Here is a 144,179-nt window from a genome sequence, read left to right as displayed (position 1 = left end):
GTGCATCTCACCTCTCTATTGTCTCCTTATTTTATTGTACAAGCCTAGGTGTGTACCTCAGCTCTGCTACTACCCAGAGCTCACATGCAGTTGCAACAGCCTCAGTGATGTACACTGGGGTCACACCCATGCTGAACCCCTTCATCTACAGCCTCAGGAATAAAGACATAAATGTGGCCCTGAAAATACTTTTTCAAAAGGAAAATATTCAATGGCCCATTGACCTGGGTCTGAGGAAATGCCCATGATGACAGGGCACAAAGCCTGGGACAAATATTGCCTTTCTTTGACCATATTGGGGAAGCTGAACATGCAGTTTTATCTTTTTCCTGGAATTTCTATTTATAAGACTTATACTTCTCTGCACAATTTAGGTAACTGTCTTTGTTAAACTTTGTGATCATTCTGATTTCCAAGAGATATCCCCTTTGTCATTTTCCTACACATGCCTTTTGGATGTGAAATATTTGGCAATTCCTCATTATAACAATGAACTACATGGATCTCTTCAGAGTAATTTATTCTGAAGTGAAATGTCATATTAAGTATCTTTTTGACAAAAGGATAGTCATGAGTTGTACTACTTCAATGCAAAAAAATAACTCAACTCTTGTCAATGGGAGCTATTTATATAACTTTTTCTTAAATGAAAATCTGAGACCACCATTTTTCACTTTTGAGAATATCATTTCTACATATATCACTTCTTTAATTGCTGTTTTTGTAGTGTGGAACTTAAATGCTGGTTGTGATAGCCGATAGTTTATTTTAATAATTAGAATCCTGTTCTGTTACACAACTTGTGTCCACTGTGCCTATCATGATCACTGGCAAAATTCTGCAATAAAAATACATGTTGCCAGGTGAAATCTACAGAGAAAGACAAACATGAATAAATAAGTTGACATAATATAGCCTTAGAGTCAGAGTTGACCTTGAGACAGGGATCGTGTGTGTAGTCAGAGTAGGGTGAGGGCCACCAGGAAAAGCAGGGTGGAATATTTACAGTCAGAGCAATGTAACAATGGGCAAATAAATCCCTACTGAAACTCTGTGCTAAGCATTATGGAAAGTCAAGGTCACACTAATTCTCTAGGGTCAAGATATAGACATCTTCAGTGAGATCAGTTAAAGGTCAAAAGGCCAGGAGCAACTTGGCCTGGGATGTTTGAGTTTTCTACAAGGTTTTAGCACAACCCCATGACTGCTGTCAGCCCTAGCAATCAGACTATGACCCAGCCCACCTTGAGGACAAGCGCTGGTGGTACAAGTTCACACCCCTAAGTCTTTTTTTATTGTGCTCAAAAAGTTCTCAATTGCCTATAAAACCCCTAGACAACACACCATCACAGACTCTCTTTTCCCCTCCTGGCATGAGCTGGGAGCTCTGTCCTTTCACTTTATCTCTAAATAAAAGCCTGTACCTTGCTCTCCTACATTGAGTGTTTGTGAAGCTCATTCTTCAGCTTTGTGAACAAGAACCCCGGCATCATCTTTGGGGGCTCATCTGGGATAGATTTGGAAGTAAGTATCAGCATCCAAGACTGTCTTTTCTTTCACTGTCCTTATAGTTGGAAGCCATCTATGGCACACAGCATTGGGCACTCGTCAGCCACTTAAATGGGACTAGCCTGGCTGCTGATCTCAAAGTCTCAAGTGACAGGTTCCTCTGTGTCTTCCTCAGTGGATCCCCCATATCCCTTGGGAGCTGGAAAAGTCACCTGAGTGGAGGCCAGGATTCCCCTTTAGAGGCATCTCCTTGGATGCGAGGGACTGAGGAAGGCCGTAGGCACCTGCGAGAGTCTAGGCTGAGGCTGCGCTTCAGCAGCTTCTCAAAGGCCCATGTGTCTGACAGACCCCGACAGCCCAACTGGTTATCCATGAGGAGTGTCTCTCTGTCTCAGTCTCTGACTTCCAGCCTGCTTCTTCAGGCTTCCCTGGCCTCTCAGTGAGCCAGGGGGCATTCCTAACTCTCTCCTAACTTCATCAATTTCATGGAACCCAATGCTCACCACCACAAGGTAGGAGATTTATGCTTTGTTCTTATTCCTAACTAAATGCTGTACTTTTTATCTGATAAAAAGATGTCTGGGCATCCGTTAGCCACTTAAAAGACAATTAGTGTTGACTACCAGTTTTAAGTCTCAGGTGAAAGGTTTCCTGGTGTCTGCTGCTCCTTAATCCCCCACCTCCAGATGGACAGGAATGTCGTGGAATGGCTGAGCTGATTTCCTACTTTCCTCCTCTAATCTGCAGACTCCGAGGGCAGACTGGACTAGTAGACAGTGGTCCTTCGATCTCGGCTCTGGCTCATTGATCCAATGGCCCTGAGTGAACCTCCAGCTAGGCTGCTGCCTATGTGAGAGTCGCAGATGACCCTCCACAACCTCTTGTCTTACAGATCAGATTTGTTATAGTGGGTGACTGGCTAAATAATTCTCAGGCAGTGACAGAAACTGGTGTTTGAATATAGACACCGCCCTCCATAACCATACATGTAAATGGCCCCATTTAAATTCTAGCCATGGCTCTATTCTATTGATCTCTGTTCCTTGGAGGCAGTCTTCCTGGAGCTATGGAAATTCCTTACCTGCAGCCCAAGTATACTATGCTAAAGCCTGTGCTGAGAAACTAGGGTCTGGATCAGGACTCCCAGAGGCATAAAGTAAGAGCATACTGGTGAGGTCCCCACTAGATCCAGAGCTCTGAAGCAGCTCTTGCTTAGTGTGGGAAGGCAAGAGGGAAATCAAGGCAAGGTACAGGCCATGCTGGTAAGGAGTGGTTAATCCCAGTAGGCTGGAGAGGGGTTAACTAATCACTGTCACTCAGGCTCCAAGGCGAGGGGACTCCCTCACAGAGAGAGAGGCTGATCAGGTGCTTTACACTCATCTTTCTCTCTCCCTCTCTCTTCCAGATGGGAGCATCTTCTTCAAGTCTAAAGTCAGACACGCCTCTGGCATACATTCTGAAGAACTGGGAGCAATTCAATCCCCAGACCCTGAAGAAGAAGTGCCTTATCTTCTTCTGCACACAAGCCTGGCCTCAGTACAAACTCTCTGATGGAGAGGCCTGGCCTCTGATGGAAGCATACGGTATAATAAGGTCATGCAGCTAGATTTATTTTGCCACAAGAAAGGGAAATAGTCAGAAATCCCATATGTACAGGCCTTCTTTGCCCTTAGGGATAGTAAAGGACTATGCCAGAAAGGTGGAATAATTCCAGACCCTACTCTAAACCCTAATTCCTCCCCCATTGGCTCTGCTATGCCTACCTTATCCAGATGTAAGACCGCTTGCAGGGAACCCTAAAAGTCAGACCACAGGAGAACTGCCACCCCAAGCATCATTGGTCCAATCACCCCACCAGGCTTCCCAGGGGGTGAAGAAAAGACAGTTATACCCATCTTTATTGCCTTTACAGGAAGTAGCCAATGGAGAGTGGGGACCAGCTCTGGTCCATGTCCCTTTCTCCCTCCAAGACCTGAGGCTAATTAAACAGGACATGAGTAAATTTTTGGATGACCCAGACAAATACACAGAAGCCTTCCAAGAGCTTACTTTAACTTTTGAACTGGCCTGGAAGGATGTTATGCTTACACTGAATCAAACCCTTACTGAAGGGGAGAAAGAGAAAGTAATCAGAGGAGCCTTAGAGTTTGGAGATGAATGGAATACTATAAATGCAAATGTCAAATCTCCAGAGGAACTAACACGACTCCCCACTGGCTGTCAGGCAGGGCCATTCACCGACCCAGAGTGGGGCCAAGATACAGATGATACTGATAACTAGTACAGGAGCCACTTTATAACTTGTATTTTAGAAGGGCTGTAAAGAGCATGAGTAAAACCTATAAATTACTATAAATTATCAGCTGTAGTGCAGGAAGAAAAAGAAAGCCCCTCAGCCTTTCTGTAGCAGCTCAGGGAGGCACTGGTGAAGCACACTTATATGTCCCCAGAGTCCCCAGAGGGTCAAGTCATTCTCAAGGATAAATTCATCACCCAATCGGCCCCAGATATCAGGAGGAAGTTACAAAAATTGGTATTTGGCCCAGAATAAAATCTGGAAACCCTCCTGAAGGTCGCCACATCAGTTTTCTATAATAGAAATGAGGAGGAAAAGAGGGACTGGGACGGGAGAGACAACCGAAAGGCAGAGGCACTAGCAATATACCCTATTCAGGATTCCTGAGGGAGCAGCATGGTTCACTGTGCTAGACCTGAAGGATGCTTTCTTTTGTATCCTGCCTGCACCTGAATCCCAGTTTCTCTTTGCTTTTGAGGATCCTATAAATCCCTCAGCTCAATTAACCTGGACAGTTTTGCCCCAGGGATTCAGAGATTGCCCACATCTATTTGGGCAGGTTTTAGCCAAGGACCTGACCTCCTTTGATTCAAGGGAGGCAGAAACCATCCAATATGTGGATGATATACTTCTATGCACCACCACAGAGACAGAGTGTCAGGAAAGTACTCAGAGATTACTGAACTGCCTAGCTGATTGTGGCTATAAGGTCTCTCATCACAAAGCACAGATATGTCAGCAGCAAGTAAAATATCTGGGCCTTAACCTCTCTCAGGGAACTAGAGCCCTGGGGGAAGAGAGAATTCAGCCCATTCTCTGCCACCTAATGCCCTCTACTATCAGGCACCTGAGGGGATTCTTGGGCATCAGTGGGTATTGCAGAATTTGGGTCCCCAGATATGGAGAGTTAGCCAGACACCTCTACCAACTCCTTAAAGAAGCCCAAAGAGAAGTTACCATAAAACTCTAGTGGGAACCTTATGCTATTAAAGCTTATGAGGCTTTGAAAAAAGCCATGCTCCAGGCCACTGCCTTAAGCCTGCCCACTGGAAATAAGTTTAACCTCTTTGTTACTGAGAGATCGGGAGTGGTGCTGGAAGTACTAACTCAACCTTGAGGAGAAATGTAGCAGCCTGCAGCCTATCTCAGCAAGGAACCAGACCTAGTAGCTAAGGGCTGGCCACACTGTCTGAGGTCTGTGGCAGCTGTAGCCCTGCTAGTACCTGAAGCCACAAGACTGACCCTGGGAAGAGACCTGATAGTGCATGCACCCCATAATTTCACCAGCTTATTGAACACCAGGGGGTCCTGTGGCTGTCAGACAGCAGGCTACTAAAATATCAGTCGCTCCTCCTTGAGAGCCCTGTCACCCAGCTGCAGATATGCTCCACTCTAAACCCAGCCACCTCTCTACCTGAATCCATGAGCAAAGGACCTGAGCATGACTGCCAACAGGTCCTTGCCCTAAACTATTCTGCCAGAGAAGACCTAAAAGACACCCCCTTAGAGAACCCAGAGCTTGTCCTCTTCACAGACAGCAGCTCTTTTATTGAGCAGGGCCAGCAGAAAGCTGGCTATGCAGTTGTCACTCTGTGGGATACTATCGAGTTCCAACCACTTCCACCGGGCACGAGTGAAAGGAAAGGAGCGACACACAGCAGCAATTCAACGGAGAATTCCGCTTTATTAGGGAAAGGTGCTGGGTTATATCGGAAGGGGCATGAGCTGATTGAGGTGTCACTTCTATGGGGCTGGTGGCTATTGGCTAGGTGCTGGGATTGGGAGGGGGGCGAGAGGTGATTGGGCTTCAGGTGGCACTGGCGGGAACTGAGGACCCCGAAGAGAAGCTGGAAGTTCGCCATCTTACTGGTGGGGGCCCTTCATTACCCCCTTTCTCCTCTATGGGGTTGTGGACATTGCTTTCTCTCTGACTGCTGAACGGGGGCAGAGAATGGAGTGAGGGCTTGAGGATTGGGAGGAAAGGGTTGATAGGACTCCCCACAGTAAGGATGAGTAGATGTGGACTTTTTCAGGTTGGAAATCAATGAAGGTTCCCTGTAACCATAGGTCGAGGACTTGTTGATTCTAAGGGTGCCAAGAGGATACGGGTGCCAGGAGCCAGGCGTCTGCGGCCATTGTTTCTAGGAAGTTTCCAGCGGAGAGAGGGGTCCATCTCGGCGTGTGGTGAGGAGGTTACGTGAGGGTGAGGGGTCTTCTGTGGACAGAAGCTAATAGTTCCTGAGTAAAAGCTGGTTGAAAGTTTGATTAGAGATTTTTCCGACTTGGGATTTGATGAACTTTATTATACAGGGTAAGAAGAGACAGGTGAGAAGAATGATTATTATGGGGCCTGCAATGGGCCAGAGCCAGGTGAGGAGGGGGTTTGTTAGTATTGAAGAGAATGGGTTGGAATTAGAAGCAGAGTGGAGGCTGGAGGCAAGGTCGGTGAGTTTGGTAAGTCAGTTTCTACAATGCCAAATTCATTGATGTAATAGCAGCACTCCTCTTGAAGGAAGATGCAGGTGCTGCCCTTCTTGGCTGTAAGCAGATCTAAGGCCCGCCGGTTTTGAAGGGTGACTTTAGCTAGCGAAGTGACTTGTCTTTGGAGAGAGGCTAGGGAATTGGCAGTGGATGTCAGGGCTCCCTCAAGTTTGGTGTTGAGATCTTTAATTGCCCATAGAGAGTGACCCAAGGCTCCCCCAGAAAATCCTGCCTCAATGGCTGAGGTGGTCAAACAGATACTGACCATGATGGGAAGGAAAGCAGCCCTTTTTGTGCATGAGGGCAAGGGAGGTTGGAGTTCAAGGAATTCCGCCATGCTGTAAAGTGTAAGCTGTGGGATTAGGGCGATGAGAATGCAGGGTGTGCTGGAGTTGGGAGGCAGTAAAGTGTGCTGGAGGGGGGTGGAGTCGGGCCTACACAGTGGAGGATGGTGAGATTATCTGCGTATTCTGGTTCTCATAGGGGTATGTCTGCCAGGGGGCAGAGGGATTGTCTTTCTGCATGGAAGGAGTAGTTGGAAATATTAAGGGGCATGGCGGCCAGCAGTGGGCACTGTAGTGATGCGCACAAGAAACAATTGGCGATGTTGAGGGTGTGGTTGAGAAAGATGGTGGTGTCTTGAATGAGCTGTAACCAAGAGTAGGAAGAATAAGAAGATGAAGAGGCGCCGTCAAGAGTTTGGATAATGACTTTTTTGGAATGTCTGATATCTGATGCAACTTGAGAGATCTGGGAATGAGAGGGAACATACTCTCAAGAGATATGAAGGGTACCGTGGGGGGTTGAGGACCCCCCGTAGTAAACTGAGGCTGTGACTCTGTCAGCTCATCGAGAGTCCCAGGGATCTGGGATTGATAAGGAGAATGAACCATTGGGATATTTCATGAAACGGTTGGAGGAGTAATACTGTGGGTACTGGGAGTTACCCATGTAGTGAATGGTGCAAGACCAGTAGGGACATCTCCAGTAGGTGTCTGGCCATCATCTGCAATAGGCTTGTCTTTGGTCATAGAGGAAGCAGAGGTAGGGAGAATAAAGGTGGCTGCTAGTGAACACTTCGGTGGAGGGAGGAAAGTGGAGGTATAAAGGCCCATAGCAGCCTTCCGGAGGGCAGTCTGATGTGGCAATGAAGGCAGTAACTTTTGTTTTATGCTGTGTGTAAGTCTGTCTGACTTTGAATCGCCATACAAAGGAGGCTGGGATGGCGGGGAAGACAATAGGAATGAGGAAAAAAAGCGAGAGCGCAGTAAAGGAGGAAAAAGTCATGATTCGGGTATGGATGGCAAGGGGGTGAACAGGATTTTGGAGGAAAGAGGACAGTAAGGTCTGGAGTCTGGAGGGAGGGAGAGTCTGTAAACTTTTGTAGGTTAAGAGATCTTTTAGGTGATGTGGGGACAGAATGGTAAGGGGCGCCCTGAATGTTAGTTTATGAGCTTCCTTCTGCAAGAGCTGTCCAGCCGCTAATGCCCGTAGGCAGGGGGCCCATCCCCGAACTGTGGGGTCTAATTGCTTGGAGAGATAAGCTACTTGGGCAAAGGATGGGCCATAATATTGGCTTAGGACTCCTAGAGCTTGACTGGACCTCTCATGAATGTATAATAAGAAGGGCTTTGACAAATCTGGAAGATGGAGACCTGGGGCTTCCACAAGGGCTTGATGGAGCTTAATGAGGGAGTGTCAGGGTGAGGAGGATAATGGTTCTTCAGGGGGGCCCTTGCTGAGGTCATATAGGGGTCTTGCTAACAGGGAGAGGTTAGGGATCCATGCTCTAAAATACCCAGCCAGGGCTAGAAAGGAAAGGATTTTTGTCTTGGTTTTGGGAATGGGCAGGTCAGAGAGGAGCCGTTTTCTGTCTAAGGTAATGGACTTTCTTTGTTGAGGCAGAAGGAATCTGAGGTAAGTGACAGAAGGGGAAGAGATTTGAGCTTTGACGGGGGATACCTGGTAACTTCTGGAAGCTAGAAGGTTAAGTAGGGAGGCAGTGTCAAGTTGAGACTGTTCTCACGAGGGACTGCAGAGTAGAAGATCGTCCACGTATTGTAATAAGGTGGACTCAGAGTGATTATGATTAAACTGAGGTCCTGAGCTAGGACTTGTCCAAAAATATGGGAACTATCTCGGAAGCCTTGTGGCAAAACTGTCCAAGTAAGTTGTTCAGAATGTCTCGTGCATGGGTCTGTCCAGGTAAAGGCAAAAAAATCTTGGGAGTAGGGGTACAGAGGGATAGAAAAAAATGCATCCTTGAGATCTAGGACTGAGAAGTGGGATGCTGAGGCAGGGATCTGCAATAAAAGGGTGTATGGATTTGGAACTAAGGGATGGATAGGGACAATGGCCATGTTGATGAGGTGAAGGTCTTGGACGAGGCAGAAAGATCCGTTGGTTTTTTTAACAGCTAATATGGGGGTATTAAATGGGGAGTGAGTAGGTCTGAGGTAATTTTTGTTTAAGAGATCTTGAATGATGGGTTGGAGGCCTATGAGGACTGAAGTGGTTAGGGGATATTGGGCCTGACAGATATACTGAGAGGGGTCACATAATTTGATAGAGGCAGGAGGACATAGAGCCACAGAGGGGCTTGTAATGTCTCAAACTTTGGGATTTACAGGGTGTATGAGGGTGGCACCGGAGCTTTCACTGGGTAGAGGGGGGTCGTTGGCTATGAGGGCCATCAGAAAGGGAGTACTGGGGGCTGTGGGAGTGGACATAGTTATGGAAACGTGGAGGAGGGAAAGGATGTCCCATCTTACTAAAGGGATGGGACACTGGGGCATAACCAGGAAGGAGTGGGAGAAAGGTATGGGATTGTCTTGGATTGTGCATAAAAAGGGGTGGGGACGTTTAATGGGAAAATCTGTTTACTTCCTACCCTGACTACAGGAGTAATGGCAGGCGTGGTAGGGCCCTGGTATTCTCACAAGACCGAGAAGGTGGCTCCTGTATCTAGGAGGAAGGAGATGGGGCGACCGTCTACTATTAAAGTAACCCTGGGCTCCTGTTTGGTGATGGAAATGGTTGGGCGAGAAGCCCCCTGGGGCTCCGTCAATCTTCTTCTGCCAGCCTCACTATTGCGGGCTTAGGATGGGGGTTGTTCATCCAGCCTCCCCTTTGGGTGGCTGGGCAATCAGACCCCCAGTGGCCCTTTTTGTGGCATCTGGGGCATGGGGTGGTAGGAGATCTGGGGGAGGGACACGCCCTTGACCAATGTCCCTCTTTTCAGCACTTGAAACAAGCTCCTTGGGGGGGCTTGTTTGTAGAGGGGCGCCCAGGTTGTGATTTTATCAGCTGGGCCAACATTTGGAAATTGGCTTGATCAGCCTTTTGTTTACGGCGTTCTTTCTCCTCCTCCCAGTTATGGAAGACTTTAAAGGCCACTGTTAGGATCTCAGTCTGTGGGGTAGCGGGGCCCTGTTCTAACTTCTTGAGTTTAGCTTTAATGTCGGTGTAGCTTTGAGCTAGGAAGTATGGCATAAGGACATGTCTTCCGTCAGGCGTCTCTGGGTCCAGGCTGGTATACTGTAATAGGGCTTGAGTGAGTCTGTCTAAGAACTTGGAGGGAGTTTCCTTCCTCCTTTGAATATGTCTTGGAGCTTTTGAAAATTGACTACTTTACGAGCTGCATTTTTCAGACCTGCTATTAAGCAGGAGGTGAAAATATCTCGAGAGTGGAGACACACGGTGGTATTATAATCCCAGTGTGGGTCTTGTTTGGGGACAGCGGTGGGGCCGGGGGATAGGTGGGGTCAGTCCTGTGGGTTTCGGTAGCATGCATTTGGGCGAAATCCCAAGCTCGTCTATGCTCTTCAGGGAGGAGGGTATTGCCCAGGAGCATGAAAATGTCATGATGTGTGAGGCTGTAAGACTGGAGGGTCCATTGAAACTCCCTGATGTATGTCGTGGGATCAGTGGAAAAGGAACCTAGGCATTTCTCAAGTTGGGCTAAATCTCCTGTGGAGAAAGGGACGTGAACGCACACGATGCCTTTGGGTTCTGCCACCTCCCAGAGGTGGGTGATAATTTTGGGAGGCCCGTGAGACCGAGTCTGAGAGGGACTGAAGGTTTCTGGCTCAGTCTGTGGGGGAGTGACACACTCCAGACGCGCCTAGTCGAGCAGGTCTTGAAGTGCGGAAGGGGGGAGAAGAAAATAAAGAAAGATAGAAAGAACTGGGAGGGCTGATGCTCCCACACGTCGCCAGCCAGCAACCCAGCTGCTTGCCTCTGCCGCTCCAGTTGGGCTTGAACTCATGACTCTGAGGTTAAGAGTCCCATGCTCTACCAACTGAGCTACAGCAGGGCTCCAGTTAGATGCTTATGGAATGCGTAAACAGAATGTTGTTTGTTCTCTATTCTTGCCACATTGGCAAGTGGGGGAAGGGCATAGCTAGAAACAGGGGTGCTGTTTCTATACATCTTCAAGGTCTCCCTATTTTCAGAGTGAGGAGTCTTGGCTCGTCTTCGAGGACAGGATATGTTTTTGTGGACAGATAACTTCCAAGGACTGCACCAGTTGTTCTCAAGCTTGTGCTTTCCCATGCTGTGTTGCGGGGGCGGGGGGGGGGGAGGAGGAGGCGGAAAGCTTTGATATAGGGAATCTCCTTCCATTTTTTCAGGCACTGGCAGTAAAGAGACTGTAAGTGATGTTAGGATTAAGAGTTCCCCCTGCGGGCCATTGGTTGTTATTGTCTAGGGGGTATGTTGGACAATCTTGGGAGCAGTATTTATGGAGAAGTTTTGGTTTTATATCAGGCGTCAGGGAGAGGGTAGCCAGATGCTTAAGCAGGCATTCAAGAGGTGAACTTTCAGGGAGGGATGAGGAGGCTCCCATGGCTAAAGGACAGAGAAGGAGACAAACAGGGGAAGATGAACGGAGATCCTAGGACTGGAGGCAGACCACAAGGAGACAAAGGGCATCCCCAATGATCCTTGGTGGCCTGAGGAAACTCATATATGAGTCAGAATTTCTTAGGAAGTGTGGGTCGTCACCCAGACTTCTCTAAGAAGGCAGAGTGCTGGAGTCACGAGGTACCTAGTACTAGGAATTTTCGGCAGACAGAATGGATTTTCGGTAGACGGAACTGAAGGAGGAGGGGGGAAAAAAGGGAGCATTCTCATCTGCAAAGGAGTCACCTCGTTTATGGCTGTTGGAGGGGGCCTGAGGGTCTGCTGCAGCTGTGAAGGCCTGAGGCAGGGATTTATGGCTGTTGGAGGAGGGGCCTGAGGGTCCCCCGCAGCCGTGAAGGCCTGAGGCAGGGAGAGTTCCCTCCTCGTCCCTGAGCGTCAGGGACTCGCCGGATGATCACGGTCAATGGCACTGCGATAGCTTGGGGGAGATTGGCTCACCCTGGGGAAATTTTGCTTAAAAAGTTTTGGCACTGATGGAAGGGATGGTGAGTGCATTTATGACTGTCGGAGGAGGGGCCTGAGGGTCCGCCGCAGCCATGAAGGCCTGAGGCAGGGAGAGTTCCCTCCTCATCCCCAAGCGTCAGGGCCTTGCTGGATGATCATGATCAATGGCACTGCAATAGCTTGGGGAAGAGTGGCCCACTCTGGGGGGAAAACTTACCTAAAGGCCAGAGAGGAGTGCTGAGTGTGATGAACCAGCGCCGGAAAAAGAGGACGAGGGCAAGCTGCTGCTGGTGTAGGGGGGGAGGGGGGGAAGATGGAGCCCAGTTGGGGTGTCCTGTATCCCAGGTTTCGGCACCAATGGAAGGAAAGGAGCGGCACACAGCAGCAATTCACTGGAGAATTCTGCTTTATTAGGGAAAGGTGCTGGGTTATATGGGAAGGGGCATGGGGTGATTGTGGTGTTACTTCTACGGGGCTGGTGGCTATTGGCTAGGTGCTGGGATTGGGAGGGGGGTGAGAGGTGATTGGGCTTCAGGTGGCGCCGGCGGGAACCGAGGACCCGGAAGAGAAGCTGGAAGTTCGCCATCTTACTGGTGGGGGTCCTTCAAGTTGCCTTAATTTAATTAGACTTTTTTGACATCTTCATGGGAAAATGCTTTTTTGCAATTAGAACTGTGTTTCACACCAGGTATGTGCAACTCCAGATTGAGTCCTGAGACACGCACCAGTACAATATTTTAATTCTAACAAAATTGTTAGAGCAAGATACTCCTGCCATACAAGTGAGGACACAGCTCAGCCTTTCTCTGGGCAAAGACACTATCCAGGCTCCTGACCTTGCAGCTGAGCCCCCAATACTGGAGTCCTCACTGCTTTGTTGCCTGCCCTCTTTCCTGGCAGTGCCATCCATTTAGCCAGACCCTGCAGGTGGCCCCATGGTCACATGTGACTGTCAGCTTATTATTTGCATAGCACTTGCATAGATATTATCTCTGAACCCCCACACTTTCAGCATCATTTAGCTCCTTCCACTTTGAAATGCTTATCCTCTAGAGGGTTGAGGGAAGCCACTCCTCACTGGTAGCTTCTCCTGGTATTCTTCTCCACCCCACCTCTCTGTGGGGTGTCCTTCTTCTCCACCCCACCTCTCTGTGGGGTGTCCAGGGATCTGTCCTTTGGCATGATAATTGCCACATCTATAGCTCCAGCCCTGACTTCACTCCTCACCCCAGGTCATGTATTCATATGCAAGTATCTTAAAGTGAGGGTATCCAGACAGAACTGTTGATTCCATTGCTTGATTCCATTCTTCTGTGAATGGCACCACTGTCCACTCATCCTGAGACGAAAAGCCAAAACTGTCTCCCTTACAGGGCAGGCCTAGTCTGCCAGGAAATCTTGGCTCAACATCGAAAACTTTAATCCAACCATTCTGTCCTACTTCATGTTGACCAACCATTTTCAGCCCACCAGTGTCTCATTCCCAGAAAGGGCAACATTTTAATTAGGTTTCTCCTGTTCCATCCAAAATAAACCTGTTATTTACTCAGAAGACAGAGTGCCTTTATGAAGTGGAAATCGAATCACACTCTCTGCTGCTAAAGAATAGAATCGTCCAGGGTGAGCTCCCTGACACCCCTGCACCCCTCTCTTGATGCCACAGCATACTGTCATGCACACTGCCACCCAAACATCCCATGGGGTTGCACATTCAGTGACTCTGCCTAGAGTCCTTTCTCCAGGGCTGCACGTAGCCACCCCCTTCCTGTGGTTAAGGCTCCACATGAAATACCTTCCCTTCAGAGGCCTCCCAGACTCTCTTTTATCACCCTACTTAGACTTCTTCTTAGCACTTAGCACTTTCTGAAATTGGGTTATTTTTTATCTACTTATTTATCTTCTTGACAGTAACTTCACAAGAATGTAGTCTTTGGTGTATCACAAAAGCTCAGAGTAGATGCTCAAAAAATGTATGTTGAATAATTGAGCACATTTGTGAATGAACAGGGCAATACATATTGTTGGATGAACACTTAAAAATTGTGCTAAAACATATATAACATAAAATTTACCATTAGCCATGTTTAAATGCGCAGCTCAATGGCATTCAGTACATGCACATTGTTGTAAAAGTGTCACCACAATCATGTCGAGAACTGTTTCATTATCACTAACTGAACATTCGTACACATTTGATATCATCTCCCTATCTGCCCTCCCTCTGGCACTGGCAGTCACCATTTACTTTCTGTTTTTGTGAATTCAATCATTCTAGGAATCTCATGTAAGTGGAATCATATGATATTTTTCCTTTTGTACTGACTTATTTCACTTAGCACAATGTTCTAATTTCATCCATCCTATATCTATATGTCAGAATTTCCTTCCCTTTTAAGGCTGAAAAATATCCCATTGTATGTGTATGCATCATCTTTTGATGGACACTTGAATGGCTTCCATCTTTTGGTTATTGTACACAATGCTACTATCGGTATGGGTGTGTGTACCAATATTCATTGAGTCCCTGTTTTCAAATCTTTTGAGTTATAGCCAAATGACGAATGCATGTATTATGTGGTAATTTTATATTTAATTTCTGAGGAACTTCCATAACATTTTCCATAGTGGTTGTACCATTCTACAATCCCACCAGCAAGGTATAAGGGTTTCATTTGATTCACATCCTTGCCATCACCTGTTATTTTCTGTTTTGTTTTACAATATTCATCCAAATGGGTGACAAGCTGTATCTTATTGTGGGTTTAATTTGCATTTCTATAATAATTACTAATGTTGAGCATCTTTTTTTGTGCTCATTAACCACTTGTGTATCTTATTTTGATGAAACTTTCTTCAATATCTTTGCCCATTTTTAAAATTATGTTGTTTCTTTTTCTTGTTGATTTAGAGGAATCCTTTACTTGTTCTGGCTATCAGTCACTTATCAGATATATGACTTGCAGATACTTTATCCCATTCTTTAGGTTGTCTTTTTATACTGTTGATAATGTCCTTTGAAATGTAACAAATTTAATTTGAGTGACACCAACTTACATATTTTTCTATCATTGTCTATGCTTTTTGTGTCATATCTGAGAAATCATTGCCAAATACAATGTCATAAAGCTCTTCTCCCATAGTTTCAGAATTTTATAGTTTTTGGTGTTATCTTTTAATAAATTTTAAGTCAATTTTTGTACTTGTATGAGGTAAGTACTCAATTTCATTATTTTGCATGTGGATACTCATTTTCTCATCTCCATTTGTTGAAAAGACTGTATTTCCCCATTTAATGGTCTTGGCAACTTTTTCCAAAATCATTTTACCTTAGTCACAAAAATTTACTTTTGACTCTTTATTCCATCAGTGAATGTCTGTGTTTATGCCAATGCCATGCTTTTGAAATAATTTTAGCTTGGTAGTAAATTTTGAAATCAGGAATTGTAAGGTCTCCAATTTCCCAATTCTGTTCTTTTCAAGATCATTTTGCCTATGTAGGCTTTCATGAGAATACCATATGAATTTTAGGATGGAGTTTTCTATTTTTGTAAAAAATATCATTGGGATTTTTGAAGGGCTTGCATTGAATCTGTAGATCACATTGTGTAATAGTAGTATATTACCAATATTAAGTCTTTCAATCCATGAACTCAAGTGTATTTTTGTAACTAGTTGTCTTTAATTTTTTTCAGCCAAGTTTTATAATTTCCAGTGTACAGGTCTTTTATGTCCTTGGGTAAATTTATTCCTAATTCTTTTTATGGTATTTTAAATTGAATAGATTTCTTAATTTCCCATTTTAAATTGTTCATTGTTAGTGTATAAAAATGCAACTGATTTTGGTGTGCTGATATTTTATCATACAATGCTAGTGAATATACTAGTCTAACAGTTTTGTGTGTGTGCTTGTATATGCAATATTTAAGGGTTTTGAACATACAAGATTACGTTATCAGCAAATAAAACTTTTCTTTTCCCTTTTCAATTTAGATGTCTTTTATTTCCTGCCTAATTGCTTTATATAGGACTTCCAGTATTGTATTTACTTGAATTGGTAAAAGGAAGCATCCATAATCTTTCAATCTGTCTCCACTGAATTTGAGTTTTCTGTTGGTTTTACATATATTTTATGTTGAGGTAGTTTCCTTCTATACCTAAATTACTTACTGTTTTTTTTTTTTTTTTTTTTTTTTGAGAGGGCATCTCTCATATTTATTGATCAAATGGTTGTTAACAACAATAAAATTCAGTATAGGGGGGTCAATGCTCAATGTACAATCATTAATCCATCTCAAGCCTAATTCTCGTCAGTCTCCAATCTTCTGAAGCATAACGAACAAGTTCTTACATGGTGAACGAATTCTTACAGAGTGAATAAATTCTTACATGGTGAACAGTACAAGGGCAGTCATCACAGAAACTTTCGGTTTTGATCATGCAATATGACCTATAAACCATCAGGTCAAATATGAATATTCATTTGATTTTTGTACTTGATTTATATGTTGATCCCACATTTCTCCTATTATTATTATTATTTTTATTTTTAATAAAATGCTGAAGTGGTAGGTAGATGCAAGATAAAGGTAGAAAACATAGTTTAGTGCTGTAAGAAGGCAAATGTAGATGATCAGATGATCAGGTGTGTGCCTATGGACTAAGTATTAATCCAGGCTAGACAAGGGCAGCAAGACATCCACGGATGCAGAAGATTTCTCTCAAAGCAGGGGGGGTGAGGTTCTGAGCCTCACCTCTGTTGATCCCCAAATTCTCACCTGATGGCCCCCCTGCGACTGTGCCTGTCTTAGGTTGTTCCTCCCTTGAGGAATCTTACCCGTCTCTGGCTAACCAGTCATCTTCCGGGGCCATACAGGGAAATGTAAAGTTGGTAAGTGAGAGAGAAGCCATATTGTTTGCAAAGGTTAGCTTTTTACTTCTTTGCAGATTTATGCCCTGTGGCTTCTATGCCCAGCACTTGTCTCGAGGTATCTTTACCACCTGGAGGAAGTATGATACTCGGTAAATTCGATATGAGGCACGGATTCTATTTAAAGTTTGTAATTAGGAAGGAAGAAGAAAAGCTATAGATGTAGCATATGAAGGAAACTTGGGAGGATTGATTATTTCTTTGACATATCTTCTTGTATAGTACCTTAAGTATGTATAGGTTTTAAACTACTAACTAATTTGCACACACATATTAACATAATAGGAATACGGTGACATAAACAAAGCAAATCTATAATTACCAGCCATCTCCAGTGAAGCCAAGAAAACCATTTAGGCACCCTAGGCATTTGTGAAAATTTATCTATGATATGATGGATATTGTCCAACTGTACTTGAACCATCAGACAAATTAAAGCAGCCCATTTCTGGGATCTGTTCACATCCCATATGTTCTTTTAACCATAGATAGTCTATAGTCATGAGATTTTGGGGTGCTACAACTTGCACCCCTCCCAACTCCTGGTTGAGTTCCAACAGTACAGATCCAGTCAAATTCGTTGTCTCACTGTATGCACATGCCAGCCTAGACATCTCCCTCCTCCTTCTCATGGCAAGTCCAGGAGATGGTGGGCTGGATGCAGCCACAACCGCAGCATCGTCCGGATCCCTGTGGAGGCTTTTTGATGATCATCCCCCGGCACGAGTCCTCCAGAGAGTGCTGATGCCGGAAGCTCCTCCTCATATCGTATCTTAGTTCATTTTCTGGGTATCCAAGCTAGGCCTTGATCTTCTGCGTAGAAACAAACAGACCCTTTGCCCACACTTTGACATGCCCTCTATACCACTGTGCAGAACTCATTGGAGGTCAGCACACAGTAACTGCTTTTTTTTTTTTAATTAAGAGAAAGGAATATTATCAGAAAAGAGTACCTCCATAGCTGATCATCTGACACCCTTTAAGTGATCAACATTAAGGATATTTAAAGCATGCGTTGATCTTTGATTTACCAATAGTTTTATCCTGTTAAGGAGTAATCCCCCTTTTCTTTCTTTCTTTCTTTTTTTTTCTTTTTTTTTTTTTAAATTTTTAATCTACACTTACCTGAAGAATACTATGTTTACTATGCTCTCCCCTATATCAGGTCCCCCCTAACAACCACATTACGGTTACTGTCCATCAGCTTAGCAAAATGTTGTAGAGTCACTACTTGTCCTCTCTGTGTTGTGCAGCCCACCCTCCCCTTTCTCCCTCCCCCCCATGCATGCTAATCTTAATATCCCCCTTCTTCTCCCCCCCCCTTATCCCTCCCTGCCCACCCATCCTCCCCAGTTCCTTTCCCTTTGGTACCTGTTAGTCCATTTTTGGGTTCTGTAATTCTGCTGCTGTTTTGTTCCTTCAGTTTTTCCTTTGTTCCTATACTCCTCAGATGAGTGAAATCATTTGGTATTTCTCTTTCTCCGCTTGGCTTATTTCACTGAGCATAATACTCTCCAGCTCCATCCATGTTGCTACAAATGGTTGGATTTTTCCACTTCTTATGGCTGAGTAGTATTCCATTGTGTATATGTACCACATCTTCTTTATCCATTCATCTACAGATGGACATTTAGGTTGCTTCCAATTCTTGGCTATTGTAAATAGTGCTGCGATAAACATAGGAGTGCATCTGTCTTTCTCAAACTTGATTGCTGCGTTCTTAGGGTAAATTCCTAGGAGTGGAATTCCTGGGTCAAATGGTAGGTCTGTTTTGAGCATTTTGATGCACCTCCATACTGCTTTCCACAATGGTTGAACTAATTTACATTCCCACCAGCAGTGTAGGAGGGTTCCCCTTTCTCCACAGCCTCGCCAACATTTGTTGTTGTTTGTCTTTTGGATGGCAGCTATCCTTACTGGTGTGAGGTGATACCTCATTGTAGTTTTAATTTGCATTTCTCTGATAATTAGCGATGTGGAGCATCTTTTCATGTGTCTCTTGGCCATCTGTATTTCTTTTTTGGAGAACTGTCTGTTCAGTTCCTCTGCCCATTTTTTAATTGGGTTATTTGTTTTTTGTTTGTTGAGGCGTGTGAGCTCTTTATATATTCTGGACGTCAAGCCTTTATCAGATCTGTCATTTTCAAATATATTCTCCCATACTGTAGGGTTCCTTTTTGTTCTATTGATGGTGTCTTTCGCTGTACAGAAGCTTTTCAGCTTAATGTAGTCCCACTTGCTCATTTTTGCTGTTGTTTTCCTTGCCCGGGGAGATATGTTCAAGAAGAGATCACTCATGTTTATGTCTAAGAGGTTTTTGCCTATGTTTTTTTCCAAGAGTTTAATGGTTTCGTGACTTACATTCAGGTCTTTGATCCATTTTGAGTTTACCTTTGTATATGGGGTTAGACAATGGTCCAGTTTCATTCTCCTACATGTAGCTGTCCAGTTTTGCCAGCACCATCTGTTGAAGAGACTGTCATTTTGCCATTGTATGTCCATGGCTCCTTTATCAAATATTAATTGACCATATATGTTTGGGTTAATTTCTGGGGTCTCTAATCTGTTCCACTGGTCTGTGGCTCTGTTCTTGTGCCAGTACCAAATTGTCTTGATTACTATGGCTTTGTAGTAGAGCTTGAAGTTGGGGAGTGAGATCCCCCCTACTTTATTCTTCTTTTTCAGGATTGCTTTGGCTATTCGGGGTCTTTGGTGTTTCCATATGAATTTTTGAATTATTTGTTCCAATTCATTGAAGAATGTTGCTGGTAATTTGAGAGGGATTGCATCAAATTTGTATATTGCTTTCGGCAGGATGGCCATTTTGACGATATTAATTCTTCCTAGCCATGAGCATGGGATGAGTTTCCATTTATTAGTGTCCCCTTTAATTTCTCTTAAGAGTGACTTGTAGTTTTCAGAGTATAAGTCTTTCACTTCCTTGGTTAGGTTTATTCCTAGGTATTTTATTCTTTTTGATGCAATGGTGAATGGAATTGTTTTCCTGATTTCTCTTTCTATTGATTCGTTGTTAGTGTATAGGAAAGCTACAGATTTCTGTGTGTTGATTTTGTATCCTGCAACTTTGCTGTATTCCGATATCAGTTCTAGTAGTTTTGGAGTGGAGTCTTTAGGGTTTTTTATGTACAGTATCATATCATCTGCAAATAGTGACAGTTTAACTTCTTCTTTACCAATCTGGATTCCTTGTATTTCTTTGTTTTGTCTGATTGCCGTGGCTAGGACCTCCAGTACTATGTTAAATAACAGTGGGGAGAGTGGGCATCCCTGTCTGGTTCCCGATCTCAGTGGAAATGCTTTCAGCTTCTCGCTGTTCAGTATAATGCTGGCTGTGGGTTTATCATATATGGCCTTTATTATGTTGAGGTACTTGCCCTCTATTCCCATTTTGCTGAGAGTTTTTATCATGAATGGATGTTGAATTTTGTCAAATGCTTTTTCAGCATCTATGGAGATGATCATGTGGTTTTTGTCTTTCTTTTTGTTGATGTGGTGGATGATGTTGATGGATTTTCGAATGTTGTACCATCCTTGCATCCCTGGGATGAACCCCACTTGGTCATGGTGTATGATCCTTTTGATATACTGTTGAATTCTGTTTGCTAATATTTTATTGAGTATTTTTGCATCTACGTTCATCAGGGATATTGGTCTGTAATTTTCTTTTTTGGTGGGGTCTTTGCCTGGTTTTGGTATTAGGGTGATGTTGGCTTCATAGAATGAGTTTGGGAGTATTCCCTCTTCTTCTATTTTGTGGAACACTTTAAGGAGAATGGGTATTATGTCTTCTCTGTGTGTCTGATAAAATTCCGAGGTAAATCCGTCCGGCCCCGGGGTTTTGTTCTTGGGTAGTTTTTTGATTACTGTTTCAATTTCTTTGCTTGTAATTGGTTTGTTTAACTTTTGTGTTTCTTCCTTGGTCAGTCTTGGGAGGTTGTATTTTTCTAGGAAGTTGTCCATTTCTTCTAGGTTTTCCAGCTTGTTGGCATATAGGTTTTCATAGTAGTCTTTAATAATTCTTTGTATTTCTGTGGAGTCTGTCGTGATTTTTCCATTCTCATTTCTGATTATGTTGATTTGTGTTGACTCTCTTTTTCTCTTAATAAGTTGGGCTAGAGGCTTATCTATTTTGTTTATTTTCTCAAAGAACCAGCTCTTGGTTTCGTTGATTTTTGCTATTGTTTTATTCTTCTCAATTTTGTTTATTTCTTCTCTGATCTTTATTATGTCCCTCCTTCTGCTGACTTTAGGCCTCATTTGTTCTTCTTTTTCCAGTTTTAATAATTGTGATGTTAGACTATTCATTTGGGATTGTTCTTCCTTCTTCAAGTGTGCCTGGATTGCTATATACTTTCCTCTTAAGACTGCTTTCGCTGCATCCCACAGAAGTTGGGGCTTAGTGTTGTTGTTGTCATTTGTTTCTATATATTCCTTGATCTCTATTTTGATTTGTTCATTGATCCATTGATTATTTAGTAGCATGTTGTTAAGCCTCCATGTGTTTGTGAGCCTTTTTGTTTTCTTTGTAGAATTTATTTCTACTTTCATACCTTTGTGGTCTGAAAAATTGGTTGGTAGAATTTCAATATTTTGGAATTTACTGAGGCTCTTTTTGTGAGCTAGTATGTGGTCTATTCTGGAGAATGTTCCATGTGCACTTGAGAAGAATGTATATCCTGTTGCTTTTGGATGTAAAGTTCTATAGATGTCTATTAGGTCCATCTGTTCTAGTGTGTTGTTCAGTGCCTGTGTGTCTTTACTTATTTTCTGCCCGGTGGATCTATCCTTTGGGGTGAGTGGTGTGTTGAAGTCTCCTACAATGAATGCATTGCAGTCTATTTCCCTCTTTAGTTCTGTTAGTATTTGCTTCACATATGCTGGTGCTCCTGTATTGGGTGCATATATATTTAGAATGGTTATATCCTCTTGTTGGACTAAGCCCTTTATCATTATGTAGTGGCCTTCTTTATCTCTTGTTACTTTCTTTGTTTTGAAGTCTATTTTGTCTGATATTAGTACTGCAACCCCTGCTTTCTTCTCACTGTTGTTTGCCTGAAATATGTTTTTCCATCCCTTGACTTTTAGTCTATGCTTATCTTTGGGTTTAAGGTGAGTTTCTTGTAAGCAGCATATAGATGGGTCTTGCTTTTTTATCCATTCTATTACTCTATGTCTTTTGATTGGTGCATTAAGTCCATTTACATTTAGGGTGACTATTGAAAGATATGTACTTATTGCCATTGCAGGCTTTAGATTCGTGGTTACCAAAGGTTCAAGGTTAGCTTCTTTAGTATCTTACTGCCTAACTTAGCTCGCTTATTGAGCTGTTATATACACTGTCTGGAGAGTCTTTTCTTCTCTCCCTTCTTATTCCTCCTCCTCCATTCTTCATATGTTGTGTGTTTTGTTCTGTGCTCTTTTTAGGGGTGCTCCCATCTAGAGCAGTCCCTGTAGGATGCCCTGTAGAGGTGGTTTGTGGGAAGCAAATTCCCTCAGCTTTTGCTTGTCTGGGAATTGTTTGATCCCACCATCATATTTAAATGATAGTCGTGCTGGATACAGTATCCTTGGTTCAAGGCCCTTCTGTTTCATTGCATTAAGTATATCATGCCATTCTCTTCTGGCCTGTAGGGTTTCTGTTGAGAAGTCTGATGTTAGCCTGATTGGTTTTCCTTTATAGGTGACCTTTTTCTCTCTAGCTGCCTTTAAAACTCTTTCCTTGTCCTTGATCCTTGCCATTTTAATTATTATGTGTCTTGGTGTTGTCCTCCTTGGATCCTTTCTGTTGGGGGTTCTGTATAATTCCATGGTCTGTTCGATTATTTCCTCCCCCAGTTTGGGGAAGTTTTCAGCAATTATTTCTTCAAAGACACTTTCTATCCCTTTTCCTCTTTCTTCCTCTTCTGGTATCCCTATAATACGAATGTTTTTCCTTTTGTATTGGTCACATATTTCTCTTAGTGTTGTTTCATTCCTGGAGATCCTTTTATCTCTCTCTATGTCAGCTTCTATACGTTCCTGTTCTCTGGCTTCTATTCCTTCAATGGCCTCTTGCATCTTATCCATTCTGCTTATAAATCCTTCCAGGGATTGTTTCACTTCTGTGATCTCTTTCCTGACATCTGTGATCTCCTTCCGGACTTCATCCCACTGCTCTTGCATTTTTCTCTGCATCTCATCCCACTGCTCTTGCATTTTTCTCTGCATCTCATCCCATTGCTCTTGCATTTTTTTCTGCATCTCTGTCAGCATGTTCATGATTTTTATTTTGAATTCTTTTTCAGGAGGACTAGTTAGGTCTGTCTCCTTCTCAGGTGTTGTCTCTGTGATCTTTGTCTGCCTGTAGTTTTGCCTTTTCATGGTGATAGAGATAGTCTGCAGAGCTGGTACAAGTGACCGCTGGAAGAGCTTCCCTTCTTGTTGGTTTGTAGCCTTTTCCTGGGAGAATAGCGACCTCTAGTGGCTTGTGCTGGGCAGCTGTGCGCAGACAGGGCTTCTGCTTCCTGCCCAGTTGCTTTGGGGTTTATCTCCACTGTTGCTGTGGGCTTGGCCTGGCTGGGGCTGTTCCTCCAAAATGGTGGAGCCCCGTTGGAGGGGGAGCAGCCAGGAGACTATTTATCTCCGTAAGGGGCCTCTGTGCTCCCTGCTGCCCAGGGGGTTAGAGTGCCCAGAGATCCCCAGATTCCCTGCTTCTGGTCTAAGTGACCTGTCCTGCCCCTTTAAGATTTCCAAAAAGCACTCTCCAAACCAAAACAACAACAGCAACAATGAGAGAGGGAACAGAAAGGAAAAAAAAAGAAAAAACACGCGATTTTTTTTTTTTTTTTTTCCTCAGGTGCCGGTCCCAGGCACCCGCGCACTGGTCCTGCTGCCCTGTCTCCCTAGCACCAGGGTCCCTGTCCTTTCAAGGCTTCCAAAAAGCACCCACCCACCGGTCCCGCAGGGAAGGAACGCTCAATATTCTTTGTCCTCAGGCACTGGTCCCACGCACCCGCTCACCAGTCCCGCCGCCCTGCCTCCCTAGCACCGGGGTCCCTGTCCCTTCAAGGCTTCCAAAAAGCACTTGGCAAAAAGAGAGAAAAAAAAGGGGAAAAACGCGCGATTTCTTCCGTCCTCAGGTGCTGGTCTCAGGCACCCACCCACCGGTCCCACAGGGAAAAATGCGGGATATTCTTTGTCCTCAGGTGCCGGTCCCAGGCACCCGCTCACCAGTCCCGCCGCCCTGCCTCCCTAGCACCGGGGTCCCTGTCCCTTTTAGGCTTCCAAAAAGCACTCGCAGAAAAGAGAAAAAAAAAGGGGAAAAACGCGCGATTTCCTCTGTCCTCAAGTGCCGGTCTCAGGCACCCGCCCACCGGTCCCGCAGGGAAAAATGGGGGATATTCTTTGTCCTCAGGTGCCGGTCCCAGCCACCCACTCACCAGTCCCGCCACCGTGCCTCCCTAGCACTGGGGTCCCCGTCCCTTCAAGGCTTCCAAAAAGCGCTTGCCAAAAAGAGAAAAAAAAAAAAGGGGAAAAACGCGCGACCTCTTCCGTCCTCAGGCACCGGTCTCAGGCACCCGCCCCCAGGTCTCGCAGGGAGAAACGCGGGATATTCTTTGTCCTCCGGCGCCGTTCCCAGGCACCTCCTCACCGGTCCCGCCACCCTGCCTCCCCAGCAACGGGGGCCCGTCCCTCTAAGGCTTCCAAAAAGCGCTCGCCAAAAAAAAAAACTGCTCCGGTTTCTCTCCACCCGCCGGGAGCCGGGGGGAGGGGCGCTCGGGTCCCGCCGGGCTGGGGCTTGTATCTTACCCCCTTCACAAGGCGCTGGGTTCTTGCAGGTGTGGATGTGGTCTGGATGTTGTCCTGTGTCCTGTGGTCTCTATTTTAGGAAGATTTTTCTTTGTTATATTTTCATAGCTCTATGTGTTTTTGGGAGGAGATTTCCACTGCTCTACTCACGCCGCCATCTTGGCTCCGCCCCCATGCTTTTAATTACTTACTGTTTTATAATGAAAAGTATTGAATTATATCAAATGATTTTTCTGCATTAATTTAAATGATTGTTTCCACCCCTTCAATCTGCTAATACATTACATTGATTTACTTTTATGTGTTGAACAACCCTTTCATTCAAGAATAAATCCCACCTGATTATTCTGCATAATTCTCTTAATAGGATGCTGAATTTTGTTTGCTTATATCTTTTTGAGGATTTTTGCATCAATATTTATTATACATAATGATCCAGTTTTCTTTTCTGGTAATGTCTTTGTCTTACTTTAGTTTATGGTATATATATCTTGCTCTGGATAATGCTGGCTTCATTTGAAGTATTGTCTCCACTTTAATTTCTTGAAGGAGTTTAAATAAGATTCCTGTTAATACCTCTTTAAATGTTTCCTAGAATTCACCAGTGGAATCATCTGGTTCCATGCTTTTCTTTGTTTGGTAGGACTTTTATTACTGATTTCTCCTTATTAGTTATAGATATGTTCAGATTTTATTTTCATGATTAAGTCTAGGTAGGTTGTGTATTTCTGGAATGTGTCCATTTCATCCCCCTTATTCAATATGTTGGCATATAACTGTTAATAGGAAATGCTTATAATTATTTTTGTTTCTGTAAAATTGGTAGTCATATCCTCACTACCATTTCTTATTTTCATTTTGAATCCTTTCTTTTTCACTCTCTATCTTTGTATTCATTCTAGTTAAAAATTAGACAGTATGTTGATCATTTTGAAATATTAACTTTGGTGTCATTGATGTTTTCCTATTGCTTTTCTATTATCTATTTTATTTTCCCTGGTGGTTTATTCTTTGACCTACTGGTTATTTAAGAGTGTGTTAATTTCCACATTTTTGTGAATTTTCCATTTTAATTTCTACCACTGATTGCTATTTCCATTCCATTGAGAGAAGAAAGGCATTTTGTATAATTTCAGTTTCTAAAAAATACATTAGTATTGTTTTGTGATCTAATATATGGTTTATCTTGAAGAATGTTCTATGTGAACTTTAGATGATGTATGTTCTACTATTTTTGGGTGAAGTGTTCTGCATGTGTCTCTCAGGCCCAATCAGTATGTAGTGTTATTCAAATTCTTTGTTTGTGTACTCATTTTCCAACCATTTGTTCTTTCAATTATGGAAAATTATGGAAAGTGAGGTATTAAAGTCTCACACTATTATTTTCCTTTAATTTAAAAAATATTTTCTTATCATTAATCTACAATTACTTGCAGAACATTATGCTTACTAGGCTTCCCCCTTCACCAACACCCCTCCACAATCCCCATTAGAGTCACTGTCCATCAGTGTAGTAAGATGCTTTAGAATCACTACTTGGGTTCACTGTGTTGCATAGCCCTCCCCATGCCCCCCCCTACATTATACATGCTAATCGTAAGGCTCCCTTTCTTTTTCCCTGTCCTTATCCCTCACTTCCCACCCATCCTCCCCAGTCCCTTTCCATTTGGTAACTGTTAGTCCATTCTTGGGTTCTGTGATTCTGCTGCTGTTTTGTTCCTTCAGTTTTTCTTTGTTCTTATACACCACAGATGAGTGAAATCATTTGGTACTTGTCTTTCTCCACCTGGCTTTATTTCAATGAGCATAATACCCTCTAGCTCCATCCATGCTGTTGCAAATGCAGGATTTGTTTTCTTCTTATGGCTGAGTAATATTCCATTGTGTATATGCACCACATCTTCTGTATCCATTCATCTACTGATGGACACTTAGGTTGCTTCCATATCTTGGCTATTTAAATAGTGCTGTGATAAACATAGGGATGCATATGTCTTTTTCAAACTGGGCTGCTGCATTCTTAGGATAAATTCCTAGAAGTAGAATTCCTGGGTCAAATGGTATTTCTATTTTGAGCTTTATGAGGAATCTCCATACTGCTTTCCATAATTGTTGAACTAATTTAAATTCCCACCAGCAGTGGTGGAGGGTTCCCCTTTCTCTGCAGCCTCACCAGCATTTGTTGTTGTTTGGCTGTTGGATGGTGGCGATCCTTACTGGTGTGAGATATCTCATTGTGGTTTTAATTTCCATTTCCCCGATGACTAGGGATGTGGGGCATCTTTTCAGGTGTCTGTCTGCCATCTGAAATTCTTCTTTGGAGAACTGTCTGTTCAGCTCCTCTGCCCATTTTTTAATTGGATTATTTGTTTTTTGTTTGTTGAGGTGCATGGGTCTTTCACTTCTTTGGTTAGGTTTATTTCTAGTTATTTTATGCTTATTGATACAATTGTGAATGAAATTGTTTTCCTGATTTCTCTTTCTATTAGTTCATTGTTAGCATATAGGAAAGTCACAGATTTCTGTGTGTTAATTTTCTGTCCTGCAACTTTGCTGAATTCCAATATTAGTTTTATTAGTTTTGGAGTGGAGTCTTTAGTTTTTAATGTACAATATCATGTCATCTGCAAATAGTGCCAGATTAACTTCTTCTTTACCAATCTGGATTCCTTGTATTTCTTTGTTTTGTCTAATAGCCATTGCTAGGACCTCCAGTACTATGTTGAATAACAGTGGGCAGAGTGGGCATCCCTGCTTTGTACCCAATCTCAGAAAAAAAGCTTTCAGTTTCTTGCTGTTCAGTATGATGTTGGCTCTCTGGGCTTATCATATATGGCCTTTGTAGTGTTCAGGTAGTTGCCCTCTATGCCCATTTGGTTGAGAGTTTTTATCATGAATGGATGTTGAATTTTGTTGAATGCTTTTTCAGCATCTATGGAGATGATCATGCGGTTTTTGTCCTTTTTGTTTATGTGGTGGATGATATTGATGGATTTTCAAATGTTATACCATCCTTGCTTCCCTGGGATGAATCCCACTTGGTCGTGGTGTATGATCCTTTTGATGTACTTTTGAATTCGGTTTGCTAATATTTTGTTGAGTATTTTTGCATCTACATTCATCAGGGATATAGGTCTGTAATTTTCTTTTTTTGGTGGGGTCTTTGCCTGTTTTTGGCATTAGGGTGATGTTGGCTTCATTGAATGTGTTTGGGAGTATTCCCTCCTTTTCCATTTCATGGAAAACTTTAAGGAGAATAGGTATTATGTCTTCTCTATATGTCTGATAAAATTCCGAGGTAAATCCATGTGGCCCAGGGATTTTGTTCTTGGATAGTTTTTTGATTACCGATTCAATTTCTTTGCTGGTAATTGGTTTGTTTAGATTTTGTGTTTCTTCCTTGGTCAGTCTTGGAAGGTTGTATTTTTCTAGGAAGTTGTCCTTCTATTCTAGGTTTTCCAGCTTGTTAGCATGTAGGTTTTCATAGTATTCTCTAATAATTCTTTGTATTTCTGTGGGGTCCTTCATGATTTTTCCTTTGTCGTTTCTGATTCTGTTGATGTGTGTTGATTCTCTTTTTCTCTTAATAAGTCTTAATAAGAGGCTTATCTATTTTGTTTATTTTCTCAAAGACCAGATCTTTGCTTCATTGATTTTTTTCTATTGTTTTATTCTTCTCAATTTTTTTTATTTTTCCTCTGATCTTTATTATGTCCCTCCTTCTGCTGACTTCAGGCCTTATTTGTTCTTCTTTTTCCAATTTTGATAATTGTGACATTGGACTATTCATTTGGGATTGTTCTTCTTTAAATATGCCTCAATTGCTATATACTTTCCTCTTAAGACTGCCTTCACTGTGTCCCACAGAATTTGGGGCTTTGTGTTGTTGTTGTCATTTGTTTCCATATATTTCTTTATCTCTATTTTGATTTGGTCATTGATCCATTGATTATTTAGGGGCATGTTGTTAAGCCTCCATGTGTTTGTGGGCCTTTTTGATTTCTTTGTACAATTTATTTCTAGTTTTATACCTTTGTGGTCTGAAAAGTTGGTTGGTAGAATTTCAATGTTTTTGAATTTACTGAGGGTCTTTTTGTGTCCCAGTCTGTGGTCTCTTCTGGAGAATGTTCCATGTGCACTTGAGAAGAATGTGTATCCTGTTGCTTTTGGATGTAGAGTTCTATAGATATTTGTCAGGTCCATCTGTTCTAGTGTGTTGGTCAGTGCCTTTGTGTCCTTACTTATTTTCTGTCTGGTGGATCTATCCTTTGGAGTGACCGGTGTGTTGAATTCTCCTTAAAATGAGTGCACTGCATTCTATTTCCTCCTTTAATTCTGTTAGTATTTGTTTCACATATGCTGGCGCTCCTGTGTTGGGTGCATATATATTTATAATGGTTATATCCTCTTGTTGGACTGACCCCTTTATCATTATTTAATGTCCTTCTTTGTCTCTTGTTATTTTCTTTGTTTTGAAGTCTATTTTGTCTGATACTAGTTCTGCAACACCTGATTTTTTCTCCTTTTTGTTTGCATGAAATATCTTTTTCCATCTCTTGACTTTTAGTCTGTGCATATCTTTGGGTTTGAGGTGAGTCTCTTGTAAGCAGCATATAGATGGGTCCTGCTTTTTTATCCATTCTATTACTGTGTGTCTTTTGATTGGTGCATTCAGTCTATTTACATTTAGGGTGATTATTGAAAGATATGTACTTATTGCCATTGCAGGCTTTAGATTTGTGGTAACCAAAGGTTCAAGGTTAGCTTCTTTAGTATTTTACTTTCTAACTTAACTCGCTTATTGAGCTATTATAAACACCGTCTGATAATTTTTTATTTCTCTCCCTTCTTATTCCTCCTTCTCCATTCTTTATATGTTTGGTGTTTTATTCTGGGCTCTTTTGTGTTTCCTTTGACTGCTTTTGTGGGTAGTTGATTTTATTTTTTGTCTTTAGTTAGTATTTGTTTGGTCTGCTTTCTTTGCTGGGATTTTATTTTCTCTGTTGACATCTACTTAGCCTTAGGAATGATCCCATTTAGACAGTCCCTCTAAAATACCATGTAGAGGTGGTTTGTGTGAGATAAGTTCCCTCAACTTTTGCTTGTCTGGGAATTGTCTAATTCCTCCTTCATGTTTAAATGATAATCATGCTGGATATAGTATTCTTTGTTCAAGGTGCTTCTGTTTCATTGCATTAAACATATAATGCCATTCTCTTCTGGCCTGTAAGGTTCCTGTTGAGAAGTCTGATGATAGCCTGATGAGTTTTCCTTTGTAGGTGACCTTTTTCCTCTCTTTAGCTGCCTTTAAAATTCGTTCCTTGTCCTTGATATTTGCCATTTTAATTATTATGTGTCTTGGTGTTGTCATTTTTGGGTCTCTTCTGTTGGGAGTTCTGTGTACTTCTGTGGTCTGAGTGATTATTTCTTCCCCCAGTTTGGGGAAGTTTTCAGCAATTATTTCTTCAAATACACTTTCTATCCCTTTTTTTCTCTTCTTATTCTTCTTCTGGTACTCCTATAATGCAAATATCGTTCCATTTGTATTGGTCACACAGTTCTCTTAATATTATTTTATTCCTGGATATCCTTTTATCTCTCTCTGCCTCAGGTCCTCTGTATTCTTGTTCTCTGATTTCTCTCCCATTAATGGCCTCTTGCACCTCATCCAGGCTGCTCTTAAGTCCTTCCAGTGGTTATTTTATTTCTGTATTCTCCCTCCTTAGCTTGGGCATATTTCTCTGCAAGTCCATCAGCATGGTTATTACCTTAATTTTAAATTGTTTTTCAGGAAGATTGGTTTGGTCTATCTCCCCGTATGCCTTTTCAGGGGAGACTGTCTGGGTTAATCTGTTCTGTATTAAATTATTCTGACTTTTCATGGCGGTAGAGATAGTTGTGGGTAGCTGGCATGTGTCAGCTGGGAGAACGTCCCTTCTTGCTAGTTTGTGGCCTTCCTTTCCTGGGAGAATGGTGACGTCTAGTGGCTTGTGCTGGGCAGCTGCACACGTATGGGGTTTCTGATTCTTACCCGGCTACTGTGAAGGAAGTTCTGCACGTGGTTGCTGTGGGCATGGCCGCTCTCAGGCTGCTGCTCCCCTATGGTGGGTCTGTGCCTGAGCGGAACAAGCGCGAGGCTGTTTATCATCATGAGGGTCCTTGGAGCTGCACTGCTTCCCAGTGGGTGAGGGTGCCTGGATTTCCCTGGATTCCCAGCTGCTGAACTGATTGGGCTGGGATGCCTCCATCCAGCTGTGGGGTCCCCATCTCTTTAAGACTTTCAATAAGAACTCTCATTTTTTTCTCCCAGGGGCACTGGCTGCATGGACCCACTTGCAGATTTTACTGTCCCATTTCCCTGGTATCTAGCACACCATGCCCTGTGTGTCTGCACTTGTGTGCAGATGGCTTGGGCTGGGTATTTAGCAGTCCTGGGCTCCCTCTCCCTCCCCGCTCTGACTCCTCTCCTCCCGCTGGGAGCTGGGGTGAGGGGCACTCGGGTCCCGCCGGGCCGGGGCTTGCATCTTATACCCTTCGCGAGGTGCTGGGTTCTCACTGGTGTGGATGTGGTCAGGCTGTTGTCTTGTGTCTTCTTGTCTCTTTTTGGAATAGTTGTATTTGTTGTATTTTCAAAAATATATATGTTTTTGGGAGGAGATTTCTGCTGCTCTACTCACACCACCATCTTGGCTCCTCCCTCACACTATTTTTAGACCAGCCTATTTCTTTGCTGTCAATGTTTGCTTCAGATATTTTGGAGTACTATTTGGTACATATATGTTTATGATTTTATATCTCCTTCATAAATTGATTGTTTTATTATCATAAAATGTCATTTCTCTTCTTTAAATTTTTTTTTTACTTGAAGACTTCAGGTTTTCTCTGATATTAATGTATCTACCTCTGTTACCTTCTGGTTACTCTTTGTGTGTACTGTATTTTTCCTTCCTTTCATTTTCAACCTATGAGTGTACTTGGATCTAAAATTATTCTCTTGCAGACAGATTTAGTTGAGACCTATTATTTTCCATTTGTACCAATCCATGTCTTTTTTTTGGAGTGATTAGTCAAAGTTCAGCAGAGAAACAAAGGCATTAAGATATATGTGTGTGCGTGTGTGTGTGTGTGTGTGTGTGTATGAGTTTTACACACACACAGAGGCAGGAAGAGAGAGGTATAGAGATAGATATTACAGATAGATATTGATGAGAGAGATAGTGACAGATAACTGTAGATGCTTGACTGGATTCTAAAGCTCTTTGAAGTTACTGTGGACAGTTATTTTATTAATGTTTTCAGAGGGAATAAGGGAAACTGGAGTTTACTAGCATCACATATTGCTGACATTACTCTTGCCATGTTAATTTTCAAAATGAAAAATTAATACCACAATAACAAAATTTCATGTCTGGACCCACAATTGTGCAATAAAAAAACAATACAGGTATTATAACAGAACTGTACAAAGTACAATTCTCAGTTGTTCATTGTTCAGAGAACCTGGACCCCTCATGTTATGAAAACACATTTTTTTGCAAATTCTAGGTAATCAGAAGTTTAACATGTCAAGAACTAAAATGCTAGAGAAAATTGCAAACTCTCCAGTTTGTGCTACATGATAAGGATGTAGGTATGAGCTCTGTAGTGTATGAATTGGATGAACAAGTCTCATACACTTTTTTAAATTGATAATTTCCATTTTTAAATTGAAGTATACTTGATATACAATATTATATTTGTTTCATATATACAACACAGTAGCTCAGTGGTTACCATATACTTAAATCCCCACTCTTACGAGTGTGGTTACTGTTTGTCAGCATGAAAAGATGTTACTGATCCATTCACTATATTCTCCATGCTGCAGTCCCATCCCTGTGACCAACACATATTATGTTTGTGTCCATTATGACCCTCACCCACCCAATGGACCCATCTCAACCCTACCTCATGATAACCCCCAGTTACTTCTTACTGTCTATGAGTCTATTTCTGGCTTGTTCATTGTGTTTCATTTTTTTTGCTTTTATATTACAAAAATAAGTGAAATTATATGGTATTTGTCTCTCCTCCTGGCTTATTTCACTTAGCATAATACTCTTTCAGTGCATCCATGTTGTCATAATGGCAGAGTTTATTTTTTATGACTGAATAATATTCCATTGTGTATATGTACCACATATTCTGTATCTATTCATCTACTGATAGACGCTTTGGTTGCTTCCATATCTTGCCTATTGTAAATAATTCAGCAGTAAACAAAAAGTGACATGTATCTTTTCAAACCAGAGATTTTGTTTTCTTCATATAAATTCTGAGAAGTAGATTTATTGAATCATTAAAATCATATTTTAAGTTCTTTGAGGAATCTCCACCCTGCATTTCACAATGGTTCGAACAATTTACATTCCCACCAACAGAGTAAGAAGGATCCCATTTTTCCAAATTCTTGTCAACACTTGTTATTTGCTGTCTTTTGGATAGTGGCCATTCTGACTGGCATGAGGTGATATCTCTCTGTGCTTTGGATTTGAATTTTACTGATGATAAGCAATGTGGAGCACCTTCTCATGTACCAATTGGCTGTCTGTATTTCATCTTTGGAAAAATGTCTGTTCACATCCTCTGCCTAATTTTTAATTTGGTTATTTGTTTTTGTTTCTTTATGCATATGAGATCTTTATATATTTTGCATGTTAACTCCTTATCAGATAAATAATTTATGAATATATTATCCTATAATGTAGGTTGCATTTTTGTACAATGATTAGTATATTATTGTTATACATAAATATTATTATTGATTTGTTGTTATATTTACCATTAATGTTAAAATATTAATACTATTTATATCAATATATTTTAGTAAAATGTGTTCATATATGTTTTGTGTAATATGTTGAATAAATACATATATTTAAATATCTAATATATATAATATATATTCACTAAATAGAGAGAAAGAATACTGAAATGGACATGATGGGAAAAAAGGGTCTAAAAAAGCTGAGGTGGGCCTGAGGCTGGGAGGAAGAAAATGCCTCCATTATTTTTCATCAGTTCAGTTCCCTTGATTTCTCTTGATGCCCAGCAGAAAATAAAGAGTGAAATTAAAATAATCCAAAGGATAAAAATGGAATTTTTTTCTGATGTCAAACCCCTCACAGTATGAACACTAACAGAAAAATGAACAAAAAAATACACGAACAATTAAAAAAATGTAACTCTAAAAATACAAGTTAGGCTTTTCTTTTTAAGAAAAAGAAGACTGAGATTTTTCCTGTGTTTATTCTATATTTATTTGACCAATTGCTTTCACATGGTAAAGTCTGAATTAATTCCCTGTCACATTTTTCTTTTGTGGCATCTTTTCTTTATTAAGTTTAGGCTTTGCATTTTGATGTAGTGCAAAGACCATGTCCTATAAAATCCTGCACTGGCCAGGAGAACCCATCCTTTACTTACACCATACTTATATTACATATACTTACATCATAATAAAAGTATCAAAAGACCATGGAATTCACTTGCTTTTCTCACTTTTGTATTTTCACATAGGTCTGACTAGGTATGGAATTTATTCAGAAAAAAATTTAGAAAGTGAGAACTTATGAGTAACAGAAATGGACAGAACAGGAAACCAAATTAAATAAAGTGTTTTCAGAAAACTGTAGTAAACAAAATTGAACAGAGCAATGAAACTATCTGAAACAAGATTTAAGAAAGCCATGATTTGATGATATTGAAACAGATTAATAACTAAAATGGCAAAGACCTATGCATAAGATAATAAAGCATAATGTTCTAGAATGTTCTGCCATGTAGCTGATGGTGTGATCTGTTGAATGAATCAGTAATTAGGTGTGGGGTAAATGAAGTTTTCAACCAGAATTTCCACATATCTTTGATAGTGATATGTATTTAAAGACTTATTTGCACATTAGCATGATAGTTATGGCAGCAGACCTGCCAGTTATCACAGGATGGCTGGTTTGGTGTAAGGGGTGGAGAGTAGCAGCCATTCTCTCCTCCCCTCTGTTCCTAGTATGTAATTGGTCAGACACCCAAGAGTGTACAGGGAATCTGCCCAAGGAATCCCTCCTAGAAGGGGCAGGGGAAGCAGACCATAGCTGGAGAGACAGAGCTGGGGAGCAGAGTCAAGTGATAGGGAGGACGCTGGGAGTGAGAGGACAGGGTAGATGGGGTTCAGGGTAGAGTGGACCAGGGGAGAGAGAAATAAACGTTTAACCCAAAACCTTCCTTTCTTTTTTCTTTCTTGAGTCTTACAAGATTCATGGGAAACTTTTCAAGGGCTGTTATCCCCTTATCCTGGAGCCACATTTTACCATAGTGAGTAGGATCTGGTGAACCCAAAAAACTCTCCTCCTGGATGTGGTGTTCCAGTGGGTTGCCACTGGAGATGGTGGGGTGACACCTGGGGATCTTTAAGTAGGGATTTGGCCTAGAGAGATTTGCCTCTTAGAGGAGTCGTCCCCTCTGTGGAAATGGGGAAGGTTGAGGACACCTGAGCCAATGAGTTCGCCCTCCATGAGATAGGATACATCCTGGGGTATAGAGTGCCTATGCAGTGGTGGGAACTACGGGTTGAATGTTTCTCACAGCATTGAATGAGTTACCAAGAAGAGAGATTGTGCTTCAACAGGAAGTGGCAGAACGGGAATGCAAATTGTGGGATGGTATAAGGAAGGAAAGCAGACTGTTAAAAACTGAGATTGTGATGCTGAGAGACATACTAGTGGTGCTAGAATGGACAACAGGGGAAGGCAGGCTGTGAGATGCCATGTGGGAGGTGAAGGAAAGGGTGGTGCCTTTGGCTCTGGAATTGGTAGATGAAACATCAGAGGATGAGGAACTGGGGAAGGATGGGGGTGGAATTGGAGTCACTGTGGGAAGCCTAGACTCTTCCCTGTTGAATGCCCACCCAGATGTTGCTAACAGAATAAAGACACAGCAACTGTGGGTTCCTCAGGGAGAGGAGAAGACACCTCCCCAGGCTGTGGAGCACTCCATGCTCTGCCCCTATACCCAGGCTGAGCTGGTGGATTTGAGTTTTCAGTTTAGGAAAAGGCCCTCAGAGTCCCTGCCCACATGGCTTCTCAGTCTTTGGGATTCAGGTATAGATGACATTGCTCTGTTTGGGTCAGTAATGGGGAAACTGGCTTCCCTAGTGATTCATGCCTCCCTCTGGCAGAGGTTACAAAATGCTCGTCAGATCCCAAGGAACATATGCTGTTGGATTGGCTAATGGTGGTACTCCACACTGTATCACCTAACCAGGGTGATTTCCCTAGTACCTGGCAGACGTATGCAGAGCTCCAGTAGGTTCTATGGGAGTTTGGGCATGAAAAATATATGGACCACCAGGACCCAAATGAATTGTTCACTGTGGAGAGAAGAAATCTGATGCTCCACACAGCTCCCCCATCCCTCTTTTGCTCTCTTGTGACTGTTCTTGCCCCTCACTTTGGACAGCCCATGAATAATATGCTTTGTAGTATGGCAGATCTGGGAGAGATTGAGTCAATGTAAGAAATGAAGGAGATAATGTCTGCTACTGAAAGAAAAGCTTTAAAGGGCCCCATGAAAGTCTCAAGGAACTGTATGTGGGTTGATTTGATAAACATGGAGGCAGTAAAAGAGAAGTTAAATGGGAAGCCTGATAAGATCTTGCTGGAGTTGTGACAACACTTAAAGCTAGAGCAGCAGTTCCATTTGCTGAGGTCTAAGAAATGGAATTCATAGGCAAGACCCATGTCTGGGCTGTGTGTCTGAAGTACTTCCTGGGGGAGAGTATTCAGGCCTCACCTGGGCCTGCACCCCCACAGGAAGACAACTGGGCATTGATGTTTGACTGAGGGTGTGGATCAAGGCCCCCACCTTGGGGACATGGTGGGGACTGGAGGCCACATGTAGAATTAGCAATTGATTGGTCCCCAGTGAATATATGACATACCCTGGCTCTGATGGACACAGAAGCTGAATGCTCCCTGATTTATGGCAACCCTAAGCATTTTTTGGAACCCCTATTGTGATAGATGGCTACAGGGTATACAGCAATCAGAGAGGGACAAGAACAAATACGCTTGGGAACAGGGAATCTAATATTGTATATTATGTTATGCTTACCCCTGATTTTCTGATGGATAAATGTGGGATTATTGCAAGAGGTTTTGGGTCTTGGAGGCTACTGGAGAGTGTTTATCCTGCACTTGGCACAAATTGTGAGGCCCTTGTGCCCCTTGGTATACAAGGCAATCAAGTGGGGTTCTGGGATAAAATGTGTGTTTTACCAATGCCATTACAAAATGGACTACTAGGGCCATGGAAGTCTTGAGTGAGATGGACTCATCAAGGTCCTGTGATCTGGAAATCCTTGTGAATAGAGAGTTGTGACTGGGGCCTATGGCAGTGGCTTAAAGGCTATTTGCCTTGACATCCTCAGAGAATGATGAAACAGACCACTTGACACAGGGTAGAAGACAATATGGGCATTAGCCCATTGGTGAGTCCTGCTTCTGACTTTTGAAGAAGTCAGTTGAGCCCAGTAGGAGTGCATTGTGCACCTGAGTCCCATAGCAACCTGGAGACTAGATGGCCTTTGGAATTTTTCCACATGGACTAGTGATGGCAGGCCCTTCTGAAACCTTGGAAACAATACCTGGAAGCTGGCCTACTATGTGTTTCTGGAGTGACAGCAGAGTGGACCCCAAGGATCATGGTAGTGTACCAAAAACAGCCAGAAGGTAGGAGCACCTTATGGGTGCATTTTGTTTTATCATTATGGCCAGTGCATGTACTCCTCATAGCCCAGTATATTGACCCATCCAGAACTCCCACAGGCAGTACAGTGAAGGTCTAATATACTAGACAAGAATGGTACCCAATTCCTCCCACTGTCCTATCACAGGATGACTCTCTTGAATGCATTCTACATGATGTACAAGATTTGCTTATGTTGGTGTCATTAAACTTTTCACCTTTAAGGTTATACTCTTCTGAAGTCTTTGTGGATTGCTTATGACCCCTAGCCACAGCTGTTGCTTGCCGAGCATTCCTACAGCCCCCTACTGGTTGAGCTGCTGGTCTCCTGTCAAACATGTGAGCTATGGACTCAATCTTAGAATGCAGCTGGATCCTCATGCTTGAGGATTGTCATGTATTTATTGTTATCTGCATCACAGTTTCTGTTATTTGTATGTTGTTCATCTGGTTAGTGTTCTAGCTTTCTCATGTGGGGACATTGTGGAATATTGGGGGCATGTAGATTGTGAGCTGATAATTATGGAGGGGTGGATTATAGGGTAAATAAAAGTTTTCAACCAGAATTCCCACCTAGCCTTGATAATGATATGCATACATGGGCCTGTTTGCACATCAACATGATATTTACTGCATCAGAGCCAGCAGTCGCACAGATTGCTGGTCCAGGGTAAGAGCTGGAGTGTACCAGCCATCCGCTCCTCCCCTCCATTACTGGTATATAACTGGTTAGGCACCCAACAGTCACCAGTGACCCACCACAGAGTTCCTCCCAGAAGGATCTGGGGGAGGTGGGTCACAGTGACAGGAGAGACAGAGCTAGGTAGCAGAGACAAGGAAGATGAGGTAGAGTACTAGGAGGGAGACAGCAGAGCGCCACGGTGGAGAGACACTGAGCTATGAGAAATAAACATTAGTCCCCAAGCTACCATTTCTCTTGCCTGTCTTTGGTCTCAGAGGAAACTTACCCCAGGAGAGGAACTCCCTTCCTCCTGGAGCTAAAAACATCAATTTGACAAGACTGTAAAATTAATTTGCTTGGCAAAGTTTGGGTTATTGAATAAAACTGGCATAAATGGCTATACAGAAGAAAACAAAGTTGGTTTTTTCCTACATAATTCTTTTAAAAATCACAGGGGTTAAAGATCTCTATGTAAAAGCAAACAAAATAATTCAGGAAAACATGTATAAAACTAAATTTAAAATAAAAAAGTGGGCCATGTAATATTATAGAAGGTATGAATCTCAGAAATAAGAAGATTGGCATATCTAAATAAATGAAATAAGAATTGGGAAAATGGGACAGCTATGTGATAGAGAATGAAACTGGATTACTAACTCCATACGTGAAAGTAAACTCAAAATGGATTAAAGTCCTAAATATGAGATGTGAAACCGTAAAACTCTTAGGAGAAAACATAGGCAAAAATCTCTTGAACATAAGCATGGGCAGTTTTTTCTGGACATGTCTTTCCAGGCAATGGAAACAGAAGCAAAAATGAACAAATGGGAATATATCAAATTGAAAAGCTTCTTTAAAGCAAAGGACACCATCAGCAGAACAAAAAGGCAACCTACAGTATGAGAGAATATATACATCAATGGTTTATCAGAAAAGGAGTTAAAAGCCAAAATATGTAAAGAACTCATATGCTTCAACACCAGAAAATCCCAATTCAATAATGGAAGGAGGGAGGAGGAAAAAGATGGCAGTGTGATTAGTGTGGGAAAAATCTCCTTCCAAAACCAAATATATTTAGAAAATACAGCAAATACAACTATATCTAAAAGAGTGACCAGAAGTAACAGTACACCAGCCAGTCTACATCTAGGATAAATCAACATCTCATGGAAAAGGGTAAAGTAAAAAGCCTGGACCACACAGGACCCGAATACTCCCCCAACCCCAGCTCACCAGTGGGAGGTAAAGAATTAGAGCAAGTCAGGAGTGGAAGCACAGGACTGCTAAATACCCATCCCCATAAATCTTCCCTGGGAGCAAAGACCACATTGCATGGTGCCCTGGAGACTGGAGGGGCTGAAAGCAAAATATGAGGCAAAGACTGTGAATAGGTTCCTACAACCAGCTGCCCTGGGATAAAAGAAAAGTAGGTGTTTTAAAAGTCCTAAAGTGGGAAGGGATTAGGAGAAGGAACTGGAGGACAAAATCGACCTGATGCACTCAGCCCAGGAGGCTGGAAGTTTTCAGGAGCTTCAGGAGCCAACATAGCCCTGAGGACCCTCACCATGACAAGCAGCCTGCTGCTGGTTCCTCAGAATGAGAAAGGAAAAAATCAATATGGATACAACAGAAATACAAAGAATTATTAGAGAATACTATGAAAAATTATACAGTACCAAACTGTGTAAGCTAGAAGAAAGAGACAACTTACTAGAAAAATATAACCGTCAAAGACTGACCCAGGAAGAAAAAGAAAATCTAAACAGACTGATTACAGGCAATAAAACTAAATCATTTATCAAAAACTACCCAAGAACAAAATCCCTGACCAGATGGGTTCACTGCTGAATTTTATCAGACATTTAGAGAAGAAATAACATCCATTCTCCTTAAAGTTTTCCAAAAATTGAAGAGGTGAGAATACTTCCAAACTCATTCTATGTAGCCAGCATTATTCTAATAACAAAACCAGGCAAAGACACCATAAAAAAAACTACAGACCAATAACCCTGACGAACATAGATGCAGAAATACTCATCAAAATATTAGCAAACCGAATGAAAAAATACATTAAAAGAATCATACATCATGATCAAGTGGGATTCATCCCAGGAATAAAAGGATGGTACAACATTTACAAATCCATCAACAACATCCAGTATATCAATAAAAAGGACAAAAACCACATGATCATCTTAATAGATGCTGAAAAAATCATTTGACAAAATTCAATATATGATAAAAACTATAAACAAAATGGGCATAGAAGGCAAGTACCTCAACATAACAGAGGCCATATATAACAAACCCACAGCCAACATCATACTTAACAGTGAAAAGATGTAAACTTTTCCAATCAGCTTGGGAACAAGACAAGGATGTCCACTCTCCTCACTTTAATCTGCCATAGTACTGGAGGTCCTAGCCATGGCAATCAAACAACAAAAAGAAATAAAAGGCATCCAGATTGGTAAGGAGGAAGTCAAACTGTCACTGTTGCAGATGATATGATATTGTATATAGAAATCCCTAAAGATTCCACTCCAAAACAACTAGAACTAGTGTCTGAATTCAGCAAAGTTGCAGGATACAAAATTAATACACAGAAATCTGTTGCATTCCTATATACTAAGAGTAAACTAGCAGAAAGAGAAATCTGGAAATCAATTCCATTCACAATCACATCAAAAAGAATAACTTACCTATAAATAAACCTAACCAAGGAGGAGAAAGACCCATACCCTGAAAACTATAAGACAATCTTGAGAGAAATTGAAGAGGACACTAATAAATGGAAATTCATCCCATGCCCTTGGAAAGGAAGAATTAATATTGTCAAAATGGCCATCCTGCCTAAAGCAATCTACAGATTCAATGCAATCCCTATCAAAATACTGACTGCGTTTTCAATGAACTGGAACAAGTAGTTCTAATGGAACCAAAAAAGACCCAGAATAGTCAAAACAATCCTGGGAAAGAAGAATAAAACAAGGGGGATATTGCTTACCAACTTTAAGCTGTTCTACAAAGCCACAGTAATCAAGACAATATGGTACTGGCACAAGAACAGACCCATAGACCAATGGAACAGAATAGAGAGTCCAGATATTAACCCAAGTATATATAGTCAATTAATATATGATAAGTGGAGCCATAGATGTAGAATGGTGAAATGACAGCCTCTTCAAGAACTGGTGTTGGCAAAACAGGACACCTACATGTAAGAAAATGAAACAGGATTACTATCTAACTCCATACACAAAAGTAAACTAAAATGGATCAAAGACCTGAATGTAGGAGATGAAACTATAAAACTCTTAGAAGAAAACATAGGCAAAACTCTCTTGAATATAAACATGAGAAAGTTTTTCATGAATATATCTCCCCAGGCAAGGGAAACAAAAGCAAAAATGAATAAGTGGGATTACATCAAACTAAAAACCTTCAGTACAGGAAAGAACACAATCTGTAGAACAAAAATGCATGCTACAGCATAGGAGAATATATTCATAATCGACATATCTGATAAGGGGTTGACATCCAAAAATATAAAGAGCTCATGCAACTCAAAAACCAAAAAGCAAATAATCTGATTAGAAAAAGGGCAGAGGATATGAACAGAGAATTCTCCAAAGAAGAAATTCAGATGACCAACAGGCACTTGAAAAGATGCCCCACATCACTAATCATTAGAGAAATGCAAATTAAAATCACAATGAGATATCACCTCATACCAGTTAGGATGGCCAATATTCAAAAGACAAGAAAAATGCTGGCAAGGATATGCAGAAAGGGAACCCTCCAACACTGCTGGTGGGAATGTAAATTATTTCAACCATTGTGGAAAGCAGTATGGAGGTTCCTCAAAAATCTAAAAATAGAAATACCATTCAACCCAGGAATTCTTTGGAATTTACTCTAAGAATACAGGATTTCAGGTTTTAAAAAAATGTAAGCACTCCTCTGTTTATTGCAGCACTGTTTTCAATAGCCAAGAAATGGAATCAACCTATGTCCATCAGTAGATGAATGGGTAAAGAAGAGGTGGTACATATACACAATGGAATATTATTCAGTCATAGGTAGAAAACAAATCCTACTATTTGCAACAACATGAATGGAGCTAGAGGGCATTACGCTCAGTGAAATAAGCCAGGCGGAAAAAGACAAGTACCAAATAATTTCGCTCATCTGTGGAGCATAAGAATAAAGCAAAAACTGAAGGAACAAAACAGCAACAGACTCACAGAACCCAAGAACGGACTAACAGTTACCAAAGGGAAAGGGACTGGGATGATGGGTGGGAAGGGAGGGATAAGGGGAGAAGGGGTATGATGATTAGCACATAATGTAGAGGGGGACTTGGGGAAGTCAGTATAGCACAGAGAAGACAAGTAGTGATTCTATAGCATCTTTCTATGCCTGATGGACAGTGACTGTAATGAGGTATCTGGTGGGGACTTGATTACGGGGGAATCTAGTAACCATAATGTCGCTCATTAATTGTATATTAACAATACCAAAACAAAAATAAATTAACATGGGGGGATAAGAGGTCAAATGACTCAGCTGGTCATTGAAAGATGGTGATGATGAAAGAGTTTCCTTGGTGTGACAGTATACCAACCTGAATTATATACCCCTGGTGGCCAGAATAATGAATGAACAGCAAAACTCAGTTTATCCCAAAGATAAATGAGTTATGTCTGACAATATCAAGACACCTTACTGATCAATCATATCTCTGGAATAAAGAGCAAAGGAAATAAGCTCACACTGTACGACAGCAGGTATACAATGCACAGTAGTAGGGGATTTGTGATGGTAGAATGGTGAAATATGTTTTGAATGACAAAGTGCAGTACTTTGAAATCAGAAAAATCAACTTTAAAATCTCTGATCTAACATATAGTGGCTGTTTGATCTTGGAGAGTCACCAGAGACATTTGAAATGTTGATATCCTCACCTGAGCAGTGGGGTAACTGTACCTATCCTCCTAAATATGGCACACATTCTGTCAGTATGTATTCAAAGAAATGCCTGTTTCCTGCCTGTTGCTGTAGGGACAGTTACCACTGGTTGTGAGATTTGGTTATTTTCCTACAAACTCTGAAATATCTCCATTGCTTATCTTAGGGGACATTCTCCAATCTCATGTGTTTTTTGTTTGTTCATTTGTTTGTTTGTTTTTTGTCCCTGTCCTCACTCATCTGGATTTCCAAAAACTGAACCTTACTTACAGATTCATCTGAAGTAGTAGGTTCAATGCTGAGACTCATTCACCCACTTCTGTCTGCCTGGAGCCTCACCCATGGTCTATTTGCAAATTTTTTACCCAATTTTCATCTCCAAACTCTGTTATCCTCTTTCAGATTGTCTTGATCCATATCTTCATGAAACTGTTTTCCCAAGATATTGCCAAGGGAAAGTACTCTTCCTCACACACAATTTAGCTGTAGAGGATATCACTGTGTATTTTTTATTTACTCTGTGCCCTTCTTCCTGCCAGGCTGTGAGTTCCTTCAAGGCATGTAGCAATGTTATACACAGTCAGCATTCCTGTCCCCCAGACGTAGCTTAGTTAGGAACAGTAGCATATATTGCTTGAATGTTGACACATTTTCTCATGGCAATTGCTGACGATGAGGGAAAGAACAGAAGCAGGGAAATATAAACATTGGTATGGAGGTCATGTTAGAGGAATGCTTCCCATATTCTGAGATCATGACCGATTTGGTTGTCAGACTATGGTTTGAAAATATTAACTAGTATAGGAGAAATAAGGCACAAAATCATCAAAGTGAATCATACAGAAGAATGGTACATACCAAATATCCTCATAGATCTCACTGTTATGTGTGTGTGTGTGCACATGTGTTGGTTGGGTGTGCATATGAGCATACCTAAAAGAATTGGATACATGTCAGGAAACATACCACTTATCAAGTTTGAATCATGAAGAAAAAGAAAATCTAAACAGAGCAATTTAGGTAAGAAGAGTCACTAATGAATCAACATCTTCCCAACATAAAGAGCCCAAGAAGCATTTGACTTCATAAGTGAGTGGCACTCCGTATCAAAAGAAGTAATTTCAGTTTTCTCCCAAATCTCCGAAAATATTACAGAGGGTGAAATACTCCAAATAACATATTATGAGAAAAGAATGTGAACATATAAATACCCACAGTGTCTATTTATTCCATAGGAGAACTACAACTCATGGTTTTCTGTTTTTGTTTGTTTGGCATCATATTATTTTTTTATTTTGGTATCATTACTCTACAATTACATGAGGAACATTATGTTTACTAGACTCACCCTATCACCAAGTTCCTCCTACACTCCCCAGTGCAGTCATTGTCCATCAGCATAGTAAGATGTTTTAGAATCACTACTTGTCTTCTCTGTATTGTAAAGCCCTTCCAGTCCACCCCCTGACATTATACATGCTAATCATAATTCCCTCTTACTTTCCCTGCCTCTTTTTCCCTACCTTCCCACCTGTCTTCCCCGTCCTTTTCCCCTTGGTAACTGTTAGTCCATTCTTGGGTTCTGTGAGTCTTCTGGTGTTTTGCTCCTTCAGTTTTTACATTATTCTTATCCTCCACAGATGAGTGAAATCATTTGGTACTTGTTTTTCTCCACCTGGCTTATTTCATGCTTGTTTTTCTCCACCTGGCTTATTTCACTGAGCATAATACCCTCTAGCTCCATCCATGCTGTTGCAAATGGTAGGATTTGTTTTCATCTTATGGCTGATAATATTCCATTGTGTATATGTACCACATCTTCTTTATCCATCATCTACTGATGGACACATAGGTTATTTCCACTTCTTGGCTATTGGAAATAATGCTGTGATAAACATAGGGGTGCATCTATCTTTTTCAAATAGGTCCAACGCATTCTTAGGGTAAATTCCTAAAAGGGGAACTCCTGGGTCAAATGGTATTTCTATTTTGAGCTTTTTGAGGAACATCCATACTGCTTTCCACAATGGTTGAACTAGTTAAAATTACCACTAGCAGTGTATGAGGGTTCCCCTTTCTCCACATCCTCACCAACATTTGTTTTTGTTTGTCTTTTGGATGGTGGTGATTCTTACTGGTGTGAGATGATATCTCATTGTGTTTTTAATTTGCATTTCTCTGATGACTAGTCATATGGAGCATCTTTTCATGTGTCTGTTGGCCGTCTGTATTTCATCTTTGGAGAACTGTCTGTTCAGTGACTCTAACCATTTCCTAATTGGATTATTATTTTTTTTTTTTGTTGGGGTGCGTGAGTTCTTTATATATTTTACATGTCAACCCTTTATCGGTTCTGTCATTTATGAATATATTCTCCCATTCTGTAGGATGCCTTTTTGTTCTACTGGTGGTGTCCTTTGCTGTACAGAATCTTTTCAGTTTGATATAGTCCCACTTGTTCATTTTTTATTTTGTTTCCCTTGTCCGGGGAAATATGTTCATGAAGAAGTCACTCATGTTTATGTGGAAGAGATTTTGCCTATGTTTTTTCTGAGAGTTTTGTGGTTTTATGACTTACATTCAGGTCTTTGATCCACTTCAAATTTACATTTGTGTCTGGGGTTAGAAAATGAACCAGTTTCATTCTCTTCCATGTAGCTGAACAGTTTTGTCAACAGCAGCTGTTGAAGAGGCTGTCAGTTCCCCATTGTATGTCCATGGCTCCTTTATCATATATTAATTGACTATATATGTTTGTGTTAATACCTGGACTTTCTATTCTGTTCCACTGGTCTGTGGCTCTGTTCTTGTGCCAGTACCAAATTGTCTTGATTACTGTGGCTTTGTAGTAGAGTTGAAAGTTGGAAAGTGAGATCCCCCTTGTTTTTTTCTTCCTTCTCAGGATTGCTTTGGCTATTCTGGGACTTTTGTGTTTCCATACGAATTTTAAAACTATTTGTTCCAGTTCACTGAAGAATGTTACTAGTATTTTGGTTTGCATTGCATTGAAACTGTAGATTGTTTTAGGAAGGATGGTCATTTTGACAGTATTAATTCTTCCTAGCCAAGAGCATGGGATGAGTTTCTATTTGTTAGTGACTTCTTTAATTTCTATTAAGAGTGTCCTGTAGTTTTCAGGGTATAGATCTTTCACTTCCTTGTTTAGATTTGTTCCTAGGTATTTTATTCTTTTTGATGCCATTGTGAATGGAATTGTTTTCCCGATTTCTCTTTTTATTAGTTCATTTTTAGTGTATAGGAAAGTCACAGATTTCTGTCTATTAATTTTGTATCATTCAGCTTTGCTGAATTCCGATATTAGTTCTAGTAGTTTTGGAGTGGAGTCTTTAGGGTTTTTTTTTATGTACAATATCATGTCATATGTAAATAGTGACAGTTTAACTTCTTCTTTACCAATTTGGATTCCTTGTATTTCTTTGTTTTGTTTAATTGCTATAGCTACGACCTCCAGTACTATGTTGAATAACAGTGGGGAGAGTGGGCATTCCTGTCTTGTTCCCAATATCAGAGGAAAAGCTTTCAGCTTCTCGCTGTTCAGTATGATGTTGGCTGTGGGTTTATCATATATGGCCTTTATTATGTTGAGGTACGTGCCCTCTATACCTGTTTTGCTGAGAGTTTTTATCATGAATGGATGTTGAATGTTGTCGAGTGCATTTTCAGCATCTATGGAGATGATCATGTGGTTTTTGTCCTTCTTTTTGCTTATGTGGTGGATGATGATAGATTTTTGAATGTTGTACCATCCTTGCATCCCTGGGATGAGTCCCACTTGGTCATGGTGTATGATCCTTTTGATGTATTTTTGAATTTGGTTTGCTAATATTTTGTTGAGTATTTTTGCATCTACTTTCATCAGGGATGCTGGTCTGTAATTTTCTTTTTTGGTAAGGTCTTTGCCTGGTTTTGGAATTAGGGTGATGTTGGATTCATAGAATGAGTTTGGAAGTATTCCCTCCTCTTCTATTTTTTTGAAAACTTTAATGAGAATGGGCATTATGTCTTCTCTATATGCCTGATAAAATTCAGTGGTGAATCCTTCTGGTCCAGGGGATTTGTTCTTGGGTAGTGTTTTTTTATAAACAATACTTAATATTTGTATTACAAAAGCCATAAATCTACAAACCAGTCTTATAAAAATCTTGAATAACTTTTATACATCACCTTTTAAGCAGTATTATATGTATGCTATTTTTTTTGTTTCATTAGTCTACAATTACATGAAAAACATTATGTTTACTAGGCTCTCCCCTACCCCATGTTCCCCCAACAAACCCCATTACAGTCACTGTTCATCAGCATAGTAAGATGTTGTAGAATCACTACTTGTCTTCTCTGTGTTGCACAGCCATCCCCTTTCCCCCATACCCCACATTATACATGCTAATCGTAATGCCCCTATCCTTCTTCCCCACCCTTATCCATCCCTACCCTCCCATTCTCCCTAGTCTCTTTCCCTTTGGTAACTGTTAGTCTATTCTTGGGTTCTGTGATTCTGATGCTGTTTTGTTTCTTCAGTTTTTCCTTTGTTCTTATACTCCACATATGAGTGAAATCATTTGGTATTTGTATTTATGCTCTTGGCTTATTTCACTGAGCATAATACCCTCTAGCTCCATCCATGTTATTGCAAGTTGTAGGATTTGTTTTCTTCTTATGGCTGAATGATATTCGATTGTGTATATGTACCACATCTTCTTTATCCATTCATCTACTGATGGACGCTTAGGTTGCTTCCATTTCTTGGCTATTATAAATAGTGCTGCAATAAACAGGGGTGCATCTGTCTTTTTCAAACTGGGCTGCTGTATTCTTAGGGTAAATTCCTAGAAGTGGAATTCCTGGGTCAAATGGCATTTCTATTTTGAGCTTTTTGAGGAACCTCCATACTGCTTTCCACAATGGTTGAACTAATTTACATTCCCACCAGGAGTGTAGGAGGGTTCCCCTTTCTCCACAAGTTCACCAACATTTGTTGTTGTTTGTCTTTTGGATGGTAGCCATCCTTATTGGTGTGAGGTGATATCTCATTGTGGTTTTAATTTGCATTTCTCTGATAACTAGCAATGTGGAGCATCTTTTCATGTGTCTGTTCATCTTATGCATTTTTTCTTTGGAGAACTGTCTGTTCAGCCACTCTACCCATTTTTTAATTGGATTATTTGCTTTTTGTTTGTTGAGGTGCATGAGCTCTTTATGTATTTTGGATGTCAAGCCTTTATCGGATCTGTCATTTACGAATATATTCTCCCATACTGTAGGGTACCTTTTTGTTCTATTGATGGTGCCCTTTGCTGCACAGAAACTTTTCAGCTTGATATTGTCCCACTTGTTCATTTTTGCTTTCCTTTCCTTTGCCTGGGGAGATATGTTCATGAAGAAGTCACTAATGTTTATGTCCAAGAGATTTTTGCCTATGTTTTTTTCTAAGAGTTTTATGATTTCATGACTTACATTCAGGTCTTTGATCCATTTTGAATTTACTTTTGTGTATGGGGTTACACAGTGATCCAGTTTCATTCTCTTACATGTAGCTGTCCAGTTTTTCCAGCACCATCTGTTGAAGAGACTGTCATTTCCCCATTGTATGTCCATGGCTCCTTTATCGAATATTAATTGCTCATATATGTTTGGTTAATGTCTGGAGTCTCTAATCTTTTCCACTGGTCTGTGGCCCCGTTCTTATGCCAGTACCAAATTGTCTTGATTACTATGGCTTTGTAGTAGAGCTTGGAGTTGGGGAGAGAAATCCCCCCCCCTTCTTCTTTCTCAGGATTGCTGTGGCTATTTGGGTTCTTTGGTGTTTCCATATGAATTTTTGAATTATTTCTTCCAGTTCATTGAAGAATGTTGTTGGTAATTTGATAGGGATTGCATCAAATCTGTATATTGCTTTGGGCAGGATGGCCATTTTGACGATATTAATTCTTCCTAACCAGGAGCATGGAATGAGTTTCCATTTGTTAGTGTCCTCTTTAATTTCTCTTAATGTCTTATAGTTTTCAGGATCTAGGTCTTTCACTTCTTTGGTTAGATTTATTCCTAGGTATTTTATTCTTTTTGATGCAATGGTGAATGGAATTGTTTTTCTGATTTCTCTTTCTATTGGTTTGTTGTTAGTGTATAGGAAAGCCACAGATTTCTGTGTGCTAATTTTGTATCCTCTAACTTTGCTGTATTCTGATATCAGTTCTGGTAGTTTTGCAGTGGAGTCTTTAGGGTTTTTTATGTACAATATCATGTCATCTGCAAATAGTGACAGTTTAAGTTCTGCTTTACCAATCTAGATTGCTTGTATTTCTTTGTTTTGTCTAATTTCCATGGCTAGGACCTCCAGTACTATGTTAAATAACAGTAAGGAGAGTGAGCATCCCTGTCTTGTTCCCGATATCAGAGGAAAAGTTTTCAGCTTCTCGCTGTTCAGTATGATGTTGGCTGTGGGTTTATCATATATGGCCTTTATTATGTTGAGGTACTTGCCCTCTATACCCATTTTGCTGAGAGTTTTTATCATGAATGGATGTTGAATTTTGTCGAATGCTTTTTCAGCATCTATGAAGATGATCATGTGGTTTTTGTCCTTTTTGTTGATGTGGTGGATGATGTTGGTGGATTTTGGAATGTTGTACCATCCTTGCATCCCTGGGATGAGTCCCACTTGGTCATGGTGTATGATCCTTTTGATTTATTTTTGAATTCGGTTTGTTAATATTTTGTGGAGTATTTTTGCATCTACTTTCATCAGGGATATTGGTCTGTAACTTTTCTATTTGGCGTGGTCTTTGCTTGGGCTTGGTATTATGGTGATGTTGGCTTCATAGAATGAGTTTGGGAGTATTCCCTCCTCTTCTATTATTTTGAAAACTTTAAGGAGAATGGGCATTATGTCTTCTCTATATGTCTGATAAAATTCAGCGGTGAATTCATGTGGCCCAGGTGTTTTGTTCTTGGGTAGTTTTTTGATTACTGATTCAATTTCGTTGCTGATAATTGTTCTGTTTAGATATTCTGTTTCTTCCTTTGTTAGTCTTGGAAGGTTGTATTTTTCTAGGAAGTTGTCCATTTCTTCTAGGTTTTCTGGCATGTTAGCGTGTTAGATTTTCATAGTATTCTCTAATAATTCTTTGTGTTTCTGTGGGTTCTGTCGTGATTTTTCCTTTCTCATATCTGATTCTGTTCATGTATGTAGGTTCTCTTTTTCTCTTATTAAGTCTGGCTAGTGGCTTATTACTTTGTTGATTTTCGCAAAGAACCAGCTCTTGGATTCATTGATTTTTTTCTATTGTTTTATTCTTCTCAGTTTTATGTATTTCTTCTCTGATCTTCATTATGTCCCTCCTTCTGCTGACTGTGGGCCTCATTTGTTCTTCTTTTTCCAGTTTCTATAATTGTGACTTTAGACTATTTATTTGGGATTTTTATTCCTTCTTTAAATAGGCCTGGATTGCTATACACTTTCCAGTTAGAACTGTGTTCACTGTGTCCTACGGAAGTTGGGGCTTGATGCTGTTGTTGTTGTTTGTCTCCATATATTGTTTGATCTCTGTTTTAATTAGGTAATTGATGCATTGAATATTTAGGAGCATGTTGTTAAACCTTGATGTGTCTGTGAGCCTTTTTGTTTTCTTTTTACAATTTATTTTTAGTTTTATGCCTTTGTGGTCTGAAAAGTTGGTTGGTAGAATTTCAATCTTTTGAAATTTACTGAGGCTCTTTTTGTGGCCTAGTACGTGGTCTATTCTGGAAAATGTTCCATGTGCACTTGAGAAGAATGTGTATCCTTCTGCTTTTGGGTATACAGTTCTGTAGATGTCTGTTAAGTCCATCTGTTTTAGTGTGTTACTCAGTGCCTCTGTGTCCTTGCTTATTTTCTGTCTGGTGGATCTGTCCTTTGGAGTGAGTGGTGTGTTGAAGTTTCCTAGAACGAATGTGTTGCATTCTATTTCCTTCTTTAATTCTGTTAGCATTTGTTTCACATATGTTGGTGTTCCTGTATTGGGTGCATATATATTTATAATGGTTATATCCTCTTGTAAGACTGACCCCTTTATCATTATGTAATGGCCTTCTTTATCTCTTGTTACTTTCTTTGTTTTGAAGTCTATTTTCTGGTACAATTACTGCAACTCCTGCTTTTTTCTCCCTGTTGTTTGCATTAAATAGGTTTTCCAACCCTTGACTTTTAGTCTGTGTATGTTTTGGGTTTGAGGTGACTCTCTTTTAAGCAGCATATAGATAGGTCTTGCTTCTTTATCCATTCTATTACTCTGTGTTTTTTGATTGTGCATTCAGTCCATTTACATTTAGGGTGATTATTGAAAGATATGTACTTACTGCCATTGCAGGCTTTACATTCATGGTTACCAGTGGTTCAAGGGTAGCCTCTTTACTATCTAACTGTCTAACTTAACTTTACTATTAAGCAATTATAAGCACAGTGTTATGATTTTTCATTTCTCTCCTTTCTTATTCATCCTCCTCCATTCTTTATATGTTAGGTGTTTTATTCTGTACACTTTTGTGTTTCTTTGACTGCTTTTTTGAGTAATTGATTTTATTTTTTGCCTTTATTTAGTCTTTCATTGGACTGCTTTCTTTGTTGTGATTTTATTTTCTCTGGTGACATTTATTTAGCCTTTGGGGTGCTTCCATCTAGAGCAGTCCCATTAAAATATCCTGTAGAGCTGATTTGTGTGAGGCAAATTCCCTCAAATTTTGCTTGTCTGGGAATTGTTTAATCCCTCCTTCATATTTAAATGATAATCGTGCTGGATGAAGTATTTTTGGTTGAAGGCCGTTCTATTTCATTGCATTAAGTATATCATGCCATTCTCTTCTGGCCTGTAAGGTTTCTGTTGAGAAGTCTAATGATAGCCTGATGGGCTTTCATTTGTAGGTAATCTTTTTCTCTCCCTGGCTGCCTTTAATACTCTGCCCTTGTCTTTGATATTTGCCATTTTAATTATTATATGTCTTGGTGTTGTCCTTCCTGGGTCCATTGTGTTGGGAGTTCTGTGGGCTTCCATGTCTGAGATACTATTTCCTCCCCCAGTTTGGGGAAGTTTCCAGCAATTATTTCTTCAAAGACACTTTATATCCTTTTTAATCTCTCTTTTTCTTCTGGTACTCCTATTATGCGAATATTGTTCCATTTGGATTGGTCACACAATTCTCTTAATATTCTTTCATTCCTCGAGATCCTTTTAGCTCTCTCTCAGCTTCTCTGTGTTCCTGTTCTCCGATTTCTATTCCATTAACAGTCTCTTGTACCTCATCCACTCTGCTCTTAAGTCCTTCCAGAGATTGTTTTATTTATGTACTCTCCCTCCCAACTTGATCCTTTAGCTCTTGCATATTTCTCGGTCGGTCCTTCAGCATAGTTATGACCTTTATTTTGAATTATTTTTAGGAAGATTGGTTCAAGCTATCTTCCCAGACCCTCTCTTGGGGGTTGTCTGGGTAATTCTGGACTGGACCAAATTCTTCTGCCTTTTCATGGTGATAGAGGTAGTTGTAGGCAGATAGCACGTGTGTCAGCTGGGAGAACAAAGTCCTTTCCTGCTTTCTGGTTGCCGTGCCCTTCTCTGCTGCTTGTGTCCATTACCCATACACCTGGTGCCGCCTCCAGATTAATCCTCTAAGCTCTCATGACTATTCTTTTAGTGAAAAAAAAGCTACTTGGTATCACATACTAATTTGAGTATAAATTGTCCTTAAGAAATCCATCTAGTCCCATGATAATGGTAATTCCCCAAATGTTCAGATCCCTCATGGATAATAAAGCTGAATGAGTAGGAAATCAAAGGAAAACTTTTCAATATGAAATACATCAGGAAACTTAATAAAGTGAGTTGTATAAACTATGGAGAAGTTCATGTTAAAGAAATGAAAAGTCCTGGAAATAAATAAAAGGATGAAATTTTACTACTACATTCTTATCAAGAATCTAACCCAATATATACAATCTCTGACTATGAGGTTTTGAACCCTGCAATTATGTGAGCTGCTTTATTTCTGAACAACTGCCCTTTTATAGCTGTGTTTTATAAGGAAATCTTTCAGAGCCTGCTTAATGTCTTTGTTCCTCACTGTAAATGAAGGGGTTCAGCGTGGGTATGACCTCAGTGTACATCACTGAGGCTGCTACACTTGAATGTGAGCTAGGGGTAGCAGCAGTGCTGAGGAATACTCCTAGCATCATACAATAAAATGAGATAACAGTGATGTGAAATGCACAGGTGGAAAATGATTTTTACTTGCCCTGAGTTGACAAGATTCCACACATGGAGGACACATCTTACAGTAGGAGTAAAGGATCCCTACCAGGGGACCACTACCCAGCAGCCCAACTGTGACAACTATCACTATTTCAAAGGTAATGGTGTCAAAACAGGTATGTCAGACCATGGGGTGAGTTGAGAGAAAAAGTAGGGGATTTCCACATCTGTGCAAGACAGATACAAAATAAGCAGTGCAACAAAGAATGCAGGGCACTAAAGATCCAGGACACCAGGATCAGCAGTCCACAGAGCCAGGGGTTCATGATGACCATGTAGTGCAGGGGAAGGCAGATGGCCACATGCCAATCATAGGCTATCACAGTCAGGAGGAAGTCATCCAATCCTGTGAAGAGTGGGAAAAAGTACAGCTGGCCGAATCATCCTGCATAGGTAATGACACTGCTCTGGGTCTGGATGTTCAGCAGCACCTTGGGGATGGTGGTGGAGGTGAACCAATGTCCACAAAGGAAAGGTTTGACAGGAAGATGTACATGAGTGTGTGCAAGTGGGAGCTTAGTTGATAGCCAGAGTGAGGAGAACGTCCCCAAGCACAGTGATCAGGTACATGGATTGGAAAAGCCCAAATAGGAGGGGCTGCATTTCTGCATCCCCTGAAAGTCCCAGAGGAGAAATTCTGAAGCTGTTGTAAGGTTCCTGGGTCCGTGTGTTGGAGGTGCCTACCAGGATATAGAAAAATAAATGGGTAGTTTTCATACTACCAATCATTAGTAACCAAGCATAAATACTACCATTTCTTTTTTTTTAGATAATTATTTTTTATTGAAGGGTAATTGACACACAGTATTACATTAGTTTCAGGTGTACAACACAGTGACTGAACATTTATATACATGATAATTCTAGGTACCAGCTATCACCATACCAAGTTGTTACAATATTTTGACTATATTCCTTATGCTATACATTACATCCCGGTTACTTATTTATTTTACAATGGGAAGTGTGTACTTTTGCTACTACCGTTTCTATTTTAGAGACAACAAAATAATCCCAATATATGTGTATGGCCCAGTCCCATTGAGGACATCCCTGGTGCCAGTTATCACTGGAATTTTCTTTCCCATTGTCAGTCTGTTGCTCAAGCGTAATGTATACTAATGTTTTATAGAGTGTTTTCCTTTCTTTGAAATGTATATAATGTGTGTAGTTCATGTTCCAGGACATGCTTTGACAACAAGTGTGGAGAGCTGAAAACAAAAGTCTTCATAATCCAATAATGGAGAAAAAATACAAACAAATAAAAACAGTCAAATAGTATATCCTATAGTTAGAGTAGCCGTGAAGAAAATGAAAGCAACTATAAAGAAGAGAGGATGGGGTGTTATGTTTTACTAGGTGTTCAGGGAAGACCTGCAAGGAAGGTGACATTTGAACAGAGACCTCAAGGAAGGTATCAGAGGACACTGGAGTTATCTGTTGTAGTGGATGCCCTAGAAGGGGATCTGCCCTTGCAGAGGCCCCAAGGGTGTTGTTTGCTTCAGAAAATTGAGGTTCACAGGAAGCCAGTGTATCAAGGGAAATGAGAAAAAAAGAGAGTGACAAGAGGGGGTGGCAGAGGATGCTGAGGAGCAAAGTGGCCAGCCTGAGGGATGCAAATCCCAAGCACCAGGAGATACCCCCTCACACAAGCCAGAACAGCCACTATCCAAAAGACAAGAAATGAAAAGTGTTGGCAAGGATGTGGAGGAAGGGAATCCTCAGGCACTGTAGGTGGGAATGTAAATTGGAGCAGCAACTATGAAGGTTCAGCAAAAATAAAAATAGAAATACCGTGTTACCCAGTAATTCCACTTCTGAGAATTTACCCAAAGAAATGAAATCACCAATGAAAAAGGAAACATGCACACATATGTTTATTTCATCATTATTTGCAATAACCATGATATGGAAGCAACATAAATGTGCATCAATAGATGAGTGGGGGTAGAAGATGGCTTAATATATAAAGTTATTATTACATGGCCATATAATGTGATCTACTATGTTAATCATTCTGATCTCTCTGATAATCAGTTTTTTCTTTTGCTATCACATGAGTATTAAAAATAATCACAATAAATATCTTAAATCCCTCAGGGTTCCTCTGTCTCTGTGCAACTGACATTCTGGCCCAGGTCCTTCTCTGTGGAGGGGTCAGTCCTGTGCATCGTGGGATGTTCAGAGCATCCTTGACTTTCATCTACACCTCCAAAAGCCAGTATCAAGTCTAAAGAAGTTGGCCAATATCTCCTGGGGAACAAAATTGCCTCTGGTTGGGAAGTACAGTTTAACTGAATAAATAGGAAGATATTCCAATAAAAAAACATGAACATGCCAACCAATCTTTCACCTCAACAAAAAACACCTTGCACATGGACACTAAAATCTGTACTTGATTGAGCAGATGCACAGCATGATAATGACATATTTTTCTTAGTACAATTGGAAATTTTCTTCATACTTAAACTTCCTTGCTCAAAGTCCATATTAAGTCACTTTATTCAAGTTCATGTTTATGTGTCGACTTCACTTGGAGACATGTAATTGCTCGTCATTTTGCCAATTACTCTTGCAGGCACTGTGAGAAGTATAAGAACATGATCCTAAGGAGAATAACAAAGAGCACCTATAAAACAAACCATCAGTTGAAGACCACGTTATCAGGAAGAGCAGTTATTGCGGTGATACACAAGAGAGTGATGTACACAAAAGTGAAAACTGGGGTCTCAAGTTTTCCATTATGAAATTATATACATAACTTCCTTGTCAACAGTAGTTTTCTCCATACAAATAATCCAGTTTGTGACTATATTTTTAGTAACAAAAGGAAAAAATACTTGAGATAATGTGTTCCATTTGATTAGAAACTCATGCTACTCCAGGAAATAAGTGGCATTTCCTAATAATTTGGATCAAGATTGGGCAAAACTATAAGAAAGTAGGAAATGGACAAAGGGACTACTTCTGTCTGTCAGAAAGAGAAGAAAACATTATAAAGTGGGTCACTTAAATTTGATGGAGAATTTGAAGGCAAAGAAATGAAAATTCAGGAATTAAACAGAAGGACCAAGTTCTACTTCCAAGATCTGAACAAAGAATAGCAAACTCTGTCTCTGAGACTTTGAGCCCTAACATCATTGACACTTCCTCATCCCCAGGACAACTGGTCCTTTTACAGCTGCCTTCCCAATGAATTTTTTCAGAGCCCCTTTTATGTCCTTATTCTTGAGACTGTAGATGAAGGGGTTCAGCATCGGAGTGACCACAGTGTACATCACCGAGGCTACTGCACTTGAGTGTGAGCTGTGAGTAGCAGCAGAGCTAAGATACACACCTAGACTTGTACAGTAAAATAAGGAGAGAATGGAGAGGTGAGATGCACAGGTGGAAAATGCTTTATACTTTCCCTGAAGTGATGACATTCCATGTATGGAGGAAACTATCTTAGAGTAGGAGTAAAGGATCCCAGTGAGGGGACAACCTGCCAGCAGCACTAATGCAAGATACATCACCATGGTGTTAAGGAAGGTGTCAGAACAGGCAAGTTGGAGCATCTGATTGAATTCACAGAAAAACTGGGGGATTTTCAAGTCTGTACAGAACGACAGTTGAAGCACCATTAAGCTTTGTAACAAGGAATATAGGGCACTGATAACCCAGCACAGCAGGACAAGCAGTGCACAGAGCTTGGGGTTCATGATGATTGTGTAGTGCAGGGGGTGGCAGATGGCCATGTACCGGTCATAGGCCATCACAGTGAGGAGGAAGTCATCCAGTCCTGCAAAGAATAAGAAAAAGTACATCTGTATAATGCAGCCTGCATAGGTTATGGCTTTGCTCTCTGTCTGGATGTTCAGCAGCATTTTGGGGATGGTGGTGGAGGTGAAGCAGATGTCCACAAAGGACAAGTTGGAGAGGAAGAAGTACATGGGTGTGTGCAGGTTGGAGTCTGAGCTGACAGCCAGGATGATGAGCAGGTTCCCAAGCATAGTGATCAGGTACATGGAGAGGAAAAGCCCAAATAGGAGGGACTGCAGTTCTGGATCCTCTGAAAGTCCCAGAAGAAGAAACTCTGAAAAATGTGTATCATTTCCTGGGTTCATGTGGTAGATGTCACTACCAGGAAGCAGAAAAATAACATGATATATTTTCATACAAAAAATGGCATTACTAACAGAGTGAAATTATACAATATATGTTTTGCAGTTATGAAGTCAATATCCATAATTTTGTATGCAAACTGTTCCCATCAGTGGTTTCTACACCATCTCTGATATTAATTCCCAACCCATCATCAGCTTTTTCCCCATGAGGTCCGATATTCTATATTTTAATCAGAAGTTCTGTTTGGTATTTGGGTGCATACCATGATATCCCAGAAAATTGTTATTCCCCTTTTCAACAACTGGGAAAACTCTGTACTTTTAACCTGAAATCTTGGAGGCCACTATCCATGGCTTCATAACACTTTTGTGAAGACAATGAGGAATTTCCTTCTTATATAATCAGTCAAGTTGGGATTTAGTCTCCCGTTACAAAATGTTCACTATGTCACAGATACATTTAGAGGGTTTCACGCACTGCAACCTTACATTAGCACCTCATGTGCATTGACCTCCAATCATGAAACTTGACTTGCAGTGTCACCAGACATCACGGCTCCAAGGCCCAGAGCCTTCCCTCTCTGTGGAGCCCTCTTCATGGGTCTATCTGGAATTTTTCACCCCTCTCTATCTTCAAATATCCATCTCTTCTTTCTGGCTATTATGATTCATCTCCTTCATGAACTGTTTTTTAAACATTCCCACAGAAGATGACCCTTCCTCTTCCACTTAAAATTTAGATGTTTGGGCTATCATCGTGTAATTATTACTTAATCCCATGTCTTATTTTCCTGCAACACTCTGAGTGCCTTTAGGCTCACATCAATGCTATACATATTCCCTAGCATTTAGCCAAGGATAGAATTTAACTGGGAACAGTAGCTGAATAAACATATATTTCATGATGGAATGAATGTATTTTTAGAGAAATTTCCAGCATTGATATACTATGTGCTTCAAAAAAAAGCAGAGGAAATTAAACCAGGTTAAGTACAGCAGTCTCACTTCACTGTATTAGACAAAATTTAATACAAATCTAATACCAACTTCTAAAATAATATGTAGAATAACATAAATTTAATCACATTAACATGGTTCACAAGTTAAAGACTAAATTGGCAAAAACCTGGAAATGAAAATATAAAAACACACTTTTTTAAAGCAATAGAGAAAGCAGTATCTAAAGTTATAGCATCTATCTGTGAAAATACAAATGCATTCCAGTATGCTTATGAAAAAGAGGGAATCATAAGTTGAATATAAAAGAGGAAAATGTGATGAGTATTATTAAAAACAGTTCTAATAACAAAATGTAAAAGGGAGGAGCAATAAGGAAAATATATATTAAATAAGAGGGTAAGTCATGTAAAAGAATATTATTACTACCACATATAAAGAAGAACTTCCTACCTTTAATATGTAATGTGTGTGTGGGGACACAATATCACTGATAGAATGGACACAACTAAATTTGTATACTCTCCCACATTCTACAAATACAAATGTTTGTATAAGAGAACCAAATGCCAAACAGTGAAGTTGGTGGAAAAAATTCTAACTTTTGTTTGTCAGCATAGAATCAAGACAATAGGACAAACTCAGACACCTCTCTACAAACCTATGCAAGAAGCTTGAACAATTTCCCACAAAGCAAAAGGTTAAATGAAAAATATATACATCCTCACCAGTAATGAAATGATTGCAAAGCAGAACTCTTTATAATGTCTCTTTAGACTTATTAAATAAAATTGCTTTTCTCAGGTGAGTACCCATTGTGAGAGAAGGTTATCTGAAATTTAAGTCTCCTAATCTGCTGTTGCAAGGTACCTTCTACTGTACTGGTCTGGATATTTCTATCAAATACAAAACATGCTCAAATAAACTGAAGCTTTAAAAGAAACTCACTTGATTGCACATTCTTGCACACCTAATCTCTTTTAGTACTCCCCTGAGCAGCAAAGCCCCTCAGATATGTTTTAATTTTACTGGAACTGTATTATGCTCCCCATTCATCTATAGTGTCACCCAATTGTACTTCCATTTGCATAACTTATTTCAATAATGATCCATATATTGCTGAATTGAATGGAAACATCCATCCATCAAATGAATTAATTATAAGACACTATAATAGAGAAATTAATTATATATTGGTTAGATAATCAAGCAAAAAAAAAGTGACCTCTAACCTCTGGGCTAGACTGGTTAGGCTCCAGGCAAGCTCAGGTCAAAGTTCTCAGGAACCAAGATCTCTGAACCTTCCCTGGTGTATTTTCTGGCCTATCAGACTCACAGGGTTGGGATTTCTTAGAGGAAGTTCTCAACAGAGAAGTCTGAATATCCCCTGGATGGTGGATGATGGACACTACAGCTCTGTCCTCACACCGGACATCGTGAAGGAGCAAAGTGTCATTTCACAAACCTGATTTGGGATCAGAAGCAACAATCATGTCTCATACAGTCCCAGATTGGAAAAGACAAGGGACTGAAGAAGGGGAGATATTTAAACTCCCTGCATGTGCTCATTAACCACATTTCCCTCTTGTTACTCCAACCAGTAGGCACTTGGTTTCCCTTGGGACACTGGATTAAACAGGAAGGAAAGTTTTCCTAATGATTCCCTGATCCCAAGATATCTAGTTAAAGTCACATTGTTAAGGAAAACACTTAAAAAGCCTGAACTGGATCACTGAAGGAAAAACAAGTGGCACTTGGAGGTTTTGGAGCGTTGAGGCTTTATTTCACACCGGCGGGCTCAGAGGGGAGTAATCTCCCAAAATGTTTGAGCCCCAAACAAAGGCAAAGGGGGCAAAATATATCTGTGCTTCCTTATCTGTAACATTCCTACATGCACAGCAAGCAAGCTGGCAAGGGGGAGGGCGTTTAGGGAGTGAACCTTGGGAATCATTGCTCCCCAGAGCAGGAAACCAAGGGAGTGCTTTTTTTGGTTTGGGTTGTGTGGGGGCGAGGCAGAGGGGAGCCACTCAGGCTAGATTGCTGTCCTCATACATCTTTTCCTATCACTCCCCCATCTGATGCCCCTTTAAACACTATTTTGGGGGGCATCATCTCCCTGGCTTATGAAAAAGTCATAGTGGCTCCGCATATACATAAACTGTATGGAGAAAACACATTCCTTGATAAGCTCAACTAGAGCAGGGATCAGTAAAGGGTAAGCCTGTTCCACCTAGGAAATCTTACCAGGGGAAAGGAGGTAGCTTGCTTGAAGCCCACTATACACTTTATAACTTTTGTACAGTTAAACATTACAGAGAGGTACTTTGGAAATGCAGACTGAGACTTGAGTTCAGTTAGGAGAGACAGGTAAGCACAGCAAAACAATTTAATGATTACCCAATAGACAATAGAAAGGGCAAATTTTTTGAGGAATAGTCCAGTCCAGGGGTGCAACAGCACAGAGTTCAATGCCCAGAATAAAAGATATTACTCCGACGAGAGCCAAGATCCATGGCGAGCAGGTATCCATTAGTCAGAGGGCGATCATCGGGTGCGAAGATGGAGAGGATTCTGGGGGTCAGGCTGGGCCTCCCACTGATGTGCTTCTTGTCAGGATGACAGGCCCTTCTCACTCTGGAATGATTTACCCATGAAGTGATGCCTGCAACCTTGAGGGCAGTAGGAGCAGTTAGAACAACAATGTGGGGGCCAGTTCACTGAGGTTTGAGGGGGTCCTTTTTCCAATCTTTAACCCAGACTGAGTCCCCAGCCTGGAAGGAATGTACTGGGGTTCCTAGAGAGATCCGGACTCTATGGTGTATTGTTGTAGTTTATTTAGGGTGGCTTCCAAGGCTTGGAGCTGTTCTCTTGCTCCCTCATCTCCTATTTGGTTTAGGTTCCCTGGGATGCTTCTGAGACATGGGGGAGGGCGACCATACACTAATTCAAAAGGGGAAAGAAAACATTGAGTTCCAGGTGTGCAGCGAGCATGCAGGGGAGCCAGGGTCAGTGAATCTGGCCATGGGAGGCCAGTTTCTTGGCAAAAATTATCTAGAGTTTCTTTGAGGGTGCAATTCATTTGCTCTACTTTCCCTGAATTCTGTGGCCTGTACACAGTGTGAAATTTCCAGGAAATGTTGAGGGATTTAGTTAACATCTGCACTACATCTGTTACAAAGGCAGGCTCATTGTCACTGTGAATTGTAGATGGTAGGCCAAACCAGGGCACAGTTTCTCTCAGGAGGACTTTGGCTACCTCCCGGCTCTGTTCTGTTCTGGTTGGGAAGACTTTGAAAGAGCCAGAGTTATGTACACACTATTACTAGAAGGTATCTGAGTCCCCTGCTTGGCTGGACATCTGTGAAGTCTATCTCAAGGTCTTCAAAGGGGGCAACTCCTGTTCTTTGGACACCAGGTGGGAGTCATGGCACAGATCAAGCATTATTTCTGCAACAAGTTTCACACTGTCTACTCACTGCGCGGCAGAGTGCTGGTGACTGGCTGATGTAGTATTGCTTTTTGAGGAGGGCCTCCAGGGCAGTTTTCCCAGGTGGGTGAGCTGGTGCTATTTGCTGACTAGTTGCTTCAGGTGGGACAAAGATACGTCTGTCTGGCAACATCCACCATCCATTTTCAGTTAAAGTGGCTCCTTCAGTTATGGCCCAATCTTTCTCCTTTTCAGTGTACCTGGGTGGAGGGGCCTCTACCGGGGGTGTCAGGGCCATAGTGAGGGAAGGAGCTCTCCCTGCCTCCTTACTGGCTGCTGCTTTGGTAGCTTTATCTGCCTTTCGATTCCCCTGTGCTATAGGGTTGTTTTCATTTTGATGCTCTTTACAATGCAGAATGGCTACCTTTTTTATGTACGAAGAGATTGAAGGGCCTTTTTATATCTGGCAGGCCTAGGGCTGGTGCCTGTTCTGAAGCAGTTTTTATTTCCAGGAAGGTGGCTCTTGCCTCTTTTGTTCAGACAGGGCTTTCAGTCTGGCCCCTCCAGGACGTTGCAGAGGGACCTTGCCACTGCTGAGTATTCGGGAGTCCAGATTTTTGCAGAACCTGGTGGCTCCTAGGAATTCTCACATGCCCCTCCTCATCCTGGGCTGGGGCAAGGAGTTAATGACTTTTTTTCTTCTCTGGCCTTAGTGCCCTTTCTCCCTGGTGAGGAGTAAGCCTAAGTACCAGACTTGCTGTTGGAAGATTTGTGCCTTTTTTCATGAGGCTCAGTATCCTGAGTCTGACAGGAGTTGCAGGAGGGACTTTGTGCCTTTTTCACAACTTTTCTGGGTGTCACTGGTGAAGAGGAGGTCATCTACGTGCCGCAGGAGGGCGCAGCATGTGGCATCTCTTGGAAATCTGGCAAGGACTGCAGCCAATACCTCTTCATAGAGAGTGGGTGAGTTCTTGAACTCTTGTGGAAGCCACGTCCATGTTAACTGCATCTGCTGCCCAGTATCCAGTTCAGTCCATTCAAAGGCAAATAAGAGCTGGCTTTGCAGGGCCAGCCAGAGGCAGAGAAAGGCATCCTTAAGCCTGGGCAAATGAACTATTTGGCAGGCTCTGGGATCAGTCTGAGGAGGGTGTACAGGTTTGGAACCACTGGGTGTAAAGAAACAGTCACTCTATTAATGGCTCGCAGGTCTTGAACAGGCCGGCACTCTCCTCCTGACCTTTTGACTAGTAGAAGTGGGGTGTTCCAGGGTGACTGACACTTGATTAGAATGCCTGCCTCTCTGAGTCTGATCAGGTATTCCTGGATGCCTGCTCTTGCCTCTTGTGAGAGGGGATACTGCCACTCTCTTTGTGCCTCCAATAATAGTTGCAGTCTTTTTCACTGAAGGGGGCTACGGGGAGGGTGACCACAAAGTGTTCAGCCCCTGTGTCAACTGTAAAAGACAGGTTTTGGCCCCCCACTTTCATTTTGACAGTGGGCTCAGGGGGGCCAAGTGAGAGAGCCCGGTCCTTGTCAATCTGAGTCTGCTCTTGCCAGGCTAATGAGCCTTTCCTAATGGGGCTCCTCCTGGCAGCAACTGTGCCTTGGGGATTTTCCTGGGTTAGGACATTCATTCTTCCAATGCCCCTTTTTCTTTACAGTAAGTATTCTGGTCTTTGGATAAGGGGATCCTGGTCTTCCCCCTCTTGGTGGCTGGCTTCTCCCTGCCTTCTGCCCATCTCTCTAAGAGTAGCTGCCAGGAGATTGGCCTTTTTCTTTATTTTTCTTTCAGTCTCTCTGTTGGCCTGAACTTCTCTGTTTAGATATTCTTTGTTGGCAATTTCAATCAGCTGAGTGATATTCATCCCAGTGAAGCCCTCAAGTTTTTGGAGCTTTAATCTGATGTCTGGGGCAGCCTGGGATATGAATGAGGTGTTTACCATCTACTGGCTCCCTGGTGACTCAGGGTTGAAAGGGGTATAGATGCAATAAGTTTCTTTACTAATAGTCCCAAGGAAACTCTCCTGGTTATTGAGTGACTGAAGAAACTTTAGTCTTCAGTTTTGACCCACCTTTGATCCACTGAAGGAGGGTTTTCTGATATTGGTGGATCTGGTGATGTCCCTCAGGGGTGGTAATGTCCCTTTTGGGATGCTCCTTGGGGACAGCGATTTCAGCCTATGCACCGTGCCCAAGGACCCTGGCTGCCTCATCTCTTCCATTGTGAACAGGGTGCGGTGATGCTGTTGACAGTTTTTAGGTTGGCTGATGGATTTGGAAAAGGCTTTACATAAGGTAAACCAGGGCTTGTGGCTTTTCTGATGGGGTGTCAGTTGTGGAGAAGGGTTGATAGTAAAACATGGACTGGCTGGGCTGGGAGGTCCCATACTTATTATGTCTTTCAGGCCCCCACATCTCTTGCACTGGCATCTGAAGGGCACCTGCTCCCAGCTGAGGGTGCAGTCTGGCTGCTGGTCCATTGTGGGGTGGGTTCAATGGTTCTGGAGTTGGCAGGGAGGCTGATGGTGGCAGGGTATCAGGGACTGGGTGCTGGGTGCTGACGACCTTGGAGGCACATAAGGTGTGGGCAATATTAGCTCTTTCTCTGTGTCACTAGTAAAAATGTGCGGAGGCTCAGGCTTCTTTTGATTCTTTGCATGCATCTTTATTGAGGCAACTAAGTCCCTACCCTGTCCTTGCCTGTTGCAAGCGAATTGCACCCAAGGGGGAAGGGTCTGTGCAACCTCTAAACAGGAGTTAAAGTATGGGAACTGATTAGGATGACCTGGATCTCTAGGGATGACCTGCCAGGCTCAGCAGATTGTTGGGACACCTAGGGTTCTTTCTGGAGGCCACCCCACACTAAAGGTTGGCAATACAGATTCACACAGGGTTTTCAACCTGCCAGGAGTTAATTTTACTCTCTAGTTTTCTGAAAATCCCTTCCTGAAATTCTTGATCATACTGTCAAGGACTGTGGGTTTACTATGCCCTAACCCCATGATGTGTCCGTGGACAGTGCTGTGACAACAGACAAGGGAGGGGTGCCTCCTCTAGAGAGGAGACCAGTCAGATGCCCATCCATTCGTGCTCCTCACGGAGACTTTGGCCAAGCCTTGGCTAAGGTGCACCCGTATAAGTCCCAGGCCACATCAGCGGAAGCTGAATCACCAGTATGCTGTGATGGCTGACTGCGAAAGCAGATGAGGGCCCACTCAGATTCCATAGCACAGGCAATGGAATCACAGATTCAGTGCAGACTGAATGACTTCAGCTGCCCCGCACATACACACACGCACACCAGAGTTTAAACATTCCACCATCCAGGAATGTCTACCTGTGAGACTTCTAATAAGTCTCTGGGAGGTTATCAGCCTCCTCTTCCACCCCAATGAGTGGGACTGGCTGGGTCAGGTGCCCCGGGACCTTACCGGATTCCATGTAAGAACTAGGTCCTCACCTGCCAAGCCTTCTTGAGTCTGGCAGGAACAGTGGAGCAGGGCTGGCCCAGGGTGACTGGGTCGGAGACTGCCAAAAGGTCAGGCAGGGTGCACCTTCTCCGTTGCGATCTCCTGTTCCATCACTGCCCCGCCGTTGCCCCAAACCAGTGGCAACAAAGGGCCAGCGCGGTTGGGTTTCCCCGTCAGGGGACCAAATGTTACAGAAAATTTGGTAAAAGCTGGACTGGATCACTGACAGGAAAAACCAAGTGGCACTTGGAGGTCTTGGAGTTTTGAGGCTTTATTTCACAGTGGAAGGCTCAGAGGGGAGGAATCTCCTAAAAAGTCTGAGCCCCGAACAAAGGCAAAGGGAGCAACATACATCTTTCTGCTTCCTCATCTGTAACATTCCTACGTGCACAGCAAGCGAACAGGCAAGGGGGAGGCATTTAGGGAGCGAACCTTGGGAACCGGTGCTTGGCAGAGCGGGAAACCAAGGGAGTGTTTTTTTTCTTTTTTGTGTTGAGGAGGCATGAGACAGAGGGGAGCCACCCAGGCTAGATTGCTGTGCTCATAAATCTTCCTCTATCAAAGTGAATAAAGATTTTATTATCCCTAGCCTGACTGCCAGAGAGCAAACTTGCAGCACCTTATCCCAGTAATAACGTTATATTTTCTCCAAAGTCTAAGACTCAAGATCCCAACAGAACTAAATCTCTTAGTTTCTTCAGGCATTGACTTGTGGTGGGGCACATCCCATAATATCTCAGAAATTTTCTGTTCCTCTCTTCAGCAAATGGACGCACTAAGTACCTTCAATATAAATTCTTGGGCACCACAATCCTTGCCTTCACAACAATTTGGAAAAACAATGGAAATTTCCTACTTACAACCCAAGTTAAGAGATGGGATTTACTCTCTCATTCTATAATGTTAGTTGAGTATCAGATATGTATTTATATATTTTATGCACTGTATCTTAAGCTTACCACTTTATATACTTTTTACAGCTGCCTTCCCAATGAATTGCTTTGGAGCCCCCTTTATGATACCACTTAAGCTTCAGACTTTTTTGTGTGTGATTTTGTGTTTTAGAAAAGTTCATTGTTTCCTTCTATGAGGTAGTATTATGACCTCTGTTTCACACTGAAGAAGTATGGCTTGAAAGAGTTTAGTGATTTGCTGGAAGTTAAAATCCAAGTAAGATATGGGCCTTCATTGGAATTATGTCACAAGGATTCCAGTTCTCAAACACTTAGACAATGGTTCTCAACCACAGATGACTTTTGCCCCAGGGAATACTTGGCCATGTGTGGAGGGATGCTGCTAAACATCTACAGTGCACAGGACACACCCAACACAAATAACTATCACATTCCAAATGGCAACATGGCAGTGTAAGAAAACCAAGTCTAGATCATCTATTCTCACACTTCAAAGTTTATTCCCTGTGCTTATTATTGTAGTGGGATGTCCAATTGGTCAGATGTCTTGTTAATGTAAAGATTACCCCTTCTTCTTTTGGATGCATTGTTTTTTTGCTGTTTGTTTTATTCTAGGCATTGTAGGGATACAACTGGGCAGGCATGTTAACAGAGCCAAGGAAGCTTTATTCACCCCACAATTTCTAAGGTCTGCCTGGGCTTATTAGAACTTTTCTCCTCACATATATATTTTTTTGTCTCTCAGATTTTTTTCTTTTCTTTTACTTTTTTAATTAAGGTATCATTCATATGCAATCTTATGCTCAGGGTTCACATGAGCAACATTGTGGTGATTACATTCACCCATATTATCAAATCCCCCCACACACCCCATTGCAATCACTGTCCGTCAGCGTAGTAAGATGCTATAGAGTCAGTTCTTGTCTTCTCTGTGCTACACTGCCTTCTGCGCGCACCCTCGTATTACGTGTGCTAATCATAATGCTCCTTAATTCCCTTCTCCCTCCTGTCCCACCCACCCTTCCCAGTCCATTGCCCCTTGGTAACCACTAGTCAATTCTTGAGCTCTGTGAGTCTGCTGCTGTTTTGCTCCTTCAGTTTTTGCTTTGTAGTTATACTCCACAAATGAGTGAAATCATTTGGTACCTGTATTTCTCCACCTGGCTTATTTAACTGAGAATAATACCACCTAGCTCCATCTATGTTGTTGCAAATGATAGGATTTGTTTTCTTTTTAAGGCTGAATAATATTCCAGTGAGTATATGTACCACATCTTCTTTATCCATTCATCTACTGATGGATACTTAGGTTCCTTCCATTTCTCGGCTATTGTAAATAGTGCTGTGATAAACGTAGGGGTGCATCTGTCTTTTTCAAACTGGTCTGCCCCATTCTCAGGGCAAATTCCTAGAAGTGGAATTCATGGGTCAAATGGCATTTGTATTTTGAGCTTTTTGAGGAACCTCCATACTGCTTTCCACAATGGTTGAACTAATTTACATTCCCACCATCAGTGTGGGAGGGTTCCCCTTTCTCCACAACCTCGTCAATATTTGTTGTTGTTTGTCTTTTGGATGGTGGCGATCCTTACTGGTGTCAGGTGATATCTCATTGTAGTTTTAATTTGCATTTCTCTAATGACTAGCGATGTGGAACATCTTTTCATGTGTCTGTTGGCCATCTGAATTTCTTCTTTGGAGAACTGTCTGTTCAGCTCCTCTGCCCATTTTTTAATTGGAGTATTTGTTTTTTGTTTGTTGAGGTGCATGAGCTCTATATATATTTTGGATGTCAGCCCTTTACTGGATCTGTCATTTATGAATATATTCTCCCATACTGTAGGGTACCTTTTTATTCTATTGATGGTGTCCATTGCTGTACAGAAGATTTACAGCTTGATATAGTTCCACTTGTTCATTTTTGCCTTTGTTTCCTTTGCCCAGGGAAATATGTTCATGAAGAACTTACTCATGTTTATGTCCAAGACATTTTTGCCTATGTTTTTTTCTAAGAGTTTTATGGTTTCATGACTTACATTCAAATCTTTGATCCATTTCGAATTTACTTCTGTGTATGGGGTGATACAGTGAACCAGTTTCATTCTCTTACATGTAGCTGCCCAGTTTGGCCAGCATCATCTTTTGAAGAGACTGTCATTTCCCCATTGTATGTCCATGGCTAGCTTATCATATATTAATTGACTGTATATGTTTAGGTTAATGTCTGGAGTCTCTATTCTGTTCCACTGGTCTGTGGCTCTGTTCTTGTGCCAGTACCAAAGTGTCCTGATTACTGTGGCTTTGTAGTAGAGCTTGAAGTTGGGGAGCATGATCCCTCCCACTTTATTCTTCTCAGGATTGCTTTGGCTATTCGGGGTCTTTGGTGCTTCCATATGAATTTTAGAACTATTTGTTCCAGTTTGTTGAAGAATGCTGTTGGTAATTTGATAGGGATTGCATCAAATCTGTATATTGCTTTGGACAGGATGGCCATTTTGACTATATTAACTGCTCTTAGCCAAGAGCATGGGATGACTTTCCATTTGTTAGGGTCCTCTTTAATTTCTCTTAAGAGTATCTTATAGTTTCCAGGGTACAGGTCTTTCACTTCCTTGGTTAGATTTATTCCTAGGTATTTTATTCTTTTTGATGCAGTTGTGAATGGAATTGTTTTCCTGATTTCTCTTTCTATTAGTTCATTGTTAGTGTATAGGAAAGTCACAGATTTCTATGTGTTAATTTTCTATCCTGCAACTTTTCTGAATTACAATATTAGTTCTAGTAGTTTGGGAGTGGATTCTTCAGGGTTTTTTATTTACAATATCATGTCATCTGCAAATAGTGACAGTTTAACTTCCCTGGTTTCCCTGTATTTCTTTGTTTTCTCTAATTGCCTAGGCTAGGAACTCCAGCACTATGTTGAATAACAGTGGGGAGAGTGGGCATCCCTGTCTTGTTCCTGATCTTAGAGGAAAAGCTTTAAGCTTCTCACTGTTCAGTATTATTCTGGCTGGGGGTTTATCATATATGGCCGTTATTATTTTGAGGTACTTGCCCTCTGTACCCATTTTGCTGAGAGTTTTTATCATGAATGGATGTTGAATTTTGTCGAATGCTTTTTCAGCATCTATGGAGATGATCATGTGGTTTTTTTCTTCTTTTGTTGATGTGATGGATGATGTTGATGGATTTTTGAATGTTGTACCATCCTTGCATACCTGGGATGAATCCTCTTGGTCGTGGTGTATGATTCTCTTGATGTATTTTTGAATTCGGTTTGCTAATATTTTGTTGAGTATTTTTGCCTCTCTGTTCATCAGGGATATTGGTCTGTAATTCTCTTTTTGGGTGGAGTCTGTGCCTGGTTTTGGAATTAGGTTCATCTTGGCTTCATAGAATGAAAGTATTCCCTCCTCTTCTATTTTTTGGAAAACGTTAAGGAGAATGGGTATTATATCTTCCCTGTATGTATGATAAAATTCCAAGGTATATCTGTCTGTCCCACAGCTTTTGTTCTTAGGTGGTTTTTTGATTACCTCTTCAATTTCTTTGCTGGTAATTGGTTTGCTTAGATTTTGTGTTTCTTCCTTGGTCAGTCTTGGAAGGTTGTATTTTTCTAGGAAGTTGTCCATTTTTTCTATGTTTTCCAGCTTGTTGGCATATAGGTTTTCATAGTAGTCTTTAATAATTCTTTGTATTTCCGTGGAGTCTGTCGTGATTTTTCCATTCTCATTTCTGATTCTGGTGATGTGTGTTGATTCTCTTTTTCTCTTAATAAGTTTGGCTAGAGGCTTATCTATTTTGTTTATTTTCTCAAAGAACCAGCTCTTGGTTTCATTGATTTTTGCTATTGTTTTATTCTTCTCAATTTTGTTTGTTTCTTCTCTGATCTTTATTATGTCCCTTCTTCTGCTGACTTTAGGCCTAATTTGTTCTTATGCTTACATTTTTGATAATTATGTGGTTAGACTCTTCATTTGGGATTGTTCTTCCTTTTTAAATATGCCTAGATTGCTATATACTTTCTTCTTAAGACTGCTTTCGCTGTGTCCCACAGAAGTTGGGGCATTGTGTTGTTGTTATCATTGTCTCCATATATTGCTTGATCTCTGTTTTAATTTGGGCATTGATCCATTGATTATTTAGGAGCATGTTGTTAAGCCTCCATGTGTTTGTGGGCCTTTTTGCTGTCTTTGTACAATTTATTTCGAGTTTTATACCTTTGTGGTCTATAAAGTTGGTTGGTAGAACTTCAATCTTTTTGAATTTACTGAGGGTCTTTTTGTGGCCTAGTATGTGGTCTATTCTGGAGTATGTTCCATGTGCACTTGAGAAGAATGTGTATCCTGTTGCTTTTGGATGTAGAGTTCTATAGATGTTTGTTAGGTCCATCTGTTCTAGTGTGTTGTTCAGTGCCTCTGTGTCCTTACTTATTTTCTGTCTGGTGGATCTGTCCTTTGGAGTGAATGGTGCATTGAATTCTGCTAAATGAACATATTGTATTATATTTCCTCCTTTAGTTCTGTTAGTATTTGTTTCACATATGTTGGTGCTCCTGTGTTGGGTGCATATATATTTATAATGCTAATATCATCTTGTTGGACTGACCCCTTTATCATTATGTAATGCCCTTCTTTTTCTCTTGTTACTTTCTGTGTTTTGAAGTCTATTTTGTCTGATACTAGTACTGCAACACCTACTTTTTTCTCCCTGTTGTTTGCATGAAATATCTTTTTCCATTCCTTGACTTTTAATCTGTGCATTTCTTTGGGTTTGAGGTGAGTCTCTTCTAAGCAGCATATAGATGGGTCTTGTTTTTTATCCATTCAGTGACAGTATGTCTTTTGATTGGTGCATTCAGTCCATTTACATTTAGGGTGATTTTTGAAAGATACATACTTATTTCCATTGCAGGTTTTAGATTTGTGGTTACCAAAGGTTCAAAGATAATTTCCTTACTATCTAAGAGTCTTCCTTAACTCACTTAGTATGCTGTTACAAACACAATCTAAAGGTTCTTTTCTGTTTTTCCTCTTTTTTTTATCCTCCATTCTTTATATATTATCATATTCTGTACTTTTTGTCTATCCCTTGATGGACTTTGGGGATAGTCAATTTAATTTTGCATTTGCCTCACAATCAGCTGCTCCACCCTCCCTACCATGGTTTTGCTACCTCTGGTGACAGCTATCCAACCCTAGGAACAGTTCCATCTATAGCAGTCCTTCCAATATAGACTGCAGAGTTGTTTGTGGGAGGTAAACTCCCCTAGCTTTTGCTTATCTGGAAATTGTTTAATCCCTCCTTCAAATTTAAATGATAATCTTGCCAGATAAAGTAATCTTGGTTCCAGGCCCTTCTGCTTCATGGCATTAAATACATCATGCTACTCCCTTCTGGCCTGTAAGGTTTCTGCTGAGAAGTCTGATATTAGCCTAATGGGCTTTCCTTTGTTTGTGATCTTATTTCTGCCTCCGGCTGCTTTTAACAGTCTGTCCTTATCCTTGATCTTTCCCATTTTAATTACTATGTGTTTTGGTGTTGTCTTCCTTGGCTCCCTTGTGTTGGGAGATCTGTGGATCTCCATGGCCTGAGAGACCATCTCCTTCCCCAGATTGCAGAAGTTTTCTGCAGCTACCTCCTCAAATACACTTTCTATCCCTTTCTCTCTCTCTTCTTTTTCTGGTATCCCTCTAATGTGAATATTGTTCTGCTTGGATTGGTCACACAGTTCTCTCAATATTCTTTCATTTTTAAGGATCCTTTTTTTCTCTGTGTGCCTCAGCTTCTTTGTATTCCTCTTCTCTAGTTTCTATTTCATTTATTGTCTGCTCCATGTATCCAACCTGCTTTTAATACCCTCCATCGTGCTCTTCAATGATTGGATCTCCAACCTGAATTCATTCCTGAGTTCTTGTATGTCTTTCCATACCTCCATTAGAATGTTGATGATTTTTATTTTGAACTCCCTTTCAGGAAGAGTCACAAGGTCCATATCATTTAAATCTTTCTTGGGAGTTGTATTAATAATTTTACTCTGGACAAGGTTCTTTTGGTGTTTCATGTTTGTATATGGCACACTGTAGTGTCCAGAAGCTCTATTCTGGAGCTGCTCAGCCCCTGAAACAATGTCGGGGGTTGCAGTGGAGCAGTACTGGTACCTGAGGGGAGGCAAGAGCTGTTCCATGCCTCCTGGCTGCTGTGACTGTCTCCACCCGCTGAGCTAGTGGGTGAGTCACACAGGTATGTTTTAGTCCCAGAGCAGCTGGATATGGATCCCTGCTTTCTACAAGCAGCCAGAATCCCAGTCTCCCCAGGAACTCTTCCTGTATTAACTTTCCAACCTAGTGGTCATGCGAGTCTCATGAAAGCAACATGAAATGTAGGTTTGTGCTCCCAGAGCAGATCTCCAGAGCTAGGTATTCAGAAGTCCCAAGCCTTCCACTCCCTTCCTGCTCCTTTTCTCTTCCTCCCACCGGTAAGCTGGGGTGGGGGAGGGGCTCACATCCCACAGAGCCACAGCTCTGGTACGTTACCCCGTTTGGTGAGGTCTGCTCTTTTCTCCAGGTGTATGCAGTCTGACGCTGTACTCTTTCCTGTTGCTCTCTCAGGATTAGTTGTACCAATTAAATTTTATAATTGTATCCAGTTTTAGGAGGAAGCCTCTGTCTCTCCTCTCATGCCGCCATCTTTAATCCACATTCTCTGCCCATGTTTTAATGTGGTTATTTGCTTTTTGGGTGTTGAAGCACATGAGTTCTTTATATATTTTGGATGTTAACCTCTTGTCAGTTATATCATTTACATACATATTCTCCCATACTGTAGGATGCCTTTTTGTTCTGTTAATGGTGTCCTTTGCTGTACAGAAGCTTTTTAGTTTGATGTTGTCCCATGTGTTCATTTTTGCTTTTGTTTCCTTGCTTGAAGAGATACATTCAGAAAAATGTTGCTCATGTTTATATTCAGGAGATTTTTGCCTATATTATCTTCTAAGAATTTTATGGTTTCATGACTCACATCCAGATATTTCATCCATTTTGAGTTTACTTTTGTTTGTGAGGATAGACAATAATCCAGTTTCATTCTCTTGCATGTAGCTGTCTAGTTTTGCCAACAGCAATTGTTGAAGACACTGTCATTTCCCCACTGTATGTCCATGACTCCTTTATCATATATTCATTGACCATATATGCTTGGGTTTATATCTGGGCTCTCTAGTGTGTTCCATTGGTCTATGGGTCTGTTCTTATGCCAGTAACAAATTGTCTTGCTTACTGTGGCTTTGTAGTAGAGCTTGACGTTGGAGAGCATAATCCCCCCAGCTTTATTTTGCTTAGGCTATTCGGGGTCTTTTGTGATTCCATATGTAATTTAAAACTATTTGTTGTAGTTCATTGAATAATGTTGTTGGTATTTTGATAGGGATTGCATTGAATCTGTAGATTGCTTTAGGCAGGATGGTCATTTTGACAATATTAATATTTCCTGTCCATGAGTATGGATGTGTTAAATTTATTGTTATCTTCATTAGTTTCTCTCATGAGTGTCCTGTAGTTTTCAGTGTATAGGTACTTCACTTCCTTCATCAGGTTTATTCCTAGGTATTTTATTCTTATTGATGCGATTGTGAATGAAATTATTTTCTTAGTTTCTCTTTCTGTTAGTTCATCATTAGGATATAGGAGTGCAACCGACTTCTGTGTATTAATTTTGTATTCTGCAACATTGCTGAATTCAAATATTAGATCTAGGGTTTTGGAGTTGGTTTTCATGAACAATATCATGTCATCTGCAAACAGTGACAGTTTAGATTCTTCTTTACCAATCTGGATGCCTTTTATGTTTTTGTGTTGTCTGATTGCTGTGGCTAGGACCTCCAGTACTATGTTGAATAACAGTGGGGAGAGTGGGTATCCTTGTCTTCCTCTCAATCTTAGGTGAAAAGCTTTCACCTTCTCGCTGTTAAGTATGATGGGGCTCTGAGTTTGTCATCTATGGCCTTTATTATTTTGAGGTACTTGCCCTCTATACACATTTTTTTGAAAGCTTTTATCAGGAACGGATGTTGAATTTTGTCAAATGTTTTTTCAGCATGTATGGAGATCAGCATGTGTTTTTTGTCCTTATTTTTTTGATGTGGTGGATGATGTTGATAGATTTTCTAATATTCTGCTATCCCTGTATCCCTGGAGTAAATCCCACTTGATCATGATAGGTAATCTTTTTCATGTGTTTTTGTATTTGGCTTGCTAATATCTTGTTGAGTATTTTTGCATGTATGTTCATCAGGGATAGTGGTCTGTAATTTTCTTTTTTTCTGTAGTGTCTTCATCTGGTTTTGGTATTGATGGCTTCATACAATGACTTTGGTGGTATTCCCTTCTCTTCCACTTTTTGGAAAACTTTAATGTGGATGGATATTAGGTCTTCAATAAATGTTTGATAAAATTCAGTGGTGAAGCCATCTGGTCCAGGATTTTATTCTTAGTCGTTTTTTGATTACCAATTTAATTTCATTGCTGTTATTTGGTCTGTTCATATTTTCTGTTTCTTCTTGGACCAGCCTTGGAAGGTAACATTTTTCTGGAAATTTGTCCATTTCTTCTAGGTTATGCAGTTTGTTAGCATATACTTTTTCGTAGTATTCTCTAATTCTTTGTATTTCCATGGCATCCATAGTGATTTTTCCTTTCTTAGTTCTGATTCTTTTTATGTGTAAACTCTCTTTTTTTTCTTGATAAGTCTGTCTAGGGATTTATCTGTTTTGTTCATTTCCTCAAAGAAGCAGCTCCTGCTTTCATTGATTCTTTCTATTATTCTTCTCAATTTTGTTTATTTCTGCTCTAATCTTTCTAATGTCCCTCTTCCTAGTGACCTTGGGACCCCTTTGTTCTTCTTTTTCTAGTTCCATTAATTGTGAGTTTAGACAATTCATATGCCATTGTTCTTTCCTGAAGTAGGCCTGTATTGCTATATACTTCCCTCTTAGCATGGCATTCACTGCTTCCCACAGATTTTGCAGTTTTGAATGAATGTTGTCATTTGTCTCCATATATTGCTTGATCACTGTTTTTATTTGGTCATTGATCCATTGGTTATTATGGGGCATGTTTCTAAGTATCCATGTGTTTATGGGATATTTCTCTTTTTTTGCATTATTTATTTCTAGTTTCATACCTTTGTGGTCTGAGAAGCTGGTTGGCACAATTTCAATCTTTCTGAATTTAATGAGTCTCTTTTAGTGGTCTAGTTTATGATATTTTCTTGAAAATGTTCCATGTGCACTTCAGGAGAATGTATACCTTGCTGTTTTGGGGTGGAGTGTTCTTCAGATGTCTCTTAGGTCCATCTGTTCTAATGTGTTGTTCAGTGCCTCTGTTCCCTTAGTTATTTTCTGTGTGCTTGATCTGTCCTTTTGAGGCAGTGTTGTGTTGAATTATCTTAAAATAAATGCATTGCATTCTATTTCCCCCTTCAATTCTGTTCATATTTGTTTCACAAGTGTAGGTGCTCTTGTGTTGTGGCATAGATATTTATAATGGTTATATTCTGTTTGGACTGACACACTTTTCATTATGTAATGTCCTTCTTTGTCTCTTGTGACTTTTTTTTTTTGAGAGGGCATCTCTCATATTTATTGATCAAATGGTTGTTAACAACAATAAAATTCAGTATAGGGGGGTCAATGCTCAATGTACAATCATTAATCCATCTCAAGCCTAATTCTCGTCAGTCTCCAATCTTCTGAAGCATAACGAACAAGTTCTTAATGGTGAACGAATTCTTACATAGTGAATAAATTCTTACATGGTAAACAGTACAAGGGCATTCATCACAGAAACTTTTGGTTTTGGTCACGCATTATGAACTATAAACAATCAGGTCAAATATGAATATTCGTTTGATTTTTTATACTTGATTTATATGTTGATCCCACATTTCTCTCTTTATTATTATTATTATTTTTATTTTTAATAAAATGCTGAAGTGGTAGGTAGATGCAAGATAAAGGTAGAAAACATAGTTTAGTGCTGTAAGAGGGTAAATGTAGATGATCAGGTGTGTGCCTATGGACTAAGTATTAATCCAAGCTAGACAAGGGCAGCAAAACATCCACGGATGCAGAAGATTTCTCTCAAAGCAGGGGGGATGAGGTTCTGAGCCTCACCTCTGTTGATCCCCAATTTCTCACCTGATGACCCCCCTGCGACTGTGCCTGTCTTAGGTTGTTCCTCCCTTGAGGAATCTTAACCGTCTCTGGCTAACCAGTCATCTTCCGGGACCATACAGGGAAATGTAAAGTTGGTAAGTGAGAGAGAAGCCATATTGTTTGAAAGGTTAGCTTTTTACTTCTTTGCAGATTTATGCCCTGTGGCTTCTATGCCCAGCACTTGTCTCGAGGTATCTTTACCACCTGGAGGAATTATGATACTCGGTAAATTCGATATGAGGCACGAATTCTATTTAAGGTTTGTAATTAGGATGGAAGAAGAAAAGCTATAGAGGTAGCAGATGGAAGAAAACATGGGAGGATTGATTATTTCTTTGACATATCTTCTTGTAGAGTACCTTAAGCATGTATAGGTTTTAAACTACTAACTAATTTGCACACACATATTAACATAATAGGAATATGGTGACATAAATATAGCAAATCTATAACTACCATCCATCTCCAGTGAAGCCAAGAAAACCATTTAGGCACCCTAGGCATTTGTGAAAATTTGTCTATGATATGATGGATATTGTCCAACTGTACTTGAACAGTCTGAGAAAAATCAGACAGATTAAAGCAGCCCATTTCTGGTATCTGTTCACATCCCATATGTTCTTTTAACTGTAGATAGTCTATAGTCATAAGATTTTGGAGTGCTACAACGTGCACCCGTCCCAACTCCTGGTTGAGTTCCAACAGTACAGATCTGGTCAAATTCGTTGTCTCACTGTATGCACATGCCAGCCTAGACATCTCCCTCCTCATTCCTATGGCAAGTCCAGGAGACAGTGGGCTGGATGCAGCCACAACCGCAGCATCACCCAGATCCCTGTGGAGGCTCTTTGATGATCATCCCCTGGCACAAGTCCCCCAGAGAGTGCTGATGCCAGAAGCTCCTCCTCATATCGTATCTTAGTTCATTTTCTGGGTATCCAAGCTCGGCCTTGATCTCCTGCATAGAAATAAACAGACCCTTTGCCCACACTTTGACATGCCCTCTATACCACTGTGCAGAACTCATTGGAGGTCAGCACACACTAACTGCTTTTTTTTTTTTAAATTAAGAGAAAGGAATATTATCAGAAAAAAGTACCTGCATAGCTGATCATCTGACACCCTTTAAGTGATCAACATTAAGGATATTTAAAGCATGCGTTGATCTTTGATTTACCAATAGTTTTATCTGGTTAAGGAGTAATCCCCCTTTTCTTTCTTTCTTTCTTTCTTTCTTTTTTTTTTTTTTAATTTTTAATCTACACTTACATGAAGAATACTATGTTTACTATGCTCTCCCCTATATCAGGTCCCCCCTAACAAACACATTACGGTTACTGTCCATCAGCTTAGCAAAATGTTGTAGAGTCGCTACTTGTCCCCTCTGTGTTGTGCAGCCCACCCTCCCCTTTCTCCCTCCCCCCCATGCATGCTAATCTTAATACCCTTCTTCTTCTTCCCCCCTCTTATCCCTCCCTGCCCACCCATCCTCCCCAGTTCCTTTCCCTTTGGTACCTGTTAGTCCATTTTTGGGTTCTGTAATTCCACTGCTGTTTTGTTCCTTCAGTTTTTCCTTTGTTCCTATACTCCTCAGATGAGTGAAATCATTTGGTATTTCTCTTTCTCCGCTTGGCTTATTTCACTGAGCATAATACTCACCAGCTCCATCCATGTTGCTGCAAATGGTTGGATTTTTCCACTTCTTATGGCTGAGTAGTATTCCATTGTGTATATGTACCACATATTCTTTATCCATTCATCTACCGATGGACATTTAGGTTGCTTCCAATTCTTGGCTATTGTAAATAGTGCTGCGATAAACATAGGAGTGCATCTGTCTTTCTCAAACTTGATTGCTGCGTTCTTAGGGTAAATTCCTAGGAGTGGAATTCCTGGGTCAAATGGTAGGTCTGTTTTGAGCATTTTGACGCACCTCCATACTGCTTTCCACAATGGTTGAACTAATTTACATTCCCACCAGCAGTGTAGGAGGGTTCCCCTTTCTCCACAGCCTCGCCAACATTTGTTGTTGTTTGTCTTTTGGATGGCAGCTATCCTTACTGGTGTGAGGTGATACCTCATTGTAGTTTTAATTTGCATTTCTCTGATAATTAGCGATGTGGAGCATCTTTTCATGTGTCTCTTGGCCATCTGTATTTCTTTTTTGGAGAACTGTCTGTTCAGTTCCTCTGCCCATTTTTTAATTGGGTTATTTGTTTTTGTTTGTTGAGGTGTGTGAGCTCTTTATATATTCTGGATGTCAAGCCTTTATCGGATCTGTCATTTTCAAATATATTCTCCCATACTGTAGGGTTCCTTTTTGTTCTATTGATGGTGTCTTTCGCTGTACAGAAGCTTTTCAGCTTAATGTAGTCCCACGTGCTAATTTTTGCTGTTGTTTTCCTTGCCCGGGGAGATATGTTCAAGAAGAGATCACTCATGTTTATGTCTAAGAGGTTTTTGCCTATGTTTTTTTCCAAGAGTTTAATGGTTTCATGACTTACATTCAGGTCTTTGATCCATTTTGAGTTTACCTTTGTATATGGGGTTAGACAATGGTCCAGTTTCATTTTCCTACATGTAGCTGTCCAGTTTTGCCAGCACCATCTGTTGAAGAGACTGTCATTTTGCCATTGTATGTCCATGGCTCCTTTATCAAATATTAATTGACCATATATGTTTGGGTTAATTTCTGGGGTCTCTAATCTGTTCCACTGGTCTGTGGCTCTGTTCTTGTGCCAGTACCAAATTGTCTTGATTACTATGGCTTTGTAGTAGAGCTTGAAGTTGGGGAGTGAGATCCCCCCTACTTTATTCTTCTTTCCCAGGATTGCTTTGGCTATTCGGGGTCTTTGGTGTTTCCATATGAATTTTTGAATTATTTGTTTCAATTCATTGAAGAATGTTGCTGGTAATTTGAGAGGGATTGCATCAAATCTGTATATTGCTTTGGGCAGGATGGCCATTTTGACGATATTAATTCTTCCTAGCCATGAGCATAGGATGAGTTTCCATTTATTAGTGTCCCCTTTAATTTCTCTTAAGAGTGACTTGTAGTTTTCAGAGTATAAGTCTTTCACTTCTTTGGTTAGGTTTATTCCTAGGTATTTTATTCTTTTTGATGCAATGGTGAATGGAATTGTTTTCCTGATTTCTCTTTCTATTGATTCGTTGTTAGTGTATAGGAAAGCTACAGATTTCTGTGTGTTAATTTTGTATCCTGCAACTTTGCTGTATTCTGATATCAGTTCTAGTAGTTTTGGAGTGGAGTCTTTAGGGTTTTTGATGTACAGTATCATATCATCTGCAAATAGTGACAGTTTAACTTCTTGTTTACCAATCTGGATTCCTTGTATTTCTTTGTTTTGTCTGATTGCCGTGGCTAGGACCTCCAGTACTATGTTAAATTACAGTGGGGAGAGTGGGCATCCCTGTCTGGTTCCCGATATCAGAGGAAATGCTTTCAGCTTCTCGCTGTTCAGTATAATGCTGGCTGTGGGTTTATCATATATGGCCTTTATTATGTTGAGGTACTTGCCCTCTATTCCCATTTTGCTGAGAGTTTTTATCATGAATGGATGTTGAATTTTGTCAAATGCTTTTTCAACATCTATGGAGATGATCATGTGGTTTTTGTCTTTCTTTTTTTTGATGTGGTGGATGATGTTGATGTATTTTCGAATGTTGTACCATCCTTGCATCCCTGGGATGAACCCCACTTGCTCATGGTGTATGATCCTTTTGATATACTGTTGAATTCTGTTTGCTAATATTTTATTGAGTATTTTTGCATCTACATTCATCAGGGATATTGGTCTGTAATTTTCTTTTTTGGTGGGGTCTTTGCCTGGTTTTGGTATTAGGGTGATGTTGGCCTCATAGAATGAGTTTGGGAGTATTCCCTCTTCTTCTATTTTGTGGAACACTTTAAGGAGAATGGGTATTATGTCTTCTCTGTGTGTCTGATAAAATTCCGAGGTAAATCCGTCCGGTCCCGGGGTTTTGTTCTTGGGTAGTTTTTTGATTACTGTTTCAATTTCTTTGCTTGTAATTCGTTTGTTTAACTTTTGTGTTTCTTCCTTGGTCAGTCTTGGGAGGTTGTATTTTTCTAGGAAGTTGTCCATTTCTTCTAGGTTTTTCAGCTTGTTGGCATATAGGTTTTCATAGTAGTCTTTAATAATTCTTTGTATTTCTGTGGAGTCTGTCGTGTTTTTTCCATTCTCATTTCTGATTATGTTGATTTGTGTTGACTCTCTTTTTCTCTTAATAAGTTGGGCTAGAGGCTTATCTATTTTGTTTATTTTCTCAAAGAACCAGCTCTTGGTTTCATTGATTTTTGCTATTGTTTTATTCTTCTCAATTTTGTTTATTTCTTCTCTGATCTTTATTATGTCCCTCCTTCTGCTGACTTTAGGCCTCATTTGTTTTTCTTTTTCCAGTTTTAATAATTGTGATGTTAGACTATTCATTTGGGATTGTTCTTCCTTCTTCAAGTGTGCCTGGATTGCTATACACTTTCCTCTTAAGACTGCTTTCGCTGCATCCCACAGAAGTTGGGGCTTAGTGTTGTTGTTGTCATTTGTTTCTATATATTCCTTGATCTATATTTTGATTTGTTCATTGATCCATTGATTATTTAGTAGCATGTTGTTAAGCCTCCATGTGTTTGTGAGCCTTTTTGTTTTCTTTGTAGAATTTATTTCTACTTTCATACCTTTGTGGTCTGAAAAATTGGTTGGTAGAATTTCAATATTTTGGAATTTACTGAGGCTCTTTTTGTGAGCTAGTATGTGGTCTATTCTGGAGAATGTTCCATGTGCACTTGAGAAGAATGTATATCCTGTTGCTTTTGGATGTAGAGTTCTATAGATGTCTATTAGGTCCATCTGTTCTAGTGTGTTGTTCAGTGCCTGTGTGTCTTTACTTATTGTCTGCCCGGTGGATCTATCCTTTGGGGTGAGTGGTGTGTTGAAGTCTCCTACAATGAATGCATTGCAGACTATTTCCGTCTTTAGTTCTGTTAGTATTTGCTTCACGTATGCTGGTGCTCCTGTATTGGGTGCATATATATTTAGAATGGTTATATCCTCTTGTTGGGCTGAGCCCTTTATCATTATGTAGTATCCTTCTTTATCTCTTATTACTTTCCTTGTTTTGAAGTCTATTTTGTCTGATATTAGTACTGCAACCCCTGCTTTCTTCTCACTGTTGTTTGCCTGAAATATGTTTTTCCATCCCTTGACTTTTAGTCTATGCTTATCTTTGGGTTTAAGGTGAGTTTCTTGTAAGCAGCATATAGATGGGTCTTGCTTTTTTATCCATTCTATTACTCTCTGTCTTTTGATTGGTGCATTAAGTCCATTTACATTTAGGGTGACTATTGAGAGATATGTACTTATTGCCATTGCAGGCTTTAGATTTGTGGTTACCAAAGGTTCAAGATTAGCTTCTTTATTATCTTACTGCCTAACTTAGCTCGCTTATTGAGCTGTTATATACACTGTCTGGAGATTCTTTTCTTCTCTCCCTTCTTATTCCTCCTCCTCCATTCTTCATATGTTGTGTGTTTTGTTCTGTGCTCTTTTTAGGGGTGCTCCCATCTAGAGCAGTCCCTGTAGGATGCCCTGTAGAGGTGGTTTGTGGGAAGCAAATTCCCTCAGCTTTTGCTTGTCTGGGAATTGTTTAATCCCGCCATCATATTTAAATGATAGTCGTGCTGGATATAGTATCCTTGGTTCAAGGCCCTTCTGTTTCATTGCATTAAGTATATCATGCCATTCTCTTCTGGCCTGTAGGGTTTCTGTCAAGAAGTCTGATGTTAGCCTGATGGGTTTTCCTTTATAGGTGACCTTTTTCTCTCTAGCTGCCTTTAAAACTCTTTCCTTGTCCTTGATCCTTGCCATTTTAATTACTATGTGTCTTGGTGTTGTCCTCCTTGGATCCTTTCTGTTGGGAGTTCTGTGTAATTCCATGGTCTGTTCGATTATTTCCTCCCCCAGTTTGGGGAAGTTTTCAGCAATTATTTCTTCAAAGAGACTTTCTATCCCTTTTCCTCTTTCTTCCTCTTCTGGTATCCCTATAATACGAATATTATTCCTTTTGTATTGGTCACATATTTCTCTTAGTGTTGTTTCATTCCTGGAGATCCTTTTATCTCTCTCTATGTCAGCTTCTATACGTTCCTGTTCTCTGGCTTCTATTCCTTCAATGGCCTCTTGCATCTTATCCATTCTGCTTATAAATCCTTCCAGGGATTGTTTCACTTCTGTGATCTCCTTCCTGACATCTGTGATCTCCTTCCGGACTTCATCCCACTGCTCTTGCATTTTTCTCTGCATCTCATCCCTCTGCTCTTGTATTTTTCTCTGCATGTCATCCCATTGCTCTTGCATTTTTCTCTGCATCTCCGTCAGCATGTTCATGACTTTTATTTTGAATTCTTTTTCAGGAGGACTGGTTAGGTCTGTCTCCCTCTCAGGTGTTGTCTCTATGATCTTTGTCTGCCTGTAGTTTTGCCTTTTCATGGTGATAGAGATAGTTTGCAGATCTGGTACAAGTGACCGCTGGAAGAGCTTCCCTTCTTGTTTGTTTGTGGTCTTCTCCTGGGAGAATAGCGACCTCTAGTGGCTTGTGCTGGGCAGCTGTGTGCAGACAGGGCTTCTGCTTCCTGCCCAGTTGCTTTGGGGTTTATCTCTGCTGTTGTTGTGGGCTTGGCCTGGCTGGGGCTGTTCCTCCAAAATGGTGGAGCCCCATTGGAGGGGGAGTGGCTGGGAGGCTATTTATCTCCATAAGGGGCCTCTGTGCTCCCTGCTGCCCAGGGGGTTAGAGTGCCCAGAGATCCCCAGATTCCCTGCCTCTGGTCTAAGTGACCTGTCCTGCCCCTTTAAGACTTCCAAAAAGCACTCTCCAAACCAAAACAACAACAGCAGCAATGAGAGAGGAAACAGAAAGGAAAAAAAAAGGAAAAAACACGCGATTTTTTTTTTTTTTTTTGTCCTCAGGTGACGGTCGCAGGCACCCACTCACTTGTCCTGCTGCCCTTTCTCCCTAGCGCCAGGGTCCCTGTCCTTTCAAGGCTTCCAAAAAGCACCCACCCACCAGTCCCGCAGGGAAGGAACGCTCGATATTCTTTGTCCTCAGGCGCTGGTCCCAGGCACCCACTCACCAGTCCCGCCGCCCTGCCTCCCTAGCACCGGGGTCCCTGTCCCTTTAAGGCTTCCAAAAAGCACTCGCCAAAAAGAGAGAAAAAAAGGGGAAAAATGCGCGATTTCATCTGTCCTCAGGTGCCGGTCTCAGGCACCTGCCCACCAGTCCCACAGGGAAAAACGCGCGATATTCTTTGTCCTCAGGCACCGGTCCCAGGCATCCGCTCACCAGTCCTGCCGCCCTGCCTCCCTAGCACCGGGGTCCCTGTCCCTTTTAGGCTTCCAAAAAGCACTTGCAAAAAAGAGAAAAAAAAAGGGGGAAAAATGCGCGTTTTCCTCTGTCCTCAAGTGCCGGTCTCAGGAACCCGCCCCCGGTCCTGCAGGGAAAAACGTGGGATATTCTTTGTCCTCAGGTGCCGGTCCCAGGCACCCGCTCACCAGTCCCGCCACCCTGCCTCCCTAGCACCGGGGTCCCTGTCCCTTTAAGGCTTCCAAAAAGTGCTCGCCAAAAAGAGAAAAAAAAAAGGGGAAAAACGCGCGATTTCCTCCATCCTCAAGCGCCGGTCTCAGGCACCCGCCCGCCGGTCCCGCAGGGAGAAATGCGGGATATTCTTTGTCCTCAGGCGCTGGTCCCAGGCACCTGCTCACCGGTCCCGCCACCCTGCCTCCCTAGCAACGGGGGCCCATCCCTTTAAGGCTTCCAAAAAGCACTTGCCAAAAAAAACCTGCTCCATTTTCTTTCCACCCGCCGGGAGCCGGTGGGAGGGGCGCTCGGGTCCCGCCGGGCCGGGGCTTGTATCTTACCCCCTTCGCAAGGCGCTGGGTTCTTGCAGGTGTGGATGTGGTCTGGATGTTGTCCTGTGTCCTGTGGTCTCTATTTTAGGAAGATTTTTCTTTGGTATATTTTCATAGCTCTATGTGTTTTTGGGAGGAGATTTTCACTGCTCTACTCACGCCGCCATCCTGGCTCTGCCCCTGACTTTCTTTTTTTGAAATCTATTTCGTCTCATACAAGTACTGCAACTCATGCTTTTTCTTCCTATTAGTTGCATGAAATATCTTTTTCCATCACTTCACTTTTTTTTTTCATTTTTTTTTTTGAGAGGGCATCTCTCATATTTATTGATCAAATAGTTGTTAACAACAATAAAATTCAGTATAGGGGGCTCAATGCTCAATGTACAATCATTAATCCATCTCAAGTCTAATTCTCATCAGTCTCCAATCTTCTGAAGCATAACGAACAAGTTCTTACATGGTGAACGAATTCTTACATAGTGAATAAATTCTTACATGGTGAACAGTACAAGGGCATTCATCACAGAAACTTTCGGTTTTGATCACGCATTATGACTTATAAACAATCAGGTCAAATGTGAATATTCGTTTGATTTTTATACTTGATTTATATGTCATCCCTTCACTTTTAATCTGTGTTTGTCTTTGGGTTTGAAGTGACTCTCTTGTAGGCAGCACATAGATGGGTCTTGTATTTTTATTCATTCAGTGACTGTATGTCTTTTGATTAGTACATTCAGTCCTTTACATTTAGGGTGATTATTGATAAGTATATACTTATTGCCATTGCAGGCTTTGGATTCATGGTTTCTGGAGCTTCAATGGTAACTTCCTTACTATCTAACAGTCCAACTTAACTTACTTAGTACGCTATTAAAAAAGCTATCTAAAGCCTCTTTTTTCCTTTTTCTCTTACTCCCCCATTCTTTATATTTTAGTCATCATATTCTATTGTATTTGTCTATCCCTTGAGTGACTTTGTGGGTAGTTGATTTGATTTTGCATGTGCTTAGTAATTAATAGCACTACTTTCTTTACTGTGGTTTTATTTTCTCTGGTGATAGTTATTTAGCCTTAGGAATACTTCCATTTTCAGAAGTCCCTCTAAAATACACTATAAAGATGGTTTGGGGGATGTAAATTCTCTTAGCATTTTCTTGTCTGGAAATTGTTTAAATCCTCTTTCAAATTTAAATGATAATCTTGCCAGTTAGAGTATTCTTGGTTCGAGTCCCTTCTTCATTGCATTAAATTTGTCATGCTACTCCCTTCTTGCCTGTAAGGTTTCTGATGATAGCCTGATGACTGTTCCTTTGTATGTGATCTTTTATCTCTCTCTCTGGCTGCTTTCAATAGTCTCTCCTTGTCATTCATCTTTGCCATTTTAATTATTATATGTCTTGGTGTTATCTTCCTTTGGTTCCTTGTTTGGGAGATCTGTGCACCTCCATGGCCCAAGATACTATCTCCTCTCCCATATTGAGTAATTTTTCAGCAATTACCTCTCCAAGGACACTTTGCCTCCCTTTTTCCTTCTATTCTTCTTCTGATACCCCTATAATAAGAACACTGTTCTGTTTGGATTGGTTGCACAATTCTCTCAATATTTTTTCATTCCTAGAGATCCTTTATTCTCTCTGTGCCTCAGCTTCCTTGTAGTCCTCTTCTCTAATATCTATTCCATTTACTGTCTCCTCCACTATAACTAATCTTCTTTTAAATCCCTCCATTGTATGTTTCATTTCATATATTGTATTCGATATTATTGAATCTCCTTCTGGAATTCTTCCCTGAGTTCTTGAATATTTTTCTGTACCTCCATGAGCATGTTTATGATTTTTATTTTGAAATATCTTTTGAGAAGATTGGTGAGTTCAGTTTCACTTGGCTCTTTTTCTGGTGTTTGTGTGATTTTGGTTTGAACCATGTTCCCTTAATGTTTCTTATTTGTATATGGGCTCTCAGGTGACCAGAAACTCTACTCTCTGAAGGTGCTCAGCCCCTGGGTTGATGTTGGGTGTCACTGGGGAGCACACTGGTTCCTAAGGTGAGGAAATAAATGCTTCCTACTTCCTGACTGCTATGCCTGACTCCACTGCCAGAACCAGTTGGACTAGGACACAGATGTAAGCCTCAATACTATGCATTTGTAGCTGCCATTGGAGTGGTTTCCCTCTGGCTGGCCTGATGCCAGGACAGGGGCTGCTGGTTTGTGAGCCAGGTGTGGGCTAGCTGGGAGAAAGGCAAAGCAGGCTGCATATCAAGGTAGGTTGTTTTGGAGCTGCATAGCCAGACAGGGTCATGGAGTGCCTAAGCTTCTGAGAGTTCCAAAACTACTGGTTAGAGTTCACTTGGAAAATTTAGTCAACCTGGCCTTTCTTCTGAGCAGTAAACTCTGTGCAATCCTCACCCCTTTAGCAGCCCTCTTGGTGTTAGTAAGCCTCTCAGACTGCCCACCTTTCTTTGTCACAGAGCAGCAAGATTTGAATCCCTGTTTTCCAAAAACAGCTGGAATCTCAGTCTCTCCAGGTATTCCACTAGTATTAACTTTCTAACTCCACTAATCTCCAGAGCACCATGTATTGTAGGTTCGTGCTCCCAGAGCAGAACTCCAGAGCTGGGTGTTCAGCAGTCCTAGGCCTCCACTCACTCCCCACTCCATTTTTCTTCCTACTGATGGTGAGCTGGGGTGGGAGAAGTTATTGGGTCCTGCTGGGTCATGGCTTTGGTATGTTACCCTGTTTTATGAGGTTTGTTCTTTTATCCAGGTGTATGCAGTCTGGTACAGCCTTCTTTCCTGTTGCTCTTTCAGGATTAGTTGTATTAATTATATTTTCCTGTTATATGTGGTTTTGGGAGTGGGTCTCTGTCTCACCTCTCATGCCACCATATTTAATCTCCTCTGTCTGAACACATTTATTTAGGACTTCATTGAAGTCAGTATTTACTATTAAAATATATGTAGCATTTATATCTGTAGCATTTATATCCTGAGAAAAGAGAAACTGATCAGTTAAATTTCTCTCCATCGTTCTCCTGTTTGGCAAACATCTGGAATTTTAGTTAGAAAGTGTTTTGATGTTAATACACTGATGATTTATTCTTTGTTTCATGGCTCCACTCATATTTTCTGGCTTCCTATTTCTTGTCTCTGATGTCCCCCTTCACTGCTTCTTTCACTAGAGCCTGGAGGGAGGCCAATTCTGTGTTTGTATTTCAGCAAGTAAGTCACTTGGTTTCTTTGGCAATTTGTTTGGCCAAATATTTAATTCATGCTCTTAGCAATATCTTCCTTCATTGTACAACTTTTTAACATTTCTATACCTCCAGAGTTATAACTCTGAAATTGGAATAAAGCTGTTTTGGGTTTTGAGTGTAACAGACAGTGCATGCAGAGCTTTTCAGTCATGTGGCTTAGTAAATAATAAGTTGACAATAGCTTAGCTCTTATCAAAATTGTGATCTTTGTAGAAGGCATTCCCTAAGAATCACTGCCTAAGGAGAGGGAGGTAAAGGTCACATCAAAAAATTATGAATGTAGAACACTGGTGTGACACTGGTTCTTGGCCCTTATGTATCTTCAGCTGTGGTTATCTGTAAAACACATAGAGATGATGCCACCTATGGCAGTGAACTCAGAGCAGGCCAACCCAGCTTGCTGCCTGCCTATTGTGATTTTGGCTTCTTGTTGGGAGCCTTTGTTCCAACTTTCCAGGTGGATTCCTGATAAAAAGCTCAAAAATGATTATCCAGATTCTTCTGAAGATTTTGTACACTGAGCTTCCCCAATAGTTCCATCCAAGCAAACACTTTAATTCTAGAGCCTCGGTATTACTCTGGGACCCAGGCTTCCCATGTAGATAGTCACCTCTCCTTCAAGTCCAGAGGTTGTTTGCAGAGCAGTTTGTGACACACTTAGTCCTTTTTGGCATATTTCTAATCATGGAGGATGCACAATCAGGGGAAGGATCCACAGGGGCTGATTGAAATGCAAGTTCCAGAGAGTCTGAACTTTACAGAATGAAGCAGTATAATGGGAATGGAGGATGCCAGGGCTTAATGGGAGGTAAGACAGGGATGAATTGAGATGGGTGCTGGCTGGCATAAAATCAGGCAAAGGTATGTTCCATGTTCCATGGCTTCCCAGGAAGGGAAACTTCTCAGGAAGGGAAACTTCTCAGGAGCTGGGAGGTGTATTTTAGGTAATGGTAATGTCTGTGCCTGTCTTACCAACTCCTGTGTCCCTGAGGGATGAAATGGTGTGCAGCCATTAGGAAGATATCCCCCTTGCCTTCAAGACTTAATGAGGGAAGGTAACTTTACCTGCTCCCCAATGAAGCATACAGGGCCAAAGTGAGAAGAGCCAGAGGCTGTTTCTGACCAGGCTTTTTTACCTGTTTCCTTGGACTCTGGCATGGTAAAGTGGGCTTTGGGTAGAGCTGGTCACTGAAGCTTTCTCTGCGTGAAGCATGTAATAGCACAGGCATCATGGCTGAAAATTGTAATCTCCCTTGTTCTTCCACAGGGAGACAGTGATTTGTGAGGACCGGGTGAGAGCATCAGAACAGAGTGACCAAGCATGGAAGATACTGAGGTGGCCCAAGCCAGAGATCTGAGACTTCTGACTCTCTCACGTCCTTTCTTCCACTTAGTTTTCTCTCTTAGTCTTTCTTTTATTTTCTCTTTTCCTTGTTTCACCTCTTTCTTTTATCCTGTCTCTACTTAAAAGTGTTTTCTCCACCATTTTCTCTGACATCTCCTCATGTCCTCTCTCCCAGTTCCACATGTTCTCTAGTATAATTAGGCTACAGCCAATATAAAAACTATGGCATACATTCCAAGGGAAGGGTCTGATATGTGTTGATTATAACATCTTGAAACATCACCATGGTCAAGATAAAGAATTCACATCACCCCTCAATCATGTCCTCATGCCCCTTTGAAATTCCTCCCTCTCTGCTGTTGGCAAACACATCCTTATTCCCTGGCAATCCCTGATCTTCTTTAGATCAGTATAGATGAGCTGGCATTTTCTAGAATTGTCTATTCATTCATTTTTATTTGGCTCTTGTCACTCAGCATCATTCTTTTGAGATGTATGCCTGTTGTTGCATGCATGAAAATGTCATTCCTTTTATTGCTGAAGAGTATTCCGCTGGGGTAGTAGACCATGGTTTGTTTATCCATTCCCCTGTGGATGGACTTCTGGGTTGTTTACAAATAGTTATTATGTACATTTTTGTGTAAGTCTTTGCATAGACATCTGTTTATATTTCTCTTGGATAAGCTCCTCAGAGTGAGATGGCTGTATAGTTGTATATAACTTTAAAGAGGCAGCAATGTTATTTTTCAAAGCATTTCCTTTACTCCACATCTTTGTTAACACTTGTTATAGTTGGTCTTTTAATTAAAGCCATTCACATGTGCAGTATTTCATTATGTTGTCCACTTACATTTGACTTTCATTTACTTTTCCTTAATAACTAATGATAAGAAAAGGCAAAGGCATGCCACACATGGACATGGGGTGGACTACTTGCATTAATACTCCCAGAAAAGGATACTTATTTGTAATATATAAGTTAATTATGCATCCCAATGACAAGAGGACAAACAACAGTTCCTTGGTTACCAGGAAACAGCAGAGGAAGCATGTGATGAGTACCAAGAGTCTCAACAAATAGAGAAAGTTAATGGTTCAAATGACAAGGTGTGGTGAGACAAATGCTTCCATACCCTAACTCCACAAGGTGCCTGATGACCCCCCACCACTGTGCCTCAACAGTCCTTGACAAGGCTCAAGGCTTGGCCAACTTTCATCATCATCCAAGACACTGTGTACATGGTTGTCTAATGATGGATGAAACTGTGATATTCATTCACCCCTTGTCCTGGGCTGGGATTCATTGAGATGTACCAGAGTTCTTAGGCAAGACATCATGTCTGTTGGGAGAACACTCTGTAATCCAATTAAATGGGGAATGCATGTATCTTACTCTTGTGAATAAAACTTTTGAAACACACAGGAGAACAGGACAATATGATCAACATAACTCATCTAGATTTAACACAGTATAATCCCTCCAACTGAAACAATACTGTATCCAATGTATAAATTATTAACACTTTCCCCCTTGTGTCATCCCATAATTGAACTGAATCATGTAGAAATCATGACAATAACCCCCTTTAGTTTTTATCTTTCAGAGACAAAGACATTCTTCCAAATGATCCAAGGCCATGGTCACACTAAAAGTATGTACTAAATCAAATTCTTATCTTTGACTTAGGAGGAATGGAATTGGGCTTGGCCATTTCAGAATGGCTGGGAAAGTGGGGGAAGGGATCACCACAATTGGCAAACCCAACCCATGGGATCTGTCTCTAAACTTGTAAATTTTCTCTCAAATGTTTTTTATATTCCCAGAAACACATTCACTCTCCTGTAACAAATTTTATAATGATTTTCCAGTATTAGCCTACAATATATTTTCCTTCAGGAAGCTTTTAGTGATCACTACTCCCAAGTTTACATGTTACATCCAATCATTTATAATTTTCAATTGCCTATTCATGTCATTACCAACTACAACATAAACCACATGGGAGTAGGACACATGGCACCCACTGGGCATGTGAGGAAGGGTTGCATGTGCCTGTACACAATCCCTCCAATCCAACTCTTTCTACATGTGCTGTCCAATAGTGTGCAGCCACAAGTGTCTCCTTAAATTAGTATTACTTTTAATTAAATAAAATAAAAAGTCTGGTATCTCAGTAACATTAAATATTAGTAACCACATAAACTGGTGATAATACCCAGACTTCAAGTACTCAGTAGCCACATGTAGCTACTATATACTGAACAGCACAGATACAGAATATTTCCATCATTGCTTGCTTTTAGATGTCTGTGAATCAGAAACAGGGCCCACCACCACAAGACAAGGCTCATCCCAAAATATCTTGGAGCTGGAGACCCTCACTGAAAATCTGATCAAGTGGATTTCAATGCAAAGATAAGAAAGAGAAGTCCAGATAGGGGATATGAATGGTCTGAGATCATAGTGCTATCAAAGAGAAAGAATGCAAGTGCCGCCTACATCCCACTCTGTGCCTTGTCTTCTCCCTGGCTTTCTACACCCCAATGAACAGGGGAAAAAACGAGAGGTGTAAAATGTTTTACACTTGCCTACAGCAGTTGAAATTTTCAAAATGGAGGATATGATTTTAAAATAAGAGAAAAGGATCCCAGAGGTTGGAATAACATCTGTAAGTTCAGTTGCAAAATATATGACTATGTTATTGAGGAAGGGTCAGAAAAAGCAAGTTGGATCACCTGATTAAGGTAACAGAAAATGGGAGGTATTTCCAAGTCTGTACAGGAGGACACCTGCAACACCACTAGGCTTTGTACAAAGGAGTGCAGGATAGTCATGATCCAGGATTTCAGAAGCCAGGTACCTCACAGCCAGGGGTTCATAATGACCCTGTAGTGCAGGGGGTGATAGATGGCCACAAACCAGCCATTAAGGTTGGAAAGTTGTGCAAATCTCCAAAAACAAAACAAAAAAAAGAATCTGAGTGAAGTATCCTGCATAGGTAATAATTATTATTTGTGTCTGGAATTCAGCAGCATCCTTGAGAAAATAGTGGAGGTGAAGCAGATGTCTGTTGAGGACAAGGTGGCAAGAAGTACATGGGTATGTTGAGGTGAGAGTCTGTGGTGATGGCCAGGATGATAGGCAGGTTCCCAGACATGGTGGTAAGGTACATTAACTCTTCCTATCCATATGCATTGCTGATGCTTTAGCTGTGTGGCTTGCTTTTGCATATCCTTTATAGAGTTTTATGAATGAACACAACTGCTTAGGATTAATATAGTTGATCGTGTCCATATTTTTCATAGTACGTTGTGCTCAAGAGGTCTTGTTTATGAAATCCCTACTTACTTGAATCTGAAGAATGTGTAGTTTTGGCTACAAAACTACCTATCTGCAATTTAGTTTTGTCTTTCATGTGAAGCAGGAATAAAGGTCACTTTTATGGCTCTTACCTTTTAGTAAACAGTCCATCCTGTCACCATAATCGAACTTCACTTCTGTGATAAATAAACTGTCCATTTCTATGCTGGTCATATTAGAAAACAAAATTCAGTTGAGGCAATTTGAAGACCTAATTGGTTTATTAAGCAATTCATTGGCAGCAGCCCATCTAGCAGGTAGAGAGATGGGAGGCTTTATAGGTACGAGTACAGGGCAAGGAAGATATAAGCCAAAAAAAAGATGGATTATTTCAGACCAGGACATCTCTTTTGGGGAAAGGAAGTGGTATGGTTTTATTGTGCAGATTACCTCACTAGTGCTGGTCAGGAAATCTCAGATCAACTGTTCAAAGGTCACTTTGGGATAGGTTGAAACTGTAATTAATTCTGGGTTTGCTTTCATGGGGGACAAATAAATCTATTTTGAGTCTGTTGTTTCTTATCTATAACCATCAGTATATAGCATAACTGAGCCACATCCTAGGGAGAATCATTTTGCCCAGACAAAGCTTGATTTCTATGTCTGAACATCCAGAGGTATACTGAATACCTTCCCCTGGTATTGGAACCCAGGTAGTCGGAAGTCTCCTTGGTCATGTTTTGCAGAGAGGGAGAGGTCTTTGTAAACTAGTCAAAGACTATAGGTGGCCCGGCCAATTTCTTCTTACTTTTGCATTCCTTTATTCTCCCTGATAACTTGATAGGGGATGTCTCTTTTCTTTACCTGTTCCATGGTGATGAGGAGGAGGGGGAACAAGGTGGAGAACTAAATTGACCTTATAGGCTACACCTGCACTCTACTCGTGTCCTTGTTTGCATATGAGATACTTGAAAATGCCGAGTTGTACAGAATAAGGGCACAGAGCACAGATTCCAGAATTTGCAAGTGTTAATATTTTGCTAATATCTTCCTAAATTAAATCACAGAAAGAAGATATATTCTTTTTATTCTATTCCATTTTCATCCTTTGCTTTTCACACCACCAGTCATGAATTTAGTTTCCAGATGTTATTTTTAACTGTTTTTGCACAAAAGTATGTGTGTGTATGTGTATATGTATGTATATAATATGCATATATTATATATATGTATACATATATTATATATGCATGTATTAAATATATTTACATGTATAATATATATGTGCCCATAAAAATGCCTATATAATTGAAAAGAGAAAATTATGTCTTGACAATAATATGTCACACAGTTAAATTTGATGACCCAGAGTGAAACGTACCAAGAGTGATAAATCACAAATGTATTAAACACCAGTTTCAAGTGACCTTTCCAGCATACAAAGAATTGAAACATAGAACCTGGATTATATCATTTTTTGATAGTATTGTAAGGGAGGAAAAAGTTTTTCTTTACCCTCTTAGGTTCCCTGGTTGGGTATGAAAATTAAAATGGCAATTATTACTAGGAAAGAAGCATACATTTATTTAATATATGTTTTATGTAACATGGGAGCCTTCATAGGAAATGAAGACTGGGATAAACACTTAGACATGTATATTTGGGTGCTAGGTTTGATGAAGGGTGAAAAGCCATGTGAAAATTTGAGTGGTCAGAGAGAATGGGGAGTACTTAGCAGGTCATCTTTCTCAGAACACTTCTCTGTGTTCTTTGCTTTGGATACAAGGATAGTCACTTCCTTTGCTGACCAGGAGAGCTCACATGATGGTTTTATGACTTGAATCCAGGAAAACAAGCTGGAGAATGTCTGAGTGAACTTCTTTCTTCTGATATTTTCAGAAACTACTTTGGCTTAAAATGTTTGATATGCAGAAGTGCCATATTTTGTGGTAATGTTTCCTGAACCCCATGAGTATCACATGAAATGGACTGAAAATGCAGGGGAGAAATAGTGCATATCAAGATCAATGTGGTGGTCCCTCTGGGATGGGAAAATTACCAAAAATGTGGAAAATAAAGTGTGAGGGTGGAGGGACTTCAAATATACATGAATTATTTTATTTCTTTATAAAAACTTAATGTAAGATAACAATATATTTTTGATGGTGTCCAGTGACTCTTAGTAGGAAACATTGTGTAAAACATTTTCACTTTATTTATTAATATTTCTACCCATACACATAACTATATTTTCACACTGCAATTGTGCTTCTTGAAATCCACCCTCCAAGCCAACCGTTAGGTTGGATCAGATCCCTTGTGGAGCCTTTTCTAAAATGTTGGCAAGAATTTCCTCTACCCCTTAAAGTTCTTCTAGCTGGTTTTAAAATCAAATAGACATGAGGCAGAATAACAGGATAAAAAAACAAAGTTTAATTTCATATGTAGGAGAAATACATAGAAAAGCAAACACAGTCAGGCTCCATGAGGTCTGTATGTCATCCTGAACTAAGGAGAAGTGGGTAGGGGTCTGAGACTTCAAAGGAATATGGAAGAAATTCACAGGAATATGAAAGACTAAATGTTTGTTAAGCAAATATTTGCTGGGTCACAGAGAAGTGATGGGAAACAGAGAGGAACTGTACACACTAGACATATCTCTTCCTGTCCACCACCCCTTGATCACATTATAATGTTGTTATCTATGGGGATGGCTGTCCTACTGAAGTAGGTGTTCCATTTAAATTGTTTTTATGAGCTAGTTGGGGTGAGCATTTAATAATGTACATATCTGTCCAATCACTATGCTGTACAATATAATATTGTGTATCAATTATACTACAATAAAAATATCAAACAATCTCTTTATTAAATTGAGGGGGGAGAACAAATTTCTTTCTGGATCTTTTGGGACATGAATGCTTTCAACATGGAGACAATAGTCACAGTGGCACATCTTGGGGCAGCCTGCTCTTGTCCCCTACAGAAACAAAGATGCCTTTGTAACTAAAGAAAGAAGACCGGAATTCATTAGAGAATAGTGTGTGTGTATAGATGCAAGGCTAGTGAAGTAAGGTAAACAGACACAGGTAGGAGGAAGTGGGTAGTTGGGACACAGCCATCCTGAATTCCTACTGTCTATAGACTTGGTCTTTAAGGATTTGCACTGCTCTGGGATCAGAATGACACTAAATGGGCTTAGATAATGAGTAACTTGGAATAGTGAGACCCCAGGGATATAGAGACTGCAGAAAGTCAGTCTGTGATCACCTCACTCCTGTGTTGCCAAGTCAGGAAGCAACACACCTGAGGATCCTCCCATGGTTGGTGTTTCATCATGAGCCAGTGTCTTGCTCAGGCTGTCTGCCCTTCCTGAAGACAGATCTTCTGTCTTCCACATCCAGGGGTGCACTGAGCATCATTCCTTAATGAAGCAAACCAGGTAATCCAAGTCCCTGAGTTAATGCACTAGAAATAAAAGGAGGTATTTTACAAAATTTATTTCCTGTGGAAACAGTGAGGCAAGTTCATGCCTAAAATGATCATAACCAAGTAGACCATGGAGCTCTGGCCTCACTGCATGTCAGCACACCGGACATCCCATTTACAGGATCTGCATATCCCATATTGCACCAATGTTCCCTGGCCTTCATTTTCCTGGTATCCTAACCCCATTTTTTGGGGGTACATTTCCTCCAGAGATAAAATCTGCCACTTCTCAGACAGGATGACTGTTATTTTTTCTGATATTTACTTCAGTTCTTGTGGCGGGGACATGGAAATACTGTGCTGATGTTTACCTTTGATTCCTTTTCCTGGTTCTTGATAACGTGATTGTGCTGTTGTCTTATCCCCATAGCTGGTCTGGGAGGACTCTGGGGAAGGAAGTGGGCAGCCTAAGAAACTGGAAAGGCTGCCTGCCTGGTCAACCTGTTTTTTATAAAACTAACAAATACTTTAAATAAGAGCAGCATAGAAATTATTGTTTATTTTATTTTACTTTTTATATTATTCCTCATGAATTATGATGGCAGCATCAAAAGAGATAGCGTGATTAAAAAAACATATGCCCACCCCACACTCACATTATTCCAGTGCACAAATGCTGATATTCTGTTGTATGGCCTTCAGGTTTTTATATAAAATAACACAATAATATGCCAACAGAAGGTGCCCCTATTGGATTCCCTCTCTTTCTCCTCTTCCTTTCTTAAAGGCATATTGTTTTGAACATATGGCTTCTGTAATTCATGCCTTTTGACTGTATCTGTATTAAGAAATATATATAAGAAAAAAGACAGTCTCTGTAATTCTTGTCAAATATGGAAACAAATTGTCATGCGTCTATATGGTAATTCAATTCCTCATTTTTTTAATTTTATAATTTTCTTTTGTTTAAAATTGAAATGCATTTGATTACTCTCTGGTTTTTAAATTAATGGAGCCGAACTAAATATCACCAATAGTCAAAAAATAAATTACACAAGGAGACAACTATACATGACATATCTAGTGTGGTCATGTTCACAAATAGCTTTTAAAATGCAAAAACAGTGCAATAATTTGTAGCATCATAATATTTATAGTTAAAAGTGCAGGGGAATCATGTATATCACATTAGTGTTGTTCCTCTGGAAGGAAAACATCTAAATTGTGAAAATACATTACATAGGCATATCAAATATGTCTGTATTAAATATTGCTATAAAAATTTTTTTTTTGGTGATGTGTGTGAATTTGAAAATGTTGACTGGTGGGTACCAAACTCTTCATTGGTATCTGTACTTTTGTGTCACTTCAATAATTCATAGTGAAAATAAGCACATGTATTCCACCTCAAACCAGTTAGTATGGCCAACATCCAAAAGACAAACAACAACAAATATTGGCGAAGATGTGGCGAAAGGGGAACGCTCCTACACTGCTGGTGGGAATGTAAATTAGTTTAACCATTGTGGAAAGCAGTACAGAGGTTCCTCAAAAAACTGAAAATAGAAATACCATTTGAACAAGGAATTCCACTCCTATGAATTTAGCCTAAGAATGCAGCAGCCCAGTTTGAAAAAGACAGATGCACCCCTATGTTTATTGCAGCACTATTTACAATAGCCAAGAAATGGAAGCAACCTAAGTGTCCATAAGTAGATGAATGGATAAAGAAGTTGTGGTACATGTACACAATGGAGTATTATTCAGATATAAAAAGTAAACAAATCTTCCCATTTGCAACAACATGAATGGAGCTAGAGGGTATTATGCTCAGTGAAATTAGCCAGGTGGAGAAAGACAAGTATCAAATGCTTTCTATCAACTGTGGAGTATAAGAACAAAGCAAAAACTGAAGGAACAAAACAGCAGCAGACTCATAGAACCCAAGAATGGACTAACAGTTATCTAAAGGAAAGGGATTGGGGAGGAAGGTTGGGACGGGAGTGGTAAGGGTGAAAAAGGGGCATTATGATTAGTGTGTATAATGTAGTGGGGGGGCACAGGGAAGGTAGTATAACACAGAGAAGACAAGTAGTGACTCTACAGCATTTTACTATGCTGATGGACAGTGACTGTAATGGGGTTTGTGGTGGGGACTTGATAAAAGGGGGAGCATAGTAACAATAATGGTGTTCTTGTAATTGTACATTAATGTTAGCAAAATAAAAAAAGCACATCTATGTAGAATTAGAAAACATTAAAAATATCTCATGGGTACACATTTGTCATACATGTTTTTCTCCAATAGGTTTTCATTATTTGTGTTTATTCCTATGTAATTATTTTTATTATTTGATTCATCTAAATTGCTATGTATTTCATCACATGTTCTTGCCAAATGAAAAATGGTATCACTGATGTCTCCTTCATTCCTTTTCTGCATGATAAAGTTGCCATCTGGACTTTCAGCTAATAATCTCTTCCCTAGAGTTCACAGTTGTCTCAGTAGGGATGTCCTTTCTGATTGTTTCTCTTCTTCTTAATGAGCCCATTGCTTTCTTCTGATGAGAGAAACATTCCAGGAGCTGCTGTTCATGGCAGAAATAGGGAACCATGGCAGGAAATGTGAGGATGGGGATGCCCTGCGCTGAGTGTCATGCTGGATGTATTTCTATTCATCACTCATCATTGCAACAACCCCGTAAAGTCTTATGAGTGTTCCCATTATACAAATGAGGGAACAGGCATATACAGAGACAATGTTCCCAGTTCACAAAGAAAGTACTGGCCTGGACTGAGCTCACTGTTTGAGTTTGAGTAATCCACCAAATGATAAGGGTTGTTGCGGCCACTGTAAGCTCCTCAGAAGAGGGAAGACCACTACTTTACAGAGACAATCTTTAGGTCACTTGGTTTGCTTGTAAATAGCATATGTTTCTGCATTATCTTGTCTCATTCTTCCAAGAACCAAACAGATTGTTCTTATTTTCATAGATGCCAATACAATTATTTCTTTCTCATATTTAATGGTTTTTTTCCTTAATAATATGATACTATTACCTTAGGGGGAATAAGTACCTTAGGGGAAGACAGAGAATCTCACCGACACAGCGCTCTGCTTCTTGTAGGATTAACCACAAAGGCAGATGAGGACCCTTCCAACAGGGGCATTTTATGAGCTTCAGGTTTATGGGCAACACTTTTTATCTTTGCCCTCAACAGAGCATATTCTTGGATGGATGCTATGACCTGCTACATGCTACTTTATGGGTAGAGGTAGAAATACCTTGCAGGAGCAGGAAAAGACTTCAGGCATTGTTCAGAATTAAAATGTTAAAAATGTTAAAGGAAATTATGAAATATGTGTGATTATAAATGCTTTTTCTGTGTCATTCAGGGGAATTAACAGACTGCTCAAGAGAGTTAACTCAGCAGACATGTGGTCTTAAATGAGAACAATTCTTTGCCATTCACTGACTGTACTTCCTGTCCATGACCTAGCGTCATCTTACTGAGGTGTCCTCATTGGTAAATTGGGTCAGAGTATAAACTAATGCATATGCTATATGACAGCCCTTCAGATGATTCTAAGAATGTCAAATATTGGGGGCCCTTGTTCTGGAATGCAGATTTCATAATGTTATTCTTGACTTTCTGTTTGTTTGAAGGCAAGGAATATTTCTGAAGGAAATACCATGTCTTATTCTTGGTGTCAGTCTTGGTACTTGGCACAATGTGTAAAGTGGAGTTGGTGATCTCTAAAATTTGGGCCAGTAATGGAAATACAGGGAAAAAATGGTGTGAAAGATGGTGATGGAGAGAGAAATTAGAAGGAGGACATACTTGAATATTCATCTGGGTTCACAATATACATAGAGGATGTTGTTTGTATTGTTTTAAGCACTAATTCTCAAAAATTAACATGTTTCAAATTCATCCAGAGGGCTTGTTAAAATATATATTTCTTACCATCACGCCTGAGTTTACAACAGGAAGTCTTTAGTAGTATCAAGAATTTTCTTTTCTAACAAGTTCCCAGTGGATATTGCTGCTGGTTGACCAGAAACTATTTTCCTTTTTTTTTTCACTACCTCTTTAGCATCAGATTAATCAACAACATGAATCACACAGATGTTCCAGAATTCCTCCTTCTGGGATTAACAGATGATCCAGAACTGCAACCATTCCTCTTAGGGCTGTTCCTGTCCATGTACCTGGTGACAATCCTGGGAAACCTGCTCATCATCCTGGCCGTCAGCTCTGACCCCCACCTGCACACCCCCATGTACTTCTTCCTCTGCAACCTGTCTTTTACTGACATCTGTATAAGCACAACCACCGTCCCCCAGATGCTGTTGAACATCAACACACAGAATCAGCACATTAGCTACACTGGCTGCGTTGCTCAGATTGGCTTTGTCCTACTTTTTGGTGGTTTTGAAAACTGTCTCCTTGCAGTAATGGCCTATGACCGCTATGTGGCCATCTGCCATCCACTGAGGTACACAGTCATCATGACCCCCCGACCCTGTGCTATGCTGATTCTGCTCTCTCTGCTCCTTAGCACTGGGAATGCCCTGCTCCACAGTCTGATGGTGCTGAGGCTGTCCTTCTGCAGAGACCTGGAAATCCCCCACTTCTTCTGTGAACTTGTTCAGGTCATCAAGCTTGACTGCTCTCATACCCTTATCAATAACTTCCTGATAGATTTTGTAGGCAGCCTATTTGGGGGTGTTCCTGTATCTGGGATCATTTTCTCTTATAGTCAAATTCTCTCTTCCATTTTGAGAATTCCCTCAGTGGAGGGAAAGTGTAAAGCTTTTTCCACCTGTGGGTCTCACCTCTCTGTTGTCTCCTTGTTCTATGGGACAGGTTTTGGGGTGTACATTAGCTCTGCAGTTACTGACTCTTCTAGGAAGGCTGCAGTAGCCTCAATGATGTACATTGTTGTTCCCCAGATGATGAACCCCTTCATCTACAGCTTGAGAAACAGGGACATGAAGGGAACCTTGAGGAAAATAATTAGTAGGATACCTCTGTCTGTGATGGTGACACCTGCTTTTTGTTTGATTTCTGTGAATGAATCAAAGTGACAGGATTCTTTGGTGAGTCGGATACCTATTTATTCTACCACCATGTAGTTGTAAAATGATTAGATAACATAATGGCTAAGTGTATTTCAACATGGGGTTGAAATATAATGATTCTTTTTGTCTAGCTTCATGATGAATGAGAATGACTTCAGTTTTCTAAATTCAGTTTCTTTTCTCATGGTCCACAGAAGTAAAGCTGATTCAGGGGTTCTAAGTTTAGTGATTTTTTTTTTGTAGATTACTTTCCAAACAAGGAGCATTGTAGAAGGTGGATAGTATAGGAAAATGATTGAAGCAAGGCTGTGGTTATTTCTATGACTAGCTTTTGTCTGATTTGTGGTTATGACCATGTCAGTTGCATGCCCAATTTAGCCCTGCAGAGGGGCAAGGGAGCTAACCTTTCAAACCCCAATTTAGTACTCAGACTAGTCATTGGTAAAATATACACTTCCAAGGCTACCTTAGCTTTCACTATATTAATTTTCATTAACTATAAAATTGATATAGTTAGATTATCTCAGTGGTTTGAAATGATTGTGAGATATTTGAGATTCATCAGTGGAAAACAGGTACAGGTTTCATTCATGGAAATAGTGCCTAGAGACAGAAACATGACAGTACTTCTCCTGGTCAGCTGATACTAGACCTGTTCATAGAGTTAACAGAACACATATGTGTCATAGGTTGAATGGAGGTCTTCAAAATATATGTCCATATCCTAATTATCCTTACTGTGTTTTAATATAAATATTATATAAATATAAATTTGTATACTTGGGGTGAATGGTACTAATTTAGAAAAAAAGAGTCATTTCAGTGGAAGACATTCAGCTAGATTTTTCCAGAATGACAGATAATAAATGTAATCACATGTATCCTTATAAAATAGACAGATATGAAGAAGACACAGAAAAACCAGGAGCAATATAACCATGCAGAGAATCTGGGTTGATGCAGCCAATATTTAATTGCCAGTATTGTATAGTTTTGCATTGAAATGGTGTCATTTTTATAACTTTGTACTTATTTTATTAATTTTGCATGTACATATATACAGTGTGTTACAAATATTTGCTTCTTTTAACCTTGTTAAAGATTCAACTTTATGAATGAATATCACTTCTTGGTTGTTATTATCCTCATTGCAATTCTGAGATTCAAGCATGTTCTGTTTAGCAGAAATTTGTTCATTTTCAATGTTCTGTATTAATATTATATATGGTTACAATAAAAAAGGTTTCATGGTGTTGATGAATATTTTGGCAAATATTTTCCACTCTTATGAATAAAGTTGTTTGCATATTCTCTTCTATATCTCCTAGCATAAAATCAGACATTATTTTATAGTCGGAGTGGAATTATTGACTATTAGGATATTTCTTTCTTCCTTTTGTAGTTCCAAATAGTGTTCCCATGCATTTGGACCAGTTTACCCTCACATTATATGGTTCTGTTATTCTACATAATCACCAAAATATTTTCACTCACTCAGATAAAGGGCTGTAGAATATCATTTAGTTATTTTACATTTCTTTTATTATGAGGATAAGCATTTCTATAAATTGTGTGCCAGTTATTTTCCCCCTTGTGTGAAATCCACACCTATGATATTTCCATTTAAATCCACATCTATGATATTTCCATGTGCATGTTTATCTCTTTCCTATTAATTCATGTGTTACTTATTCAATTGGTGTAGCCATTCTTTTTGAGTTTATGCATTGCAAATGTATTGTTTATTTGAGTGGCTCATTTTCTATGTCCTTTATCTAAAATGTTTTGGATGTGTTATTGTGCTGAATTCTGAAATAGTTTAATTTGTCAATATTTTCCCTCATGATTGGTGCTCAGTAGGTCTTTCTTTTGAAATCCCTACTTATTTCAATCTAAAGGACTGATACTTTTCCCTTTTACATTTGAGGCATGATGGTCAAATCAATTTTTATGTTTGATGTGAAACAGGAGTCCAAATATGTTTTTACATATGACAGCTTTTTATTAAATAGTCCATCCCGTCACTGTAATGCCAATTGGTAATAAGTACACTGCTCATATATGCATTAATATTTTTCTGGATGCTGCTTTCAGAACATTAGGCCAGAAAAGTACCCTGCATCAATACCCTATATCTTATTTATTGTATCACATCAGTCAGCTCAAACTAAAAGTATTGGGTTAACATATAAGTCCCATTTTTATTTTTAGTTACAAACACAATGGTACATTGCACCGCAGGTTAACCACTGTTATGATAATATGCAATTTACTGCAACATCATTGACTACAAACCCTGTAATTTTGATCTATAGCCCATGAGGTTTAAAATATAGATATATAATTTGGAGCTACTAGTACAAAATTGGGAAACATTGGTGATGGAATTATAAAATGTGAGTGAAATACCTGCTCATACTTACTCCATACTGATTCCAGAGTATATATTAGAATCTGCTCAAAGAGTGATAATCATCAACAGGTAGAACAGTAGGCCCTTTCTCTTACCTCCCATAGTAATAATAATTGGTCCATCCATGGATTATTAAAGAGTCAAAAGCATCTCTGTCTTGTCAAGTCCCCATTGTTTAATTATCAGTCTTTCCCTTAATAGAGTTATCAGCAACTAGGATTCAGTTTATTTTTTTATTGAAGTATAATTAATATACAATCTTATATTGGTTTCTAATAAGAAAACACAGTGGTTTGACAGTTAGATTACTAAATCCTCAAGCCAACTAGAAGACTTGCTACCTGTTAACATAGAAAGATGTTTCAGAGTCTTTGGCTATATTATCCATGCTATTCTATCATCCCTGTGACAAGTTGTATTATGACTGAGAATTTTTGTGTCCTTTTATCCCCATCACACTCTCCAATCATTCTCCCTCCCCTATAGTAATCACCAATAACTTCTGCCTGTATTTACTGCTGTTTTGTTCTTTCTGTTTTACTTTGTTTCAAGATTCCAAAAATAAGTCATTTCATATGTTATTTGTCTTTCTTCACCTAGCTTATTTCACTTACTGTTATGCCATCTAGATCCACTCATGCTGTTGCAAATTGCAGGATTTATTTCTTTTTATGGCTGCATAATATTCTATTTTGTATCTGTACCCTATCCCGTTTATCTATTCATATTTGATGGACAATTTCATTGCTTTTGTATCTTGCTATTGTAAATAATGTGGCAATAAACATAGGGGAGCATATACCTTTGAATCAAGGATTTTGCCTTCTTCAGGTAATTTTCTAGAAGTGGAAATACTGTTCCATTTTTAGCTTTTTGAGGAATCACCATACTACTTTTCACAGGGGCTCTAGCAATTTACATTCACCAACAACACAGGAGGTTTCCTGCTGTTCTACATCCTCACCAAAACTTGTTATTTCTCATATTTTGTATAGTGAAATTCTGACTAGTGTGAGGTGGTATCTTACTGTGGTTTTATTTGCATTCCCCCCCCCATGATTAGTGATATTGAAGATCTATTCATATGCTTGTGGGTCATTTGTATTTCTTCTTTGGAAGAATTTCTAGTTCAGTTTATTCCTTACTAAGATACTTTTCTTTATATTCTTCAAGCATCATATTATTTTGGATTCATTCCCAAGTCACTGGCTACTATTTCTCTGTCTCCTATGGTCATTTTCCTCATCTCCCCAGCCTGCACCATAGGAGTGACTCTTGGATCAGCATTCAGTCCTTCTACATAGCTAACATCACTCCTTTGCAATAGCATTCAGACTCATGGTTTTTAGGCCATCAACACACTAAACACTTCCAAGCATGTCTCCATAAAGCCCCTCTACCATGAATATCAGAAATGTACATTCAACTGTCCACTGACATACCCTTAGAGATGCCTCACAGGCATTTTGAAAACCCAAATCCTGATATTAATCAACAAATATGAAATGCACACAGATTTCCCATCATCATTAAAGACAACTCCAGTTTCTCTGATGCTGAGCAGTTTTCCTCTCTGTACCACCCTTGATTCACTTTGTTCTCTTATAATCTGAGCCCAGTATTCCAGAAAAACCAATTGTTTGTATCATCAAAATATATCTGAATCTAACCATATCATGTATTTCCAACATTAATACCATAATTGAATTCACTAGAAATTTACAATTGTTCAAAGCCACCTCACCTGGACTACCATGTGTTTGCCATCTCATCAGTTCAATGTTGATATAATCTGTCTGACATTAGCTCTCCGATATCCTTTTTTAATATTTACTCCCATCTCTAACCCATTTCAGTCCTTTCTGACCTTCTGATATTCTGATTATCCTTTCTGATGATTTTCTGTTCTAGGATTTTCTATTGCCAGCTATTTGATTAGCAGATTTTATTTGAATGCATAAGTTTTCTCACTATATGTATTTCTATTGATGTGCTCATGCTTCCTTGTCTACCAACTACACAATTACACTCACCTATCCCCAGTTATTCACTCCGGAATTCAGTTTACTTTCTCTTCTTGCTCAGTGACATTGAGAATATCACAGATCCATCTGTTAAATTAGTTTAGATCTTCTTGGAGGTTTTTGTTTTCTTTTGAAAGGGCATCTCTCATATTTATTGATCAAATGGTTGTTAACAACAATAAAATTCTGTATAGGGGAGTCAATGCTCAATGCACAATCATTAATCCACCCCAAGCCTAATTTTCGTCAGTCTCCAATCTTCTGAAGAATAACGAACAAGTTCTTACATGGAGAACAAATTCTTACATAGTCAATAAGTTACATGGTGAACAGTACAAGGGCAGTCATCACAGAAACTTTCGGTTTTGATCATGCATTATGAACTATAAACAATCAGTTAAAATATGAATATTCATTTGATTTTTATACTTGATTTATATGTGGATACCACATTTCTCTATTTATAATTATTATTTTTGATAAAATCCTGAAGTGGTAGGTAGATGCAAGATAAAGGTAGAAAACATAGTTTAGTGTTGTAAGAGAGCAAATGTAGATGATCAGGTGTGTGCCTGTAGACTAAATGTTAATACAAGCTAGACAAGGGCAATAAAACATCCACGGATGCAGAAGATTTCTCTCAAAACAGGGGGTTGAGGTTCTAAACCTCACCTCTGTTGATCCCCAATTTCTCGCCTGATGGCCCCCCTGCGACTGTGCCTGTCTTAGATTGTTCCTACCTTGAGGAATCCTACCCGTCTCTGGCTAACCAGTCATCTTCTGCGGCCATACAGGGAAATGTAAAGTTGGTAAGTGAGAGAGAAGCCTTATTGTTTGAAAAGGTTAGCTTTTTACTTCTTTGCAGATTTATGCCCTGTGGCTTCTATGCCCAGCATTTGTCTTGAGGTATTTTTACCACTTGGAGGAATTATGATACTGGGTAAATTCCATATGAGGCATGAATTCTATTTAAGGGTTGTAATTAGGGAGGAAGAAGAAAAGCTATAGAAGTAGCAGGCGGTAGAAAACATGGGAAGATTGATTATTTCTTTGACATATCTTCTTGTAGAGTAACTTCAGCATGTATAGGTTTTAAACTACTAATTAAATTGCATGCACACATTAACATAATAGGAGTACAGTTCCATAACCAAAGCAGACCTATAATTACCAGCCATCTCCAGTGAAACCAAGAAAACCAGTTAGGCACCTTAGGCATTTCTGAAAACTTATCTATGATATGGTGGATATTGTCCAACTGAGCTTGAACAGTCTGAGAGAAATCAGACAAATTGAAACAACCCATTCCTGGGGACTGTTCACATCCCATATGTTCTTTTAACAGTAGACAGTCTGTAGTTGTAAGATTTTGGAGGGCTACAACTTCTCCTAATTCTTGGTTGAGTTCCAACAGTATAGATCCAGTCAAATTTGTTGTTTTACTGTATGCACAGGCCAGCTTAGATATCTCTTTCTTCATTCCGATGGCAAGTCCAGGAACAGGTGGGATGAATGCAGCTACAGCTGTAGCAGTGCTTGGATCTTTGTTGAGGTTTTTTGATGATCATCTTCTGGTATGACTCTTCCAGAGAGTGTTGATGTTGGAAGTTCTTCATATCATATCTTAGTTCATTTTCTGGGTAGCCGAATTAGGCTTTGATCCTCTCTATAAACACAAGCAGACCCTTTGCCTACACTTTGATATGCCCTTTATACCATTGTGTAGAACTCATTGGAGTTCACCACACAAGAACTGCTTTTTTTTTAAGAGAAAAGAGTATTATCAGAAAAATGTAGCTCCATAGCCGATCATCTGACACCCTTTAAGTGATCAAAATTAAGGATATTTAAAGCATGCATTAATCGTTGATTTACAGTTAGTTTTATCCTATCAAGGAGTAATCCCCCTTTTCTTCCTTTCTTTTTTTTATTATCTTTAATCTACACTTACATGAAGAATATTATGTTTACTAAGCTCTCCCCTATACCAGGTCCCCCTATAAACCACTTTACAGTCACTTTCCATCAGCATAGCAAAATGTTGTAGAATCACTACTTGTCTTCTCTGTGTTGTACAGCCCTCCCCTTTCTCCCACCCCCCCCAAGCATGCTAGTCACTTTCTCTTTGGTACCTGTTAGTCCATTCTTGGGTTCTGTGATTCTGGTGCTGTTTTGTTCCTTCAGTTTTTCCTTTGTTCTTATACTCCACAGATGAGTGAAATCATTTGGTATTTCTCTTTCTCCGCTCGGCTTGTTTCACTGAGCATAATACCCTCCAGCTCCATCCATGTTGCTGCAAATGGTAGGATTTGCCCTCTTCTTATGGCTGAATAGTATTCCATTGTGTATATGTACCACATCTTCTTTATCCATTCATCTATCGATGGACATTTAGGTTGCTTCCAATTCTTGGCTATTGTAATAGTGCTGCGACTAACATAGGGGTGCATCTGTTTTTCTCAAACTTGATTGCTGCGTTCTTAGGGTAAATTCCTAGGAGTGGAATACCTGGGTCAAATGGTAAGTATGTTTTGAGCATTTTGATGAACCTCCACACTGCTTTCCACAATGGTTGAACTAATTTACATTCCTGCCAGCAGTGTAGGAGGGTTCCCCTTTCTCCACAGCCTTGCCAACATTTGTTGTTGTTTGTCTTTTGGATAGCAGCCATCCTTACTGGTGTGAGATGATACCTCATTGTAGTTTTAATTTGCATTTCTCTGATAATTAGCGATGTGGAGCATCTTTTCATGTGTCTGTTGGGCATCTGTATTTCTTTTTTGGAGAACTGTCTGTTCACTTTCTCTGCCCATTTTTTAATTGGGTTATTTGTTTTTTGTTTGTTGAGGTGGGTGAGCTCTTTATATATTTTGGATGTCAAGCCTCTATCGGATCTGTCATTTTCAAATATATTCTCCCATACTGTAGGGTTCCGTTTTGTTCTATTGATGGTGTCTTTTGCTGTACAGAAGCTTTTCAGCTTAATGTAGTCCCACTTGTTCATTTTTGCTGTTGTTTTCCTTGCCCGGGGAGATATATTCAAGAAGAGGTCATTCATGTTTATGTCTAAGAGGTTTTTGCCTATGTTTTTTCCCAAGAGTTTAATGGTTTCATGACTTACATTCAGGTCTTTGATCCATTTTGAGTTTACTTTTGTATATGGGGTTAGACAATGGTCCAGTTGCATTCTCCTACATGTAGCTGTCCAGTTTTGCCAGCACCATCTGTTGAAGAGACTGTCATTTCACCATTGTATGTCCATGGCTCCTTTATCAAATATTAATTGACCATATATGTCTGGGTTAGTGTCTGAATTCTCTAGTCTGTTCCATTGGTCTGTGGCTCTGTTTCTGTGCCAGTACCAAATTGTCTTGATTACTATGGCTTTATAGTAGAGCTTGAAGTTGGGGAGTGACATCCCCCCTACTTTATTCTTCTTTCCCAGGATTGCTTTGGCTATTCGGGGTCTTTGGTGTTTCCATATGAATTTTTGTATTATTTGTTCCAGTTCACTGAAGAATGTTGCTGGTAGTTTCATAGGGATTGCATCAAATCTATATATTGTTTTTGGCAGGATGGCCATTTTGACGATATTAATTCTTCCTAGCCACAAGCATGGGATGAGTTTCCATTTGTTAGTGTCCCCTTTAATTTCTCTTAAGAGTGACTTGTAGTTTTCAGGGTATAAGTCTTTCACTTCTTTGGTTAGGTTTATTCCTAGGTATTTTATTCTTTTTGATGCAATTGTGAATGGAATTGTTTTCCTGATTTCTCTTTCTGTTGGTTCATTGTTAGTGTATAGGAAAGCCACAGATTTCTGTGTGTTAATTTTGTAATTTTGTATCCTGCAACTTTGCTGTATTCTGATCCTATGTCTCCAATTTTAACCAAGAGCAAATAACCCCTTTCTTTGGAATTTTCTGACTGCATCTTTAATCACTCTCACTCTAATTACTCATTCCTATACTTGCGTCCTTTTTTAGACTTGAGTAGCTGAAAGTAGTATAGTTCTCAGGGCCTTTGTATTAAACATTACCTCTGCCAGACACACAGTTCCCCACAAATTTGCATTCCTGACCTCTCATCCTGAGGTCTCTGTTCAAATGTCACCTTGTTTCCAAGTCTTTTCTTAACACCAACAAAAATAAAACTTCTATCCACTCTCTCCTTTAAACCTGCTTTGTTTCTTCATACCACTTGTCACCATCTGACATATCACATAATATTTTATGTCACCATCTGAAATATTACATAATATTTTATTTGCTTATGTTTTTCCCCATCATTGGCTTGTAGGGGCTTTTGTTTGTCAGCACCCTGTAATCATGGCTTAGATGGTGCCTGGAGCATATATGACACTCGACACATCTTCAAGTGCATAACATCTAGGGGGAATGTTGGTAGTGGGATAAAAGTGCCTAATAAGAGATGAAATGGGGGATGGATCTCTGCAAGGGCACTGACTCATATGCAAAGTATGATATTAATTTCTTACTAGAAAAATGTAGACTGTAGCATTCTTTGTGAGTATTACTTTGTGTGTAAAAATTAATGATGTTGTTCCCTCTTTTCTGTCAGTCAATCAGACAACATGAGGAATGAGGAAATGACAAATGGATTTCAGAAATTCTTCTCAGAGTTTCAGGGAAGCCAGAACTGTAGTCCCTCATATTTGGGCTTTTCTTCTCCATATACCTCATCACTGTGATTGGGAACTTGCTCATCATCTTGGCTGTCAATTCAAAATCCCACCTGCACACACTCATGTACTTCTTCCTCTCTAACCTGTCCTGTGTGGACATCTGCTTCACCTCCATCATCATCATCCCCAAGATGCTGAACATCCAGGCCCAGAGAAAAGTCATAGCCTATGCAATTTGCATCATTATATTTTCAGGGTTGGGCATCTATCTCCTATTTGTGATGACATATGAATGTTATGTGGCCATCTGCCACCCCCTATACTGCATAGCCATCATTAGCCACTGGCTTTGTGGACTCTTGTTTCTGATGTCCTGGATCACTAGTGCCCTGCATTACGTGTTATAAACCTTAATGGTTTTGCAGCTTTCCTTCTGTAGAGATGTAGAAATGCCACACTTTTTCTGTGAATTCAATAAGTTGTTCCAACTTGCTTATTATGACACTTTCTTTAATAACCAGATGATGTATCTTGCAGCTGTGCTGCTGGCTGCTGCTCTCTTCAGTGAGATCCTTTACTCCTACTCTAAGATAGTTTCCTTCGTGCATTGAATCTCATCAGCTCAGGTCAAGTGTAAACCATTTTCCACTTGTGCATCTCACTTCCCCATTGTCTCCTTATTTTTTGTACAAGCCTAGGCATGCACCTTAGCTCTGCTGCTACTCAAAGTTCACACTCAAGTGCAGCAGTCTCAGTGATATACACCATGGTCACAAACATGCTGGACCCCTTCATCTACAGTCTGAGGAACAAAGACTTAAATGATTTGTTAGGATGGCAAGAAGTAAAGGGCTAACTGTGCTGGACCGAACACATACCCGTGATTTAAGGGCTTCCAGCCTCCCAGCCTCAAACTGTGATGCTTTAATCAGACTGTAAAATAGAACTTGCTCCTTCTGTTTATTCCCTGGAATTTTCTATTGTTGGAATTCAAATCCTCTATGCAGCTTAAGTAATATACAGTAACCACCGTATTATTCTTTTTCTCCATCTGTTACATAGACAGTGTTCACTTTGTGCCTTTTCCTACATTCATAAAGATTTTTTGAAACTTTGATCAGAAATATCTGGAAATTGTGCTACATTTTGTGGACAGCATGGATTACTTAAGTATAATATCTTCTATTCTATACATAATTGTAATGAATTTGTTATTGTTTTATCAATAGAATAGTTGAATCACACTACCCATACAGAAAAAAATATATACTTAGCTACTAATTCCCATTACATTATCCCTTCCAGAGGAAAATCTGAAAGCAGAGTTTACAACTCTGTATCCAGCATTCTCTCTACATTGTTACCTTCAGTTCTGTTACTGCGAATGTGGATATTATTATTGTGTCACTTAAGTCGTGGCCTATTGATGGTGAGGCTATATAGGCTGGGAATCCCTGGGGCTCTTGTCCAGACTACTGCTTGTTGCTTGGTCTGAAGACAAAATTTTTGGACAAGCCCTCATGACCCTTACTACAATTGCAATGACAATCATGGCATGATGGAAGAAACAGATTTATTACTCACAGATCCTGGAGGGTATACAGCACCACCAATGCCCACACAGGAAGGGCTTGAGTACAGGGACAGAAAGAGAGCATGGGCCAATGTTTGGGGCTCTGCCTATATTGTGATCCAGGGGCAGGAGGCTAAGGTTTCAGGGATTTATTTTTTATTGGCACATTTAAAACATCAGAGTGGAATTAGGGCTGGAAGAAGAGAAGAGCAGGGTCACTGAGGAGGTCTGCTATCAAGTAATTCAGGTTTTCCTAAAAGGGGAGCTTCAAGGTTGGGGTGGCCTGCGTCCTTACTCACTAGCTGTGGCACACTGCTGGAAATATGTCTGATGAGTTGGATATCTATGAAACATATATCTCTGAAATCAAATGCTTATTGTTTGGCATCTTAAAATCAAAACACAATGTAAGAATTTACTCTACAAACACACTGTTTTATACTTGGTCTTCTGGTTTTATTCTCTTATTCAACTCACTGCCCAGAATGTCTACCATAGATAGTGGTTAAAGGCTTTGTTTTAAGGCTTGTCCATTATGTTGTGGGAGGTTGTAACACACTCTGTTTTGAGCCAATTTATTTCAGTTATTTTTCCTTAACAGACATAGGGTAATTTTCTTGTTTAAAGAAATGAGTTTATCAGGTATGAAAGGCCTTGATTTATTCCAATTATGTTTTATATTCATACATAACACTTTGCTTTCTACCTAGTTATAAGATACATCTCCAACACCTGATAATGTGTGACTCAGCTACCTGTGATCTTACTTTGAGACAGGCATCACTAGAATTTAAAAATATATAATATATAAGACTGTAGTGATATATAAGTAGCTACACATATTTAAATTGTAAAATTTGCTGAATTAAAAAACTAACAAAATTAATAGTACATGCTGTATGGGTTCATTTACATGTGATACAAGGCAGTACACCAAATCTTTAATTGCTTTGCTACGTAATTCTAAAGAATGTAATCACTCTGCTGTATTTCCTTATTTCTGATGGTGATGTGAGATATAAACTTAATTCATGTGTTTGTAGTTAGTAATAAATGAAATATTAGGAAATGTTGTTAAGTCCAAGAACTCTTTCATGGGGAATGAGTACATGTGTGTGCATTTGTACATGATTTTCTTTCAAATAAACAGACAAATATATGGATACATGCAGACTCTTTAATAATCCAATATTTTATGTTGAAAAGAAATTTGTGACACAGTTGGATAGAAATTAAAATAATGAATCATTAAATTACCATGAAATTAAGGGCCTAGAAATTTAGACACAAAGAAACAATGGGAATTCAATGTACTACCCAATGTAGGAAGACTCCTAATTGGCTTTATGTTTTTTCTTCTACCTAAGGTTAGATTTCAACACAAAATTCCTTTACCCAAAGGAAGCAAAATGAATGAAGTGAATGGCTAAGATAGATTTAATTTTCTGCCCCAAGTTTTTTTGGATAAATGTGTATATTGTATGACTTGCTGCTATAACAAATTAGCATACTGGGCTGGGTATTAAAGAAACAAATGTATATTCTTATATTTTGAAGGACAGAACATGAAATGAGTCTCAGTGGAATGAAGTCCAGATGTCTAAACAATGGTTTCATTCTGGAGACTCCAGAAGAGAAGCCATTTCCTTTCCTACTTGAGTTTCTGGCACCCACAAGCTTTCATTGGCTCCTGGCCCTTTCTCCATCTTCACAGCCACCGATATAGCAGCTTTAAATATCCACCTCCTTGTAACTATTCCACCTTTCTCTTTCACATTCAGGGGATCATGAATGGGAGAAAATATGTGCAAATGGTAGATATATCTGATAAGTTACTAATATCCAAAATATATAAATAATTCATACAACTCAACACCAAAAGAATAAACAATCCAATTGAAAAATGTGCAGATGATCTGAATAGAGATTTTTCCAAAGACATACAGGCATGTGGAAAAATGCACAACATCACATATCATCAGGGAAATGCAAAACTAAATTGAGATATCACCTCATACCAATTGTAATAGTTTCAGAAGGACAAAAAATAACAAGAGTTGACAAGAATGAGGAGCAAAGGAAAACTCTCATGCACTGCTGATAAGAATGTGAATTGGTTGCAGCCACTGTGAAAAATATCTTCTTGTTTCCTCAAAAAATTATAGAATTACCTTATTTGACTCATCATTTCCACTTCTGGGTGTTTAGCTGCAAAAGCAAACACACTCCTTTGAAAAGCTCACTGTATGGCATACAGACATAAACAGATATGTTATAATCAACAAAGTTTCATAATGTCAGACTAAATGGCAATTACCAATTTCTCACATATGTAGGAAAATTCTTATTGATTTGGTGAGTGTGTCCTGCAGTCAAGAAGTGTAGACTCACACACCTCAACAAACAAAAAACAAATAACCCAAGTAAAAAATGGGCAGAGGAACTGAACAGACAGTTCTCCAAAAAAGAAATACAGATGGCCAAGAGACACATGAAAAGATGCTCCACATCGCTGATTATCAGAGAAATGCAAATTAAAACTACAATGAGATATCACCTCACACCAGTAAGGATGGCTGCCATCCAAAAGACAAACAACAACAAATGTTGGCGAGGCTGTGGAGAAAGGGGAACCCTCCTACACTGCTGCTGGGAATGTAAATTAGTTCAACCATTGTAGAAAGCAGTGTGGAGGTTCATCAAAATGCTCAAAACAGACCTACCAGTTGACCCAGGAATTCCACTCCTAGGAATTTACCCTAAGAATGCAGCAATCAAGTTTGACAAAGACAGATGCACCCCTATGTTTATCGCAGCACTATTTACAATAGCCAAGAATTGGAAGCAACCTAAATGTCCATCAGTAGATAAATGGATAAAGAAGATGTGGTACATATACACAATGGAATACTACTCAGCCATAGGAAGAGGGCAAATTCTACCATTTTCAGCAACATGGATGGAGCTGGAGAGTATTATGCTCAGTGAAACAAGCCGAGTGGAGAAAGAGAAATACCAAATGATTTCACTCATCTGTGGAGTATAAGAACAAAGGAAAAACTGAAGGAACAAAACAGAACCGGAATTACAGAACCCAAAAATGGACTAACAGGTACCAAAGGGAAAGTGACTGGGGAGAATGGGTAGGGAGGGAGAGATAAAGGGGGAAGAAGTAAGGGGGTATGAATATTAGCATGCATGAGCGGTGTGGGAGAAAGGGGCGGGCTGTACAACGCAGAGAAGACAAGTAGTGATTCTTCAACATTTTGCTATGCTGATGGACAGTGACTGTAAAGTAGTTTATAGGGGGGACCTGGTATAGGGGAGAGCTTAGTAAACATAATATTCTTCATGTAAGTGTAGATTAAAGATAATAAAAAAAAGAAAGGAAGAAAAGGGGGATTACTCCTTGATGGGATAAAACTAACTGTAAATCAACGATAAATGCATGCTTTAATTATACTTAATTTTGATCACTTAAAGGGTGTCAGATGTTCGGCTATGGAGGTACACTTTTGTGATTATATTCCTTTCTCTTAAAAAGAAAAAAAACGCAGTTCCTGTGTGGTGACCACCAAGGAGTTGTACACAATGGTATAAACGGTATATCAAAGTGTGGGCAAAGGATCTGTTTGCGTTTATACAGAGGATTAAAGCCTAATTTGGCTACCCAGAAAATGAACTAAGGTACGATATGAACAAGAACTTCCAACATCAGCACTCTCTGGAAGAGTCATACCAGAAGATGATCATCAAAAAACCTCAACAAAGATCCAGGTGAAACTGCAGTTGTAGCGGCATCCATCCCACAGGTTCCTGGACTTGCCATGGGAATGAAGAAGGAGATATCTAAGCTGGCCTGTGCTTTCAGTAAAACAACAAATTTGACTGGATCTATACTATTGGAACTCAACCAAGAATTGGGAGAAATGAAAGTTGTAGCACTCCAAAATCTTACAACTACAGACTATCTACTGTTAAAAGAATATATGGGATGTGAACAGTCCCCAGGAATGGGTTTTTTTAATTTTTCTGATTTCTCTCAGACTGTTCAAGTTCAGTTGGACAATAGTAGCCACCATATCATAGATAAGTTTTCACAAATGCCTAAGGTGCCTAACTGGTTTTCTTGGTTTTACTGGAGATGGCTGGTAATTATAGGTCTGCTTTGGTTATGTAACTGTACTCCTGTTATGTTAATGTGTGTGTGCAATTTAATTAGTAGTTTAAAACCTATACATGCTGAAGTTACTCTACAAGAAGATGTGTCAGAGAAATAATCAATCTTCCCATGTTTTCTACCGCCTGCTACTTCTATAGCTTTTCTTCTTCCTTCCTTACTGCAACCCTTAAATAGAATTCGTGCCTCATATCGAATTCACTGAGTATCATAATTCCTCCAAGTGGTAAAGATACCTCAAGACAACTGCTGGGCATAGAAGCCACGGGGCATAAATCTGCAAAGAAGTAAAAAGCTAACCTTTTCAAACAATATGGCCTCTCTCTCACTTACCAACTTTACATCTCCCTGTATGGCCCCGGAAGATGACTGGTTAGCCAGAGACAGGTAAGATTCCTCAATGGAGGAAAAACCTAAGATAGGCACAGTCGCAGGGGGGCCATCAGGTGAGAAATTGGGGATCAACAGTGGTGAGGCTTAGAACCTCACTCCCCCTGTTTTGTGAGAAATCTTCTGCATCTGTGGATGTTTTAATGCCCTTGTCTGGCTTGGATTAACACATAGTCTACAGGCACACAGCTGATCATCTACATTTGCTCTCTTACAACACTAAACAATGTTTTCTACCTTTATCTTGCATCTACCTACCACTTCTGCATTTTATTAAAGATAAAAATATAATAATAATAAAGGGAGAAATGTGGGCTCCACGTATAAATCAAGTATAAAAATCAAACAAATATTCATATTTGACCTGATTGTTTATAGTTCATAATGCGTGATCAAAACCGAAAGTTTCTGTGATGACTGCCCTTGTACTGTTCACCATGTAAGAACTTATTCACTATGTAAGAATTTGTTCACCATGTAAGAACTTGTTCGTTATGCTTCAGAAGATTGGAGACTGATGAGAATTAGGCTTGGGGTGGATTAATGATTGTGCATTGAGCATTGACTCCCCTGTACAGAATTTTGTTGTTGTTAACAACCATTTGATAATAAATGTGAGAGATGCCCTCTCAAAAAAAAAAAAAACTCAAAAGAAAAAAAAAAGAAGAAGTGTAGAGCCCAAAGTTTTACATCAGTGTAAAATACTTTTCCCAATCCCTGAAGAGGGAGATATAAACTTTCTCATAACTGTCAAGGGTTTTGAGCCTACAATATGTCAATACCTTCATCCCCAAGGGACCTAATCAGGTGGCTCCTCAGTCTAAATTTTGTAGAAACTTTAATCCATGGATGTGATCAGGTACTGGAAGTCTAGACCTCTGGAAAGCAGGAGTATTCAATGAGAAATAAAAAATAGGATTCACTCGACTTCTAATATGGTCTTGGGAATAGTAAATTGACAGAAAATTTTCCACTAGGTCTAGACCTGTGTCCCACAGGGCATGATGTACTCAGAGGCAGGACTAACAATGGAAGCAGTGACTAATGAGCAGACATAGAGAGAAGTATATACATCATTGCAGCAGTCCCTCAGCACGTGCCACCTTGGGCTGGACAGGACAGGGTTGTGCTTTTGGAATTGTAAGTCTGGTTGGAGCACCAAAGCTTGGCTCCTTCCTGCTGTCTTATCTGAGGACAAATCTTCAGTCTTCATCATCAGCCTTCCATGGAGGAATTCTGACTTACACAGGAGACCTTCCTCACAGAGCTCTTCCAGGTGAGTCTGAGAGCCCAGCCGAGCTGGCAGGGAAGGGACAGGGAGAAGGAAAGCCAGGAAAGCGATTTGTTGTCACCTGAGTCAATGCAGCCTCGTTCCCAGCATGGAGAGGTTTGTGCTTGTCTGCTCGCTTGTTTAACAAAAAGATGTAATTATTTAGGGAGCAAGAAAGAGATGGGAACATTGAACTCAGCAAAGTCAGGTGTCATTTTAAATTAATAGCAAAACACAAGCCCAATTGTCCCTTTAATTCAGTGTGTCAAATAGTTTGTTAGCTATGACATATACAGTAAGGCAAGGACATTTGTTTTGTTTTTATGATGAGGCATTTTTTACTATTTCCATATTGATGAGAAATACAGAGAGGAAAAAAATGCTTGCAAATACATCCCTGCACTAGCAGTGAGTGAGGCATAGACTTCACAGTATCTTCTACATTATTGGTGTCCACTTGAAAAGTATCTATTTAATAAGTTAAAATGCATTTGCCAGTTGGCATTACTTTATGATTATTTCACTTTGTGTGAGGCCATATATTTTGTGGGTTAGTTAGCCATACACTTTCTTTTTTAATAAGTTTTATTGTGGTATAATTTATATACAACTGTATACCGGTTTCAGATGTAGTGCATAGAGAATTATAAACATCGAAATGCTAACCACAATAAATACAGTTACTGCCCATCAACATACAAATAAATTGCAATATTACTATTTTCCATGTGCCATACTTCTATCCATGTGAATAATTTATTTTATAATTGGAAGTTATTGCTTTTTCATCCCCCTTACCTATTTTACCCATACTCTCACTTCCCTACCCTATGATAACCACCAGTCTGTTCTCTATGTTTGTGAGTCTATTTCTGTTGTGTTCATTTGTTTAGTTTTTTATATTGCACATATAAGGGAAATCATATGGTATTTGCCTTTTTGTCTGATATTTCACTGGGCATAATACTCTCTAGGTACATCTATCTTGTTGAAAATGGCAGGACTTCTCTTTTAATGGCTGAATAATATTCCATTGTGTATATGTACCACATCTTTATCCACTCATCTATTGATGGACACTTAGGTTGCTTCCACATCATGGTCTTTGAAAATGATGCTGCAATGAACATGAAGGTGCATATAACTTTTTGAATTAGTGATTTTTTTCTCTTTATGTACATTTCCAAAAGTGGGCTTTCTGGGTCATATGGTATTCCTAATTTTATTTTGAGAAATCTTCATACTTCTTTCCATAGTAGCTGCATCAGTTCACATGAAAAGTACAATATAGGGAATACAGTGATAACTTTATATAGTGACAGAAAGTAACTACACATCATGGTGACAATTTAGATATGGGTATAATTGTCAAATCACTATGTTGTACACCTCATACTAATATAATATTTTTGTCAAATATATGTCATTATGAATTTAAAAATAATTTAAAAAAATTAAAATGTTTGCAAGACATAATATACTCAGGTATAAATTATATGAAGAAGTTATTCAGTTAAAATTATGGAATTGCAAGATATATGGAGAATTTTATATGGCTGGATAGGACGCTTGTGTAGACAAGGCTTCCCTGGGCCTTGAAGTCTCAGCAGCCAGGAGGCCCCCTCATCCTCATCATCCTCTGACAGCATCTCTCATCTCTCTCTGCCTTGCCCGTTCCCTCAACACACTGGCTTCTGTTGAGCCTTTGACTCTCTTAAACAACCACCTTCCTCAGGACCTTTGCCCCGGCCATTCCCTCTGCCAGGCACACACTCCTGCAGGTAGTCTGTGTCTCCTGATCATTTTTTTCTGATGCGTCTCCTAACCTGTCACCTTGTTGCAGGTCATTTATGAATCCACAGTAAAAAATAACAACCACTTAAACTTCATTTTTGCATACTTTCCTTTTCATAGTGCCTGTACCATCCAATGGGTGACATGATTATTTTTATTTTATTATTCCTTTTCCAGCACAAGATTGCAGGAAGTTTTATTTTCCAGCATACTGTATCCTTGACAGTTCCTGGAATGTGGTTTATATTCAATATCTATTTCTCAGATTAGAGAAAGATACCCTCAATAAATCAATAGTGCACATTATGTTGAGGAACAGGATGACAGTGGAAAAGGAATTCCTATAGAGAAGGAACTAGGGAGGCTAAAGGGGAGCCATCCATACATTAAATATGGAAATGAACTTATTGGTTATAAAATAAATGTTACCACTTATTCTAGGTTACTAACGCTTAATTATGTGAAAATTGTCATTCCTTTTTTCTACTTTCTGGTACTCATCTGCAGCACATGGATCCTCGGAATGATACAAGTATTTCAGAATTTCTTCTCCTCAGATTTTCAGAGGAACCAGAATTGGAGCCCCTCCTACTTGGGCTTTTCCTCTCCATGTACCTGATCACTGTGTTTGGGAACTTGCTCATCATCCTGGCTGTCAGCTCCGACTCCCGCCTGCACACACCCATGTACTTTTTCCTCTGCAACCTGTCCTTTGTGGACATCTGCTTCACCTCCACCACCATCCCGAAGGTGCTGCTGAACATCCAGACCCAGAGCAAAGCCATAACCTATGCAGGCTGCATCAGCCAGATGTACTTTTTCCTACTTTTTGTAGGGATGGATGACTTCCTCCTGACTGTGATGGCCTATGACCGGTATGTGGCCATCTGCCACCCCCTGCACTACACGGTCATCATGAACACCCGGCTCTGTGGACTGCTGGTCCTCGTATCCTGGATTCTGAGTGTCCTGTATTCATTGTTACAAAGCTTAATGGTGTTGGGTCTGCCCTTCTGTGATAACTTGGAAATTCCCCACTTTTTCTGTGAACTCAGTCAGATTCTCCAGCTGGCCTGTTCAGACACATTTATCAATGACATAGTGATATACTTTTTATCCGGGTTGCTGGGTGGTGGTCCCCTTGCTGGGATCCTTTATTCTTACTCTAAGATAGTTTCTTCCATACATGGAATTTCATCAGTTCAGGGCAAGTATAAAGCATTTTCCACCTGTGCATCTCACCTCTCCATTGTCTCCTTATTTTATTGCACAGGCCTAGGAGTGTACCTCAGCTCAGCTGCTACCCAGAGCTCACCCTCAGGTGCAGCAGCCTCGGTGATGTACACCGTGGTCACACCCATGCTGAACCCCTTCATCTACAGTCTGAGGAACAAGGACATAAAACGGGCTCTGAAAGGATTCTTTGTGATGTCAACTGAGGGCCAATAGACCCCAGCAGTGAAGAAGTGTCTGTGATTGCTGAAGTCAAAGCCTCTGTGTCTGAAAGTGTGATTATCTAACAAGACAACGGAATCAGTATTGTTCTATTTATTTCCCAGAATTTCCATTTCTTTGACCTCAATGCCTCTACTCAATTTATGTAACTCAGTTTATCAGCTTTCTGTTCTAATATACAACTCAGTTTCCCTTTATTATTTTCTTACTTTCCCAAATTTATTTCCAACTATGCATCTGAATTATTTGGTAATTTACATTTATCTAATGCAGCAACAAAGATTTTTAAGTAATTTTTCTAAAATGACATATCATACCATATAATTATTATTTTATTTTTCTAAAAGAATCACCATATATTTTATTACAATGGAAAAACATGTGATGACCAAGGTAGTTTATATCATTTTATCATGAAGGTAAGTCTGAAACCTCTGCATTCACTTATATGCCTGGCATTCCTTTGTTGGTCTCTATCTTCACTCTTCTCCCTGATAATCTAGAATGTAACACACTAGTGTGCTTTATCCCTGGCCACTGCGTTTTGTTCTTCATTAGGACCTGTTCTCTTTCAGCTTTTCAACAATGCCTGTCATAGTCTCTGTCTACAATTATCATATTTTTCTTCTCTTGGAGTCTACATGGACAAGCAAATTCACTGAGAAGTTTGATTTTATGACTTAAATTCAGATCAGATTTAAAATATGATGAAGCAAAATTTAAAGTTATACTTTAGTTGTTATACAAGTTATTTCTTTTCCAAGCTGTTTATCTACTCATTCATGTATGGACCATGGTGTCTATGTGTAAGAGGGTATATTCAGTGGGTGAAGGATCACTTGCATGTGTATGCTTTTTCATTGACTTATCTTCCTATTTCTGCTTTAAAACATGTGGTGTGGCCTGCATATGTGATACCTTCTTCTAAATGAAATCCACTCCCGTCCAAATTTTTTCTTAACCATGCAACACTCTGGGTCTGATGAGGTCTGGAAAGCCCATCCAGTTGGCCCCATTATCTCTGGTCTTTCTCCTCCCTCAGCACACTCCAGCCTCTCTAGGCTCCTTATGACTCCTCAGACACTCTAACACATTCACATTTTGGAGCTTTTGTACTTAGGTTCTTTGTCAAATCCTTGCAGATGTGCATGTGAAAACATTTTTTTTCATTAAGAAACACCATTCTGGATTAGACTGCATTTACTCAGACCCTGAACCACATCATTGGCTCATACTTTGCATCCCAACATACAGTGGGCATGGCTAAAGGAGACCATCTGGTCACGGAGAGGCCCTTGGCCATAAGGCTGCTTCTCCTGCAATGGCAGGAGAGTTCATTCTTCAACTCCCTCAACACTTCAGTGACTAAAATGGAATCAGTAGAATTCAGCAGGTTAAGATAAATCATGTCATCCCACAGGTTCATTCCCTTGTCAGAGATAATGGCAACTCCAGATCCCAGACAGAAATTTCCAAACTAACCCATCATTCTTGAGCAAACCACACACATCCACCTCCTGTCCTGATCTCATTCCCTGCCACCTGTCCTCAGTTCCAAACAAACCCCCTTCAGGGAGCACCTCCCAGACCAGAAGTGCAGTGAGCCTCCCTTCTCAGACTCTTCTTAATCTCCAGTGGGCACAGCTGCTCTCTCAAGCACAGAGCCTAAGGGTTCATACAGTGCACAGGTGCATGTCAAGTGCCTGAGCTCAAAAGGGGATAGTACCTTTGCAAAGCATGTCCATTATTGTCTCAAGGATGCAAACTATAATAAGGGCTCATGCAGCTGTCCCTCATTAGTAACATGATCCAGGACATTGCTGGTCATCAGGACTGCATTCATCCTTCATTTATGCTTTTTGTAGACTGGCTTCTGTCCCTAAAACAGACATCTTCCACATGGCTGAATTCAAGCTGCCCCTGGACAAGTGCCATGGGGGTTCAAGTCCCCAAAAATGTCCATCACCAGTGAGTGACTGAGACTGGATCTCTTTTTTTAAAGTTTATTTTGGTACCATTAATTACAATTACTTGAAGGACATTATGTTCACTAGGCGCCCCCCTTCACCAAGTCCCCCCCACATACTTGTTCACAGTCACTGTCCATCAACATAGTAAGATGCTGTAAAATCACTACTTGTCTTCTCTGTGTTGCACAGCCCTCCCCGTGCCCCCCCGACACTATACATGTTAAAATAATGCCCCCTTTCTTTTTTCCTGCCCTTATCCCTCCCTTCCCACCCATCCACCCCAGTCCCTTTCCCTTTGGTAACTGTTAGTCCATTCTTGGGTTCTGTGCTTCTGCTGCTGTTTTGTTCCTTCAGTTTTCTTTGGTTCTTATACTCCACATATGAGTGAAATCAATCGGTACTTGTCTTTCTCTGCCTTGCTTATTTTATTGAGCATAATACCCCCTAGTTCCATCCACGTTGTTGCAAATGGTAGAGTCTGTTTTTTTCTTATGGCTGAGTAATATTCCATTGTGTATATGTACCACATCTTCTTTATCCATTCATCTACTGATGGACATTTAGGTTGCATCCATATCTTGGCTATTGTAAATAGTGCAGCAATAAACATAGGGGTGCATCTGTCTTTTTCAAACTGGAGTGCTGCATTCTTAGGGTAAATTCCTAGAAGTAGAATTCCTGAGTCAAATGGTATTTCTATTTTGAGCATTTTGAGGAACCTCCATACTGCTTTCCACAATGGTTGAACTAATTTACATTCCCACCAGCATTGTAGGAGGGTTACCCTTTCTCCACAACCTCTACAACATTTGTTTTTGTCTTTTTGATGGTAGCCATCCTTAGTGGTGTGAGTTGATATCTCATTGTGGTTTTAATTTGCATTTCTCTGATGACAAGGGATGTGGAGCATCTTTTTGTGAGTCTGTTGGCCATCTGAATTTCTTCTTTAGAGAACTGTCTATTCAGCTCCTCTGCCCATTTTTTAATTGGATAATTTGCTTTTTGTTTGTTGATGTGTGTGAACTCTTTATATATTTTGGATGTCAACCCTTTATCAGATCTGTCATTTATGAATATATTCTCCCATACTGTAGGATGCCTTTTTGTTCTATTGATGGTGTCGTTTGCTGCACAGAAGCTTTTCAGCTTGATATAGTCCCATTTCTTCACTTTTGCATTGGTTTCCATTGCCCGGGGAGATATGTTCAAGAAGAGGTCACTCATGTTTATGTCTAAGGGATTTTTGCCTATGTTTTTTTCTAAGAGTTTATGGTTTCATGAGTTACATTCAAGTCTTTGATCCATTTTGAATTTCCGTTTTTGTGTGGGGTTAGACAGTGATCCAGTTTAATTCTCTTACATGTAGCTGTCCAGTTTTGCCAGCACCATCTGTTGAAGAGACTGTCATTTCCCCATTGTATGTCCATTCGCCCCTTTATCGAATATTATTTGACCTTATATTTTTGGGTTAATGTTTGGAGTCTCTATTCTGTTCCATTGGTCTGTGGCTCTATTCTTGTGCCAGTACCAAATTGTCCTGATTACTGTAGCTTTGTAGTAGAGCTTGAAGTTGGGGAGTGAGGTCCCCCCCCACTTTGTTCTTCCTTCTCAGGATTGCTTTGGCTATTTGGGGTTTTTGGTGTTTCCATATGAATTTTTGAACTATTTGTTCCAGTTCATTGAAGAATGCTGTTGGTAATTTGATAGGAATTGCATCAAATCTTTATATTGCTTTGAAAGGATGGCCATTTTGATGATATTAATTCTTCCTAGCCAGGAGCATGGGATGAGTTTCCATTTGTTAGTGACATCTTTAATTTCTCTTAAGATTGTCTTATAGTTTTCATGGTATAGATCTTTCACTTCCTTGGATAGGTTTATTCCTAGGTATTTTATTCTTTTTCATGCTATTGTGAATGGAATTGTCGTCCTGATTTCTCTTTCTATTAGTGTACTGTTAGTGTATAGGAAAGCCACAGAGTTCTGTGTGTTAATATTGTATCCTGCAACTTTGCTGAATTCCAGTATTTGCTCTAGTAGGTTTGGAGTGGAGTCTTTAGGGTTTTTTATGTACAATATCATGTCATCTGCAAATAGTGTCAGTTTAACTTATTCTTTACCAATCTGGATTCCTTGTATTTCTTTGTTTTGTCTAATTGCTGTGGCTAGGACCTCCAGTACTATGTTGAATAACAGTGGGGAGAGTGGGCATCCCTGTCTTGTTCCCGATCTCAGAGGAAAAGCTTTCAACTTCTCGCTGTTCAGTATGATGTTGGCTGTGGGTTTATCATATATGGCCTTTATTATGTTGAGGTACTTGCACTCTATACCCATTTTGTTGAGAGTTTTTATCATGAATGGATGTTGAATTTTGTCGAATGCTTTTTCAGCATCTATGGAGATGATCATGTGTTTCTTGTCTTTCTTTTTGTTGATGTGGTGGATGATGTTGATGGATTTTTGAATGTTGTAGCGTTCTTGCATCTCTAGGATGAATCCCACTTGGTCATTGTGTATGATCCTTTTTATGTATTTTTGAATTCGATTTGCTAATATTTTGTTGAGTATTTTTGTATCTACGTTCATCAGGGATATTGGTCTGTAGTTTTCTTTTTTGTGGGGTCTTTGCCTGGTTTTGGTATTAGGTTGATCTTGGCTTCATAGAATGAGTTTGGGAGTATTCCCTCCTCTTCTATTTTTTGTAAAAATTTAAGGAAAATGGGTATTATGTCTTCTCTGTATGTCTTATAAAATTCCTAGGTAAATCCATCTGGCCCTGGGGTTTTTATTCTTAGGTATTTTTTAAATTACTGCTTCATTTTCGTTGCTGTTAATTGGTCTGTTTATATTTTCTGTTTCTTTCTGGGTCAGTCTTGGAAGGTTGAATATTTCTAGGAAGTTTTCCATTTCTCCTAGGTTTCCTAGCTTGTTAACATATAGGTTTTCATAGTATTCTCTAGTAATTCTTTGTATTTCTGTGAGATCTGTCATGATTTTTCCTTTCTCATTTCTGATTCTGTTGATGTGTGTTGATTCTCTTTTTCTCTTAATTAGTCTTGCTAGAGGCTTATCTATTTTGTTTATTTCCTCAAGGAACCAGCTCTTGCTTTCATTGATTTTTTCTATTGTTTTATTCTTCTCAATTTTATTTATTTCTTCTGTGATCTTTATTATGTCCCTTCTTCTGGGGACCTTAGGCCTCATTTGTTCTTCTTTTTCCAATTTCGATAATTATGACTTTTGGCTATTCATTTGGGATTGTTCTTCCTTCTTTAAATATGCCTGGATTGCTATATACTTTCCTCTTAGAATTGCTTTCACTACGTCCCACAGAAGTTAGGGCTCTGTGTTGTTGTTGTCACTTGTTTCCATATATTGCTTGATCTCTATGTTAATTTGGTCATTGATCCATTGATTATTTAGGAGCATGTTGTTAAGCCTCCATGTGTTTGTAATCTTTTTTGCTGTCTTTATACAATTTATTTCTAGTTTTATACCTTTGTGGTATGAGAAGTTGGTTTGTATAATTTCAATCTTTTTGGTTTACTGTGGCTCTTTTTGTGGCCTAGTATGTGGTCTATTCTGGAGAATGTTCCATGTGCACTTGAGAATAATGTGTATCCTGTTCCTTTTGGATATAGAGTTCTATAGATATCTATTAGGTCCGTCTGTTCTAGTGTGTTGTTCAGTGCCTCTGTGTCCTTATTTTCTGTTTGGTGGATCTGTCCTTTGAAGTGAGTGGTGTGTTGAAGTCTCCAAAAATGAATGCATTGCATTCTATTTCCTCCTTTAATTCTGTTAGTATTTGTTTCACATATGTTGGTACTCCTGTATTGGGTGCATATATATTAATAATGGTTATATCCTCTTGTTGGACTGAGCCCTTTATCATTATGTAATGTCCTTCTTTATCTTTTGTTACTTTCTTTATTTTGAAGTCTATTTTGTCTGATACTAGTATTGCAACACCTGCTTTTTTCTCCCTGTTGTTTGTACAAAATATCTTTTTCCATCCCTTGACTTTAAGTCTGTGCATGTCTTTGGGTTTGAGGTGGGTCTCTTTTAAGCAGCATATGGATGGGTCTTCATTTTTTTATCTATTCTATTACTCTGTGTCTTTTGATTGGTGCATTGAGTCCATTTACACGTAGGGTGATTATTGAAAGCTATGTGCTTATTGTCATTGCAGGCTTTATATTTGTGGTTAACAAAGGTTCAAGGTTAGCTTCTTTACTATCTTACTGTCTAACTTAACTCGCTTATTGAGCTATTATAAATAAGCTCAATCTGATGATTCTTTATTTCTCTCCATTCTTATTCCTCCTCCTCCATTCTTCATATGTTGAGTGTTTTGTTCTGTGCTCTTTTTAGGAGTGTTCCCATCTAGAGCAGTCACTGTAAGATGCCCTGTAGAGGTGGTTTGTGGGAGGCAAATTCCCTCAACTTTTGCCTGTCTGGAAATTGTTAATCCCTCCTTCATATTTAAATGATAATCGTGCTGGATACAGTATTCTTGTTTCTAGTCCCTTCTGTTTCATTGCATGAAGTATATCATGCCATTCTCTTCTGGCCTGTAGGGTTTCTGTTGAGAAATATGATTACAGCCTGATGGGTTTTCCTTTGTATATGACCTTTTATTTCTCTCTGGCTGCCTTTAATACTTTGTCCTTGTCTTTGATCTTTGCCATTTTAATTATTATGTGTCTTGGTGTTGCCCTCCTTGGATGCCTTGTCATGGGAGTTCTGTGTACCTCTGTGGTCTGAGAGGGCATTTCCCCCCCCCCTAGTATGGGGAAATTTTCAGTAATTATTTCTTCAAAGACACTTTCTATCCCTTTTTCTCTCTCTTCTTCTTCTGGTACCCCTATAATGTGGATGTTGTTCCCTTTCAATTGGTCATGCAGTTCTCTTAACATTCTTTCATTCCTGGAGATCCTTTTATCTCTCTCTGCATCAGCTTCTCTGTGTTCCTGTTCTCTGTTTTCTAGTCCATTAATGGTCTCTTGCATCTCATCCATTCTGCTTTGAAGTCCTTCCACAGATTGTTTTATTTCTATATTCTCCCTCCTTAGTTCTTGCATATTTCTCTGCAAGTCCATGAGCATGGTTATGACTTTTGTTTTGAATTCTTTTTCAGGAAGATTGGTTAAATCTGTCTCTCCAGGTTCCTTCTCAGGGGAAGATGTAGAAGATGTTGAAGATGTCTGGGTTAGTCTTGTCTGGATCAAATTTTTTTGCCTTTTCATGTTGATAAGTGCAGTGGTATGTTATTGACTCATCTGTCAGCTGGGAGAGTCAAGACTTTTTCCACTTGCTCCTGGCCTTTCTTTACATGGACAACTGCGACCCCTAGTGGCTTGTGTTGGGCAATTGCATGTAGACTGGGTCTCTCTTTCTTGCCCAGCCGCTGTGTAGGAAGCTCCCTTGCTGTGTGCGTGGCCAGCCTCAGGCTGCTGCTCTGCTATGGCGGGATGCTGGAGGGATAAAGGATGGGTGGCTGTTTGGCTGTTTACCTCCATGGGGGGGTCTCAGAGCTGTTGCCCAGGGGGTTAGTGCACCCAGAGTTCCCTGGAATTTCCAGCTGCTGGACTGTGATCCACGATGCTTCCGTCCAGCTGTGGGCTCCCTGTCCCTTTAAGACTTTCAAAAAGCACTCGCTTTTCTTTGTCCCCAGGGCACTGGCTGTAGGACCCGCTGACAGGTCTTACTGTCCTTCCTCCCTAGTTTCCAGCACCCCATGCATGCGCTGTATGTCTGCGCTCTGGTGCGGATGGCTGGGGCTGGGTGTGTAGCAGTCCTGGGCTCCCTCTCCTTCCCCGCTCAGACTCCTCTCCTCCTGCCAGGAGCAGGGGTGAGGGGCCTTGGGTCCCACCGGACTGTGGCTTGTATTTTATCCCCTTCATGAGGTGCTGGGTTCTCGCAGGTGTGGATGTAGTCTGGCTGTTTTCCCATGTCTTCTGGTCTCTCTTTTAGGGATAGTTGTATTTGTTGTATTTTCAAAAATATAAGTTTTTGGTGGGAGATTCCCACTGTCCTACTCACACTGCCATCTTGGCTCTGCCCCACAGATTTAAATTGTAAAATTTGCTGAATTAAAAAACTAACAAAATTAATAGTACATGCTGTATGGGTTCATTTACATGTGATACAAGGCAGTACACCAAATCTCTAATTGCTTTGTTATGTAATTTTAAAGAATGTAATCACTCTGCCTATATTTCCTTATTTCTGATGGTGATGTGAGATATAAACTTAATTCATGTGTTTGTAGTTAGTAATAAATGAAATATTGGGAAATGTTGTTAAGTCCAAGAACTCTTTCATGGGGAATGAGTACATGTGTGTGCATTTGTACATGATTTTCTTTCAAATAAACAGACAAATATATGGATACATGCAGACTCTTTAATCAATATTTTATGTTGAAAAGAAATTTGTGACACAGTTGGATAGAAATTAAAATAATGAATCATTATATTACCGTGAAATTAAGGGCCTAGAAATTTAGACACAAAGAAACAATGGGAATTCAATGTACTACCCAATGTAGGAAAACTCCTAATTGGCCTTATGTTTTTTCTTCTACCTAAGGTTAGATTTCAACACAAAATTCCTTTACCCAAAGGAAGAAAAATGAATGAAGTGAATGGCTAAGATAGATTTAATTTTCTGCCCCAAGTTTTTTTGGATAAATGTGTATATTGTATGACTGTTGTTGCTATAACAAATTAGCATACTGGGCTGGGTATTAAAGAAACAAATGTATACTCTTATGTTTTGGAGGACAGAACATGAAATGAGTCTCAGTGGAATAAAGTCCAGATGTCTAAAAAATGGTTTCATTCTGGAGACTCCAGAAGAGAAGCCATTTCCTTTCCTATTTGAGTTTCTGGCACCCACAAGCTTTCATTGGCTCCTGGCCCTTTCTCCATCTTCACAGCTACCGATATAGCAGCTTTAAATATCCATCTCCTTGTAACTATTCCACCTTTCTCTTTCACATTCAGGGGATCATGAATGGGAGAAAATATGTGCAAATGGTAGATATATCTGATAAGTTACTAATATCCAAAATATATAAATAATTCATACAACTCAACACCAAAAGAATAAACAATCCAATTGAAAAATGTGCAGATGATCTGAATAGAGATTTTTCCAAAGACATACAGGCATGTGGAAAAATGCACAACATCACATATCATCAGGGAAATGCAAAACTAAAATGAGATATCACCTCATACCAATTGTAATAGTTAGTTTCAGAAGGACAAAAAAATAACAAGAGTTGACAAGAATGAGGAGCAAAGGAAAACTCTCATGCACTGCTGATAAGAATGTGAATTGGTTGCAGCCACTGTGAAAAATATCTTCTTGTTTCCTCAAAAAATTATAGAATTACCTTATTTGACTCATCATTTCCACTTCTGGGTGTTTAGCTGCAAAAACAAACACACTCCTTTGAAAAGCTCACTGTATGGCATACAGACATAAACAGATATGTTATAATCAACAAAGTTTCATAATGTCGGACTAAATGGCAATTACCAATTTCTCACATATGTAGGAAAATCCTTATTGATTTGGTGAGTGTGTCCTGCAGTCAAGAAGTGTAGACTCACACACCTCAACAAACAAAAAACAAATAACCCAATTAAAAAATGGGCAGAGGAACTGAACAGACAGTTCTCCAAAAAAGAAATACAGATGGCCAACAGACACATGAAAAGATGCTCCACATCGCTGATTATCAGAGAAATGCAAATTAAAACTACAATGAGATATCACCTCACACCAGTAAGGATGGCTGCTATCCAAAAGACAAACAACAACAAATGTTGGCGAGGCTGTGGAGAAAGGGGAACCCTCCTACACTGCTGGTGGGAATGTAAATTAGTTCAACCATTGTGGAAAGCAGTGTGGAGGTTCATCAAAATGCTCAAAACAGACCTACCAGTTGACCCAGGAATTCCACTCCTAGGAATTTACCCTAAGAACACAGCAATCAAGTTTGACAAAGACAGATGCACCCCTATGTTTATCGCAGCACTATTTACAATAGCCAAGAATTGGAAGCAACCTAAATGTCCATCGATAGATGAATGGATAAAGAAGATGTAGTACATATACACAATGGAATAATACTCAGCCATAACAAGAGGGCAAATCCTATCATTTGCAACAACATGGATGGAGCTGGATGGTATTATGCTCAGTGAAACAAGCCGAGCGGAGAAAGAGAAATACCAAATGATTTCACTCATCTGTGGAGTATAAGAACAAAGGAAAAACTGAAGGAACAAAACAGCACCAGAATCACAGAACCCAAGAATGGACTAACAGGTACCAAAGGGAAAGTGACTGGGAGGATGGGTGGGTAGGGAGGGATAAGGGGGGGGAAGAAGAAGGAGGCTATTAAGATTAGCATACATAATGGGGGGGTGGGAGAAAGGGGAGGGCTGTACAACACAGAGAAGACAAGTAGTGATTCTACAACATTTGCTATGCTGATGGACAGTGACAGTAAAGGTGTTTATAGGGGGGGAACTGGTATAGGGGAGAGCCTAGTAAACATAACATTATTCATGTAAGTGTAGATTAATTATAACAAAAAGAAAGAAAGAAAAGGAGGATTACTCCCTGATAGGATAAAACTAACTGTAAATCAACGATTAATGCATGCTTTAAATATCCTTAATTTTGATCACTTAAAGGGTGTCAGATGATCGGCTATTTAGCTACATTTTTCTGATAATATTCCTCTTAAAAAGAAAAAAAGCAGTTCCTGTGTGGTGACCTCCAATGAGTCCTACACAATGGTATAAAGGGCATATCAAAGTGTAGGCAAAGGGTCTCTTTGTGTTTATACAGAGGATCAAAGCCTAATTTGGCTACCCAGAAAATGAACTAAGATATGATGTGAGGAAGAACTTCCAAAATCAGTACTCTCTGGAACACTCATACCAGAAGATGATCATCAAAAAACCTCAACAAAGATCCAGGCGATGCTGCAGTTGTAGCGGCATCCATCCCACCGGTACCTGGACCTGCCATTGGAATGAAGAAGGAGATATCTATGCTGGCCTGTGCTTTCAGTAAAACAACAAATTTGACTGGATTTATACTATTGGAACTCAACCAAGAATTAGGAGAAATGAAAGTTGTAGCACTCCAAAATCTTACAACTACAGACTATCTACTGTTAAAAGAATATATGGGATGTGAACAGTCCCCAGGAATGGGTTTTTTAAATTTTTCTGATTTCTCTCAGACTGTCCAAGTTCAGTTGGACAATAGCCATCATATCATAGATAAGTTTTCACAAATGCCTAAGGTGCCTAACTGGTTTTCTTGGTTTTACTGGAGATGGCTGGTAATTATAGGTCTGCTTTGGTTATGTAACTGTACTCCTGTTATGTTAATGTGTGTGTGCAATTTAATTAGTAGTTTAAAACCTATACATGCTGAAGTTACTCTACAAGAAGATATGTCAAAGAAATAATGAATCTTCCCATGTTTTCATCCGCCTGCTACCTCTATAGCTTTTCTTCTTCCTCCCTAATTACAACCCGTAAATAGAATTCGTGCCTCATATCGAATTCACCGAGTATCATAATTCCTCCAAGTGGTAAAGATACCTCAAGACAACTGCTGGGCATAGAGCCACGGGGCATAAATCTGCAAAGAAGTAAAAAGCTAACCTTTTCAAACAATATGGCCTCTCTCTCACTTACCAACTTTACATTTCCCTGTATCGCCCTGGAAGATGACTAGTTAGCCAGAGACGGGTAAGATTCCTCAAGGGAGGAACAACCTAAGATAGGCACAGTCTCAGGGGAGCCATCAGGTGAGAAATTGGGGATCAACAGTGGTGAGGCTTAGAACCTCACTCCCCCTGTTTTGAGAGAAATCTTCTGCATCTGTCGATGTTTTATTGCCCTTGTCTAGCTTGGATTAACACATAGTCTACAGGCACACACCTGATCATCTACATTTGCTCTCTTACAACAGTAAACTATGTTTTCTACCTTTATCTTGCATCTAACTGCCACTTCTGCATTTTATTAAAGATAAAAATAATAATAATAATAAAGGGAGAAATGTGGGCTCCATGTATAAATCAAGTATGAAAATCAAACAAATACTCATATTTGACCTGATTGTTTATAGTTCATAATGTGTGATCAAAACTGAAAGTTTCTGTGATGACTGCCCTTGTACTGTTCACCATGTAAGAACTTATTCACTATGTAAGAATTTGTTCACCATGTAAGAACTTGTTCGTTATGCTTCAGAAGATTGGAGACTGATGAGAATTAGGCTTGGGGTGGATTAATGATTGTGCATTGAGCATTGACTCCCCTGTACAGAATTTTGTTGTTGTTAACAACTATTTGATCAATAAATGTGAGAGATGCCCTATCAAAAAAAAATCAAATGAAAAAAAAAAAGAAGAAGTGTAGAGCCCAAGGTTTTACATCAGTGTAAAATACTTTTCTCAATCCCTGAAGAGGGAAATATAAACTTTCTCGTAACTATTAACGGTTGTGGGCCTACAATATTTCAATACCTTCATCCCCAAGGGACCTAATCCAGGTAGCTCCTTAGTCTAAAATTTGTAGAAACTTTAACTCATGGATGTGATCAGGTACTGGAAGTCCAAACCTCTGGAAAGCAGGAGTATTCAAAGAGAAATAAAAAATAGGATTCACTCGACTTCTAATATGGTCTTGGGAATAGTAAATTGACAGAAAATTTTCCACTAGGTCTAGACCTGTGTCCCACAGGGCATGATGTACTCAGAGGCAGGACTAACAATGGAAGCAGTGACTAATGAGCAGACATAGAGAGAAGTATATACATCATTGCAGCAGTGCCTCAGCACGTGCCACCTTGGGCTGGACAGGACAGGGTTGTGCTTTTGGAATTGTAAGTCTGGTTGGAGCACCAAAGCTTGGCTCCTTCCTGCTGTCTTATCTGAGGACAAATCTTCAGTCTTCATCATCAGCCATCCATGGAGGAATTCTGACTTCCACAGGAGACCTTCCTCACAGAGCTCTTCCAGGTGAGTCTGAGAGCCCAGCCGAGCTGGCAGGGAAGGGACAGGGAGAAGGAAAGCCAGGAAAGCTATTTGTTGTCACCTGAGTCAATGCAGCCTCGTTCCCAGCATGGAGAGGTTTGTGCTTGTCTGCTCGCTTGTTTAACAAAAAGATGTAATTATTTAGGGAGCAAGAAAGTGATGGGAACATTGAACTCAGCAAAGTCAGGTGTCATTTAAAATTAATAGCAAAACACAAGCCCAATTGTCCCTTTAATTCAGTGTGTCAAATAGTTTGTTAGCTATGACATATACAGTAAGGCAAGGACATTTGTTTTGTTTTTATGATGAGGCATTTTTTACTATTTCCATATTGATGAGAAATACAGAGAGGAAAAAAATGCTTGCAAATACATCCCTGCACTAGCAGTGAGTGAGGCATAGACTTCACAGTATCTTCTACATTATTGGTGTCCACTTGAAAAGTATCTATTTAATAAGTTAAAATGCATTTGCCAGTTGGCATTACTTTATGATTATTTCATTTTATGTGAGGCCATATATTTTGTGGGTTAGTTAGCCATATACTTTCTTTTTTAATAAGTTTTATTGTGGTATAATTTATATACAACTGTATACTGGTTTCAGATGTAGTGAATAGAGAATTATGTACATCGAAATGCTAACCACAATAAATACAGTTACTGCCCATCAACATACAAATAAATTGCAATATCACTATTTTCCATGTGCCATACTTCTATCCATGTGACTAATTTATTTTATAATTGGAAGTTATTGCTTTTTCATCCCCCTTACCTATTTTACCCATACTCCCACTTCCCTACCCTATGATAACCACCAGTCTGTTCTCTATGTTTGTGAGTCTATTTCTGTTGTGTTCATTTGTTTAGTTTTTTATATTGCACATATAAGGGAAATCATATGGTATTTGCCTTTTTGTCTGATATTTCACTGGGCATAATACTCTCCAGGTACATCTATCTTGTTGAAAATGGCAGGACTTCTCTTTTAATGGCTGAATAATATTCCATTGTGTATATGTACCACATCTTTATCCACTCATCTATTGATGGACACTTAGGTTGCTTCCACATCACGGTCTTTGAAAATGATGCTGCAATGAACATGAAGGTGCATGTAACTTTTTGAATTAGTGATTATTTTTCTCTTTATGTACATTTCCAAAAGTGGGCTTTCTGGGTCATATGGATTTATAATTTTATTTTGAGAAATCATCATACTTCTTTCCATAGCGGCTGCATCAGTTTATATGAAAAGCACAATATAGGGAAAACAATAATAACTTTATATAGTGACAGATAGTAACTACACTTATCATGGTTACAATTTAGTTATGTCAATAATTGTCAAATCACTATGTTGTACACCTCATACTAATATAATATTTATGTCAAATATACTGCATTATAAATTCAAAAATAATTTTTAAAAATGAAAATGTTTGCAAGACATAATGTACTCAGGTATAAATCATATGAAGAAGTTATTCAGTTAAAAGAATGGAATTGTGTGATATGTGCAGAATTTTGTATGACTGGATAGGAGGGTTTTGTAGACAAGGCTTCCCTGGGCCTTGGAGTCTCAGCAGCCAGGAGGCCCCCTCATCCTCATCATCCTCTGACAGCATCTCTCATCTCTCTCTGCCTTGCCCGTTCCCTCAACACACTGGCTTCTTTTGAGCCTTTGACTCTCTTAAACAACCACCTTCCTCAGGACCTTTGCCCTGGGCATTCCCTCTGCCAGGCACACACTCACCCAGGTAGTTCGTGTCTCTTGATCATTCTTCTCTGATGCATCTCCTAACCTGTCACCTTGTTGCATGTCATTTATGAATCCCCAGTAAAAAATAACACCCATTTAAACTCTCCTTTTTGCATACTTTCCTTTTCATAGAACCTGTACCATCCGATGTGTGACATGATTATTTTTATTTTATTATTCCTTTTCCAGCACAAGATTGTAGGGAGTTTTATTTTCCAGCATACTGTATCCTTGACAGTTCCTGGAATGTGGTTTATATTCAATATCTATTTCTCAGATTAGAGAAAGATACCCTCAATAAATCAATAGTGCACATTATGTTGAGGAACAGGATGACAGTGGAAAAGGAATTCCTATAGTGAAGGAACTAGGGAGGCCAAAGGGGAGCCATCCATACATCAAATATGGAAATGAACTTATTGGTTATAAAATAAATGTTACCACTTATTCTAGGTTACTAACCCTTGATTATGTGAAAATTGTCATTTCTTTTTTCTATTTTCTGGTACTCAACTCCAGCACATGGACCCAGGGAATGATACAAGAATTTCAGGATTTCTTCTTCTGGGACTTTCAGATGAACCAGCACTACAGGCCCTGCTGTTTGGGCTTTTCCTCTCCATGTACCTGATCACTGTGTTTGGGAATCTGTTCACTATACTGGCTGTCAGCGCAGACTCCCACCTGCACACACCCATGTACTTCTTCCTCTGCAACCTGTCCTTTGTGGACATCTGCTTCACCTCCACCACCATCCCCAAGATGCTGCTGAACATACAGACCCAGAGCAAAGCCATAACCTATGCAGGCTGCATCACCCAGATGTACTTTTTCCTACTCCTTGTAGGAATGGATGATTTCCTCCTGACCGTGATGGCCTATGACCGATATGTGGCCATCTGCCACCCCCTTCACTACACGGTCATCATGAACACCCGGCTCTGTGGACTGCTGGTCCTGGTGTCCTGGATTCTGAGTGTCCTGTATTCATTGTTACAAAGCTTGATGGTGTTGGGTCTGCCCTTCTGTGATAACTTGGAAATTCCCCACTTTTTCTGTGAACTCAGTCAGATACTCCAACTGGCCTGTTCAGACACATTTATCAATGACATAGTGATATACTTTTTATCCGGGTTGCTGGGTGGTGGTCCCCTTGCTGGGATCCTTTATTCTTACTCTAAGATAGTTTCTTCCATACATGGAATTTCATCAGTTCAGGGCAAGTATAAAGCATTTTCCACCTGTGCATCTCACCTCTCCATTGTCTCCTTATTCTATTGCACAGGCCTAGGAGTGTACCTCAGCTCAGCTGCTACCCAGAGCTCACCCTCAGGTGCAGCAGCCTCGGTGATGTACACCGTGGTCACACCCATGCTGAACCCCTTCATGTACAGTCTGAGGAACAAGGACATAAAACGGGCTCTGAAAGGATTCTTTGTGATGTCAACTGAGGGCCAATAGACCCCAGCAGTGAAGAAGTGTCTGTGATTGCTGAGGTCAGAGCCTCTGTGTCTGAAAGTGTGATTATCTATCCAGACAAATGGAATCAGTATTGTTCTATTTATTTCCCGGAATTTCCATTTCTTTGACCTCAATGCCTCTACTAAATTTATGTAGCTCTGTTTATCAGCTTTCTGTTCTAATATACAACTCATTTTCCCTCTATTATTTTCTTACTTTCCCAAATTTATTTCCAACTATGCATCTGAATTATTTGGTAATTTACATTTATCTAATGCAGCAACAAAGATTTTTAAGTAATTTTTCTAAAATGACATATCATACCAAATAATTTTTATTTTATTTTTCTAAAAGAATCACCATATATTTTATTACAATGGAAAAATATGTGATGACCAAGGTACTTTATATCATTTTATCATGAAGGTAAGTCTGAAACCTCTGCATTCACCTATATGCCTGGCATTCCTTTGTTGGTCTCTATCTTCACTCTTCTCCCTGATAATCTAGAATGTAACACACTAGTGTGCTTTATCCCTGGCCACTGCGTTTTTTTTCTTCATTAAGACCTGTTCTCTTTCAGCTTTTCCACAATGCCTGTCAGAGTCACTGTCTAAAATTATAGTTTTGTTCTGCTCTTGGAGTCTACATGGACACACAACTTCACTGAGTAGTTTGATTTTATGGCTTAAAGTCAGATCAGATTTAAAATATGATGAAGCAAAATGTAAAGTTATACTTTAATTGTTTACAGGTTATTTCTTTTCTAAGCCGTGTATGTACTCATTCACATAAGGATCGTGGTGTCTATGCATAAGAGGGTATATTCAGTGGGTGAAGGATCACTTGAATGTGTATACTTTTTCATTGACTTATCTTCCTATTTCTGCTTTAAAACATGTGGTGATGCCTGCATATGTGATACCTTCTTCTAAATGAAATCCACTCCCGTCCAAATTTTTTCTTAACCATGCAACACTCTGGGTCTGATGAGGTCTGGAAAGCCCATCCAGTTGGCCCCATTATCTCTGGTCTTTCTCCTCCCTCAGCACACTCCAGCCTCTCTAGGCTCCTTATGACTCCTCAGACACTCTAATGCATTCACATTCTGGAGCTTTTGTACTTATGTTCTCTGAGAAATCCTTGCAGAGCTGGATGTGAAAACATTTCTTCATTAAGAAACACCATTCTGGATTAGACTGCATTTACTCATACCCTGAGCCCCATCATTGGCTCATACTCGGCATCCCAACATGCAGTGGGCATGGCTAAAGGAGACCATCTGGTCAAGGAGAGGCCCTTGGCCATAAGGCTGCTTCTCCTGCAATGGCAGGAGAGTTCATTCTTCAACTCCCTCAACACTTCAGTGACTACAATGGAATCAGTAGAATTCAGCAGATTAAGATAAGTCATGTCATCCTACAGGTTCATTCCCTTGTCAGAGATAATGGCAACTCCAGATCCCAGACAGAAATTTCCAAACTAACCCTTCATTCTTGAGCAAACCACACACATCCACCTCCTGTCCTGATCTCATTCCCTGCCTCCTGTCCTCAGTTCCAAACAAACCCCCTTCAGGGAGCACCTCCCAGACCAGAAGTGCAGTGAGCCTCCCTTCTCAGACTCTTCTTAATCTCCAGTGGGCACAGCTGCTCTCTCAAGCACAGAGCCTAAGGGTTCATACAGTGCACAGGTGCATGTCAAGTGCCTGAGATCACAAGGGGATAGTACCTTTGCAAAGCATGTCCTTTATTGTCTCAAGGATGCAAACTATAATAAGGGCTCATGCAGCTGTCCCTCATTAGTAACATGATCCAGGACATTGCTGGTCATCAGGACTGCATTCATCCTTCATTTATGCTCCTTGTAGATTGGCTTCTGTCCCTAAAACAGACATCTTCCACATGGCTGAATTCAAGCTGCCCCTGGACAAGTGCCATGGGGGTTCAAGTCCACAAAAATGTCCATCACCAGTGAGTGACAGAGACTGGATCTCGTATGCCACCAGTTATAAAAAAGAAAGGCCTCCATCACAGCCAGCTGAAATGAAGGGCCTGCTTGTAGACCAATGATTGTGTCCAGAACAGGTGGATGAGTAAAAAATATTGCAGTTCTCTGGCAAACCACAATGCTTCAGTTTTGGTTAGAATATCTACTCTCAGTAGTAGGGGAGAAGAAAAGGGGCCTTCTCTTGGGTAGACTATGAGCAAGCAAAATAGATTTCCCATGACAGTGCAGTGATTTTCAGGAAATCTGCTGAAAGTAGTTGTCCTTTATGTTAGGTCACTCTCGATGGTTGTTTCTGCTTTGTCTGCCCTCTCAATTTCTCCATTGCAATTATGGAAGCAGAGTTCCTGTGTTTTCCTTCTGTGCTAATGTCATGTGATTTGGAAGAAAAGAGACACTAAGTAACTCGCCAGATGAAGACATGTCCCCTCTGACTGTGCAAGCTTGTCCTCCTGCACTTAAATTTCAATGAATAAGGTTTTGAAGAACCTAGGCTGAGCTCTAGACATTCTTTACTCTCACTTGTCTAAACACTTCTATTGAGGACTTCATTCAAGTCATTTTTTGCTACTAAAATATATGTAGTATTTATATCTGTAGCATTAGTACCTTGACAAAAGTTATTGTTCAGTTGAATTTCCCTCCTTTGTTCTACATAGCTATCATCTGGAATTGAAGTTAGAATGTGTTTTGCTGTCTTGTTTGAAACCTAACAGCAATTTAGATACAGATATTTTTCTCTGCTTCATGACTTCACTCATATTTTCTTGTGTTCACATTTCCCTTGTAGATGTTAATCTTCACTGGTTCTTTCACTGGAGCCCTGAGGGAGGTCAATGTTGTGTCTGTATTTCAGAGAGTAGGTCTCCAGGTTTCCTTGACAGATGGTCTGGCCAAGTATCTAATTCAGGTTCTTAGTAACATCTTCCTTCATTGTAAAACTAATATTTCTGAGCCTCCATATAATCAGCTATGAAATTGGAATAAAATAATGGTGACTTCAACTGAGACAGTTCATGCAGGGCTTGCCAACCATGTGGCTTAGCAGATAACCAGTAAGAAACTGTTTAGTTCTTGTTATCATGATTGTGATCTTCACAGAAGGCATTCTCAGAGAATGGCTGTTAAAGCAAGGATATGATGCTCACACCAACAAGATATGACTTTAATGCACTGTTGTGATATTGGTTCTCAGCATTTGGTTATCTTCAGCTGTGTCAATCTTCAGTAAACCCAGAGTAGGCCAGCCCAGCTTGTCTCTTACCATGGGATGCTTTGGGATGCTTCTTGGGGAGAATTTGTTCAAAATTTCTAGGTGGATTCAGGGAAGATAAACCTCAAAAAAATATTGTCCACCTTCTTTGGCAGATTTTGTTCACTGAGTTTCACCAATCATTCCATCCAAGGCAAACATCTTTGTAGAGCCTTGGTATTACTCTGGGACTCAGGCTTCCCATATAGGTAGTCATTTGTCTTTGAAGTCCAGTGGTTGGTTTCAGTTATTTCTGACACAATCATTCCTTTTTGGCCTCTTTCTATCTTGAAGAGTGTGGGACTGGGGAGAGGAGCCATAGAGGTAGATTGAACTGCAAGTAACCATAAAAGCTGGAAACAGCACCTAGACTTCAATGCACAGGAGCTGGGAAGTTTATTTTAGGCAATGGCAATGTTGCTGCCTGTTTCACCAACCCCTGTGCCCCTGAGGGATGAACAGTGTGCATCCACAACCAAGATGTCCCCCTTGCCTCCAAGACTAAATGAGGGAGGGAAATTTTACCCTTGGCCTCCAGTGAACCAAGCAGGGCCAAGGCAAGAGGAACCAGAGTCTGGTCCTGACCAGTGTAGTTTTTTCTGTTCCAGCCCAGCTCACTGGGACTGTGGCTGGGCCAAGTGGGCTTTAGGTCGAGCAAGTCACTGCAGCTTTTTTGGGTTTGGATTTGGCAAGTAATAGCCCACACATCATGGCTGACAATTATAATCTGCCTCCTTCTTCCATAGGAAGATGGTGACCTCTGAGGACCAGACCAGAGCATCAGAATGGAATACCCAAGCATGGGGGGTACTGGGTTGGCCAAAGCCAGAGGACATGACACTTCCCAAGTCTCTCATATACTTTCTTCTACTTAACTTTCTCTCTCAGTCTTTCTCTTCTTTTCCCTTTTCCTTGTCATCTCTATCTCTTGTCCTCTTTCCCCTTAATGGTGGTTTTATACCATTTTATCTGACATCCCCTTCATGTCTTCTCTCCTTGTCCCACATACCCTCTAGCTTAATTAAGTTCTAACTGACATACAAACAACCACATAAATTTCAAAGGAAGAATCTATGTTAATGATAACATCTTGAAACACTACCAATGTCAAGATAAGTATTGTCCATTGCCCCAACATTGTCCTTATGCCTCTTTGCAGTTCCTCCTTCCCTGCTGTCAGCAAACACATCCTCATTCCCAGGTAACCCTGGGTCTCTTTTAGATTCCTATAGATGAACTTTCATTTTCTAGAACTGTCTATTTAGTCATCTTTATCTGGCTTCTGTCAATCAGCATCATTTTTTTGAGATGTGTGTCTGTTGTTGCATAGATTAAAAAGTCATTTCTTTTATTGCTGACAGGGAAAAGTGAAAGGCAGAGAAAGACTGAGAGAGAAAGCTAAGTAGAAGGAAGTATATGAGAGACTTGGGAAGTGTCATGTCCTCTGGCTTTGGCCAACCCAGTACCCCCCATGCTTGGGTATTCCATTCTGATGCTCTTTTCTGGTCGTCAGAGGTCACCATCTTCCTGTGGAAGAAGGAGGCAGATTATAATTGTCAGCCATGATGTGTGGGCTATTACTTGCCAAATCGAGACCCAAAAAAGCTGCAGTGACCAGCTCTACCTAAAGCCCACTTGGCCCAGTGAACATGGTTTATCCATTCACCTCTGAATGGACTTATGGGTTGTTTTATAACTAGTTATTATGTACATTTTTGTAAAGTGTGCATAGACATCTTTTTTTTATTTATCTTGGATAAGGTCCTCAGAGTGAAATAACTGTATAGCTGTGCATAACTTTTAAAGAGGCAGCCATATTATTTTTACCAGCACTATAGGAGCATTCTATTTACTCCACATCTTTGTCAACACTTGTTATAGTGAGTCTTTTTAATTTTAGCCATTCACATGTGCAGTATCTCATTATGTTATCCACTTACATTTGACTTTCACATACTTTTACCTCATGACTGATGTTATTAAAAATAATAGGCAAGTCCCATATGGATGGGATGGGGAGGTGGAGATACTTGCAAATCATACACTCAACAAAAGACATATATTTATAATATATAAAGACCTCTTACATCCCAATGCAAGAAGACAAGCAACAATTCCTTGCTTACCAGGAAACAGCAGAGAAGGCATGTAATGAGTACCATGAGTTCCACCAAGCAGATGAGGGTGATAGCCCAAATGACAAGATGTGGTGAGACATATGTTCCCGCAGTGTCACCCTACAGGGCTCCTCCTGTACCCCCACTGGGCCTCAACAGTCTTTGGCATGGCTTGGAAAACTTTCATCATCATCCAAGACCCTATGTACACGGTTCTCTGATGAGAAGTGACACTCCAATTCCTGGGCTGGGGCTTCTCTGAGACCTCCCAGAATTCTCAAACAAGGCATCATGTCTGTTGGGAGAATAACCTGGAAGCAAATGAAATGGGGAATAGATGTGAGTGTCTTATACTCTTGCCCATAAAACTTTTCAAACATGCATAAAAATAGATTATAACAATAACTCATCTAGATTTGACAATGTATAATCCATCCAATTAAGTGAATACTCCATCTAATGTATAAATTATTTACATTTGAAGCCCTTGCTTCATCCCATATTTGCACTGAAATCAAGTAGAGATCATGATATTCACCCCCTTTCCATCTCTTAGAGGCAAAGGCACTCTGCCAAATGATCCAAGGCAATGATTACACTATAAGTTTGTACTAAATCAAGTTCATATCTTTGGACAAGAAGGACAGAAATTGTGCTGGGCCATCTCATGATGGTGGGGAGGATGGGAAGGGGTCACCACAATTGGCAAGCCCTTGGGATCTCCCTCTAAACTTGCAAATTTCCACTCAAATGTTTTTTTAAATTTTGGTATCATGAATCTACAATTACATGAAGAACATTGTTTACTAGGCTCCCCCCTTTACCAAGTCCCCACCCCCCACATACCCCTTCACAGTCACAGTCTATCAGAGTAGTAAGATGCTGTAAAATCACTACTTGTCTTCTCTGTGTTGTAGACCCACTCTGTACCCCCCACATTATACCTGCTAATTGTAATGCCTCCTTTATTTCCCCCACCCCCTTCTCCCTCCCTTCCCATCCATCCTCCCAAGTCCCTTTCCCTCTGGTAACTGTTAGTCCATTTGTGGGTTCTGTGATTCCACTGCTGTTTTGTTCCTTCAGTTTTTCTTTGTTTTTATACTCCATATATGAGTGAAATCATTTGGTACTTGTCTTTCTCCGCCTGGCTTATGTCACTGAGCATAATACCCTCTAGCTCCATTCATGTGGTTTCAAATGGTAGGATTTGTTTTCTTCTTATGGCTGAATAATATTCCATTGTGTATATGTACCACATATTCTTTATCCATTCATCTATTGATGGACACTTAGGTTGCTTCTATTTCTTGGCTATTGTAAATAGTGCTGTAATAAACATAGGGGGGTACATTTGTTTTTTTTCAAACTGGGCTGGTCTGTTCTCAGGGTAAATTCCATGAAGTTGAATTCCTGGGTCAAATGGTATTTCCATTTTAAGCATTTTGAGGAACCTCCATAATGCTTTCCACAATGGTTGAACTAATTTACATTCCCAACAACAGTGTAGGAGGGCTCCCCTTTCTCCATAACCTTGCAAACATTTGTTGTTGTTTGTCTTTTGGATGGTGGCCATCCTGACTGGTGTGAGGTGATATCTCATTGTGGTTTTAATTGACATTTCTCTAATGACTAGCGATGTGGAGCATCTTTTCGTGTGTCTGTTGGCCATATGAATTTCTTCTTTAGAAAACTGTCTATTCAGCTCCTCTGCCCATTTTTTAATTGGATTGTTTGCTTTTTGATTGTTGAGGTGTGTGTTCTCTTTACATATTTTGGATGTCAACCCTTTATTGGATCTGTCATTTATGAATATATTCTCCCATACTGTAGGATAACTTTTTGTTCTATTGATGGTGTCCTATGCTGTACAGAATCTTTTCAGCTTTATATAGTGTCACCTGTTCATTTTTGCTTTTGTTTCCCTTGCCTGGGGAGATATGTTCATGAAGAAGTCACTCATGTTTATGTCCATGAGATTTTTGCCCATGTTTTTTTCTAAGAGTTTTATGGTTTCATGACTTACATTCAGATCTTTGATCCATTTCGAATTTACTTTTGGTATGGGGTTAGACAGTGATCCAGTTTCATTCTCTTACATGTAGCTGTCCAGTTTTGCCAGCACCATCTTTTGAAGAGACTGTCATTTCCCCATTGTATGTCCATGACTCCTTTATTGTATATTAATTGGCCATATATGTTTGGTTCAATGTTTGGAGT

At 40.1% G+C, this 144,179-nt stretch overlaps 4 protein-coding genes and 2 pseudogenes across 8 annotated transcripts in view; 5 read left to right on the top strand and 1 right to left on the bottom strand.

The window, feature by feature from the left end:
- LOC108394405 (olfactory receptor 7A17-like) overlaps positions 1 to 248 on the top strand; it is a 984-nt gene extending 736 nt beyond the window's left edge. Inside the window, exon 1 of the mRNA XM_073220992.1 lies at positions 1 to 248. This exon is cut by the window's left edge and continues 736 nt beyond it. Coding sequence (XP_073077093.1) covers positions 1 to 248 — 248 coding nt within the window.
- A 56,009-nt stretch (positions 249 to 56,257) lies between these two features.
- Positions 56,258 to 57,256, bottom strand: LOC108398119 (olfactory receptor-like protein OLF4). The gene has a single exon (XM_037012998.2). The coding sequence runs from the start codon at positions 57,224 to 57,226 to the stop codon at positions 56,258 to 56,260; it is 969 nt and encodes a 322-aa protein (XP_036868893.2). The 5' UTR covers positions 57,227 to 57,256.
- Positions 57,257 to 61,398: 4,142 nt separating this feature from the next.
- LOC108389589 (olfactory receptor 7G2-like) lies at positions 61,399 to 101,831 on the top strand. 5 transcript variants are annotated; one of them, XM_037013259.2, is made up of 3 exons: positions 61,399 to 61,733; positions 88,676 to 88,744; positions 99,583 to 101,831. In XM_037013259.2, exon 3 carries the CDS (start codon positions 99,602 to 99,604, stop codon positions 100,574 to 100,576), a length of 975 nt encoding a protein of 324 aa, XP_036869154.2. In that variant the 5' UTR covers positions 61,399 to 61,733; positions 88,676 to 88,744; positions 99,583 to 99,601; the 3' UTR covers positions 100,577 to 101,831. The 5 variants fall into 5 exon arrangements, with proteins under 5 accessions (XP_036869154.2, XP_073076037.1, XP_073076039.1 ...); XM_073219936.1 differs by having other exon boundaries at positions 88,676 to 90,405; XM_073219938.1 differs by lacking the exon at positions 88,676 to 88,744 and having other exon boundaries at positions 61,399 to 61,598.
- A 7,570-nt stretch (positions 101,832 to 109,401) lies between these two features.
- Positions 109,402 to 110,505, top strand: LOC118971457 (olfactory receptor-like protein OLF4; annotated as a pseudogene).
- Positions 110,506 to 119,354: 8,849 nt separating this feature from the next.
- LOC108397608 (olfactory receptor 7A10-like) lies at positions 119,355 to 120,305 on the top strand. Its single transcript, XM_017661124.3, has one exon. The coding sequence runs from the start codon at positions 119,367 to 119,369 to the stop codon at positions 120,303 to 120,305; it is 939 nt and encodes a 312-aa protein (XP_017516613.3). The 5' UTR covers positions 119,355 to 119,366.
- Positions 120,306 to 135,647: 15,342 nt separating this feature from the next.
- On the top strand, positions 135,648 to 136,476 carry LOC108383510 (olfactory receptor 7A10-like; annotated as a pseudogene).
- Positions 136,477 to 144,179: the final 7,703 nt, after the last annotated feature.

The sequence above is a fragment of the Manis javanica genome, chromosome 13 (genome assembly GCF_040802235.1).
Source record: "Manis javanica isolate MJ-LG chromosome 13, MJ_LKY, whole genome shotgun sequence".
Classification (NCBI taxonomy): domain Eukaryota; kingdom Metazoa; phylum Chordata; class Mammalia; order Pholidota; family Manidae; genus Manis; species Manis javanica.
Note: the sequence above shows the minus strand (reverse complement) of the source record. Positions and strands in the feature narration are given on the sequence as shown.

Excerpts from the sequence above, each read along its gene's own strand:
- LOC108398119 (XM_037012998.2), bottom strand. The coding sequence starts at position 57,226 with ATGAACCCAGGAAATGATACACATTTTTCAGAGTTTCTTCTTCTGGGA.
- LOC108389589 (XM_073219938.1), top strand. The coding sequence starts at position 99,602 with ATGAATCACACAGATGTTCCAGAATTCCTCCTTCTGGGATTAACAGAT.
- LOC108397608 (XM_017661124.3), top strand. The coding sequence starts at position 119,367 with ATGGATCCTCGGAATGATACAAGTATTTCAGAATTTCTTCTCCTCAGA.